Here is a 138356-nt window from a genome sequence, read left to right on the forward strand (position 1 = left end):
CATCATCATCAATATGATAATTTCGCCGAAAGAATAACATCTCCAGCATATTATACCGCGTTTTTTTGCTTTATGATAGTTATAACGTCATTTATTCCGGAGAATTGGGAGTACCGGCTATATAATGCTTCGATCGTTTGCAAACCGAACCGTCAATTATATTCCGCCAACTGTAAAGGGCGCCGCGGCCCGAATTAGCGAAAGTAAGTCCGTCGTTCCTAATACTCAAAAGAATCTTAGCGCTAACTAGCTCACTTTATACTATCAAGTTCTCGTAACCTATATCATATTCAGAACAAGCATGCGAGCTCTAACTAGTATCAATGGCGCACCGAAGTTTGGCCAAGCAATTGGTGCAATCGCAAAGAATGTATGGATCATCCGAGGGCCAGGCAACATTTCCGTGAAAAAAGCGCTATCAAGAAGGGTTAAATAACATTATATCAATAGTACTAAGAAGGAACTACTATCGTTGTAACTTAATATTGCTGGTTAAGTTGGCTCAATGATGCATGATGCAATGTACGATTAGAACCCTCTCAAAAGGCTAGGCTTCTGGACATATTTAGCCCCAATCTCAGTTTAATTTGGAGATATAATCAACTCATAGATCTAGAAGACCAAATTTTGGGCTAGGAGCCAATTTATATGTAATACATAGTCACTTTGAGTCTAATCCCCATGTCTTCGAGTTTTGAGAAAAATGTATTAGCAAGCGATTTAAACGGAATTGGGTTCATAAACTAAGCACACTGACTTCGGTTCAACCAACAGAAATGGAGAGTTACGGGAGAAATACTACTGGATATAAAATAACTCACTTAAAGGAGACATATCGAAAAGGAGAAGAAGCGCTCATTACCAAGGTAAACCTTTCATTTCAGCTAATAAGGAAAAAGTGGATCTAGAATGCAAATAGCAGCGTCGCTCTATGTTCGCAAACTCAAGGCAAATGCTGTAGATCAAAGATTTGATTGGCGGAGCCTTTATACCGGAATATAGGTGTCGGTGCATATTAATTATGAGTGTTTTCCTACTGTCAGAGATATCAAATGTGGGAGAATACGTTGGTTGGTGTTTTAGTCCTGGCTCTAGAACAATATGCTCGGGTTGCAGACACACGAACCATTAGATACAACTATTTCGATAAAAGAATTGTAAAAGCCATGGGGAGTGTAATTCGAGAAAAAAACGTGAAATTATTTGAGAGGACCTAGCATTTCTGAGCCAACGGTAATATCATTGATTGGTGTTTTAGCCCGAAAGTAATCAACGAACTCTTAAAGAAATGTCCGCATGAAAGGGGCACAGAGAACAGGCATGTGACCTACTAGCTGAGAGCTAACTCAAATAACTAGCTGGATCAGCAAGAATGTTAAAAATGAGGCCACGGGAAGAACCTTAACTAAACTGTGGTGAAAGTGCAAGAGGTTTTGATGTCGTTCAAAGCTATAAGCCATATGTGAGCCATATGTGGGTCACGGTGGTTAAGGTATTTGGGAAAATCTTGAGATGCGCTGACACGACAGAACAGAACAGAAATTGGGACATGTGGTAACAGCGGTAGAGGCCGTTATTTTTTATACAAAGAAGGGGCCAGGAACCGATACTTTCCTGCTAGGCTGACCAGATAACATAAAATGTTATAGATATGAAGATTCAGGGGGGTCTTAATATTATAAACAGAAACTAGCTAGCCCGGAACATGAACAAGGCAATGTCGAGAATTAGGTTCGAACGTTCTACAGCTAAAGAAAAATTATTCAAGGTGCAATCGAATGCGATACTATACTAGTATTGTATTTAGAATCATCACGGACTGTTGGCAAAGCTCCCCATGTAAAGTGTATCGGCCAGTATTCAAGAAAATAAAGCATGTTTGCTTTGGCCATCTTCAACCAATTTTCGATGAATGTAGAGACCAAACTGTAGTTAGTCCATTATAAAGTTGATATCTCTATATTAATATATTGCTTTCTATAAAAACGGAAACTGTGTTAATATTTAATGCACCAATACAATTCAATGCACGATGTAACTCCGTGGAGCTCCAATATCAATGTCAAATTAAAGGCTTCTGTTTGTCTTGCCAAGATATTTCCAGATCGATCCATAATATGTGTGATGGCAAAATCTCCTTGATACCATGTCTTGGCATGTCACGATAACTTCTGGAATACAGATCGATAAGATTGCTGAAAAATAGTCTACTCTGAGCCTCTTGAGATCCTCGAGTCTGCCTTGCGAAAGCGGGTCCTCTACTCCTAAACTTTCTCTTTTTATTCTAGATTTCGTCAAAACTTGAAGAAAAATATTATGTTGTGTTATTTCGGGCAATACGATGTATCAGAGTGAGTTGAAAACAACCCGAGGTTTCAGGTAAGCGTTCTCTGAAACCTTCACTTAGACCGAGCTAGATTCACGAATTCAAGGACCGAACTTGCCGCCCTTTCGCTTTACCCATCGTATGATATTGCACATACTCGGTACATACTTTCCGAGGCCATGTCGCCAAAAACTCACAATAGGTGGCTGCAACGGTGTAGGTTTTACTAAGAGAAGCTGATATTGAAGGGGGCATCTAGTTAGGATCCTGAGTGTGAAGTGTTTGGTCTTCGCTTGTAGGGCCGCTGCCATGGCCCCTTCTTTCGGTAAGCCGTATCGACATGCATGCTGTATTTTCGTTTTGTTTTAAATTCTCCTATTGAACCAGCCCGAAATCCTATTGAACGGGCCATTGAACAGGAGTGCGCCTTGCATGCAAGGAGGTGCAGGGGCCAGGGGGCCCAGCCAGCCGAGAGCAAAGCCAAGCCATCTCGACCATGGCTTTGAAGGAAAATAAAAGCCAGCTGCACGTCGCCGAGACTTCGACCATGGTCTTGGGGCTTTATAATCAACGTAATTAACTACCACAGCGTAGAATTTCGTACTGATTAACGGCTATCGAGACTAGTCGGTTATTACTTCTGTTCGGAAACGACGGGAGGGACTTGTCAATTTTTAAACTCCCGTCTGTAGATGCATAGACATGGATTTCTTCTACCATGCTAGATTGGAAATAGCTGCCGTTGATACCGTTGATGCCGAGAAAATCTATCGAGAATACGGAATTTATGCACTTCGCCCATGACGTTTTCCTTATTCTAGATCCGGAATGCTGGTTCTATCTTCCTCGGTATTATAAATAATACATGTAAGCGGATGCGGAGATTCGTATCGACGCTCTCGTCGGGCCTGCGGGGTTTCTAGATCAGTGGATCCATGGATACATGCACATATATGTAAACTTATGTAAGTACTGACTAAAATAAATGAACTGGACTAGTTCAGCGCCAAGACTTACAACTGCAATCTTCCTCCGACAGCCTCTTAAACTTACTTACAGACTTTGGCGCCGAGGTTAAAGTTGCCTACAAAGGTGACACAAATAGGAGAGCAAGGACCCTCTGCCAAGCCGATCATTTGTGCGCAGACCACTCGGCCCCACTACCTAGCCCTATCTTTGTTTCGGCGTCGAGAAATACCTTCCGAACTTCGTATTCCAAAAACCACGAGATGGAAAACCATGGTATCAATACATTAATATCCACTAGACTGGATCAATGGTTAAGGCCGGGGATGGTAGTGTACTAACTTAAATACCACGAAGATACTCCCTTCCTTCGTTTTCTTTTCTCTTTAGATCGATTGACTTCGACCATCAGCCTAGTAGCTTCCATTCCTTTCCATTCCTTTCTCTTCCCTCTCTTCTTTTTCGATATATAAACTTTTTTTTTCAAACACTTTCACAATGAAGATTACTTTTGTCCTCGCCACTGTTGCACAGTTGGCATCAGCACATTACTTCTTTGACACCAATATCATCAATGGAGTCAGCCAACCTCTTAATAAATATGTGCGAGCCTCGACTAGGGCTATTAAGTACAACCCCATCAAATTCTCCTCCAACCCGGCCGCAGATATCCGCGATAATTCACACATAGACGGACCTGATGCCCGCTGCAATCAGGGTGCCTTTTCCAGCGCCGGAAGGACTGAGATCTTAACCGTTACTGCTGGTTCTGAGGTCCGTTTCAAGCTCGGTGTCGGGGCTACTATGCAACATCCAGGACCCGGCTTTGTCTACATGTCCAGAGCCCCAGGTGATAACGTCAAGGCGTACGATGGATCTGGCGATTGGTTCAAGATCTTCCAGGAGGGTGTTTGCAATTCAGGTGGCGACTTTACCACCAACGCCTGGTGCACATGGGACCGCAATTGGATCGCTGCTAGAATCCCAGCGAACACTCCCAACGGCGAGTATCTCGTCCGTGTCGAGCACATCGGTAAGAACAGTGTAGCGCCCCATAATTTTGACAATGCGCTAGCTAACTGACAATGTAACAGGTATCCATCGCTCCCATGTTAATCAGCCCGAACACTTCGTCTCTTGTATGCAAGTCAAAGTCACTGGCGGTGGTAACGGCGTTCCCGGCCCTCTCGTAAAATTCCCAGGTGTATACAAATCCACCGATCCATACGCCAACTTCAGCATCTACGGTGGCCACAAACCCTTCCAATTCCCAGGCCCAGCAGTCTGGAGCGGCTCCGGCACTTCCAACCCTGTAGCTACCACTACTAGAGCTGCAACTACTACTACTAGAGCTGCATCTGCGCCTACTACTACCCCCGCTTCTGGAGGATCTGGAGCTAAATCTTCTCTTTGGGGACAATGCGGCGGTAATGGATGGACTGGTCCTAAGACTTGCGCTCAAGGTCGTTGCGTTGTTTCCAACGCTTGGTACAGCCAGTGCATCCCATAAATCACTGGTCGGCAATTTTGAATGGGTCTATGGTTTCGAGATATTTTCCTCGCCAGACTCATAAAACGTATTCCGGAGGCCGAAGGGTAGACTCGGTGCAGAGGGTCGCGGGTATATACTTATAGAGGACTAGATTGCTCGCTAGTCGTGGTTTCATTCTATTGTCTATATTGGACGTCAACGAGCCTTAGTGCTTGGTACTTTTGTATTTATTCTTTTCTATTCCCCCTTTTATCCTATACACATTTTTTGAAGAATGTATTTTTTTGGCGCCGTTCTTCCGCCCAAAATCGATCTTGCTCCGCGTAGAATCCAACAAAAACAACACTTCCCGTAATTCTGAACGAAAGATAAAGAGATTAGACTCCACTAGTCTGGTCTCGTAGCCTCCACAGTTTTTGAAGTTAAATCCCCCTTTAAATCACTTCCCGTCAAGGACTAACCTGGTATCGACATGCACTAACGGCTAATCTTTCCCTAGCCTTTTGCCGCATAACACGACTAGTGAGTCTAGGGCAACACCACATGTTGTCGCAGGATCGGGGCCTCCTCTAATAGGGGTTGGGTTTAGTGAGGCACTTACTAAACTATTCCGGGAGAACGCCGATAGAAGCTATAAAAGAGGAGTAGAGTACTATACTAGGCGTTTTAATACAAGACTACTATTCTGGCACTAGAGTCAAGGGCGAAGGATCCTGGCAACTAGCCCTGGTGTGTTGTGTAGCACAAGATGCTTATGTAATACAGGCTAACACATGTCTCGTTTTGGTGCGTCAGTCTTAGCTGAGCGATGCCATTACAGTCTGCAGCTGCTCGAGCTCGAGTAAGTCAATTAAAAAACGTTAAAACGTCGAACTACTAGGGCAGAGGTGAGCATCTCCCAGACTAGGGTGCTCTACCGGGCTGTACAAACTCGAGCCTTCCTAAGTAGCAGAGGGTAGGTATCTATTTACCGAACCTCACCCTTTATACCGAGACCCCGAGCCTAAAATATCGATAATATGTGTTGAAATTGTTGTAAAGTTCGTCCCATTCGGGAGCCTCGCTTTGTCTGAGACCGTTCCGCGAGCCAAACTCGATCTTCAGATCCCATGCCGTCGGTTCCCTTTCTAATCCCGTACCTAGACATAGAATTCAGTAGTTACAGCAGGAGACCCGGTCTCTATCATTTTGCACCACCTTGTGTTGTCCGCTCTTACCACTCGAATCCGATTAAGCTCACTAGGTCCCGGGATGGATTTTGTGTTAAACTTGCTGCCATACAGAAGGCCTATGTAAGTTGTGCAGTTTGGTTACAGGGTTGTTGTGAATCTGGGGAATCAAAAATACGGTTACGAGATGGGAATTCGACTTTGCTCTCGGAAAATGCGCCTTAACACAACCTTGGCGAAAATTCGAGATAATGATTCACAAATATTTCCAAGGGGTACGAAACGTCCCAAGTTGCCCATTACAAAAAAAAGCCAAGTCCCCTGCGCTGTTGTAATTAGTTCGGCCGGTAGCGAAGCTAGCAATCCGAGACTTCTCGGAGGCTGTTTTTAAGATCTTAGGAGGAACATATGCATATTGCTCGTCTCTAAATACCCAAATCAGGCCAGCAGAGTGGGGCCTAATGTCAAAAGTCGCTTTGTCGGGCGACGCTTGATGTTAGTTATTCTTAGTTGTACGCTGCACGCCAAAAAGATCAGCCTTGTCGTTTTATAGACTCATGCATCACAGTTGAGCACCCGGTCGGAGAACCCTTTTTGAAGCCCGGGTCGAAGTTATAAAAAGCCGTAAGCTCACTACAAAGATACCGAGTGGCACCCTCAACCCATTATCTTAGGTCCACACGAAATATATCAGGATCATAAAACCATAAACATGGAAAACAAACTCCAAACAATACAAGGAAATGCTATACGGAAGGGACTATTTCCTCATCCGACTGAGGACTTCGCAACCCCCATTTTTTACCGCGAACAGTATCTCCGCAAATTCTCTGCTTCTATCCGCGAAGAAGAAAATTGGACGGAAAAGATCACCGACCGTAGTTTTATTTCGAATAAGCTGAGAGAGGCTGCATCCATAGATGGTTTGAGACTAGACAAACGCATACATGTGTGGGACAAGGAGGATGTGGATTTTGTATATCAAGAACCGATACAAAAATACAAGCCTTACGTTGAGGAATGTGAAAAGATTGGAATACAGCCCAGTGTCGACGGTGTTTGGAGAATAGATGATTTTGCCGATGAGAAAACAAGACTGGATCTTATTAAAGGTATTCAAGCGCCCACGCTGCCTGTGATTTTCATTCTCCAAGCTGAAGGGAGTTGGCCGCCTTCATTACATCTACTCTCCTACTCTCTTGCCAAAAAAAATATATGTTTTTACTAACAACATCGCAGCTGCGGCCACTCTTGAGAATGATCCTAAGAAGAAATGGCATCCAGAGTCCAACCAGCAGCTTTTAGACCTTGTACACCCATCCTGATGGCCAATAATCTACGGTCGCTCAAAGTCAATTAGTGGTGCCACTATCGAAGCCCCGACATTTGAAGATGATGAGTGGTGGGAAGATGAAATTCGGTATGACGTCTCAAGAAGATTTTGTTGGCTCCCTTCAGAGTTCGAGATATCTTCAGAAGGGAAAACGACAATAGCGTCTTATGTCAACAATCTAGCACTTCCGGAGCAGAGCGAAATCTTCCATCCTATCTTAGAAAATATTTTTTCTAAATTTGTTCCCCTGTTCAACCATATTCTCGGCGACTTACGACGCAGGATCGACTCCCTAGAGAGAGTCGAAGGACTCAGTTACAAAGAATCGAAGAAATCTAACTTCCGAAAATCTGTCCCGGAAGAGACATACATAAAAACTTGGGAAAAACTCATCGAACAGTTTGAGACAGGCGAGACCCTGACTGCAGACATTGGAAATGAGCTTCGAGTGTCTCGCAGCTTGTTGCGGCGTTTCCTGAACTCTGCACCCTTCGCCACGCAGATTTATATAACCAATAGGGGGAAGCTCACAGAGGAAAGCTGGGAACCCCCATCTCAAGAAATTCTGGAGCATGCCAAACTCCAAGGCACCACAGCAAGAGTGATTGTCAAAATGGCTACAATCATTCTAACGCCAGAGAAACCACAATGGAAAGGTGGACCATGGCATATAGAGGCAACAAAGGTAATCCTTACGATACATGGGGTCCTCGACCTAGCAAGGCTAATAGAATTAGAATGAACGAATTATTGCGACAGGCATCTATTATTATGACCAAGATAACATTACACCCTCTTCACTCGCCTTCCGTCGGGCGGTTGACCGAATCAGGATATATCAGCGACACAACTCCGCGGAGTATATAGAAAAACACAATATAACCGTCGAAGAAGGCATACCTGTGGCCCAAGAGCTAGGTAGCATTCCTACAAAGGTACGAAATATATCTACGTATTATAGTTACGGGAAATCCTACCCTGGTTGGGCAGTGAGACTGAGTAGTGCTAATATATGGACTAGAAAAATCGAGCCATCGTGTTCCCGAACATTCTCCAACATAGGATCGAGCCTTTCGAACTGGTAGATAAAACAAAGAAAGGTTATCGTAGGATCTTAGCATTCTTTTTATGTGATCCATCCATAGAGCACAAGGTACGACAAATATATCAACCTTCGATCCAGCAGCACAACTAATATTTAGAAGATCCCTACAACAAGGACAGTACCCCCACAACAACCAGATGTCCAAGAGGCTATTATAAAAATGCTCTGCAAAACTGGGGCTGGCAAGTTACCAGTGGAATTATTCCAAGAGGTAACAAAAGATATGCCCCAGCCAATATCTCGGGAGGAAGCCGAAAATTATAAGGAAGAGTTAATGCAGGAGCGCGTGAAATTTCGTGAGAATAGTCCTGCCGTAACCGGAATGACGGCCCAAAGATGTATGTGCCCTTCAAGTATGTCATTCATATCGCAAAAAGCTAATGAAATATATCCAGTTCGCTGTACGGATTGAAACAAAAGTTCTCGATGTCTCTCTTTCTTACACATATATCAAGACTTTCTCACACAGATATTAGACATCATGGATGTCCAAAAAATGACAGACGAAGACCTTATCAAAACTATCAGCCGAGAGGATCTAGTCTAAGATAGGTGGCTCTATATATCTATAACAGTATAAGAGTGCAGTGGTATATGTAATACTTTCCAATAAGTAGTCAGATCGAGATGGGAAGATCATAATCTGTCCTGTTGACACTGTGCCTGTGGACAAAAACAATTCCGTCTGTCGGGTAACTGTAGCATCGTAACTTAAGATCCCGAGTACCACTTCAGAGCTCTTGACTGCTGCGTCAGTGTTATAATAACTATTCTATATCCGCTTTCATAAATAGAATATTAAGTCCCAGTAAATCTCACAGCCTCAAATATATCACGGAAAGAGAGTGTCAGGAGCCTCAGATTATCGTCGCCCGTTCCAGTTATGACCTATTTTACTCTTATTCTTTTTATTCTAATTATCATACTCTAGCGTAATTCTGCTCTTTCAGGGTACTTCAAATTGCAGTTATAAGTTTTAGGTCTGCAACATTCAGTCGTCAGATTCATTCCCCCCTATAAGTCCGCAGGCATCCAGCTGACCTACTGTTAGACTCGATGAAGCAAACTTATAAAGAATAGACAGAAGAAATTAAAAACAATGACAAATAGGACTCAAATAGTTTTTCCTAGTGTACCATTTTCCGGTCTTCCTGAGGGGATTTAGAGCACGAAATGGTATCGGTTAGATCATCAATAGAGATATTCTACGGCCTGCGCCCTACGTAATAACTCTGTCCCGCAGCTGAATCGTCGTCCAACAATTCATTATTCATAATGTCATAATACTAGAGTAGAAGTTAAAACGTTAAGAAGATAGTCTCCAACCCAGGGCGGGCACCAAGATTGAACCGCATTCTAAATATTCCTGATCTAATATAGAGATGTGACGTCACACAGTTAGTAATCTCATATGACAGGGAACCCGGTCTCCAGATGATGATAAATGAAGAGTTCTATAGTCGGCGAAGAGTCTCTGTCAGACTGCCTACGGATCTAAATCTTGCACAACGGGGAGACTCGATGGAGGGAGTGATAATCTATTGGATAAGCTATCCAGCTATATGCAATTCCGCCAACATTGTGAAAGGGGATGGTGTTTACGCTAGCTGGTATTTTCGCTAGGTAACCGGTAAGCGGAGCGAGCCTTATGCTTCGCTTAGGCCTATCATTACGCATGATGGTGACCAAATAAGTCGTAGTGCGTGTGTAGTGACTGAAAAACTTCTATCGACCGAAAATTTTGATGAAATGCAAGCTAGTGAGACGGCAAAAACGGTTGACCCCAAGGCTTCACGCTTCTTTGCATCAATTTGCAGAATGACGTATCGGCAGAGAGCTAGCTGCAGTTGAGGAATGTTGGATCCGTACTCCGTCCTACTCGTAAATGGACATCTTCCCACGCATATCTAAGAGCAGTAGCGTTCTGGCCCCCCACTTTTAGTAGGCCTGGTCAAGTAGGTGTACAGTAAGCATGTTCGATCGGTTTCTTAAACGGTTGGGGCTGGTCTCGTTAGGTTGGGCCTTGAATCGTGGCGGCGTTATGACATTCCTGCGAACCAGCTGTGTTGTATTCAGCGAGCCTATCCACAGTTGAGGGGTCTGGCGACGAGACAAAGTCTATCACAGCAGCAATAATTCGTCTTCAATTTAGAATAAATTAACTAAATTTATAAAGAGCGGCCAAATCTTTAAAACTTGTACAGGATGATAATTCTGTGCCATATTTTCATTTCTTATGCGAAAACGTTGGACTTTCGTGTCATTTCCCTCGACAGGGCTGGAGTACTCAAGTACACTTGTTAACGTAAAAACTCTCGGTTTTGAATTCTACCGATCTATTAAAAATGACCGATCGATCTGGGCGAACCCAAGATTTTGTTCTAGTAAGCAGCATTCCTCATTGATCACAATCATCTACGGCTTTTCATTTAATATTTTTGTATTTGGACTAGTAGGCCTAATCTTGACTGTGCATAAGAGCTAGCCCAGACAGGCTATCCATGTATATATAAGCACCATGTTCGGCCGGGCCTAGCCCGGATCGGTAATTTGTGTTCGCGGGGTGCTTCGCTGTGCTTTCACGCTTTCGCGGCGTACTCTTCGTCACTATCAGATCTTATTGATTATAAACATGAATCGTCTTCGATTGTTTCGAATGACAATCTATAAGATAGATAAATATTCGAATTTATTCTCAAATAAAACTTCGAGAAAAAAAACCTATTTCTTTATCACTATTACAAAATCGATATCATGTTCATATAACGAAGGCGGGCGGAGGCCGCCATTGGGTTCGCTCTCGCTTGTATATACGTATATACGCACCACTGGTCAGCTCATGCATCTGAACCTGCAGCTTCAAAAGTAGGGGGTAGACAAGCTAACTTAATGAATCAAAGCTAGGATAGCCATTTGGGAAAGGCGCTATCTCAAGCATGGTAAGGTAAGCTAGCTACCCGGTGTTCTATCGTGCATGTGCAGCCAATGCAAAGCACACTCCTCACTAACGGCTCCACAACGTCAAGCACCGTGATCCGAATCACATCACCAACGCGAATCCCTACTTAGTTAATAAGATCAATTGATTTTTGAATACTATACAAAATAAGTTTAACAGCTTAACTTTATACATATAAAAAACAGAAACCTTTTGCTAAATAAAGTCAAAAAATAATTTAGTTAATCAGTTTTTATTTGAATTAATTATAACTATTTTAAAAAATTTATTCGCAAAATTTGGGGTTTGTAATGCTTGAAGTTAGTTGGGACTTATAAGTAGTGTTGCAGATCCAGCGAGTCCACCGGATCGAGCGTTTATGGAGTATCCGGCTCGAAAGGAATGTCTGAACCCAGGTGCATGCGTAAGAACTCCACGCCCTGTTTGAAAAAAAGGAAAGAAGAGGTATCACAAGATACATACATACATACATACCAAGCCTGTACGTAGCGTCACACTCGTACGTTAATCCACCATAGCCTATGGGACACTCACCTCTGCCTTAATAGATATTACGAACTTGACAGGTAAAAGATATCAGATGATTTGGCATTGTAAATATAAAGTATAGATACCATATTTCAAACAAGGGTAAGAAGAAGAAAAAGGGGATAAAGAAAACCAATTATGCTATTTGGTTGCACTGTGACTTAGTTATAATTAATTGCTTCAGCAGGCTTGCCATGGAAACTTTTGGTTCGCGCCGTAGGTGATTCCAACCAGTATGCTTCATAGTTCATATTAGTCCCAAGCCGGTCCCCAAAAGAGAATAGCGATATGGTAGCAGACTCTTGGCTTAAAGACTAGCGCATTCGCATTGTGGGCTAGCTGCATCATTGAATTTTCACATCCGAGCGATATGCAGCTCGTCTGAAGATCACGGTATAATTTTAGTGGCGAGTTCGAGAATATTCGAATACAATCTGTAAGCAAGGCTATGTCTCCGTTGAGTATCAAAATCTCACAGCGAGGGAACCCGTGGGGTTCAGTTCAATAGGTGTACAAACAGGCTATAGATCTACGATGACAAGCCGCCATCGATCGCGGTCTGGCCGAGAAATTCGAAAACTAAAGTCGAGATATATCGATATGTCCAAACGAAGCTCTCCGTTGATAGTTAGCTTAATTTCTATATAAAGGGGCTCGAGTTAGCACTGTAGCCCTTCATTCCCTTATAATCATCTGCTCATCGCCGCGCTCGCAAGTTTAGTTACTATCTCACTATATACTCTTAAATTTTACCTCCTAAGTTTAACTAACGGAAAGAATGTCCACTTTACGGAGGCCGTACACTTCTAGCCCTGAGCTCCCAACATGCGGCCTTATCGAACTCTTCTTAAACCGGGTTATAGAGTTTCCAGAAAAACTTGCTGTCATTGATGGCAATATTATGCTTACATACCGTCAACTTCTCGAGAGGGTCAAACAATTTGCATTTATCCTCCGTAATTTCAGAGAAATTATGCTAGAGGAGCCCATTGCGATTCTCACCTCGAAGGGACTTGACCATATCATATCTCAAATGGCTATTATATTTTGTGGAGGGACTTGTCTGCCCCTGGACCCGACCTGGTCAGATGAGCAGCTTAAACGTCGACAATCCGACACTGGGTTCAAGATCGTTATTGCGGATCAGCAGAATATTCATCGACCTTCTGCTGCAACTAAAATTTTGATTTTTTATGAAGACTTGGACAAGGTTAAAGACTACCAAGGACTAAGCCACATTCCCACCTCATCTAAGTCCCGATCTCATATTTTATTCTCGTCTGGGACAACCGGGGTTCCAAAGGGTATTCAGGTAGCCGTTCATGGAATACACCGATTGAACTTTTGGTTTCAGTTCAAGCCGAGCGATCGCATTGCCCACGTCAATAATGTCGTGTTCGATGCTTGTATCCAGGATATTTGGTGTCCCTTGATCTCTGGCGGCACTGTAATAAACATCCCTAAAGAATTAATGCTGGATCCATTCAAGTTTGCGGAAGCTATCAAAACCTACCGGATTACTTGGGTACTCCTTACCAACGCGCTCTTCAATGCGATCGCCATTGCATGCCCAACGGCCTTCGAAACAGTGGATATTGTTGTGGCAGCTGGAGATGCCCCAAATACCTCCGTTATGAAGCTCGTTCTCGAAAGAGGCCCTCCTGGGCGATTACTTAATGGTTATGGCCCCTCAGAGTGCTCTATTCTTTCTTCGACATACGATGTAACTCTTGAGGATGCAACTTTGGGTACAATGAGCATTGGAAGACCATTGCTAGATGGTGACTACCATGTTCTCGATGAGAACCTCAGGCCTGTCGCCGGCACCGATGTGGGAGAGCTATATATAAGTGGTCCTGGTCTTTCGCCAGGGTACCTCAATAGACCCGACCTCAATGAGAAATCGTTCCTCAACCTACGCAACTTAACTCATGGCGGGCCTCTCCGTGTCTATAAGACAGGTGATTTAGTAAGGCGTCGCGAAGGATCTGATCTTCTCGAGTACGTAGGACGTCGAGATAATCAAATCAAACTTTCGGGCCACCGTATCGAGTTGGAAGTGATCGAAGCTTTCCTTGCCGGCACCGGCCTTGTTTCCGCGGCTGCGGTAATCAAGATACAGCCCCGGGAGGTGGAGTCCCCTGCTTTCCTTCAAGCGTATGTAGTACTCAACCCTCCAGCAAATCTCGATTCCCTTGCCAAGAAAGTAAGGGAGAAGTACCCGGAGAATTTGGTTCCTCGTCTGACACCCATCGATCGCTTCCCACTAACTCCAAACGGGAAAACTGATCGTAAGGCCTTAGAAGCCTTATGCCTCGAATCTATTGAACAGGCCCGCCTCAAAATAAAAGGAAACTTTGATATCAGCTACAAAAATCTTTTAACTGTTGATAAGTTGAAGTTTATTTGGTCTGAGATACTCTTGGTTCCGCCTGAGGAGATTAAACCCACCGATAAATTCTTTTCCCTCGGAGGATCATCAATTAATATTGCGAGCCTCGTCTCCGAAATTTACAAAAAATTCAATTTTAACATATCGGTGCGTGATGTTTATGAACATCAGACATTACAGAGAATGTCAAGATACATAGAGTCCGGCTTTTGCCCCAAGACCGCGGCAGCCAATTCTAAAGATGTGAGAAATTACATGATAAATGATCCCAAACTAGCCGATGAATTGGTGCCCCTTCCAGGCCCAATTTCAAACTGGCGTTGCACGGAGGAGGGAGATGTGCTCTTAACTGGTGCTACCGGCTTCCTTGGAGCATTTTTCCTCCAGGCTCTCATTGAGCTCCCAGAGATTCAAACCATTCGATGCCTAGTACGGGCAAAGGACTCTAATGATGGTCAGCTACGAATCCGAAAGAACCTTCAAAAGTACCACATATCGATTGCGGATTCATTGATGACATCTAAATTGACTGTCTTAAGCGGCGATCTGGCGGAACCCCTCCTAGGGTTAACTCCCGGCGTATACGAAGAGGTAGCTCGATCTTGTGCAACCGTCTTCCATTTGGGAGCCCATGTGAACTACATACAGCCATACACTCTACACCGTCCGGCAAATATTGCCGGGACGCTCAATATCTTACGTTTCGCCGTTACCGGCAGGAAAAAGACAGTTCATTATTCATCAAGTATCGGTGCCTACGGGGCTCCCGATCCTACAGCTTCGGTTAAGAATTTAGCAGAATATTTGCCTGAAGACGAGCCTCTCGATGCCTTCATCAACGGCCTTGTATATGATCTTGGCTACTCACAAAGTCAATTTGCGACGGAGCAATTGGTTTGGCGGGCTATTCAAAGGGGACTGCCCATCTCCATTTACCGGCCAGGATTTATTCTCGGCCACTCAAAAACGGGCTACGGAAATCCTGACGACTTTTTTGGACGAGTTGCAATTGCTTGTATTAAAATGGGATTCTATCCACTACTCCCTAAACAACGGAAAGAATTTATTCCGGTAGACCAAGTAGTGAAACAACTACTCCACATATCTTCCAATGATAAGAATATTGGCCGCGCTTACAATCTAGTCACACTTAGGAACTCCGAATCAGTGGAGTTAAACGATACATTTGAAATGCTAAGTCGATGCGTGGGCGTCAAATTAAAAGGTCTTCCGTACCAAAAATGGCTCCAAGAGTTGTCAAAGCCACAGAACAGCAATGGTGTCCTCAAACCATTGATTCCTATGCTGCAAGAGAAAGTATATGGAGGTTTGACTCGTTGGGAACTCTATGAAAATATGGCTTTTTACGAAACGACAAATACTCGTCGCGCAATTTCAGACTCAGATGATCCTCAAGGTTGCCTCCCTCTTGACGAGTCGCTTCTAAAGCTTTACGCTATTAGATGGCTCCAACAAGAAACCGAAATTTGCGACCCCGCAATAAGATCAGGACACACCCACGCAAAGAAGAACAACCCCCCGAAGGATCCTCATTCCAAAGCGTCGCGGTCGAAGGCTGAACCTAAAGTGAAACTGGGGCAAGGACAGCCTCTAGATTTTCGTCGGGCAGCATCTGAACCCCATGTTTGAAGAGTCCGGAAAGTCAATTGGTACCACACCTCCGCAAGTATTCCGATATATAAGACTCTTTTGTTTCCAGCTTCCTTATTAATACCTGTAATTTCTAGAAAAGAATCGTATCAGTAGAAGGGTTTTGAGATAATATGTTTCGGCATAATTTCAAGCTTACAAGCTATCTTATGGCGCTCATACTGTAACGATGGAGATTCCTGATGGCTTGCGGTTTAGGCAAATTGCCCAGGTTTCTCGCACTTTAAACTTGTTTTGGGACTTTGTAATTTAACTTGAAACTCAGTAACTATAACTATACTTAGCAACCAGAAGGAACTTAAATTATAAAACAAGACTTTCGATCAAATGCATAAGTGGAACAAGTTGCCCCCAGAGTAAAAAATTTATATAAGATGTCACCTTGTACACTGATGCGAACATCGAATACATCAGTATATACAAAGTATTTTGGTAAGTACCAAAGGTAGTTAGGAGGTTTAATCGATACCATAGCCTCTAAATCTTTCAGTGACTCCAAATCAACCTATGGGCAGAAGCTACCATTCGTTCCCATTTTTCCGTGCTTATAAAGCAAATACTAAGTGTACACGGCCCTTTTACGGCATACGAGTACATAAATTACGTATACGAACTAAATTTCCGAGTCAATCTACAGCCCCAGCTTTTGAAACATCGTCTCAAAGCCGTATACATTGCAACGCGAATCGGAATATCTCCCAACTACTTTGTTTAAGAGTTTCAAACAAGAACCACACTACAAATGCATCCACTACCCATAAAAGACTTAAATCGCCTCTCCAATTTGAATAAGGACGAAATTGTCAGTTGGCTGACCTCTATGTGCACAGTACTAACGGGGAAAAATAGGCTAGTTATAGGACAACTGGTCAGGGAACTATCGTGCCCGAGTAAAAGGTGGAAAACCAAGCGTAGATACCCCCCGACACTAAAGCACCCGCAGTGAGCTAACCGCATTTTTTTGCTGCAGAGATATCCGGACATTAGGCCTCCTTGATTATAACGGTATCTTGATACCAATCACGTCCAAAGCTTGTGTCCTAGCAGCACTCCTGTCGCTTTTCCTTCAGCCTTTCATTGGTCTTAACATTCTGCCGGGGAATGGCATAGACTACGGCTTCTACCTTACTTACGTTCTAGAGATTCTCGTAAAATGGGTTAGATTGTTCATAAAGAGAAATAAAGATCGCCCCCGTGCATGTTGTGGCATGATAGCGATTCCCGGATCTTCAACTCAACGAGCCCCATTCTTATGGCTGGGCACCTCTCAACCAATGACTAAAGACCTAGATACGCTCGACTTTGTCAAAAAATGCCGTCGAGCCATCTGCGAGAAAACAGGCGTTTGGTCCAGGGCTTTGGAAAAGTGGAATGTTGGAACTTGTGCGGAAACAGTTCCACTTTCGGTTATGCCAATTCATGAAGATGGTGTAGTCTTTTCTCTTTGTTTAACTTCGAAAGGACTGGATAAGCCTTTAGGAGCTTGCAAAACATGCCAGGCCACATTTTTGAGCTATTTTACAACTACTAGCAGAAGAGTCGTCGATTTAGCAGAGAGCGGTGAAACTAATGCGAAGGTAGGATAAACCATGTTCCTTAGGCGAGAAAGAAGTCGAGTTTTTCATCGACTGAAATCTATAAGTTTTTATAATTTACACTTAGCCCCGAGACTATTTCACACATAGTATTATACCTCGATTTCGCTAGTCCTGGCTCCTCTCCGGACAACAACGTTGTCTTCTGAGCTCGGGGTCCGGAAAACTGATGTTGATGACGGCATATTATGTTCTGTAATAGCATTATGTCTTTGAACTTCATCACTTCCCATAGCCATCTGCGAATCTTCCTCCCTCTTCTTTCTGAGCCACCTTTCGACCCACGGTTTCAGGTTGAACCACCCGCCACAAGCCATAACCCCAATCCATAATATCAATTCGCTTCCATATATAACCATGCCCAGTACGTCCAGGTGTCTTTCGAAGAATATTGACACCAGACTCGTCAAGTCTCCAAGCGCATCAATAAACACAAACAAGAAACTGATTCCCCTAACAGTTTTATGGGTATAGATATCCCAGTAATGTCTTAGAACCCCCAAGGAAAGAAAAACAGCCGAGAGAACCGCCATGAGTGTTAAGGGCCATTGAAGTCCATTACGTTTAGGGATACGAAGCGCGAATATCAACCCTGTTTCAAGGCCGCCAAGGGTTATTCCAATAGCCGAAGTTACACCTAGGCATTTTTTCAAATCCCACTTTGAGGAGTAGTAATGACATTGCGCCCATGTAACCAAACTCAGGAACGTGAGAATCTGAGGCTGGATTTGTAGTGCAATGTTAAAACCGCTTACGACGTTGTAGATGCCAAGTGGAACCCCTGCAAATGCCCATAGAAGCATCATGGAAGGTTGGAGGCCTGTGGTATGGTGGCGGCGGTAGTTTATCCATATCTGGGGAATAAGTTGGATAGACCAGCAAACCTGCGACAAAAAAGGTTATTTTTTAGGGACTGGGTTGGACAAGATCAATGTATTATCAATTATTTAGTAACATCAACTTACAGCTCCGGCGGTTCCGAGGACATTCGCGGCAACAGGGTTATCCATAGCTAGTGAAAGAGTTACGTAACCGATGAAAGGCGCTCTTGCTACTATCGTTCGCTTGAGAGGTGATGGTTGTCGGTAGTCAAGCGGATCATAGTAAGTTTACAGATCATGAATGTATTTGAAGGGAGTAGGCAACAAGAAACTAAGCCCCATAAAGACGCGCCATAACATAGCTTGGGTCCGGTTCCGGAAGCCGAAGCCAGCCATAATTTTATAACAAGCGACAACTCACAAGCTTGTGCAAGCCTAGCGCGGGTTTATAACGTTGAGAACGATAATATAATCAAATTCGGCATCTGCATATGTAGATGCAAATGATATCAAAAATTGCGAAACTGTATTTGCAATTAATCAAGTCTTTGGGCTCCTATTGCGGCAGTTAAACCCCGACCAAAATATCGAGTGCGCGTGCGGTCAATAACTTCACGGGCTGGTTCGTCAATGCCTCCCTTTGCAACGTATGGGAACGAGACCAGTTGGCCCTAAGACTATAACACTAGCGGTTGTCCTCGAGGCTAAGCCGGACATGAGACTAGAAATTATAGATACTTAGGTAGTTTATCTACCAGCTACATTGAAACACGATGCCTCTTTATGCAGCTTTCTATACAATACGAATCCGATTCCTTTACTTCTAGCGTCACTCGGTAAACTTGCTACTAAACTGACTATTTGAGTAGAATGTAGGTACTTGAGTATTTAGATGTCAGGAGTACTCAAGCTAGGATCTAGCGATAGCTTACCAGTCGACTAGATCAATATCATGCCAATTTGTAGTTCGAGATCGCTAGAGCTTTTCGGAATGTTACCATGCGTAAACGCATCCACCCAAATCAATAAAAGACTGGTACTTATTAAAATCTATTAACATATATATGGTTTATCACTTTGGGTTGCAAGAGTAGATAGTTGATAATGGCTACTAAGTAAAACTTTCGCACGAAACTTCCAGAATAATACATTTCATTTGGTAACTATTTACATAGTCATTTTAACCTAAAACCGCCGGCGCCACAATATCATGGAAGTAGTACTCCAAAGGCTCTGAAACCGGTTCAAGTGCAACATCTGGATTATGAAAATCATCAACTTCATCCTCAAACCCCGCAAATTTGTCTAGCAAAACGACTCCATTTCTTTGTGCTCGTTTCACAAAATCCCTCAGCTCAGACTCCACTAAAACCGTCAAAGAATCAGTACTGCCCAACCCAAGTGAAGATTTAAGCACCGCACACTGCCAGTGACCGTAAGCTGCTTGCCAGTTCCCCTTGTTCCTCTCAACATATGACATAACTCTATGGCATCGAACACTAATATCCGCTTGGTGGAAGCTTGACATCAGCTGCTCGGATAGTAACATCGCTTGTAAAACCCAGCTCTCGACTTGCACCAGGTCGCCTCTCGAACGGTAGCATAGTGCTAATTCAATACAAACGTTGCATTTTTTGTAAAGAAGTTCTTGGGTGTTCTCCTCTTCTTCTTCAGCCACCCTACCCTGGAGCTCGGTGATGGCTTTGGAAACGGGTAGCTTTCGGAACACCGAACGTGTAAGTGCCTTTTGGATTGATTTGGTCTCCGCGTGCTCAGGGCCCAACTTCCGACTAAACCTTTCTGATACTTTGTTCATGAGTCTTTCGACTACTTCAAGACGACTCCAGTTATCCAGGGAAAGGAGGGAGAGAAAGACATCGTAAAGTTTTGGGTCGCTATGCTTGTAGAGCGTGGCAAGGTGTTGTAGCAGTATCTGCAAAACATCTACTCGGGGCTCCAGGCGTAGATTCAAGAGCATCTCTAGGAGCTCAGGTAAAAAGCGTCGGTTATGACTATGAACTAGCCTATCCAGACTAGCGAAGCCCTCCTTGAAATATGTAAAGGCGATCATATTATCATCGAAGAGATAGTCCCAGCCTTTCCACATCCCGTTTGTGAAATCGTTGAGGGCATCTGAGGTCAAATCCGCCAGACCAGGATTAAGGTCTTCAAGAACAAACAACATATCGCAGTAGTAGTCGGTGTTCCATATTGCTGCCTCCAACATCTGGGATTCGTGGGGTCCCCGAACTACTTGCCGAATATGCTCCCTCGAGGCCGTGGATACGAAGATATCACAGGCTTCTTGGAATAACCGTCGCTCTGTTGCATTGGCTGAAAGCTCAGAAGCCCGATCTATTTCTTCGACGTCATCTGAGCTTTCAGATCGCCCACTCGAAGCCCCAGGACTAGGTGAGGATGGCCGCGACGGTCCAGGTGTGTGTATTTGAATAACAGAAACAGGCTGCTTAACAACAGTTGATGCCCAGGCCCGCGGGTTTCTAATACCCTTCCGCCGCAGGTAACGCTGTATCTCTTCTTGGGTAACCCTCTTATCGCCGATGGTGAAAATTGTTTTCTTATTCAGCTTTTCACGGTCGGCCGTGATTCGAACCGCTTCTGCAATATCGGGCTCTTTGTGATATGAAGTGAGTTTCCAGTCACGCATTCGCTTTTTAAGCATGGGAAGTCTAATTAAGCGATCATTTTTTAGCATGCTATAGCCTCACCACTTGGAAAAACGTTGCATGATTATAACAAGTTTCCTCGATCTAAACTTGTAGTAGACAGAAAATCTTGAAAGCGGTAAAAAGTACATACGTTGGCCGAAACTCTGGAAACTGTTTTTCAAGTTCCCTTAAAATTTGCTCCTGCTCGTTTCCCTCATCCTTTAACTTTGCAATAATATGCTTCTTTTCTTCCCATTCTCTTGGGGAATATAGTCGTCGAGGAGTAGTTTCAGGGACACTATTGTCCCTGCGAACTCGGGCCGCCATCGACACTTGTGTTGTGTAACAGTGCGGGGATGTGCGGGTGGTGTGTGCTCAGCAAGCCATCAAGCCAGGTAGCTAGAGCGCTAGATCAGCAACAATAATTGCAATCTTGCTTTAAGCTCGTAGGTGGACCCTGAATGGATGGAATAGGAAAGAGGTTAAGATCAAAGAGACTGTTTTAGTCGATGCATGGGTGGCGTTTTGAGCCAGCGTCCATGTCTCCAGTTTATAATCGATCCCCGAGACTTCTTCGTGGTTGTAGGAGAGAAGATCGGAGTGCCGGCACTGACAATGATGAGTCGATGGGCTAGTTAGCAGGTCTGTTTTGGCGAAGTCTTTCAGCCTTCCTGCACCGTTTGGCGGCCAAGAGACTAGGATGCACCCTTTTTCCCAAAAGGCTGGGACACAACATTCACAACCTTTTGAGAATTGACGTACGTCGATACGAACGGCGATTGCACCTGCTAGAATTCTGACGTGCGATGTTAATATGAGCATTAGTCTATTTGTTAGAATCAGGACGTATAGGTATTTGGGGGTTATATTCGCCGACCATACAAATTTTGGCTGTGATAATACAATCTTTTATTGTTTACAGTTGCGGGCCGGGACAAATTCCAGTTCTCTCCGAGCTCAGTTCGAAGGATTCAACCACCCATGCCGAACACAAGCTATGTCGACATGTCGTTATATCGATTTTTTTATCGCTATTAGCCGGCTATTGGCCCCAGTTACAAAAATTAAATGCTTCTCAAAGGAACCAATTGACCATAAAACCGCAGTACATGCAATTGCTCCAGATCGATTGGGGGAGTTTTTTTTTTCATGTGAAATATCTTGCATGGTTTCAAAATATCACATCCCGTCTGTGTTGCACCTGCCCAATCAGCAATTCGATACGATGTATGTCGCTACCGGCTTCCTATTGGAAGATCTACCTTCCACCTAAACCGACGACTATTAACATCACGGTCTTAATATTCAGATGGCTTGTTAAATCGAGCTTAGATAGTAATTAAATCTTAGTATATATTTTAAACTTCTATATATTGGGGATTTTTAGCCTTTCATTGACAGATAGTCTATATACATGTGAGTGCAGCAGAGATCAGTTCCTGTTTGCATAGTTTTCAGGGCGAGTGCATCTAAAACCGTTCATAGATCCTCTTTGAATTATTTTTACAAAACCAGCCGGTGTAAAACAAATTATAAATATCAAGCCTCGCAGAAATTTTGATACAGTTCCTTAATCCGTCCATTCAAACCAAAACGCCTTAATCAAAACACCCCAAGCCTAGGAAAGGGAGCAAAAACAGAAATGTAGGGAAACCTCTTTTATTGGTGGATGAGTGTATGGCTCCGAGACCAAATTGGGAAAGAGAAGATTGTGCTAATACGTATTGCACTGATAAATCAGAGCCGAGAAAGCCCTCTTGAGACCTCTGATATTAAGCCGCAAGTTGCGCCTGCGTCACTTCCAATATTTCTCCCATACACACCAAATCTTTGATCTTGGTTTTTACAATCTAGGTAGATGTTGGGAAACTTTGAAAGCTTTCGAACTTCTCCTATATCATGGAAAAAGCCGTCGGCTGTTGTCTCGCAGTACCATCTTGCTAGAGGCTCGGATGGGATGTTTTCGTGAGAAATCGACGGGACGAGCTCAGTATTGTAAGGATTTAATTTGATTTCAAGTTGCTCTAGTCTTTTTGACCATGTTCTTTCAATTGCTACGAGGTCAATACTCTTGGCGTTTTCGTCGTCAAAATCAATTTCGATCATCAATTCTCGTGGTGTTTCAGTGCCACTGTGGCGCTAATTTTACTGTCAGACTCGAGTGTGGCAAACCAGGATATCATGCAGAAACTTACCTTACTGTTTTGGATAGCTTCGTCAATCATTCTGGGGTTCTATGCGGGGTTATTTTTTGGATATAAACTACAAGATTTATCTATATTCGTCTAGTCATCGGCTACAGATAAATGTTGAATTCTTATCCAAAAGGGTTGCTGTTCCGTGATTGATTTTGAGCAATTCTAGATATTATTCTATGGCATACAGCATAAACTTCTCACGATAAGGAGAGGATGGTTATCATGCTTTTTATACTCCAAAATTTCGCTATGCTAAATTTATTAAAATAAACACAATCATAAGATTTATTTCCTTGATCCCATCTTCGGGATATGATGCGGTCAATGACAATTAATTAAGCACAGCAACCACGTAGCACACACAGGGCGTCTGAGAGATCGATCGCGAAACAAATAGCAGAACTATAGCCATCGGATCGATGGCCGATGGGATTGTTTCAGCAAGCCTCATATATTCATCTTCCTTGGTAGCAGGTGCTGCAGGTTTCCGCCGTTCTAAAAAGTTTCATTACTATTACAGGGATACTAATGTATCTTGCATCGACGGTGAGGCTTCCCAAGTCACAAGTGCGGGGCATCTGCAGGTTATGTTTGTATCCCTGCCAACGCTCAGCCTTGGCTTATCGAACGATCTCAGGCCGACTTCTAGCTCGCGACTAGGGTTCTTTGAAGGTCATTTGCGAAGATCGCATTAAATTCTCAGACTTAGGCGGTTTTTTTGATCCTTCAAAACTGGATCTTAAGTAATCAGAGATAGAAACTTCAAGAAAATCTCTTATCGGTATCCCGAGGATTTTAAAAACACTTCATGAGCATATGTAATCTATCCTCAACTCCGACAAGCCTGATAACTCCAACCCCGTAGTGCGACATTCACACCACCGGCTCACAAAAACTCATTCACTAGAGGTGATTTGCCCCATCAAATCCTTTACCCCGCTCAGAACACCACCTATTTCCTCATGCCTAACCATCCCCTTCTGCCAATTAAAAACGATGTTCATATCGCCGTCCTGTACCGTTACGATACAAATCTGGAATGCCGCACCATTCGCATGACATGATTGTGAAAAAAACATGTCGTCAAGTATAATACCTCCATATTTTTCGTTTGTGGACGCCGCCTTAAAAACCCCGAGATTCGTAAGTCCAAAACTATTATCGCGTGGTTGTCCGACCCTTGATTTGACCGCAGCGCTATAATCGTTTACGCCCACGAGACCCATAATTTCGACGTCCTTCCCACCGTTCTCTACCACCCTTTTTATCTGTGCTGTATTTTCCCGAGAAATTTGCCATAAATTGTCAAGTCCCTCGGCGTTCTGATGAAACTGTGTTTTATGGTATTCGGTAGTGTATGTGCTTATCCATAATCCCATGACAGAATCATCAATTCCAAGAGTTGGATCAAAAAACCTGCGGAGAGAAACCGCTACGGCCGTGCGGATGCGGTCATAGGGAACTTGATCTAGCAAAGCTTTTGCCACAATAGCTTGGAGAAGTGCTGTCATTGTTGTCCCATACTTTCGACATTTGGTGAGAACCTTTTCCACGGAATTTGCCGATATCCTGATGTGTCCTAGCTCTGTAAGGATCGGACTATGGTCGCTGTAATTTTCCCCCGCCCATTTTTTACCTTGAAGAGGACTTGTTGGTACAGGAGCGGATGAATTCGGGAGCATTTCTTCCATCGATGCGAACAGCTGTTTTATTGACGCTGGCACGCGTGTAAAGTCGAGTGTGGTAGCCGGCCGGTTACTCTTGCAGTCCATATCATCCTCGAACAGCCGGAATGCCTCGAGAAGAGTTTTATGAATAGCTAAACCGCTTCTGCCATCCCCTATCACATGGTGCCAAATGAAAGCGATCCTAAAGGAGTCACTCGACTCCCGCAGCGCAATAGCCCTCCATGACGGTGTCGTTGAAGTATTCTGGAATCCTTTGTTGTTCTCGCTGGTACTTAACGTTATTAACTTCGCGTCCACTCCTTCTCCTTCAATATCTTCTAGAGACTTAAAAGTAACAAGCTGCTCGAGGTTGACTGTCGAGAGGCGTTGGAAGTAAAGAGTCTCATCTTCATCCCGAATGACCGTTGTCGACAATTCAGGGTGGTTTTGAATAGCATAGCTAAACCCGCGGAGAATCGACTGAGGCCATGAATTCAAGATCTTTTTTGTATCGGAATACCGAGCAATGATTGAGACATTGTTGTAATAACCAAGGTCGTGGAGGGCCACACGGAATTTTTCGTAGAATCCTGTGGAATATTTTATTAGTAAATTTATAGATATTTATACGAATTTAAAGTAATCGGGTTAGAAAAGGGGGTTAAAAATAAGCCATACCCAGCTTTCGCTCTCGCTTTTGGGTATCGGGTGATCCTTCTCTTAAATGCATTTTTTGCTCTACGGCAACTCCTTCGTTTTATAAATCTGGCTTCGTTTTTGAGTCGTAGTCTCTCGAGCTAGACTAGCTAGTGTTCTCACAATTGTACAAACTTGAAACTCGATGGTCACTCCACGATATATAGATGCCACTTTGCCGCCGGAAACAGAGCGCCAATAATCATAATCGGCAATTAGATGCGGCAATAGGGAATGATTCTTAGCCTAGACCGGAGACCCTCTCAGCCATATTGGAAAAACGACTATTCGGATCTTAAATCGATTAGCTATTGTTCGCGAATTCATCGTCTTTACGTAAATTTATAAACAGGCATGCGCATATCCATATACGCATGGGGACTAGTGTAAACACATTCCCAGAGCGAAGCAGTCCGCAGCTCAATGCGATATCGCATGAAATGCACGAACCTTTTGAAACGTGGTAAGATATGTCGTCATGATGCAAAGATGATGGCGGTAGGTTGCATTTTTCGGATAACAAAAGTATCCTGCATAATCTTGCAGCAAGCCCGCAATTAGTGTGTTTCTCACCCGCAGCCTGGCTGTGTTACCAGGGTCGTTGTGAGCTCGAACGTGGTATCAAAGAGCGGCCTCCGCCTAGTTAAACAGTTACTCAAAGTCTGGCCGACGACACGTGGAGTGTTTTCCAATGCAACTAGTTAAGTAGTATCCACCGGCAGGTTGGTCTTTAGTCTAAACCATGTCCCACTTTCGGGTAACGGATGGCCAAAATAACACACTCAGGAAGCCACCAGAATGATAATTTATTTCGAACCCCAAATTCGTGAAATGAAAAACTAAAATACTCTCTATTCCTCATATCATTTGTTACATAGTTGATAGATATAAGCTTATAGTAAATTTTTATATACTCCCAAGTATCGGCTACAATCTATAGCTATAGCACCGGAATTGAGTTGGCAGCTCTGTTATATATCCCGGCAGTCACATGCACAATGCAGTAATTAAGTACTCAAGTATTCAATTAGGTATCTAATATCTTTATGTTACTATTTAACTTTCAGAATCCCGTAGTCGACCGTCTTACCAAAACATTAGCGTACCAATTAGTCTCTATACAGTTCGAAGTTATTGACTGGCATGCAAGTACTAGTCCCATAACTTTACGCCCACGCATGCCTCCCCAGCGGGGCCACCTGAAAATGGTATGAGCAGGCTAAGTGACCGCGCACTGCTCCGCACTTTACTCTAACTACTTCATGTATCTTCCAAAGAACTATCCGAATCGTCTTCCATCATCAGCGGGGGATTCCCGGACTCCTCTCCCTCCTCAATATTTTCGATCATCTTTCGCGTCCACCGGTCGACGGCACTCTCAATCTCGGCATCTCCAATCTGGAAATCCTTCTCCTTATACATTTTGATAAATTGCTCTTTATCATCTTTATCGTTCAGACTAACCCTGAAACGATTCAGACAGGCACTTACGGCCCGCGAGGCTTGATTACGTGCATCTGTTAGTTTACGAACGTCCTCCAAGTTCGGACCTTTCGAAAACATTTTGAAGCATGTCTCTTCGAAACTGCTCCGGTCCAAGTCTTCTCCATTCGCAAGCCGAAGAGCGTAATCGTCTGAAACCATGTCTATACACGTAAAAAGCTTATTTTGAAGCTCGAATTGGCACCTTTGAGCGAATTCTCTCGCTCGGGTTCGCGCAGCCTTCCAGTCTTCCAGGCCTACAGGCTTTGAGCCATGAAGTAGCGCTCGTGTACACTCCTCTTTGATTTGTTCATTGAAACGAGATTCATCCCCTGGGGCGCTCTCCACAAATTTTGGTGTATATTTGTGAGTTATTAGTGAGCTGTAGTCGAATAGTTTGTCAGAAATTTTGCTATAAGCTCGAAGAACAAGCATATGGGCCCTATTCTCAGCGATCGCATTTGAAATGCTGTGTTCGAGATCCCTGTTCTTCTGAAGGATACATTCTCCCAGATCGAGTGGTCGGGAGCTACTCTCCTCGTCGCATATACCGAGAGTGCACTTTTTTAATCCGGTTATTGCGACCTCTCCTAGCAAAAGAGTATTGACGTCCTCGATGGAGTCTGGAGGTAGAAACCCATTCGTAGGATAGCCCTTAAATGGCTCCACTGCATGTATAAACAGATCCTCAACGCCTATGAAGGGGTATTTTGCAAATCGTCTCCACCAAATATTCGATAAATTCCCTCCGTATTCCAGTTTCTTAACGGTCTTAGGCGGAATAAGAAAGAACGAAGGATGGAAAAGGTAGTCCAACAATGCCAATGATTCGAGATATTGCATCTTTGTGAAGACCGCTTGGAGTTCATCAAATTCTGTCGCAAACTTTTCAATCAGAAAAACATCCCTGTAAGTGGAACGGAAATTCATATTCCAAGAAAAGTGCTTCAGATTTGTCATTCCAGCGAGGAGGCTTTTTAATTCGAGTATATGATCACCGATGTTATTATGGCTATCAGGGGTGCTCCAACTCTTCTTTCTACCCCTCTCATAAAAATATACGGCTAACTCGTATGTGGTAATCTTTTCTAGGTCGAAGAGCTGTGGTATCGAGTGAACAAGTTCCGTCTGAAGAGAAATTGACAAATCTTCTGGCGACTTCGTTTTGGAATAAGTTTTCAATCCGACAAGTATATGACCCACTTCTTCCTTGAACTCTTGAGGAATATCTACAACTTCCAAACTCTTAGTATCGCACCAGTTATAGCGAAATATACCAGGGCTCATGTTGGAGCTAGCTGTAATTGATTTCAAGGAACACCTACCCCAAGGATGAAGACGTACACGGACAACCCTAGGTGCCAATTTCCCAGTCTCGAGTAAGTCGCCCAGTTTCTTTCCGAGACCTAATCTGCGATATTTGTTCTGAAATAGGGAAGCGCCAAGACCCAGGAACTTGGTATATTTGAACCCAAGATTATCGGCTCCAAAAGTGTCTATAGCGTCCCGAAATCGCGCATACCCTTTGGAAGACACGGTCCGCCTTGTAGGATTAATAGGATTGAAGCCGCCAAAGCCTAACATGGACCACAATTCGCAATAACAAGCAGGATAAAGAGATTTACATGTTAGAAGGAGGGAAAATAAGTCTTTGTTTTCGAGATACTCAAGAATAAGATAGAGGGTTTCCGGCGCCTGAGATAGACCGACTAAGGATGCCATTATTTCGAATTTTGCGCACTTCGTTTATATATCTAGACCTAATTGATTATGTACCCTCATTCAATGCTAGTTCCGGAATAGATGATGTATTCAATTTTAAGTGCCCCTTCTTTGCAGTTTTTTTGACGTTCGTTTGCTAGGCAGTTGGTACCAATATTTTATAAACAGTAATAAGAGCCGCAGAGAGCTATTTATTTTTATACAATAGAAAACGAGAGGCTCGAATGCCGAAAAGTATTGATGCCACAAAACTAGAATATTATAGATTTATAAGCTTCGTTCAAGAATAAACGTAGAAATAGGAAATAATATTCAAGAATCGAATGGGTCATGTTGGTATTTAAATAGGAATTATGGCTCCTGGATCCTTTGACCCCGCCTCTAAAACGTCACGTTTGAATGTGGCACAACACTATGGTCCCATATGCAAGCCATCGCAGATACGATCGCGTTGCAGTAAATATATGGTCAACGGTTGTAAGCGGTTAAATATTAAATAGGTTACATGGATACATTTTTCGATTACACCTTAGCTTCTAGAGCAATGTAAACCGCTTTTAGTACTAGGAAATGCCTATATGCTTACTCTCTCAGATTACCTTCCCGAGCTTGGCTTTTTTTTTCGATAAAAAAAGAAGGAAAAGAAAGGACAAACGAGATGTAATCTTTATATACTTAAGTATTTATTGGTTAAATAAATGAAAAAGTCAGATATCTACAAGTGAACCTAATATAGCTAATATGAGAATTACCTTGCCAAACCATCCTTCCCATCCATTTAATACACCTAGAATAAAGACAGCTACACGAAAATTAGATAACGGAAGTAAATATGTATTATTATTGATTATAACATCGTCGCAATGCAATCTTGCAGCGCTGTATCATCAAGTCGGCCCTCGTCAAAAATCCAACACCGAAAAACCGCGTTGTCACCAACTATGCAAAAAGAAACTCCAAACCCTTCAACCAATGCGTACCGTTCGCGACCCACGCTAACGAACTAACCACAGCAAAGCTCCCAACCCACACCACCCACCACCAACATCATCATCATATCCAATCCCATCCTCCAGCTTCATCCTAAACATCCATCCACATCAGAAGGTTTCCAATACCTTCACTTCTACCCCTCTAACACCCGGGTGTACTGCCACCCACTCACATCCTCCACAATGGTCAGTCACACCCACCTATCCACACCCAAGCAAGATCTACAGCTAACACCCACCATACCTCCAGCTTCCCTTAACCCTCCTAACAACCGTCCAAGGCCACCCTCTCCTCGTCGAACTCAAGAACGGCGAAACTCTGAACGGCCATTTAGTCTCCTGCGATACGTGGATGAACCTTACACTCAAGGAGGTGATCCAAACAAGTCCTGTACGTCATTTCCGCCCCTCATTCCCTCCATAAACACGCCACGAAAGCTGTATATAGCTTTTCAAATACTGTTCCTAACGATCTATACTAGGACGGCGAAACCTTTCACCGCCTCCCTGAAGCTTATGTCCGAGGAAATAACATCAAATACCTCCGTGTTCCGGACGAAATTATCGATATAGTAAAAGAACAACAAGCACAACAAGCCGCTAGTGGGGATCATCATCGGTCCGGTGGTGGTGATAGAGGCGGCGGAAACAGAAGAGGTGGTGGAGGTGCCGGTGGACGGGGTGATCATAGAGGTGACCGAGGGAGAGGTAGTGGAAGAGGAGAGTTTAGAGGGAGAGGTGGCGGTGGTAGAGGCGGTAGGGGAAGGGGTAACTAAGAAGAAGAAGAAGAAGAATCTTAATGGATTAATGGTATATATGATCCTGATTGGGGAAGCGGTGAACAGTTATAATCGAGGAATTGAGCTTTCAAGCCTTGAGGTATCTTGGTGGCTAAGATATGTGTAGCAAATGGAGGTCATAGTCTGTATATCTAGGCTATGACTACTATTTTTTTTTTTTTTGAATCTCTAAGACTAGTCACTAGAAGTTGACGGCAAACAAGAGAACAGATATCATCGAAAACACCTCTCGCCCATTGGCCAGGCCCAAGGCTAGAGTTTTTCTCGAAGTCCGAATCCTCAAAAACCCATTAGTGCCAGAGTTCATTTCTTCCGGCTCGATGGCTTGCCGAATACAGATAGAATAGTAGCAGGCTAGGAAACCGGCACTTGATAAAATATACAAAAGCCCAGAGCTATGATAAGCACAGTCAAACAGAAAGGCTGCCTCACTCCCCCACATCAATAGCCTTGTCATCACTATCACCGTCGTCAATCTTCCCCAAAATCCCCAAAACTTCAACCTTGTCCGCCGGATCCTCGTCATAATTCTCCCACATAATCTCAAAGTCCAATAATTTCAGCTTGCCAGTCCCCGAATCCCATAAAACATTCGACGGTTGTGGGTCTCCATGCATGGAATCCCTCTCTCTCAAAACTTTAACTGCCTTGATCAATGCGTTTCTGATTCTCCTCTTCTCTGCTTTGGGAGTTTGCTCTATCATCTTGTATCCGAGCTGAATGCCTTTTTCTTGGGTTATGACAAGAATATAGCCCCTCTCCAATGAGTGAGATAGGATTAAATCACCATATGCAATCATTTGAGGAAAGTATGGACTTGGAGGGAGATGATGGTAGGTGTTTCTTTCACGTGTATAACTAAATTGTTGATAGCATATTAGTTTGAGTAATTCAATTTCCAAGAGCAAAAAGGAAGGGGGTAGGGGGATTACAGCTTAAATAAACTCTCCGGCCAGAATTTGGCAATAACCTCCTGTCCCTCTAAGGTTGCGCGGAAAACCTTCTTCCCGTTATGGTGATTCTCTTTAACTGTTTCTACGATATCGAATATATAGGTGTCCGTCTCATTCTTGAATACAACAGACCTGCAAGTGATATCCGAGATTTTTCTTGGCTTGCCCGAGACGTCAGCGGGGGTAACTGCAGTGGCAATGCTTTCTTGTACTGGTGATGATTGCTCAACGGTGGCATCTGGCGTTTCTTTCTCCCTAGGGCTCTGAGCTCGACTATGCCCAATACTGGCGGGAGTATCTTCGTTCTGTATCGACAGGGCCTGCTCTATCGGCCCGGCTTCTTCGTGCTTAACATCTCCACAGTCTTCGGTAGGGACTGTAGTGACAGCCATAGATCCAGCCGTAGGCCCTTGACTTGGCCTAAATTCCTCCCCTCGGTTTTCTGTCCCTTCATCGTCCTCCTCTTGACCCTCATTCTCTGGTGCTGGTTCCGAATACACTGGCGGGGAGTCCGTACTGTCTCTAGATGGTGGGATCCTGAGCTTATCTATGAGTTAGCCTACCCACAAAGATGTATTGAAGGAATTAGAGGAAGTCTCAACATCTCTAAGTTTCACCATTCGACCTGTATATTCAAAGCCAGGATCATCTACAAGCAAGGTACCAAAATGATAAAAGCACTGTCTAACTGTAGGTCCGGCATCGTGAAACCCAATTGGATCCGTAAGTTCAAATCTTCTAGCTCCCGTACGTCTCACGAATATGGTGCTTTCGTAGTTTGAAATAAACCCGTATCTAAGGTTAATACAGTGCATGAACTTTGCGAGCTGACCTACTCATAGAATATGTTAATAGAATACTTGAAGATATAAATAAAGATGGATTTACCAATCTCTTTCACATAGTTCTTTAAAAACTCTCTCCCCAAACCCTTTTCTCCTTCAGATACCCGAATATCATTAAAACCCTTTGCCGTCCAAAACCTTTTGATTTCCCCAACGGCCTTCAGCAAGGGTTTGATATCCCCCCCTTCTTTTTTTAATTCAACCAAAACTACATCTGGAGCACCAAACCTCTGAAACAACGGCACAACTTCTGCATCAGCAAACCTCAGGTTCTTCAATTCCTCCCTAGTGCCAGATGTAGCGATGAATGCCTTCGCTAATGGAACTCCAACATTCGCATTAAATCGACCTGTTAGGGCAAACCTATTGCCTACAATGATGCATTCACCTTCCGGGGCATCCGTCAGGGATACATCTTGCGATAAATCCGTTTCTGATATTGTCTTTTTAACGTCTTCGACAAATCCATCCCAGAAGAAGATGTGATCAGGATGGATACTATCGTCTGTGGGGGTATTTTCGGGATCAGTGTCGTCCCGCTGGATGATTTGAGGCAGTGGACGGGCGAGCAGTTCTGCAACCTTCTCTGTGTGAGAAGGCATTTTGTATCTTGTCTTAACTAAGATTCAGCCAATAGTTAGATTTTTGACGGCTAGCATAACTTAATTTCTGCTGTGTAGGAGGTAGGTAAGTATTTACTTAGATAGATATTGATTGAGGGTTAATTGGCTCGAGCCCGGTGCTCTCTGATTAAGAGATGTGAAAGTACGTCCGGAAGGTGTTTATGCTGCGCAGCTGTGATGTAGACTTAAGTAGTACCTAGGTACCTGTGAACTTAGGTCAGTACTTAGTAGCTTGCTGTAGGCCAGCGTTAATCGATAGGAAACACGCCGTGTCACGTAACTAGAACTCTAAGATTAAGTTATAATTTTAAATTTACAAGAGCAGAATTGATATAATATTGAGCTTATGTGAGGCGCGTGCTCTTCCATAGCGACACCATGCAGTTCGGATCCTCATAACAGCAGATTAAGGGACTATGAACTTAATTGAATGGACTGAAGTCCGCGGTAGAAACTAGAAGAGCGTCGTCCATTTTAAACTCTTTCTCTAGTAAGATAAATTCCTATATACTAGGGTACTCAATGATGATAATGCACAAAATTACATATATACAAATCTTCCTTTCAAGACTAGATACCTAGATGATTTAAATATCTGTTCGATCTAGTCTTTATATACCAACTGCGGCGGCGCCACTCTCGCCACTGCCTCTTCCCAAACTTTGGCCTCCTCTTCATATCCCAAACCCTTCATCTCCTCTACCACCATCCCCAACCTCTCATCTCCCTTCTCCTCTAACCTCTGTGCAATCCAGCTATACACCATCGGCCTAACCTTCCCGCCAGGGATAACTTCCTTCATTTCCTCCAAATACACAAAGGCATCTTCATAATCTTCTTCTTGGTAAAGACTAACCCTCAACAACTCCTCATATGTCACAAAGTCCGGTTGTAATCCCATCTCCTTCATTTCATTTGCCAAGAACATTGCAAGCTCCTTATTCGGCGCCGTAGGAGTAGCGTCAGGAGTTTCGGATGGAGTGGCACATTCCAAGCATCCCTTGAACAATATATTAAACGTCTCAGTATTTGGAGCGACGCTCAGAGCCGCACATTCGGCGTAGACACCCAATGCTCTTTCCAAATCCTTGAGTTTCACGCAGGCTGCCAAAACAGCATTGAAACCTGCCACTTCGACGACTTCTTTGTCGTTGCTGGACGCAACAAAGTCCTTCAAAGTAGCGTATGCGGAATCCACATTTTCAATCTTTCCAGAACTTGTCAAGGCCTCGATGATAGCGTTCGCGGTGGTAGCAGTATGTGCTATTCCTTGGTTTCTCATCAATGTTAGAGCTCTGAATGCTGGAATTAATTGTCCGGAGCGGGCGTATGCGGCGCTCAGGGCTGCATAATGGTGTTCTTGGAATGGCACGTTTCGAAGAGTAAGGATGCGGAAAACCTCGAGTGCTAGATCTGGGTTCCCGTGACGGGCGGCAGTGTTTAGGACTTTTAGGCAGAGACCGTCGTCGGGGTTCAGAGTTGCACGAGAGCCTGGAGGAGGGGATTGGACGACTTTCTTCCAGATGTAGGATACTCCATCGATCTTTTTATCCACCATTAGTACGCTTGATATCAGAAAGAATGGACATACGAAAGGGAAGAACATACGTGATAGTTAGAAGCTGCAATATTAAGCAGTTCATACCAAGCAATCGGCTGAATGCCCGAGCCAGCAATGGACCCCCACTCTTTCTGAAACTCGATCATGACCCTCATAGCCTCCTCAACTTCATTTACTCTCCCCAGGGCCTTTATGATCTCCATATAAGTGTTATAATGAACCTTCTCGCCAGTAGCTCTCCTTTCATAAAACATTTCCATCGCACGTTCCAACTGTCCCGTTGTCAAATAATGTCTTAGGATATGCTGTTGTCCTTCCACGTCAGGTAATATCCCGTATGTACCCGTCATCTCCTTCAAAACCCTTTCCATGGAGATATAATCCGGCGAAGAGGCGAATATCTTGAGGAGGCTGTGGTAGATTGTACTATTGGGTGTATAGCCTTCTTCCTTCAGTTCCTCGAAAAGGGATAACGCAGTCTCTTGCATAGAACAGCCAACGTTTGGATGAGCGCATGCTTGGATTAGGCAGCTGTATGTTTCCAACGTAGGAGCATATCCCTTCGAAGCCATGAGCTTGGCATGAGTAAAGACCTCTCGAGGAGTAGAGTTGTTCGTCAAGTCTAGGAGTTTCCGTAGCATTTTTGCGTAGGCTGGGTTTGTGGGGGTCGTCAGGGGGACATTTCCATTGACTGCATCTCCATGGTCATCTTCAGGACCCGGAACGTATTGATTTCGAGGGGGTCGAGAAGAAGAGCCGTCAAAAGGTCGATAGCGAATGAATGATTGGTTGTCGCTGGTTTCGAGTGGGTCGGACCGCCGGTTTCTATTGTAAGGGTTTATATTCCTGTTGCCACCATTGTTGTTGTTATAGTTATTGCCATTACGACGGGATTGATAGCGGTTTCCGGGGGGTGGACGGTTGGAGGTCAGGAAAGCGAGGGATTCGGAGAGGTCGGAGAGGTTGGCATTACTATTACGGCTGTTACTGTTGTTGCTATCGACGTTGTTGTTATTATAGTTGTTGTTTGGAGGACGGCGATTTGAGGCAGGAGGGGCCCAGTTGCTCTGGTTCTGTTGTAGCTGGCGGGCCGTGTGCACTGTATTTTATATCCGGTCAATCAGTTAGTATCGGATGGAGATAGAGATAGAGATGGAGGGGTATATGCAAAGGGCAATTGGTGATGGGATTTACCTGTCCTTCTCCTGGAAACAGCTCTAGCCGTTGCCAGCAGAGACTGACAGTCGACCTGCACAGCGTTGACGGCGGGTCGCAGCATCGTCGTTAGTTATCGCATGTCCTGTCCGTCGTTTAGTTTGAAGTTGAAGTTTTGTTGAAGTTACCTAGGTTGAACGGGAAGAGTTTGACACCAGCCACTTTCTCTAAATGTGGCTAGTGGCCTGATTGGACCGCTGTGGCTGCTGACTAAGATTGTGTGGCTGAAACACGGCCTGGCAATTAGAAAGCCGCTAGCAACTGAGGAAGTACCAACCACCAGGCTTTTGCGACAACGAAGCGACAGCTCTGCTTGCAGATGCATCTGCATTTGCCTGTTAAATGCGCTGGCTGGGACAACCTCCATCAATTAATCAATCAATCCATCAACCTCCCCTCTTCTCTTCCCCTTCTCCCTCTCTTGATCATCTCTCTCTCTTTCCCTCTTCCATTCCTCTTTCCATTCCTATCCCTTACATACTATCTATCTATTTATCGGATCTGACATCTGATTGGCATTGACAAAAAAGGATGTTTCAACTAACTACCGGCAACTTTGCCGTCGAAGCCCCCATCGAGGAACTTCAAATCGCAAGTCGCGCCACAAATGCAGACGAATGGAAACTCTACCTTCGCTGGGAATTGGCTTATCTCTTCACCAGGGTCCGTTCTTTCGATGATGACCTTCTTTCCGAAATTTTAAAATACTCGACTCCTCATACTGGTTCCGGTCCTCCCGAGGCTGCTGCTGCCGCCGCTCGCAGTTATGCTAGAGACTGCATCAGACAATTGACAGCGCTACTCGCCGAGTCGCATCGCGAGTTTGCCAATGTCATCATTGAGAGGACGGAGCTAGGGAGAGGGTATAAGGATAAAGCTGCTCAAGCTAGGTATGTTTTGCTCCCTTTAGCAATAGCATTATTATACCTACGCTGCCTATACTATAACTATAACCAAGTATAATATAATATTATATGATACAGGGAGCTAATAATATTATACATACAGAGGTAACCGCTCCGAACGCCCTCGATTAGACACCAGTGAACTCTCACGCTCCCTTGTCTTCTCCCCGGAAGACGTCAAGGCCCTCTGGTACCCCCTACACTTCGCTATCTCGGGTCGCTACTTCGACGAAGACCGTGTTTCAGACCGTTACTCCGACGTCCGCACCGTTCTCTCCCAAACATCCGCCTGGATCATTCGTGAATTCATAAACCTCATCCTTTTAGGCCCTACCGACCGTTCTGCATCTGAACTCGCTGGATGCGACATCATCGCCCGTTCGGCTGAATCCGTCTCAGTAGAATTATCGAGATGGCCGGAAATCTCCTCTTCACTTCAAAAGCGCCTAGACGGTTGGCAACGCACTTTAATCTCTGGAAATTCTTATCCGACAAAGGACTCCCCGCAATCAGCCCACATCTGGGAGAACCTGGTCAACAAGGCTTCGGTCATGGGTCAATCCCAACAATCGTTCGTAGCACCTGCACCACTTCGTCCCCGTGGCAGCCAAAGTCCCACAAAACAAACTTCGTACGAGCCAATCGCTGCTGTTCCCGGTGCTTCTGCTATCGCTCAAACGACACACCTCCCGGATAGAACATCGTCCTATAACGGCGCGCCAACGTCTAACTCCTCGAAATACCAAAACCAATACGATAAACAAGTCGAGCGCCTACAATCCCAAACAGCCGGTTTACGAACATCGTCTGCCCCGAACCCTAATAATAATACTTCATCATCAACAAATGCGTACGCCTCAAATACTTCTCGCCGTATAGAACCCTCTTCCTCCTCCCAAAACCAAAACCAATCGACGGCCCCGAATAACAATAATGGTACACTACCAGCAGGCTTCTCCACAGATTTAGACCCCGCGGGATCATCCCACACCATTACCGCCCAAAATACAGACCCCACGATGCCAACGTCCTCATCCGGCCTTCCACCAGGATCATCATCATCCGGCAACTTCGATGACTACGTCCGCAACCAATTCGATCTGCAAGACAAAACAATAGCCGACGCAGTTTCCTACTTCCAACGCGAACGCCAAAGAATGTTCGAAGTCAAAGAAAGACTTCGAGAACTCGAAAAACAGCAAGAGTTATTAACGGCGAATTACAAGCGACAAATGGAAGATCTCGATAGGAAGAAAAGAGACGTGTTTGATAGATACCAAACCGAGAAACCAGTTCCTCCGGTTAATATCCCTCAGGAGGTGGCGGGGGCTATGCCGCAGCAGAGTACGGTACACTTTGACCTAGGAGAGGCGGAGAGACATGTTACTACTACCTCTGTGCCTATTAATAACACTTCTTCTTCTCATCAGGGGGCGTCGGCGGCGGCAGCAGGAGAAAACGCCGGAGCGGCGACGTTGGCGGGCCCAGGTGGTCATGAATACTATGATGACGAGGAATGGGAAAGGGAACCTCATCCACACCCGAGGAGCAATAGTGGGAAAGGAGGGAAATTACAAAAGATGCATCCGGAGTTCGAAGGGGGTGTAGGACCGGGAGGGATGCCCCCTGCCGAAGTTGGGTCGCAGGGGAAAGGAAAGGCGAGAGTTAGCTGGATACAGAGGGCTACGCATGCTATAAAGCGGTAGAGTCGCTTTGAAGATGGGAATGTTAAAAATGGGTTCGGGGAATTGGTTGAGGGGGTTGGGTTGTTGAGGGAGTACAAGGTGCTTGACACGGCGGAGATTGCCGTTAGTGTCAGGGTTATGCCTCAGAGTGACAGAAGAGGGAGCACGGGACACAATATTGAACGGAATCGGAGGACGAGAAGAGATAGCGAAAGGAACAAACCCGATCCTGAACGAACTAGATCGAGGAAAGATTACGAAAAAAAGAGGACGGATGCTAGGAGGACGAGGGAAGATATTGATAGTCGAAGGAAGAGAAGAGGCGGTAGGGGTAAATGAGTGAGTACATAAGTGTGAGCATCTCTTTGGCATGATACATTTCCTTTTTTTCCTTGTTTGTTTCTCTAAGCAAAAAAGCTCTTCATGATTTTCATTTTTTACTCTACCTCTCTTGCTGTTTAGAAGCAATTCTCTGGTTTATACACCTTATGTGTGGTTCTTTGGTTTCTTTACGCATGCAATGCTCATCACGCTAATGCTTTTCATTTTCATTTTTTTTTTTTTTTTTTCACTTGAGTTTATTGTACAGTGTAAGATATTAGCTTAGCATTCCTTTCATGATGATTGTTCCGGTTTCGTCCCCCCAATTTGCACCCATTTGGTATTGCGTTTTAATGGCTTTTTCCTGTCTATATTAGTTTTTGTTCTTAAATTTAGTTAGCCAGCTGGTGATAATGACGATTGAGATGACTTTCCTGTTCAGTGTGATCATATTCGAGCTTTAGACATCTACATGCGTCCCGTGAGGTTATATGAGAATGGCCTGGGTACTTAGGTAGTTAAACTGATTATAGGGCCTCTCCAATGCCCGATTTTCCACAATCCCTTCGGGTTTTATACATAAACACCCTCCGCTAATAAGATAATACACATACATCCGCTTCAAAAGCGCCTAGATTCGAGGCTACAAAAAAGAGAGCTTCAAAAGCAACGTTGACTTGAACAAAAAAAAAGGACTCCCATACCAAAGAAATCAAGAAAAGAATGTAACATGCCAAAAACAAAAAAGGCGATAGCCCCCTACCTTTCCCCGTCTCATCTACTGACAACTAGCCAAAACACTCTGCAAGGCCGTAACATCATATTTGACATGTTTATCCTTCACCACTTCATGATATTTATCCCAAAACCTTCCATAAAGGGGGCTTATAAATGTTATCTCCTTGAATAACATGGCTTTTACTTCTTTATCCGGGAATACATAACTCTTATGTTGAGAGATTAATGTATCGAATAGTGTATTGAAGTTTTTGAATTTTTCTTTGATGGCTTCTTTGTCCTTTGAGGTTAATGAGGGCTTGGAGCCGCTGGCGGCGACGGTGATCGCAGCTTTGGAAGTGTACGTCATATCGAGTAGGTAGCCGGCGGCTTCTTTCCATCTGTTTGTTTCAAGGTTGAATTAGTAATTGTGCCTCACAGGTGGGGGTTTTGGGCAAGTAAAGGGTTTACATACGGAACCATGTACTCCTCAACCGCCTTCTTCCTCCACTTCTCAACCTTCGCGATACCGCCTCCTAGACTCAGGACTCCTACCAGCCCACCTCTTTTTATTGAAGTTTCGACATAGGCAACATTGTTCACCATGAATACAGCACACTGCTGTTGTTTCTTGATGTACATTTTCCCTTTCGCTTCTATGATTTCCAGCATTCTGTCGATACACTCCATGCAATAATTCGCCAAAAGCACGTTACCATCGGCGCCGACGTCGAATGATTGCTGGTTTGCTGCTAATGTCGGGGAATAGGGTGAATTCCAGTTTTTATCACCAAGGGATATAAGAAGCCCTGCTACGGCAGTTTGGTAGTCGGTTAGACGGCGGAGACGGGCCATATTCGCTTGTGTATAATCCGAGACTGTGGCGTCTAATGGAACCGATGCCATTGAGTTTCCTTTCCTTTTCAGATCTTCTAGTATTTCATAGAAGCTTGCTGAAGCGGTTTGTCGGATTGGTTTCAAGGCTTCTACGAATTCATTCTTTTCACCGGTTTTGGTACCGAGTCTTGTGGCTGTTGCAGTCACACATTCGATAACGTCGAAAGCTAGGTAACAGTCTGTGATCATAAAGCTTACGATGTGCTTATTAAGTTGACGAACAGTATTCGAAAACACAGTTAAAGCTTGTTGAGTCGTTTGGGTGTAGACTTTTAGCCATACGTTCGATTTGAAAAGACGTTGGATGTTATCGTATTCTGCTGAGAAGATGCCTTCTAATGCTTGTGCGTAGTGGGAGATACCGTTGTCACCTTTTTCGTATGGGACTGCGGTGTTCCTACGAGTAGCAGTGTTTACGCAACCTTGGGAGAGAGAGGAGAGGGATGAGGAGATGTAGGTGCCTCGAACGTCGGCGTAGATGTTTATGGCGCTAGATTGGGCTTGTTGGGATTGGGAGGTTGCGGTTGTGCCGATTGTTGAGGAGAGGAATTCGTTTATTACGGCGATCGTTTTTAGTTTTTCGGGGGTGAAGACTGGGAATGGGAGTTCTTGAATGTTGAAGTTGGTTAGTAGAGGGTTCTGGGAGTGCAAAACGGGGGAGGGGTATTACTTTTGGTGATGAAGTGGAGGGGTTCGCAGGGTGTAGAGTCTTGGGCAAGTGTCTTTTTGAATTGATCTTCGAGCTGGACGGAGCCGGTCTTCAAAAGGAGGGTCTATTCACCACCGTTAGTCGATTTGTACCCCTAGCTTCTTGTGAATATGTAGCATGGCTTTACCATCTCCTTCACAGCTTTTTCAGCTGATTTGAGGCCCGTAGATTGAAGAGCGGCGAGACCTTCGCTGAGACATTTGACGGAGTCCAAGTAGTCGGGCAGCCCAACCACCTGTGGTCCCTTTCTGATCGTATTCTCCTCCCGCTTAACCAGGTCCAGCAGTTTCATAGTCTTATCGATTTCCCGAATGCCAGAGTTTATATCTATGAAAGTCATATAGACGTTTTAGTATGCATCTTTTCCGATTAGCAGTATATGGAAGAGTTAAGAACGTACTCCCGGCCAACGCTGTCAGCGAACCCGTCTGCTTCAGAATTGGTTGAACGGACATCTCGACCTGCTGAGCACTGCCGGATAGTTTCGTCAAACTTCGGGAGATCTTGTCGGTAATTCCAGTCATCTTCTTGAGGCGCTCGTTAAGGACCTCGACCTCCGCGGCCTCTTCCTCGGGGAGGACCGCCATGGTCGGTACTGTTCTATGGTCCCTCCTCCTCTTCCTTCTCTTTCTTTTCCTCCTTCGCCGCCACTGAGGGAGCTATATAGGTATCTTCGGTCGGATAAATGGTAAAACGATTCGGTGGTATGGGAAGTTGAATGGTTAGCTTAGTAGGCGGTAGTTAGAGAATGTGGTTTGTAGTTGATGGAGTTGTAAAGCAGAAGGATAAGCTGGGGTGAAGTGAAGGTAATGTTCTTGTTCGGGTAACTCCAACCCCCTTCCGTTTGATTCTAGACCAGCTCCACCAACAATCAACCAGTCGCGGCCCATTCGCGACCCCGACAAGCCTCACGGACAATTGAACAATTCAAGGATGGGGATTCACAGCTTATTCAACGGATTGAGAAGAAAGTCTGCAGATATCACAGGCGAATTACAGTTTCAATCGCACCGCGCTAAGTCCAGGGCTCGCTACCAATTGTGGGACTTCGAGCGGATCAGAGACAAATTGAAGGCAAAGCTTCAACGGTTTGGCAAGCGGCTCCGGGGAAAGAAGCAATAGCTGGCCTTCTCTCTTCAACCTTATCAGACCTTACTTTCCTGTGCCTTGGTGTCGACCGGACTGGGTGGTGGGACAGTCTAGCCGTGATAGGGAAGCCTGCAGGAGCAAGGGCCTGGCCAAGGCAGCGGTATCGAGAGCAAACCCACCACGGTTTCGGCGCAGGATCGATCGTGGTTCCGACAGTGACGCCACTGCCATTTCTTTTCGTTCTTTCCAAGCTGAAAAGCTTTATTTAGTATTTACTTTTATATCCCGAGGAGTCGGACGAACAATGAGGTATGCATACCATTCCGATACACGTTGGGGAGATCTATCATTCGGCGACGACGCTAATATCGATTCATATCCAACATACATATATAGACAACCAATGGCTCCGATCTTATGACATATTATAACTGTCAAATCCTTCCCGCGTGCAGTTAAAGAAAAACAGCAATTGCAATGCTCTCCACATGCTGCAGGCGACTGCCCATACCGGTGGTGCATCTGAGGGTTCCACCGGTCTACAAATCATGTCGCATATCTGCCCACCGAACTTTCTCATTCACAACTTCACGACTAACAACGTCATCATCCAATGGTAAGAAATGGCTCTTCCCAGCACTAGCCTCCTTTTCCGCCACACTCGGTGGCGCAACATATCTACTTTCCAACACCAACACCTGCACTCTCCGTCTTGATAACGGGGGGTCTGAGTCTCAGTCTGAACATGGACGTGTCCCCCTACGCGATAGGTTCGCTGCAGGTGCCAAAAGACTTCAACCAAAGACCGCTGAGGAAACCCATGCTCTAGAAGACCGCATAAAACAACGCGAAGAGGAACTCGCCCGACATGCAAGAACCTTCCAGCGTTCGCTCGACGCTGAAGAAAAGCAGAGACAAGAACAGATAAAGTCTGAGCGGAAGACGCTTTGGGGCCAATTGGCTGAGTACATACCGATATCATCTGGTAATATTTCAGTCGATTTCACCGCTTCTTTAAACTGGCTTCCCGATTGGGCGTCTGACATCCCCGCTTGGTGGAATAAAATCCAACGAGAGATAAATATGGAACCAGGAACCCTTGCTGCTGAAGTTTGGGAAGAGGCTAGTAATCCAGAGGTAAATCCTGAAGTACTCTGGGACGCCCGTGTTCGGGTTTCCGATCAGCTCTGCGATGAAGAACTTGCGTATCGCCAGAATCGCAAGAAACATGTCAAAAAGGCTCTGGCAAAATATCTAGAAATACCAGAATGGACTATTCATGAAGACGATATTCCGACTATTGCCATTACTGGTTCAGGCGGTGGCCTAAGAGCCATGGTCGCCGGAGCAGGTTCTTTGGGTGCTTGCAAAGACGCCGGTCTCTTCGACTGTACGACCTACCTGGTTGGTGTATCCGGCTCCTGCTGGCTACTAACACTATACTACAGTATCGGACATCGATCTTTCAGAAATGTGGTGGAACACCTAAAACACCGTATTGACACCCATATCGCATACCCTCCGGCAGTCATGGATTTGATTTCTTCGGCGCCGACGAACAAATATTTACTCCGCGGTTTGATCGAGAAAAAAGGCTTTGGCTACGCCTCATTCGGGTTGGTGGATGTCTACGGATTGCTACTTGCAGCTCGGCTCTTGGTCCCTAAGAATGAAGTGATGGTCCATGATGAAGATATGAAGCTCTCGTCTCAACGTAGATATGTAGATAACGGCGAACAGCCGCTATCTATATACACTGCTGTCCGTCATGAGATTCCAGGTCTTGGGGGTGATGGAGAGAAACCTACAGAATTACCGTCGGATAAGAGTATATCAGCCGAGGAAGCGAAACAGAAGGCAAAGGATGAGGCTTGGTTTGAATGGGCCGAGATGACGTGTTACGAATTTTTCATGGAGGAACTAGGCGGTAAGCCTATACCCTAGTCTTGAAGCTAGATACCCTATCCCTCCACAAATTAAATTCAATTTGTTATGAGAACTTGGTTACGAGACTGACAAAAACTCATTCCGCTTCTACAGCCGGAATTCCAACCTACGCCCTAGGCCGCAAGTTTCATAATGGATACAACCTCACCCGAAATCCCGAGATGAAGATCCCAACACTTCTGGGAATGTGGGGCTCAGCGTTTTGCGCTACTTTGTCACATTATTACGCTGAAGTCCGTCCTATGTTTGCTAGTTTTATCCTGTTTAAAGAGCTAGATAAACTAGTTCGGGATAGGAACGATGATTTAGTTAAGGTCCATCCCATCGAACCTGCTGCTGTGCCAAACTATGTCCTTGGAATGAGGGATCGATTGCCAAACTCCGTAGCAGAGAGTATCCACAAGACGGAAGAAATTCAACGTGAGTAATAAATTGCATTAATGTTATATATACTTCTAAAACTAACGAGTGCATGCGTTGACAAGTAATGGATGCCGGAATGTCTAATAACCTGGCTACTTACCCACTTCTCCGACCAGGGCGAGATGTGGATATCGTCATCGCCTTTGACTCCTCGGCCGATATCAAGATTTCAAATTGGATCTCTCTAACAGAAGGTTATGCTAAGCAACGTGGGATCCGCGGATGGCCAGTTGGTATCGGTTGGCCGCGAGAGGGGGGTGAAAACGCTGAGGCTGAACTATCGAAGGCGATGGAGAGCCAGTCCCATGAAGATTCTGAAAAGAAACTCAAGGAAGCGCAAGAACAAGATCCAGCACCAGCTACCGATGCCGAAGAACGACAGAGGCGCAAGGAACATAAGGGATTAGGATATCTTACGGTCTGGGTGGGAACTAAAGAGGAAAGAGAGACGGATAAAGAACCACCATCGAGCAAAGCTGTTGAAGAGGATTGGGAGCTCACGAAACCTGAAGCCGGAATTACGATTGCATATTTTCCATTGATTCCTAATGAGAAGGTCCCCGGTGTTGATCCGGAGACTAGTCCATGGATGAGCACATGGAATTTTGAATATACGGAGGAAGAAGTTGATAAAACTGTTGGATTAGCTCGAGCAAACTTTGAGGAAGGAGCGGAGAGGATGAAGAGTGTTATCAAAGCGGTTTATGAGAGGAAGAAGAGGTTGAGAATGGAAAGGGAGAGGTCGGAAAGGGAGAAATGGACTGCTGGGGCTGAGCATATGTCGTGATGTATATAGGAAGGCAATTGCAAAGTCCACGAGCGAGAGTTATTTGAGGGTTTCAAATATTTTGTATCATAGTTGGTTATTGGAATAGACCTATAGACAGATGATGCTAACAGCTATCTTCCAAAATAAAACACCAACGAGGTCCTTGGAGGTTAGTAGGAACACTTAATAATTAGATATGCTACAAGCCTTCTGCCAACTATCTATAAGGCTTCTTAACCGCTCTATATTTTGTTCCCTTGTTTCCTAATTTCTGTCCAGGGGCATTCCCAGGCTTTTGAGGTGGCGTACTAGCTCCAGTCGACAGCCCCGACAAAGGCACCGTATCCGGTTCTGCTGCCTTTTCTTTATCAAATAAATCCCTATCTTCCTTCAACTTTGCCAACTCTTTATCTCTCCAGCTATTTTTCTCAATTTCTGCTGCGTCGTCCCAATTTTCTAGTCCAACCGGAGACTCGGATGGATACACCGGACCATACAAGAAATGCGAATTCCCTCTCTCCGCAGCACCCAACATAAACTTCGGAGAAAGGGTAAAGGTAACAAGTTTATTGCTACCTTTATACCCGCTAGCGCTGGCATAGCCAAAATCAGGGTCCGGGAGCCCCGCGTATTGGCCCAAATTCCATACTTTAGCAGAAAAGTCAACAAAAAGTTCTGTTAGGAATGAAAGGGCGCCACGAGTGAGACCCGCAGCTGTAGCATGCGTAGCATAAATCAATGTTTCTAGCATTTCAGGGTTTTTCTCAATTTTGGCCCTATCCCATGCAGGCCAATATGGGAAATTCTGAGGGACGTAATGATATATTTTACCATACTTCTCATGCCAGTAAGATTTGTAGCCCATTGTTTTACGGTCCCAGATACCGGCTGGTCGCATGTTAGAGTTAGCGAGTAAATCGCGGTTTTTGCAGCAAAAGTCATTAATCTCTCGGATTAATGGGGTAAAGTCGTCGGTAAGCCAGGTGACCATACCCCTTTGCGAGGCGACTATCATGGAGAAAGCGTCGACGAATAGGCTGTCCGTTAGAAGTATCTCGCGAGGTGCCAATTCTTGATACTCTAAGAGCTTCTTCAGTAATGCGTTTTTGAGCTCGTCGCGCCCTTTCTTGCTAGTCTTCCATTGCTGAGGTGTCGGCGCGCCCAAATAACCTCCACGAGAGTCGCAAAGTCCTAGACGATCCCACTCCGGATTCGTCGCTTTAACACCGGGGTCAGAGTCTCTATTACTGACATATCTCATCATTCTACCCAATTTCCTCCAGCTATCGTCTAGTCGGTCTTTAAGCGCAGGATTCTTTCTTCTGAGATAGCTGCCCAAAGGTACTATTAAGCGTTCCAATGATATCCTATAGTTTTGGATATTACTGCATGCCCACCAGACATATTCGACCAGATCGGTTCCTCCGTATCCAAATTGTGTAGTTTGATTAAAGAATATCTGCCACGTTTCTGGTCTTATGATGATACTAGTGTAAGCACTTTGATCCCATATATCTTGTGGCGGTTCTTCAGGGACTACATCCAAACCAGGATATCCTCCCGGAAACCTTCTAGCCCTCGCTTCTTCAAGCTTTGGTGCATAGGTTCTGTATATTTCTTCGACTATCTGCATCGGTGGTATTATTCTCTGAACCAGGGCGTTCCCAGTGGGGTATGCGCCAGTAGTTGGCGCATTAGACAGACGTATATTTGGTAAATTCCTATCATCGTTGGGGCTCAAGGGCGATAGAGGTTGGACTAGCTCTGTAACTGGCGCCTGTTGTTGGGTATTGATATTCACAGCTGCATTGTTAACTGGCTCGTTTCCTACCCCCAGATCTTGATTTTGCAGAACTGCTTCGGCTGCAATTTCTTGCGTAGTTGGGACACCACCAGATGTTCCTGCTACAAAGCTGATCGCGGCTTGTTGGTCTGTATCGACTTGCTGGTTTGAGATTTGCGGGACAGGTTCGACGTCTGGGAGGTCTGTTGGGTCTGTTGGGTCGCTAGGGAGGCTGTTGAAGTCGTCACCCACTATACCGGTGTTTGCATTATTTACTGGCACTACTGGGGTATTCGGGTTCGGATTTGTTTCTTGGTCTGTGATCATTTGAGCGGCGACGAGGTTGAGGAGGATTATGCTGAGGAGGGCGTAGAGGAGCGATGAAGGTAGTAGGCATTTTATAAACATTTTGTTATGGATTTAACCGCTATGGCTTTAGATTTGCGAAAGCTTTAGCAATAGTAATATGGCGAGCAAGATCCGGGACAATACTGTAATCTAGTTACGGAGCCAGACAATATCAACATTGCCAGTCTCGCAACCATACATCGCGTCTAGTAAAATTACTATAGTAGAAAGTAGTGTTGAGGAACATCCAACTCTCATGTGGAAATAGCACTATCCCACGTGTCCCACTCCAGCACCTATAATCTTTTTTCTCCTTGATTTTTGCCCTTGTTTCTATAACATAAAGTATCTCAATACTCCTCGAGGAGAAGTATTGAGGTCTATCTCAGCCTGGTCGGCATGTTCTAAACATGGTGGTTGAAAAATGCAACATTACTGTGCGTTGTCGATAGGACAAAACGCTTCCAGTAAGGTCACTCTCTCATAATGCCTCATACAACGGGTATAGAGCCACGTTTTGTTCATGTTCACGATGTAGCCCACATGGCCCCTCCATAATAAGTCTGCTAGCGTGACTGTTAAACTCAAGTCACACCCCATTTATTCTGTCCAGACTAATCAGTTAGAGGTAGGCAGACGGCCTAAAGATGAAGTTATCGATTAGAAACCCCACAGCAGTCTTCGTCGGGCTCACATGCCTAACTGGTACATACGCCCAAGGACTTGGAGACACATCGAATTCTTCAGAAGACAAGCTAAGCTTCGATGAACGAGCTCGAAATGGCATTCAAGCATTCAAAGAACGCTACAGAGACAAGGCTAGCACTCTGGAAGTCCCCGAAGAAAACGAATGGGCGGCCCCGAGCGACGATATTATCGTCCGAAAACCCGCATGGGATAACTTCGTAACCGACCTTACTACCGACATGCCTGAAAACCCCATGTGGTATCTCTTACGAACGTCGCAGCTACTTCGATATTTCTCAAGGGATGTGGAAGCAATGGCTGCTGGGATTTACCAAAACACGAAGAATGAAACTTGGTTAGACTTTCGAGATGAATACTTTGATATTATTTCACCGTTAATGACGGAGTTTACATGGGAAAAACCGGATTCGAATAAGCCAGGGCATTTCTATCAAGCAAAACATCGAACACCCAGAGCACCTTCTGGGTTGATGGATAGGGCTGGGATCTTTGATTCTTCGTTCCCACCTGATCCATGGAGTTCAACCTTGTCTAATGGGACGCCTAATCCATATACTCCCGATGCCTTTGCCCTAAAAGTTGCGGTTTCAAAATTGTTCCAACCAAAGCCCGATGACTACGATGGACAGCAGGTAGTCTCCATCAACGATAGCCGCTTTGATTTGCTTTGGACGACGGTAAAGCAAGTTTACGACCGTCTAGCCCTATTCACAGTGAAACTCGCCGCAGTTATCAACGCGCAGGAATGGAAAGTGGGTGACCCAGGCGCCCCTACTAAAAAGCTAGACATGAGACCACGTCAAACCCGCGAATACAATCGCAAAGAGGAGGGATACAAATCGTATTACGAAAAGTTTTCGGAGGAATTTGATGCGTACGATCAAGAAGAAGATCCTAGTAAATGGGCTCAAAGCTACTGGGTATTTGGGTTACTCCAGGGTCATAAAGAGGGAGTAAACACGCCCACTAATATATTCGTATCTTATGGAATCCTCGTTACTACGGTCTATCATAGCGTACTCGCCTTGATGATGGATATGTTAGCGGATATTGCACTTAAGGCAAATATTTTGGCGAGGAAATCGGTAGTGAGCATCGATCCTCTTTGGGCGCTCCCGAAAGATCCGAACTTTGAAGTGGATGTAAGTACTTTGCGGCAGTATCCAGAGTGGACAGGAGGCGTATATATGACTTGGGGGTATCCCATCCCGGAGGCGATCCTTCCGATGTTCAAACCGATCTTCGAAAAGCAGAAGCAGCAGCGACAGGAGCAGTATGATCTCTGGAAACAAAAGAAGAAAGTTGGAAAGAACGCCGCCCTTGGAAGCAAGCCGCAGTAGTTATTCAGCGAGCGCATACGTATATGTCACCTTTGATTAGTTAATTGATATTAGTTCGCCTACCGTATCCGTAGTCTTTTCCTATTCAGCCTGCAGCCTTAGAGAGAATATTAATACAAAAGCTTTGATACCGGATTATCCACCTAGAAAGGAATATCTTGATTAATTTGTAATAATTCTATGCCGAGACAACATTCTGCCCACCATTGGACTGTGGTGCATACGCAAGCTGTGAGAAATCAGCTAAAATCGATCGTGCCCGCGATTGCGACTAGGGCTGAACACAGCCCACACTCTACCAACTATATTATATTAGCTAGGCCTTTATAACGACGTCTCAATCGTACGATCAAACTCAGCAGTCCATTTGTTCGGCAGGACTGACGAGTGCCTCGTAGGGCTGACGTAGCTTACTCCTAAGCTGAGCAATCGAAGAAGGAATAATGGTGGTAAACTAAACTCTAGGTTAAGCGCTGCTATATAACGCCACCATCTAAAACACTCCGATAGTTAGTACGTTTGAACAATTGAGACTTTCAGGGCTAGTATGATAATATAATACTCAATTTGCGACAGTCGATCAGCTAAATCGAAGAAGCTAAGCTAACAAAGAAATCCTTTGATCCGGCTAATTCCCTTTTTTAAGCCGTCAAATTATAAACATCAGCCGCACGGCTTCGAGCCTTTTCGAGTTCATATGATAAATCCAAAGCCAAGACGAGGGACCGAATACCTAATTAATTGCTAGCATGCTGCACAGAATTGCACATTGACCTTTGATGGACATTTTTGACAAATTAGGTCTATAGTATGGATATCGCCGACCTGCGTGACGATAGATACTAGTCAATGTCGAGCAGCTAAACCGTCATCTAGCATCTTGTGATCCATCGAGCGGCCCACAAGCTGCAAGCCAAGGGTCTAGTCGAAGATGGCATTTTTGTGTTGGTGCGTTTTTATTTCGTAATGTCCATTTCACTATCACATGGGCAAAAGAGAGGCAAAAGCACACAAGCATTCGATGGCTGCCGTATTTGCCGTTCTCGCTTGCTGAAAATAGCCTACGACAAGTCTCGGTGGTAGAGTGGTAACGGCCTCGAAAATTTCTTCAAACGAGCGTCAAATTGGCAGGAGCGCTTGAGCTCGAGAGAGTTCTTAGGAAGCTCTGTTAACTTCTCGAACATCAACTGACGTGAAAGCCTTGGAGTTTTTTTTCTCAAAACAAAAAAAGAAGGGAGAAAGTTGTCCTTTTGTGGAGTGTTTTGGGTGGTACTCGGTTCAACATGCTTGCAATTCCTCCGGTTCCACGGCCGTTGTCGGCCTCCCCAGCTGGTCATGTAGCCGTGACGTCGATGCCGAATCCTAGAGTTTTGGAAGCTGGACAGCAGACCTGCAGGCCGCCTGTAGAAGACAAACCGACGAGAGGTGATCGGTGCAGTTGCCTTCTTGACATCAGAACCGTCTTTTTCGGATGAGACTTACCGCTATCAATAGCATATGCGGTGCGTCCGTCGTCACATTTAGCACGATTTTTTTGCGGCCCCCAATCACGATCCGAACAAATAGCCAAGCTTCCATCCTGTGCCTCACAGCCCCAGTTGATCAAAGAAGGACCCACTCGCCCTGAGATCTCTGCCGTTCCAACATGGATTTTGTTTCCATCTTGTGGACTTCAGATTTTCCTCGCAGGAAGTCACTTGCAGGGTTGACGTGGTAAATGGTCTGGGCCCACTGCCTTCTCTTTCGAAAATTTTCAATTCTTTACGTTACTGTTAATTGTTTGGGGCTTTGGGGGTGGGATTCATATGAATTCATGGTACCGACCGAGAAATGTCGTGCCGTGAACCCTTCTTGAAATTACGTCTTTACCGCATTTACGATATACGATCCGAAAAGAAGATTCGAAAACGTCAAAAGGAACTCATCGCCACTTCCGCCCCTTGCAGATATGTACATGTTCGACGACCGTTTAACGGTGATCACGACATTTTTAGGGGAGGGATTGCACACGTATGTCCGTAGACTAAAGTACCCATCCCAATGAGGTTCCCTGCTCATGCGGTACAACAATGCAGGATGCCTCTCTCCTGCATGCGAGATGCAAGAGAAATGACAGCGCAAAAGAAACCCAACCCAGTCGTCTTAGGGAATAGTTTGAAGCACAATATTAGCGCAAAGGGTTTCTTTAGCCACGGTGAATCGGTGACATGGAATTATTAGTATCCGAAAATAAGCTGCTCTTATTTCCTCCCGGTAATAACTTATTAATTGTTACTATTTTGTTATGTTATTATTGTGCTTTAAGGAAGAAAGATAAGGCTGGCCATGGCAGTACAGTAACATCTTACATGGTGACAGCGACTAGGACAAGGGGGACAATAATCTAACTTCTCCTTTCTTAGGGCACTCTCTCTTTTCGTATGCTCTCTCCTGAATGTGATTCTCATGATAATAATCACGCAGGTTGTAAACATAACAAGGCACTTAGTGCTCCGGCGTTCGCCTCCTAATTTATATTTAACACTCCCCACGATCCTCCCACACCTCAGATATTAACCAGGCCTTTCCTTCCTTCCTGAAGAATCTCGCTCAGCCCTGACCCTCGATCGATGTGAAAGACAAGGCAGTTTCTTTTTAACAGCCCTGCCTCCGTCCCTTTTCATGCCTAACTAAATAATTGTAATGCCCTTTTGGACCTAATCGATTTTTTTAATAATATATATCGACACTTTTTTCTCTTCTGTTTTTTTTCTTTCTTTCCACCCTTCCCGGCATCATCACCCTGAAGCATATTTTCCCAAATCTGTCACGCCACTGAAACCTGGACCGACAAATAAAAAGCCACAAAAACAACACCAACACATAGCAACGACAACATCAGCCTCCATACCTTCCATATCTGCGGTGTTTGGTTTTAAACAAGAGAGGAGCCCCTTCCGGATTCCGAAAACATCAAATTCTCTGTAAACCCAACTTCACGGAAGCGGATAACCATCGACAGAGTTGTCCAATCTTGCCAGCTTATATAAAGATTCACCGTCCGAGCTTTTACCACTTTGAGGGGGTTTTATACACCGAATCATCTCGACTTTTTCCAACAGCAAAGGCATTTAGGGAAAGATTGGTGCCAGTTTAGGTCATAGATCATAAGAACACAAGATCGAGAGCTTTTCAGCGTACCCCCTTGATCTTCTAGAACCTGACCAACGTCCGGAGCCTTAGGATCAGACGCTGGTTGACCGATTGTTGGACCGTTTATACTATCAGACCGCACCTGGTTAGCCCTTTTTACCCGATCAATATTCTTTCAGGAGTTCAAAAAACTACCGACAAGCCCTACACCCGAAGAGAATTAGCATCGTTGGATTGCTCTTAGGAACACCAAACAAATCTCGTGGCTAGAATCTCGTGGTTGACAACTGGACTGAAAGCTAGTGTTGAATTTTTCTTTTCCCTATTCTCCTAAAAAAAACTTTTTGACAAAAGAAGGGCTCAACATAGCTTAATTCGGTCGAAGAAGTTTTTAAATTCACTCGTTTGGTTAAAAGATCCGTTCGAGGGAAGTTTCCGTTGTTCGCTTGAATCGCTTTTGCGTTCAAGTTCTAGAACTCTAAAGTTTCGTTTCTACCATATCGTCGTAGTTTTGTTGGATTGCTTTCTCGGTCGAGTGGGCTCGGTTATTCGATTGCTACTTGCTCTGAATATATAATCCCACACTTCTTCATCCCTTCTTAGATCTACATATTTTTTCAAGTTCCATAACTCCAAACTTGGCTTGTATATATGATCTCCGGTTCAAGGTTATATATATTTCCTAGTCAACAACCCATGAGAACACTGGCATCCCCTCGACAGCCCCACCCGACCTGCTCTCGCCAGTATATCGTACGGTGATCGGTTTCAACTTCACTACTTCGTTTACTCAACATCCCACAATGTCTGCGAAAATGACAGTAACTTGCCTACCAGACTCTCCCGAGTCGCTATCTCCTTCCCCATCCACCCATGCGGCAAACTGGTCGTCTCTCCTTAAGCCCCTTTCTGCATTCCCCACCCCGCCAGATTCAATTGAGGCGGATTCTTGGGGTCTGGAAAGTGATAGAAAGGTCACTACGAAGAAGACAGCACAAACAACCAGCTGGCAAACACCAAATATTACGGCCTCTGCCAATTTCCTAATCACTTTGCTGCCGCCTTCATGTAAGGCGCCGAGGTCTTCGACCATCATCCCCCAAATTCTCTACAGGGGTCAGCACCTCTTTACTCCTTACACCATTTCCATGGCTGGTTGTATTCTCGACGCCCTTTCTTCGAAGTTCTGTCATACTCTTCTACAACACCCAACAATCCCCAGGATCCGCCGAGCTTCATCCTTCATGGCAGCAGTTCACGACGGTAGCTTTGGAGAATTGACAATTGCTACTACCCTTTTAATAGCAACCAAGTTCTTGAACGACAGACCGCCACACAACATTCACTTTGCAACACAAGTCTTCGACGGCGCATTCTCAGTCGACATGTTGACAGTGACAGAAAGGGTTATTCTTGAGGATGTCAACTATAGACTCGGCTATCTCTGCGCAGAGGGAGTGGTTGGTGAAAAGCTAGATCGATTGGAAAAATGCATCGAGGAAGAAAAGAAGAAGGTTTTATGTGGCACCACGGGACTAGAGGAACTCGAACTCGAATTGGATTTCGATGATTTGGAGGTCATCGATGACGACGACATTGTCGACGAAAGCAGAATGCTTGCGCCGTTCGAGATGGATGAAGATTTCGACTTTGATGACGATGATGACGATGATGACGATGAATGAATCAAAAAATTCAGCGTTTCTTTCTTTCATTATAATATATTACAGATACACATCGATTCGAGGGGGACCCATAGCTTGATGTTATTTGTTTAAAGCAAGCGGGTGCGTACGCGCGGCATCTAATGGAGTTGTATGATCGGCGTTTACCCAATGGACGTCTCACTACGAGGAATTGTTCCAGATTCTCGATGGTTTTTACTCATTATTCATCTTGTCGATGTTAATTAGCATACATTCGGTGTTTAATTGTTTTTGCACTTGCCGCATTTTCTAGCGAGAGCGTTATGGCGTTTGTTTATACGTTTTTTTATTTCATTTTGGTAAATTTACAAGCACAAACTTTAGATTCATATTAATCGAATATAGTTCTTCTTTATGAAAACTTGAGATAATATTGTTCTCATAGCTGACGGCGACAGCTTAGTATGCATGGACTACCTTGCAATCGACTTGGCGTAGGGGAGTCAACAATTTAGCATACCTGGGCTACCTGGGTAAGGAGAGAGCCTCCAGACAACGTCAACATTGTGATACAAGAGCTGTGTAACCGATCGTCGTGATGTAAAACCGTAGGCACAAGCCTTGAGCCTCGCAAATCGAAACCAAATTCGATCACCGGAACTTCTTCCCCACGTTCCATCCTAATCTTACCGCCCAGAAACCTCCCCCTTTCACCGAACTAGTTTGCAAAGCTGCCTAATCAGTAAGGGAGCACTAGAGCTCCGGTTCCAATACGATGAGTGGCTGGTAGGTGAGTTTGAAATCATCTTTGGGTAAACAATCGGGTCGCCAGCTGTTGAACGGCCTTTTCGAATTTTTTCAATCCTGACAATAAAACTCAGGCAAGTACCTAAGGAATGCACAGGGGAGGTTTGACGACATCCCCTAAAAAATCCTAATAATAAAAATTGTGTGCAGCATGTCTGCATACGCGGCAGCAATTAAACCCGACTGCAGGCGACACCTGCAACTGCTTTGGGAAAAACCCCATCTTCCAAACCTGCCCACGTCAAGTTATACCTAAAATCTGGTCTCCTCAGGAATGAACGAACTTGCGGTCGGGCACTAGTTCGTCGTGCTTCTTGTCGGCACCCCACAACCGCCAGTGTCGACTCTACCTGACCTTGCAAAGGGTTTCGGCAACGCAACTTCAGTGTAGCCTTAGTTAGGATTATATTAAGTATCTATTTTCCTTTGGGGCCTCGATCGAACTCCAAAAGGACAAAGATGACATTTCTGTATGTAAGTGTCTGTAGCTAGTAGCTTCCTAAAAAAATTACGACTAGTGTCGCCATTCTATTGACCTCGACTCCATCAATTGTCGTGAGAGCCAATGCACTTTGCAGCTTTGTAACATGCCTGCGTGGGGGCTTAACGCAGTGTCCAATTTTTTTTAGGATACCCATGTCGCCGCCTAATCAAGCAGTAAAATTCGGTTGCTTTTCTGTACTAAGGCCGCCCTGGCTTCGTTCAAGAACGATTGGATCAGAATACACCCTTACACATGTATCAGATGTAGGAGATTTCTACATTATAGTGGTTTAATCGATTCTAAATGAAAAGAGCGATGTGAAAGAATTTATTAAGGAAAACTATTAAAATAGGATTAAGACTGCGGAGCAAGAAATAACTCCAATACCGTGAAACCACGGTTGACTGATACCGACATGATGATAAACAAAAATGAAAAACAAAACGAGAATGAAAGGTTTCGTAGGTAGATCACCACCTGTGTTTTTGGTGCCCCGTAAGATAGGGTCTAATAATTTTATAGGATAAAAAAAAAAAATGAAATGAAAGGTACAAAGAAAATGAAAAGAAAAAAAATAAATAGACCAGTAGCAGCGGTGGGGAATCTCTGAAAATATGACCAATAATTTTGTACTCCTCCGATTCCGAGCAATATGAAGCATTAAGACCCTAAAGATGATGATATGAAATGGAAAGTGACGACCGCCCAACAATAACCGACAAGGAGACACCGAGCCATTCCCGCCCCGGACTGTACGCAACCTGTGCTTCGCAACGCATGCGAGAACAAGCCAGGTTTTTTTTTCTGGGGTGTTTTTTTTGAGCTCAGGATGCACTGACAGACCAGGAGAATGAATGCGAAAGTAAAGTGCGCTGTATGCCCTCGAGAGAAAGGCATACCTCAATATAATAGCGACTTATGGACAAGCCAGCGCACATATATGAGTATATTTTAGATCTTGCCCGGAGCACCCTTAGAGAGTCCAAGCTCGTCTACGCGAGCGAGTACGTCGTTATTGTTTCGGCGTTGTGAGGCACCAGCACCAAAGGGGGTCCAGTGATCAGTGCTGTTTGGGGAGGAGACGTAGGTGCGTTTGCTATAATCGAGGTCTTCAGTAACGTTAACATTTGGTCGTTCGCTGTGGGGGACCTGACAGGAAACAGTTAGTTAGGTTTGCGACAAACTTGACGTGTGGATTAGGCCTGGATTACCTGAGCAGGGGCACTGGAGCTGTTTTGAGGCATGGTGAATGATTATAACGTTATAATATGTCGTTGTTTGTTAACGAAACTAGCCTAAGCTTTGTAACGAGAAGACCTTTAGGACGATAGCGTCGTAACAGTAATAGATATGATCCTTTTTTTGAAGAATATCTAAACTGGATTGGTAGGATGAAAAGAGGATTGTGACAGAGGAAGCTTCGAAGAGGAAGGACCGATAGGTGTATGGAAATCTTCAGAGGACAGCTTTAGAGAGAAGACTATCGCTACTGAGAAGGTCAAGCCAAATTCAGATGGCCGACAAGGAGAATATATAATCAGAATTGTAGTGAACTACTGTGTGAGGGAGCTAGGGAATGAATGCTTCTGAAAAATATCAAAGACCTCGTCCCGGAGGGTTTACTTATACCCGCTATCCTAACAGTAAATATTGTGCCCAAACATCGATCTGAAGGCTAAAGCCTGGAGATTTGAAGATAATATCACTGCGCTGCGGGTCGAACTGTCGCTAAAAAAGAAAATCACCCACCGGGAGGGAGGCTAGACCGGATCAGTTAACGAAAAATGGAAGAAGCCAATCAGGACATTATAATTCTGCCTACTTGCAGGGACTTTCCCAGTGGGAGAGCCCTGGGGAACAGTTGAGAGGGTCGCTTCCTGCCGGACATATGGCATACTATGTGCACTCAGGTCATAGCGAAGACTGGAATTGTCCAATTAGAACACAGGATGTGAAACAGCCGGTGAGAACATCATCTTTCAGGAGCCCCTCGAAGTTCTTTATATCTACTTAGTATTCAATCTAGGTTCTAGATGGAGGATTCTTGGACTGTATGTCTCGGAACTAACAAGAGGCTTCGTCTAAAAGCCTTCATTTACGATAAGGATTCTTTCCATCGCGGGGTTGAAGACAACCCGATTTAGTTAGGATAGTTCCTGATATCATCATACAGCCACGAGATATCGATGGGTGAAGTCAAATGTCTATCCTACGAGCAAAATTAAGCATAGTATGATATCGAAATTGCCTCTTCGGGAGGTGGGTAAAAATCAAAGACAGTTTTCTCCGTGATCCAGCGCACCGTTTGTCCCGTTCAAGCCTCACCTTAGTTGAGAGAAGTCCGAGACATCAAGAACGACAGGCTACGCCATAGAGGTTTTCGTTGACAGTCTAGTGGTCGTTTGGGCCACAAGCCATCTAATTCTGCAGGATTCTGCTACCATGCTATGCTTTATTTCGTCTTAGTCCCAGAGAAGGTTCCGGCCGGGACAGCACCCGACTGCAAATTTCATCCAGATTCGAACAATCGAGAGTCCAAGTTCAACAAACTGTCTGCGCCTCGCTAGGTCGGAACGAAGAACGAAATGAGCCAATGACAATGTGGCTTTCGGTAGTGGAATGAATCCTGTGCAAACCCAGTCTTCATCATCATCCTTTCGTAAGAGGCTGTCCACCTGCCCACATTTTCTGTTGGCCATATGAAGATATCTAGTTAGCTAGTACGATTCGGAACAGCCGCAAGCCGTTTCTCAAATGGGATCCCCTGAAACATCAAGGTCGACGTCGCAGCAAAGATTAGCTCGGGGTGTATTACCTCTCCATAGAACACTGGTCCTTTTAACACAGCGCCTACACGGAACCGCAGTCAACCGATTCAGGAATTTGTGTCTTAGTACTTCCCTCAAGAAGGTTGATCCATGACCCTTTATCAAGTTAACACAATCTCGCGCTGATTCTTTTTTTCTCTCACTTAGCTTAGTAAAATTAGCTTGCGTTGGTCTCGTTCCCAGCTTGCGTTGGCCTGCGTTGGCCTGCGTTTTTAGCAGATGCACATTGTTTTTTTTTGGGACTAACTCGCCAGCCTGCTCACATGGCACATATGATGGGTACGCGTGCGCATGGTGCAATCGCGATATTGATTCATATTGATTAAAATCATGATCCTGGTTATCATCAAAGGTTGTGGTTTTTATGTGTTCGAAGATAGTTTTTGCTAGTCTGGTGGAGCTCGATGTGCAAAGTTTTTTCTCATTCCTTTCCGGCCTGACTAGGCTAGCTAAGCCAAAATTTCGCTGATCAACAGCTGGACAGATGTGCAGAGTCAAAGTCTGTGTAACAACAGATGGAAGCTTTAGACCTAAATGAGATTCACCAGCGAGGACCTTTCAATTCGACTTGCAACTTGGCTCTTCTGCCACTATAGCTGGCAGTTGTGAAATTAAATTACTTGCTTTTATGGACCATGGTCTGACTAATTTTTTCCCTCAGAACTGACCGATTTCGCGGGGCTGAAGCATTTCAAGTCCATAGGCAGTAAATTGCACTTGACCAATACGCCGGTACCATGGCCTGGCCTGGCCTGGTCTGGAGGCAAGATGGGTGCGAGTTCACATTTCGCTTTGGTGTGCTCGGTAACGTCGAGGAACTAGACCACCAGTTTGCAAATTCAACCCGCGGTGCTTATACAGCGTCGGCAGCCCAGCGCATGCGCATGCGATGTCACATTTCGCAACGACCCTGGAACACAGGAGACCCTAGGCCTAAGAGAAAACCTGGTCAACTCCGATAAAAACCATCCCTTATCGTCTTAATCGGCGGATAAAATATTTTCCTATGTAAGAACAGATATGTTGGAGGAACTGAATCTATTCGTTTGTTCATGCATTTGATCATACGATCGTCTACCAACCTTGAAATTAACGACCCGGCTGCGAAATCAGTCGACAATGCGGGGTCTACAAAATCGGTATCAAGAGAACAGACTTTAGGCATAACTTTCCGGGCATCGTCCAGAAAATTCGGACGAGGGCTAGTTATTATCTGACCCAGGAAAGCTCTTCCTTCGGTTGAAAATTCTTACCATGGTTTGAATGATCTTTCATCGATTCCTCAATTTAGCCGGTTTGGAACTCATCAAGCTTTTTGCACAAGAAACCTTCGATTTAGCTGGTCTCTCGCTGCGATCGATTTAGCCGAAACGGCTGGGATTCGACGGGGATAAAATGCGGGTGCCCCATATTCCAACTTTCTCCAACGCGATATGGGGTTTATTGTCCACGGATCAAGTTTTAATGTTTTTCCAGGTCCAGATTTTGTTAGATCCGGTGAGTATTCTGGAGTTGAAAGTTCCTCCAATCAAAGACGTATTAAATTTTTCGTTTTGTCTATGACAGATTGGAGTTTTTCGTTCCAAGAACGTCTACTATTCTGGATAACATTTACGTTTTTCTTTGAGGTCATTGAACCCCATATTCGAACGTTTACGCCATATTACCCGTTTAGTACCCACTTGGGAACCAAGGCCCGCCTTCCCATGTCTCGACAACTGAAACTCTGGTTCAACGTCGGCTCCAATTCTACATTGGAAGCGGGCGGATATCAGGGTCATTCCATGGATCATGGAGAAATATTTCACCTTCGGGACTATCAAGATGTATATAACTCATAAACGAAGTCCCAAGGAGGTTCAGATCCAGTCTCACAGTTTGCTATGTTAACGTATAACGACGACAATACCTCTTATATTTCTCTTCACGAATAGTTACAATGAAGCTATTAATCGGCCTTGCACTTTGTGCTTTAACGTCCGCCGCCCCTTCACCAATTGATATCGTTCCAGATAGAGTCGCCCGTCGAGCCGTTTGCACTCCAGCTTCAGGTGCGAGTTCTGGTAACGACTCCCCAGCGATTACATCCGCATTTACAACCTGCGGTAATGGAGGAACGATTGTTATCCCCGAGGGCGTCACATACTACCTAAAGGATTCCGTCAACTTCACCGGATGCGCCAACTGCGATTTTCAAATCGAGGGTACTCTGAAAGCTAATGGTGATACCAATATCTGGAACGGCAAGCGTGCTTTCTTACAAGTCAGCAAGATTACTGGGATTAAAATCCGATCTTTGACCGGGAAGGGTGTTATCGATGGAAATGGACAAAACTCTTATGATAGATTTGCAACGGATAAGACATTTTCTCGACCGAGTATGATGGAAATCACCAATAGTAAGAACGTTGAGGTTTATGGATTTTGGTATAAAAACCCGCCAAGCGTCTTCAATTCCGTCAAAGATACTACAAATATCAACTTCCACAACCTCAAACTGAGCGCTATCTCCAAATCCACAAATCTCCCAAAGAACACCGATGGGTTCGCCGTCGTTCGTACCAGCTACACCGTCGTCAAGAACGTCGAAGTCACCAATACCGACGACTGCGTTGTCCCCAAGGGTGGCGTTGAATACTTCCACGCCGAAAATGTGGTTTGCAATGGTTCCCACGGCCTATCCATCGGCTCCCTCGGAAAGTCAGGTCTAGAGGAGGTTAAACACGTTCTATTCAAGAACTGTACCATGATCGGATCTACCAAGGCTGCAGGTATAAAGACATACCCAGGCGGATACGGTAGCTCCGCCGTCACAAATGTTACTTGGGACGGTATCACGGTTACTGGATGTGAATACGGATTCCAAGTTCAAAGCTGTTATAACGAGGATGCCACATACTGTGCATCTAACCCTGGAATCGTCTCACTTAGCCAGATCAAGGTTAAGAACTTTACGGGGAAAACGAACGGAAAATATGTGCCAACTGCGAATATTAACTGCAGCCCTGCGGGGACATGTGATATTCAAATTGTGAACTGGGGAGTCACCACACCTAGTGGAGCGAATACGGTTTATTGTGCTAACACGCCATCATCATTGGGAGTTACTTGTACTGCAGGAGCTTCCGGTTAACCTCGAATTGAATTTATCCGTTGAATTTTTATATATATGAAAAGACCTTGTACATAAATACGAATCAAGGAATATACTGCTGCGTCAGCCTGTTAACAGCTAGAATCGATGATGATAAACGACTTTCCAAACGCCGTAGATCTCTGTTGTATACTATCCCTAGAATTCCCAATTCCATCTAAAACCCTTAGCTATAACGTGTAGCATTCCTGCCCCATGACCAGAGGGTTTGCCCAGCTTTCGCAATAGGTGCGACTGCCCCTATGGCCCCGCCAGCGACAGATACACCCCCCGTCATCGCAGCACTTTGGAGAGCTGCAAATGTCGAACCTGCCTGGACGACCCCAATAGATGATTGCCAAGCAGCAGCGTAGCTACCTATGGTCGTAAACTCAAGTATCAGCATATATTCGCATATGCATTTCAAGCCTAAGCATTCAGATATTCAAAAATGGTGTGAAAAGGGCAGGGGGAACTTACCAGCGACAGGGCCGATAGCACTAAAGCCAACTGCGCCTAAGGCGAACGGGACTACAAAATATCCGACTACTGGGGCCACAGTATATGCAGCAACTTCTGCAGTACCGCGGATACCGTCGGGGAAATAAGACGCCACTGGTGTAACCATCCTAGTTGATATCGTAAAACGTCAATCAAAACTCAAACAACACTTTCGACTATTCTCGAAGCAAAAAGACTTAGCTTACCTCGCTGCAGACTGGAATTGATGTTTCATGTACTCCATAGCTTTCTTTCCGCAAGTTGGTTGTTTGGGAGTGGGGAACTAGACGATATATATATATGGTTCTCTAACTGTTGCAAGTTGGTGAGGTGAAGCTCTGCTGCAAGGTGAGTGGTGGGGAAGCTTTTAGGTCGAACAAAGAAACACGGAATGGCGTTATGGTTGATGATTTTCCGAGGCTTTATAAATTCCCAATGCGACCGCAGTCGCGAACTGTGCCGGAATTTCGGCGAGGCTGACGTGTAGTCTTGTACATGGATGCCAGATCCTTTACCATCAATATATACATCTAAGCGCCCAGCCCGTTTCACAGATTCATCGATACCTTGCGAATTTTATGCATTTCTCTCAGAGCACCACTCAGAATTAATGCGCGCCTTACTTGCCAAACCATACACATTCGAATCCGATTCTTAAGGCTCTCAAGAATTCTTATTTACTGATATTACATTAAATTTAAGATGAAAATTATCATTATTAATACAGTCATCTCTTTCATTCGAAATCTAGCTACAAGGTGCAAAATTTCGAGCCATTTACGAACCTTTCGTGCTTCTGGGTAGAAGTGAGACTGCGACGTTCTAATTCTAAAACCGGCTCTGATTGATCAATTGAAATGGTTCAAAGATAGGAATCCCTACGAATACAACCGTTTTTTGATCTTAAGTTAGCCCTTTAAACATAAGCCTATTAACTTCCGATCCTAGTTTAAATTACTTGTACTCTACTACCGTTGCATTCTTCATCATTGAAGATATTTTCGGTGACTATCTACCCTATAATCTTTCTGAGTGGGGCTGTAGCGCTGGGTACGAGACATGTCGACAAGGTGGCTATACTGTGGATACCTTTTTGTAATATAGTACTTTTGCAGACTAAGTTGAGAGTTATGTTACAATTAAAGTATTCACATTCAAGTATAAACGAGACCACATTCAAGTATAAATGCCATCGATACCGCAAAAGTATTACGAACTTTGATTTGCAACTTTTCTATCGTGGATTCTGCCATGACCCTCGCACGCTTTATCAATCTGCTACTAATCGTTCCGAATGACGCTCTAAATGAGATATAAGAAATCCGTCCTATAGTATAGTTTTAAACTTGTATTCTCGATCAAGACCAACCAATTACTATTAAAAAAAGTATACAAGAAAAGCAGTAAACTACAAAACCTCCGAGCGACTAATAACCAATCGCTGCGCCCAAAACTAGACCCCCACTGGTGAAATCAACAATTTCCCCTCCCATATCAGTCCCGAGATTCGCTGGTTTCCAAGTACGAACATATTCTGCGATATATGTGTTTTTATATTCTCGCCTTTCTGCTAACTCTAAAGCTAGGGGATAAGAGTTTGGCACAGCTTCTAAAATAAGTGCCAACGAATCTATGCGTTGTCTAGCTATTGCATATTTGATGGCAGATGATTCAGACCCACAAGGGGCATAGACATTCGCTCCTTGGCTGAGGATGTAGGCCACAGTTTCGACACACCCTTTTGTGATTGCGCTATGAAAGGCTGTAGAATAGCTAGCACCATGCCGGATTTCGGCTTCATCGATACAAGCCCCCTGCGATATGAGATATTTCAAACAGTCCAGACTGTATTCCGCTGCATGGTGAACCAAAAAGATTTTGTGTTCATGTAGTCGGTAAGGGCTGTTGCTGTATAAAGTTGTGTTGCTAAGTTTTGCAACTACAGGGTAGTGGCTAAGGAAGAGCTCTAGAGCCTTCACCCCCACGCGAGAGATAGCGTGCTGTAATAGTGCTGAATAGCCTCGCATCCAATTATCATCCGGCATATTCGATTTTGAAGCAGCATCATGTCCGTCCGATGCCTGGGTACCGGGTCCGAAAATGAATTTCAAGCTCTCCTCAAAAAGCGAGCTGACGAAATCACTAAGATTGATACAGAAGCTTAAATCGTAGTCGAAAACATAGAGGTCTGCTACAGCTCGAAACAGAGAGCTTAGCCGGAACTCGCGAGGATATGTGAATATAATATTCCTTGCGGCATCAAAATTGCGGTTTTTTATCGCCTTAACAATGGCTAATTTGAGGGTTCGTTGATCCCAAAGATCTTCGATAGCAGCGTGGTCTCGTTCTTGGACTGCCCGGATGAACTCTGGGTGGACGCCACCGTAATCCCCTGAGGTGAGCCAATCGTATGATTGGTGAAGAGGGGTATGTCTTTCTAGTAACAAGCAAAACATAGAACTAGCTTCAAGCCCGAAAGCTATTTTAATAGGTGTGTACATTTCGTGGGAGCCAAAGCAATCAATACTTCCAAAGCGAAAGGATAATTCGGAGATTATTAGCTGAGAGATTTCAAGAGGCCCTAATTGTACATTGACATCAGCTCCTGAATCAAGAAAAAGCTTGAATAGTAGAATCGTTTCCTGTCGTAGCCAAGTCGTTATGATTTCTTCCCATAAAGAGATTCGCCAAAAACTAGTTTCATTCGGATCAAACCCAAAACAAAGCAAGGTCTCCAGGACTGACAGTCTGTTGGTTGCCGTGTGTTTTAAGGCACTAGCTGGGAAAATATTCCAATATTTGTAGGGGGAAGCCAGTGTGAATCCAGATTTAATTGGTAGTGCGTTGATCGCCATCCGAGCCGCATCAACCGCTGAAACAGAATGTTTCCACTGTATTATTTCAACAACGTATTTTGTGATCTGAGGCTCTATGCACGCTGCATACATCAGTACACAGATGTACAGGCTAATCTCAGGTCCTTTAATTTTTCGATCCGTTCGTCTTCCCCAACCGGAACCCGAGATCTCAGCCATGCACTCCGAGAGAATGCCGTAAAAAGCATCTTTATCCAGCACTTCCCAAACATTATTTTGATCTGCTGAATCATAGAAAACATCTGTCCGATATTTTATACCAACTTGCTCACACAAAACTCGCATCGAGTTCTGATCGCCTAGTACAATCGCTTGAAACAAGATGTTGAATATGAAGGATGTAAATCCACATTCCAGAAGGGATTTAAGTTGACTCAAGTTTCTCGAATATAATATTTGCTCTTCGACACTTATATATCTGCTCCAATAACGTTCTAACTCCTGCAATCCTATTTTCTTCGGGTCCCATAATCGCTGGAAAACCCCTAGGTCGTCTGAGTTGCGTTTGCAAGCGGCTAAAAGAGTGTATACCTCCTTGGCCGACTCGGGGCAGAGGTCAAGATTCGAGATTCCGTCCAAAATGTCCTTCAACAGTCTGCCCCCTGCAAACTGAGGAACATCATTCATCTTTGACATAAACTTTTTTAAGTAATGATATAGGCTTCTCCTGAGTTGAGGATGGTTGGAGAAAATACTATTTAACATCTCGTCATCCCTCCGAAAATAAAGGGAATCAAGGAGGGCAGAGCATGTTGCTAAAATTGACGGCGATTTAATTGATAGTAGTTTCCGGAGTTGCGGTCTGAAACCATGTTTATCAACTTGATCTAGGAGTGGATATAAATCTCTATGCCTGTAAACCAACCGATTCGATATCTGGTAAATGATGTTTCCCAGAAGCGGAAGGTGTGGGAGGGATTGTTGCGCGCTAAGCGCAGAGCCTGTATCTTCCGGATACCAAAGATTCCTAGGCAAAATTTGCTGAAGATAGCCATAGAGTTGTCCTATAGGTATGTGGGGATAATAAATGGCGACAGTTTTTTTGATGATTGGTAAAGACCAGCTCTTGGAATTTGGCGATGGGGTTCGAACTAGCCCGTAAGGTTCGTGTCTATCTAGCGCCATAGGTGAGGCCTGATTATATAGGCATGGCGTGGGATTTTTCGCTATATATCGTGAATGTATGTATTAGCCTCAAGTACGTATAGAGGTCCGCCAACCAGCAAAAGTTTTTGTGGGTTTACCTTTTGACATTATCTGGTCTGTAAATGTAATGTTCCTTGCTGCCCACCGCTGGAGCCGCTTTTCAGGTAGGACTATGAGTTCGGAGCTATTCAAGAAAACCTTGGATTCTTTATCCATGGCGCTCCGAGTTGTAACAATTTCATGGACCCTTTGGTATTCTTTATGATTTAAACGTTGTCTGCACCCCCATTTTTGCAGACGTCCTCGGTACTGTATTATTCTATTTTTACATTAAGCGAAAGTCAGTTACTCGATTTTGCTTTCCGGTACCGACTAGAGCCAGATTGGTCTCGTTCCCAGTGCTAGATAGTTTAGACTTACGTTGCGTTCAGGCCGTAGGCTTTGTTAATTTCTTCGACTACGTCATCGAGTTTCCGGCCCTCGATACCGTAGCGAAATTCAATCTCTTTTCGAATAAGTGGATTATCAAGTTCTTTACATCGTGGAGCTCTCTTCCTCGTGCGCTGTGCATGTGGTATTTCGTTTTCCATTGTGAAATTGAGGCTAAAATGCCTTGGCTATGGTATATGGATATGAGCTGCAGCTAGCGAGCTTGTTGTATGTTGCACGATGAAATTGAAGAGCTAGGATTGGCGAATTCGATTTGCGACTCCGCGGGATATTTTTTAATTTGGGCACGAGACGTGCGGCAGGAAGTTTATGCGATTCAGAAGGTAAGAAGGAAAATGTTATAGCTGGGCAAAAAGGGCTGGTTTGTGAATGTTTAGTGTATGAGAGAATGCTGATGTCCGAAGATACTGGCTTAACATGGGAAGAAGGGTCCACTTTGAAGGGACCCCGACGACCTTTTTATAAACCCAGAAATCAAGCATCTAGCTCGAGCGCTCCTTGGTCTCGTACTGTAGACGCGATCCACACCAGTTGCCATCCACCATGTGCCTATGTAATGTCTATCGAACAAAGAAAACCAAGCGACCCTGCCTCGTCGTCAAACTTCCCCCTTCAGCCAACCCATAATCCTCTTCTGATTGGCCGATTTCATCTTTCGTTAACTCAAAAATACAGGGGTGTACAAGTACCAGGTGCCAAGTCTCTCTTGCATCTGCACAAACGGCACACGTCGTTTGCGTTCAGGGCTGTTAGTCAGGTAATTCAAAGACAGAACTTGCAGGATCAGGGAGCGCACTGGGAACATTATTTGCAAGATTTCTGAGGGCTATCCTGCTGAGGATAACGTGTGGACTCCGGGTAATAATTCAAGCATTGTCTGTTCTAATCAGTCTCAAACTTTGCATTTTGTACTACCGTACTTGCCTCGTCGCCACCACCGTACTGGTGTAAAGTGCTAAGGATGTATGATCTTTGATTGATAGCAAATTTCCAGTTGGCATTAATTAATTTCGAGGCCAGACGCTAGCATTCCAGGTTGGCACACCGTATAGCCCCCAAAATGTCGAAGCCTCGAGTTCGAATTCGAAGTTATGAGATTTGTGGCTAAGCTGTGTGGCGTCTCCAAAAAACAACAGACAAATGTGTTGGTAACACCATGACATTCTCCGTTAAATCCGACATCAGCTCAACACATCGGACGGCTGCGGCTTCTCCTCCTCCTCAACCTTCCACCACCCCATCCACCCCCACATAACCTCATCGCAATCACCACATTCACACCATCACCATCATTCAGAATACGGCGATCGGTTCTCACTATCCTAGCGACTCCATTCTCCTACATACCGTCCGCTTCCGGCCCTCTTCCAACCCTCCCTCAAAATGCCGACCCTCTTAAGCATCCCAGCCGAGCTTCGCAACCAAATATACACCTACCTCCTCTCCCCCTACAACAACCGCGAACCCCTCGAAGACGGCTCATACACCTACGAATTCTTTCAATCTCTCGTTATATTCCGTATCAACCGTCAAATCTACCTCGAATCTCGCAAGATATTCCACCAACTTAACACCTTCGTTAAAATCTCCACTCCCTGGCATCAAGCAAAGTACCATGTCGCCTTGGACGGCCAAGTCGATATCTTGGATGATACGTTCCGGGTAGAAAGGTTTAGATTACATACTCTATCAGTTCAGATAAATGCTGTCTACCCTTCTCCCGAAGCAATGGAGGATCCGCAGGCTATGTTTTCATTTATTATTTTATTGGAAACAGGGGATCATGATCGTTTCTGTCGGTCTTGGTTTTATAGTTCGGTGACGATGCCTTATCTTAATTCTCACTTGATACTCAACATCGGCCTTCAGGATCCTTATATCTCTTCATCACCATTTCCAATTCCCGGAGAACCTCACGTATCGAAACAAAAGCAATCGCAACTCCTACAACCATTCGGACAAATCAAAGACCTTCGCGAATTCCACATCAACGGCAACATAACCGTCTACCCATCAGTTCGAAAAGCATTAAAAACAGAAATGGAAACACCCCTAGACTCGCCCGAAACATGTCTGGAAAGAGGTACAGAACTGAAGGATCTCGGAAACGAAGCTTTGATGGCTGGAAAATACACCGAAGCAATTAAACTCTACAACAAAGCCTTCCACGCAATTCACATCGTCATCAACGCCAGAAATCGAAGAGTCTACGGCGACCCGTTCTTCGACAAAATAATCCGCACTCCTGGCCCATTTAAAGATCAGCACGCTGGACAAGCCCGGATCTTATTAAGAGTACGATTAGTCGCCAACACAATCCTCGCATACTTAAAACTACAAGACTACGACATGGCTCTCTTGACTGGTATGAGAACTATCAGGTTAATGAGAGCCAGCATCGGACTCGACGAAGATAATGGAGCATTAGACGCAGCTATGGAAGCATTATCCGGATTTATCGCATCCGGTGAAATGGGAAAGATTTATTTCAGAACTGCAATGGCATATAAAGCCCTGAACAGGAGAACGGAAGCATACAAGCTACTTGCCGTCGCGTCGGTTTACTTGCCCAACGATAAGACGATTAAGCAAGAACTTGAAGCTTCGACAGCAAAGCGGGCATAGCGTGCCTGCGGAATCAACAGGATTCGAAATGTCATTGATGTTGTTCGGGGCACAAGGATGGATTCACAGAGACAGCCTGATGAAGAGAAGAACCTTCTTTTAATGAGCAAGTTTTACGGCTGGACTTTGGAGGATGATATGGAAAGATATGAGTATTTGAGGGATATGAAGGAATATAATGCCCGTGAGGATAATGCTATTTTTTGAGCTTGCTTTTTAGCGTGTGTGGTTCATGAGCGGCTTTCTTTCCCCCTTTTTTTCTTATTGGGTATCTAGGAAAAGGTATTTGGGAACTTACTTTTGATTTAATACCGCTCTACCTCTTAATTTTTTACAGACCCTGTTCATATTCCAGCTTTGCTAGCAATAAGCGCCTGTGTATACTTCCTTTGCTTCACTCATAGCCAAGTACGTTGCAAGGTACAAGTACTGGTTCTATTAATTACTTCTTACACTTGTTAAATATCTGATTTAGGACCCTACCTATACTACCACCTACAATACATTTTGATTACCTTTTCTATGCCCGACTGCTTTCGTAAGAAATTTCGAAAGCAGAAGGGAGAGAGTTAACGCGTACAATCAATATCGTGCGACACCCCCAGTCTACACCGGATTTTGGTGGGCTGGCCTGGCCTTCCACCACTGGTTCTGTGCCAAGGAATTCCAAATTGGACACTAGTTTCCCTTTTCGGACAACAATATATAAAAAAATGAGGGAAGGAAGAAGAAGAAGAATCTAGAAGAAGAAGAAGACGCTACATTTCCCCCCTCGTTCGGTTTCCGGCCTAATAGAATTGGTTATCATGATCTGGGAACGAGACTAGTCCACTATTATTAAACCCATTTCTAAGTACTACTAGCTGATATAGGTAAAACCCGACTATTTAAAAACCCCATAGAAGTATCACGAATCACCATCACCACCATCATCATCATCATATATGCATAATCACAAATCAATATACACCCCCCCCAACTCCTCTCTTCCACAACATCTACATACAACCCTCCTCGAGCCCCCTTCTCATATCATACCACATGCATCACCATCACCATCACCATCATCTCAACCACAAAATATAGAAGGGAAAAAAAACCCCCCTCCATAAAAAGTTAAACGCCATAATATAAAAAAAACACCTAAATTCCCATAAACAGAATAAGAAAAAAGTTCCACTATAAACATCCACGTGGCCACCCATCATCCCAATAATTCACATGAAACAAAAAGACAGAAAAGAAAAAAAAAAGAGAGAGAGAAAAACAAAAACAATAAGAAACAAAGTAGTGAGAATACATAGAAGAAGAAGAGGAGGAAGAAGAAGAAAAAGGAGGCCCCAAGAACACCACCCAGGTAGGGTATATCATTTGTATCAATCGCGAAAAACGGAATCATGAAAACGAGGTAAAGTACGGAGTGATATGAATAACAAGTTCATACAAGCTGAGGGAGAAAACAGAAAAAAGAGAGGAAAAATATGGGGGATGGAGTTGAGGCTAAAAACATCGTGAGCCTGGAGAAAAAAAGTCGCAGGACGAGTATAGCTTCGTCGATCAGTCATCACCACCATATCATGCCTACTGCGAAGCATTGATAGAAGGGCAGAGAGAACGATGAAAAGGATCCCATCATAAACCCATATATCTCAGCAGAAAAAGGAACCAACCAGTAAACAGCGAAGCATCCACCAGAAAACCAGAACGGGAAGACAAAGAAAGAAGAAGAAGAAAGAAAGGATTAAGGAACACGAAAAAGGAACATTGGATAAAAACCAGCCACATAACGCCTCCATAATGAACAAAACAAAGAAAGAGGAGGGAAGGAGTAAAAGGCTGTACGACAGGCCTACCACCCAACCGGCCCAAAGTCACAGCAGTAGACGGTATCATCCTGATCGAAGACGATAAACCTCTCCCCATTCTTCAACTTAAACGGAGACATACGTCCTCCAATCCACCATTCACGACGCTCGTGAATCTTACTTTCATCTACCTTAGCCGCCGACTTCTTAGGAGTCTTCCTACCTCTCTTTTTTGGTGTAGCGGGGCCGGTATAGTAAACACCTCCCATTCGCCATTCAGCTTGGGAGCTTGATTCCTCAGCAGGCTCTTGGATGGCGTTTGGTTGGAGTTTCGCAAGTGGTGGAAGCGTGATCGCAGCTTTGGTGGATAAAACATAATCTTGTCGTGGAGTTTCAAGGAACATCTTGCCACGCGGGGTGACTCCAGTACCGTCTTCGGCGTTGAGAGGGTTACCTAAAATACCCGCGTTAAACCCAATCGCAACACTAATCTGAGTGGCTATTGAGGTACCGTTACCTCCGTTTAACTGACTTATTTGGGCGAGAATAGCACTCGCATGGCTCATCCCTGGGTGTGGGAGTTGAGGTATAAGTGGCGACGAGCCAGGACCAGCCCAACTCCATTTCTCATTAGGGTTGGCAAGTTGCAACTTCCATTCCGCAGCCCAGAGGTCCTTGGGGATATCTTCCATCAACTCATCCATGCTGATAAACCTGACGATCTCCGGTCTCCATTCTCCTGACATCGGTTGGGATGGGTTGCGGGTGGTCAAGACCTGCGTCTGCAACTTGTGGTTGAAGCTTGTGCGACTAACAAAGTTGTTCTTAGTTGGGACGTGGTAGCTTTTGATAAAAACAGGCTTGAACTTGTCGTTCGAATCGAGCTCGATAACGTTGAAATCAGCGCCATTGCATTCTTCCGTTAAATAGAGGCGGCTTCCGTCTTCGTTAAACTCGAGATCAAACCGTGAACCCACAATACTATACTGTAGCCAAGGCAATTCGACTTTTTCGACAAAGGTTCGAGTTTGCGCGTTACAGATCCAGAGATTGCGGTGGAGGTTGAGAACAATCAATCTCCCGTCCGGACTAATGATGGTATGTTCCGGTTGTGGATACTGGTGGTTGACCAACTCATCTCCAATCTCTTTCATCTCTTTATGCTCGATGGTGGCCCCGGTTTTGCAGTCACGGACTGTGAGAAAAACCCTATGTTCCCCGGTATTGTGGGGAACGAAGGGGTGACGGCGGTCGGGGCTTGTGAAGGAGTAGGCTTTGTCCTTATGGATCAAGTAAGATGGCGAGCCGTATTGGTAGCGTGGACGAAGGTAGAGACCATGGGATGGTGGAAAAGCGAGGCGAAAGTCCTCTAAGTTGATGTTCCAATCGGCATATCCGGTGATGATATTGATGCAGGCGAGCCTACGAAATTCAAATTAGCGCTGAAGCTTCCGTCTCGGTGCTTCACCGAGGCAATGAGATGTATAATATTGGGGGAACAAGCATACTTATTACGACTAGTAGTTTGAGGGAGGAACCTATGGTTCCAGCGATCATGAACAGCCCCAGTTTCATCGCATTGGAAATAATCGAGAATAATATGAGTCGATCCATACGGAACCAAGAAGTTGACCTTGATCTTAGTACGACGGTTTTTGAGAGTATCGCGTAATGACCAACGGATAATGATTGCCTCCGGGGCCTTTTCTTTCTTGGTGGAGCGTTTCGGTCGCTCAGCAGATGCCTTTCGCTGTTCATCTGCGATGACGCTGTGGAGGAACTTGTTCTTCGAGAAGGCCCTAGGGTTTCCGGCGAGTGCGACAAGAGAATCTTTACGTTCGTTGACATCCCAAGCACTGAGATGCTGGACGTTGAGGTTAGTGCTGTCATCGATCCAGACGAGTCTGTCGCCGACAAGCTCCCACAGTTGAGCATTTGTAAATTTTTTGACAGAGGTAGGGGCGCCGGCGGTACGAGCGTTTTCAAGGAAGGCTATATGGACAGTCAGCAATCACGCTTCGGCATAACCATCCAATAGATAAAAAAAGGGCGGGCACACAGCTGACTAACAAAAAAAAAGGGAGAGAGGCTAATGGCCGAGGCCGAGGGGACAAATCAAAGAGAACCACAAGCACTTACCATTTTTTCTGAAGGCAAATTCTGGCCATCCTAGCTTCCCTTCCCTCTTCAACTTCTCCGTCGCTTCTCTTCCTCCATACGCCTTCTCAACAACAGCCTGAGTAATAACATACTCCACGTTGCCCTTCCAGAACTTGCTAACCCTTCGAAGCTTGACGATGCTCTTATGTGGCAACAAGAAGATAATCATGCGAACCACATTATCTGGTAAAACTTCAAATGGATCCTTGCGAGACGGGTCGTTAGCTGCAGCAGCATGGCGAGTGATTCGACGGGTATCATCCGAATTATGTCCCAATGAAAGACGTTTCGCAGACGAAAACGGCGAGACGAGGAAGTCCGGCAATCCAAGATCAAGCGGTGAAGATGCCGAGGAGACTTGTTTAGCACCAAAGGCCTTGGTTGTATTGGTGGTGGTTGTGGTGTTGTCGATGGTGTTGTTGGAGGTGCTATCTCGTGCTTGCCCATCGTCTTCCTCCTCCGATGGAGAACGGGCACGCTTAAGGTTCTTAACCGGAGTAGTGACGACGTCCATCTTGGAATCCATGACTATGGTTCAATAAACGGAAAGATTGTTGGTAGAAACTACCAGGGAGAAACGTTAAATTGGCGCCGGAAGTTCGGCGGTGGGGTGGTGTAGACCGCTTAGGAATTGTATGATGGAACGGTGAGCAGCTCTTAATCGGCAAAGGATGGGAGAGTATCAACTACAGCGAAACAAAAGGTTTTATATCAGCGACAAGAATCGCAGTAGGCGTCACTAGGTGATGATAAAAGTAGGACTATACCGAATTCTAGCAGGTGGCTGCGCAAAAAGGGTGGTTGGTTGGTTGATGGCGATGATTGAGGTGATGATTATCGATGGAGGTGGTGATGAGAGTGTTGGTTGTAGCGACCCGCCAACCTCAGACCCACGGATGAGACTTTATAAGCCGATCACCACACACTCAGCAGAGAAACAAATGCTTCTTATATATCCGGCAAGGTTTACTGCCTTTGAACAAGATATCCCACGATAGATCCCCGGATTGGCTTCTGTGCCTTCAGATGAAGTGAAGTTGGAGGCTATATATAGCGCCACCAGTGCCGGAAGATGTGGTAGTAAAATGCCGTTATAGGCTAGATCCATGTCCAAACTACCCGAACAAGCAACGGATGCGACGATAACGGAAACCTCAGATATGCCATCCGATATAGTCCTAACACTAGTAACACTAACATCAGGCAAGGAATCATGGATATTTAGAACGTCACCTCAAAACTACCCCGTATTATATACCATTACTTAAGGATCCGATCTAATCCAGCATTTGAGCAGAAAAAGAAAAAGAAATATCTCCATTACCAAATCCCGTAAGCTTGCTCTTGTGCCTGTCAAGCGCCCGGCTGCGATGCATGACAGTTTGCGCGTGGGCCCACACTTTTGCCCTTGCGTCACATGTTTAGAGCCAAGGATAAGGGGTCCCATGAAACATCGTTCCACTAATCCATCTCCGGAAACACCCTTGTCCTCGCCAAGAAGCCTTGGAGGTAAACTCTGCGTCTCATGTGACTTCGTGAAAAGTTTGTCACGGAGGGTATAAAAAGTCACGTCTTCCCAGCCTTTTGTTTGGAGGGGTAATGTTTTTCGTGTGACGGGGTAACCAACAACAACTTGGCGGGCTTCGACGGAACTCGAAATTTCAAAAATATCCACCCAACCACCGAAAAAATTACGGTATCGACAAGGGAAAAAAGAAAACTTCAAGAATGTGAAGATAAGAGTATAAGAAATAACCATTCTCAATATTTACACCATTTTTGATTTGAAGAAAAAACGGTATTACAAGCGACATACGGCATGACGAGCGTCAGTGAGGAAAGCATGAAGAATAAATATAGGGGGTGGGGGAATCATAGTGTTCAGAGATGCAGATGCATTTAAGGGCAAAAAGGTTCAAATAGGTTTGGGAGAAACCAAATCATGGGGTATAAAAGCGGGGCATAACGAGTCAGGGCATAAGTCGATGATGAAAGAGACCAAGGGGGGGGTTCACCAAGGTAAAGAAGATAGGTCGGTGAAAAGGGGGTTGGGTTGGGTTGGGCTGAGGGGAAAGTTAAAGAGCAAAACCAAAAGCGAAAAAGAGTTCATCCATCCATCCATCCATCCAACCAGCCAAAGGACAAAACATAGACCACCATCCATGAAGTCGCATCCCATCGATCGATTGTCGGAGAGTCAAGCCGGTCAAGAATTTAAACCTTCGGCTTCTTCCAAAAGTATTGCTACGGAGAGGGTGAGGTCAGCTTGTTGGTATGGACAGAGAAATGATAGAGGGAGTATTCACCTTATGAGTTTTCCTGCAAGACCTCAAACTCGGTTTGTTAAGGGAACAGACGATCGACTTGCGGTCCAAATCAAAGTCCATGTCTGCGATATAGTAATACTCGGGCTCCAATAGCTTTCCGCTCGCATCCTTTCCCTCACGCTTAATCTCTCCGATGCACGGGACACTGGTCAAGAGGGCCTGGACAAATTCAACAGAAACCTTTTCCCGAACACCAGGGGGGAGAGATTTGATAAGGTTAGATAGAGGAGTGGAAGCAAGTCGCGAGAATGCAATCTGGTTGGAAAGATGCTTCATGAGGGAGATTTTGGACTTCGGGGTGAGCGGGTCCTGAGAAACAGATTCGTCGAGTTTGTGCTTTAGTTTATAAGCAAGTTTCTGCGATTTGGCGGTATGCTTGGTCGGAGTGGTATGAGCAGCGGACTCATTGACGTTTTCGGAATCCTCATCGTCGTAATTGGCGTCCTCCTCTTCGTTGTCATTCACTCCTTCTTCCTCTTCTTCCTCTTCATCCTCTTCATCATCGTCGAGTTCGACCTCTGTGTTGAGAGCCTCCGGTTTCTCGGATTCACGAAGAACAAAGCCATAGTCTTCTTCTTCTTCATCCTTAACGGGTGATATCGGGGCAAAAACGATATCATCGTCCTCATCATCCTCATCCTCATATAATGTGAAGTTGGATTGGGATGTCGATAAGGTCGCGAAGGGTAGAGGCGAAACCGGCATCAAGCGTTGTCTCTTCGGTTGTGGGCAAGGAGAGTCCGGATTGTTATTCCAGGGTTCGCGGGACAATCGAAGAGGAGCGGGTTCAGTAAGAGCATTGATATCGATAGACCCATTTCTGGGTTTGGGGATGTTTATCTTGGGAACAGGCTCGTGGGTGAACTTCCCAAAGAATTCGACTCCCTCGGTCGGAAACGGTCGGCCATTTCTAGCCTTGGTTTCTATGGAGAGGTCATACTCGGCAGGGTAAGGGAAGGTACTCGAGGGAATAACAACGGGTTTGATGACAGGAGAAACAGGGGAGGTGGCCTGGAGGTCGTCAGAAGGCCAACGGATGACGACACGAGTGTTGTCGGTCTCGACCATAATATCGTCGCCGGATTCCGACCAGAAGATATCCCCATAACGGAGTTCCCAAGTGTCACCACGGCAGTGAACCCTACCTCCATTGTATCCAACACAATGGACTTCGACCGACTTTCGAAGAGCGAAGCCGAGGTAGGTGACCTTGAAGTGCACACGGGATACGGTATGTGACTTAGACATAAGGTAAGTACATTTGTTGACGGAACGACCAAAGGTAACTGGTTGGCAGTTCTTTGGAAGTGTTACGGTCGGGACGGAGACCAGAGGAGCACGAAGTTCAGAAAAAGCAGAATTGGTTCTGTTCAAGCCTTGTCGGGAGGATACAGGAGCAGCAACCTTAGGGGCAGGAGATGTCGGGATACCAATTTCAGAAGTCGGAACCGGAGTAGGATAATGGTTAGCTTTTTCTTCGGGAGCAACAACAACTGGTTCCTGATCAGAAACCTGTTCGGATTTCGCTGGTCGGACCTGACGAGGAGGCGAAGCCTGGAAATCGATGGCAGGAAGAAGAGAAGGCGTTCTTTTGAGAATGCGAGGTGGAGTAGCAGGGAATGGTGTCAGTCGAGCATTTTCGTTGCCGGCGAGTTCGGATCCAGAGACACTATTTGTTCTTCTCAAAGATCGAAGAGCCCGTCTTTTCGACGGCCTATCTGAAGGAGAATCAGGGTCTATCGACGAAGACGCCGATGCCGTTCTCTTGAGAGATCTTTTCCTGGAGAGGAATGGGATTGGTGGTGAAGAGGGAGGAACTGCAGAGTGTTGTCGGAGTTGTCCACGCGTAGCCAGGGCTGGCGAGGATGTGAACGGTGGTGTAGCCATCTTTTTTTTATTTTTTTATTTAATTTTTTTTAAACAAAAAAAAAAGAAAGAGAATGGAAAGAAAGGATGGCTACGATGCTATAGAGAGAAGAATAGTATTATGATAATAATAACGATACTTCTTCGACGTGTTAGACATGATGGATAACAGTCAATCACGAGGTACTTGTACTCGTACTCACCAGAAAGGGAGAGGGAGAAGGAGCAACAACGACTTCACAGAAGTCACAGGTTGGTCTCGACCAACGAGGCCGGATGCAAGACGAAATGCTAAATTAGTAGGTCAGAAGAGGGAAGGACAGGTCAATGAATGAGGTTATTCTTCATGAAGTTAGTGACGATGATAATGATGATGATGGTGATGATGGTGGTGATAGTGATGGATGAGATGGAGATGAGCCGTGGTTGGTGGTTGGTGGTGGTGGTGGTGGTGGTAGTGGTGGTTGTTACTAGTACGGGCCAGTGGTGGTAGTGTGTATGAGAACACTGCAAGAAGAAAGAAGTGGGCGTGGATGTGGTTTTGTTCAGCGTTCCTGTTGGTTTTTCTTTTTCCCAGGCTGGCTGGCTGTTCTCTTCTGGTGTTGGGTTGGTCGGGTTCGTGATCGTGTCTTGTCTCTTGCAACTTGAGGTCGGGTCAAGGCATCACGCTCCTGGCCAGGAAAATGTACCCGACCAGCCATTTTTACCGTGCCTGATACCTCATCCCCAAATTGCCAATTAGTCTCGACGTGCACAGGTTTGACCAAACAGTACAAGCACACATCCGCACCCATGTTCTCCGCGAAATTATGTATGAGAGAGCCAGCCTGCCTGCGACCTGCAGGCCTGCTTTTGGTGTTTTCGAGCATTAGCGTATTACTTTTTGTATGTACTCTTTTCCACGCGTTGTTGTTTGTGTCCAGTCACGTGAGCGCCGTATTGGGACGTCCTGCTGGGGCTCAGAGGATCCCGCCAAGACCTAGTGGACGACATGCCTCACGACTTGTCACGGACTAGACTGACTCCTGAGCTTCATTACGGCAATACTCCTCCTTGGTTACTCCCTAGTGACGACCGAATTGGCAAAATCAAATCATGTTTCTCGGCTTCGCGAAACAAAAATATCTTCAGCGAGGAATGCAAGTTGTCTACAGACATGAAGCAGTGCCGTTTGATGGCGACACCTGGAACACCCGAACTTCGACCTGTCTACTCAAACAAGAATCTCGAGAAAGAAAGAAAAAAAAGACTAAAATTGGCACATCTCGCAGGTACATACTTATATACCTGAACGAAGGTATCGATAGACCTGGCCGTAAGGTTCTGGTACATAAATCCACTCTGTCGGTAACTCCTTTTATATGCGTCTGTGGGTGAAAGCATAACGCGACTGTGGGCGGGGCCAATGTCAATGTACAAGGTGCATACATGCAGGCGCAGGTGCAAAAGCCTAAACAACCACCCAACCAGCCTGTTCGGGGCTAGCCGGGATGGGTAACCTATTATCTGCAGGATGACCTAACCGCAGAAGCGCTTTCAGTTGGCAATTGGTCCGAGTCGACCAATCGATTCGACGGTGGACGGGTACCCAGGTTATTTCACCGACAAGGAGCGAAATGCCAATCCGCATTCGTGGAGACGTCTACATGTATACACACATATACACATGCACAGATACGCACCGATGTATGTATGTACATATGTCTACTGCCCCTCATCTACCGATATGAAAGAGATTCAAAAGGGGGAGGGAATAGGCTCTGGCGACAAACGAAATCGAGCTTCATTCACTCATTCATTCCTAATTTCAGGAAGCCCGAATAAACGGACGAATGGCAACGTTTAAGCTCTTTTCCTAACCGTCAGATCGAGCTGACCCTTCCGATCAGCCCCAATCTGTATTCCTTATTAGTTCCGGCCCCACCACCAACCTTCTGGCTGCAAAACCTGCAAGATGATCATTGCATCGCGTGCCGGTCGCGTCTTTGCTTTCCATAGCGTCGAATTGATTTTCTTTGGGGGTTTTTTTTTGTTACAGCGGGGTTGGTTCCTATTTTCTCACTTGCGTGCTGCTTGGTAGGAGTTCTTTCCGTCCATCTGCCTGTTACGTTACAGGTTCCGGCATGGATAATTTGCTCCGTGGAGCCTTGCAGTAGCCTGTGGAGTTCTTTTCCTTCTTTCTCCCTTTTCTGACTGACAGGGCACTTGGAAGTTCGCTAGTGCGTCATATCCCGGATCCCGAACAAATTGATTGAAAGCATTTTTAAATTTTTTCCTTCTAGAATTTTGATGACATGAAAATGAGTGACGATGGTCTGAGAATATCTATATATAAGTACCATATATACTTAGCTAGGCAAGAGGTATTTAGCTATCATTGAATCCGTTCCAGTATTTCTTTATATCTCATGCAATCTTTCGAGCTTTGCATCACGATCGATCCAAAGCTCCCATTCCACGGTGTCACGAGAGGTCCAACAGGCCAAATTTTAAATCAAATCCCCACCATCCACCATCCACCATCCACCATCCACCCCAACATTAAAGATTTGCAAACCCTCACTTCCGTCCCGCTCTAATAGCTCGAGACGAGCACGAGAGAGAGGGGTTTTTCCCTTCTCCGTCCCGTTGATTAAAAGAAAAAGCTCGAGCTCACACCTTCTTTTTGTCCCCGCCTCTCACTTTTTTGGCTTTCACGAGATTAGGTCTACTCCCCTCCAAGGATTCATCTTGGTTTCTGGTTTGGGACGGTCTGATCAATCCGTTCCTGCTTGTTTTGTTCGGGCCGGGGAGTCGACGCGAAGGGTGTGTGCTCACGCGTTTACAGACATACTTGGTATCATCCTCGCTGCGTTGCGCCACAAAGCTTCGGAATATGCTTTTTAGGCTTCCCGTATTTTCTGACTGTGCTTAAAGTATGTAGCTTGGAAGTTTTGATGAATAGTGGTTGACAAGATCTTAAGAGGTCCACTAAATACGATGTCAGGTCGTATTCGGTGCTTTGACTAATATGATATAATATGACCTGACGGATAGATAGCTCCTATCCATTTACCATTCTACAAGCTCACCATATGCATCCGGATATCCATAGCTCCCAGTCGATATCTCATCTCATCTCAGAACAATAAACCTCCCCAATCAATTGCAAAATCAAAATCAGAATCGATCCCTGAATATCTAAAGAAAGGTATCTAGGTATCTATCCGACGAATTTGAAAAAAGAAGTTCTAGAATCCTCGGATCCTTCCAAAATTCCTTGAATTCCCATTCAGCATTTAAACATTCTTTTCCCGTCGTCGCTCAGGTGATACCTATCAAAGGAAAAAATTCTACTAAACTAAAGCCTCCCCCTTGCAAGTTAAAATTTTTAAAAGCCTAAAACCAAAAAGGACCAGTCGAACCAATGAAGAATATTCAATCAAATAGCCTCCAAGACTTCCTCCAAGCAGGAAGAAGAACAGAAACAGAAGAACAAGAAGAACAAAGTTGAAACACGGAAACTCCCTAGATACCGATCCGCAATAGCGGGCGGGATTCTGTAGATACCATGCATACATACTACATACATGCATGCACACTAGCTATATAATCCGCATATACTTACAATCCCTCAACCCCACGAGCCCCCCCCTAGCCTTCCCTTCCTACCCAGCTAGACTGGCTGACTGACATGGGAATGAATCCATCCTTTTTTTCCCTTCCTAACTAGTATCGAACGATTGCGCAAGCAAAGGACAGATCTTTAACATGGGGAGGGGGATGGGCGTTGCAATTGCATGAACTCTGCAGCATGACGCCCCAAAGAGAAAAAAACCGAGCTCTTCTTACTATACTATACCTTACCGCGATAAGTCCAACCCCCCGGGCTTGTCAAGATGATTATATACCATGCCGCCTTCCCTTCTGTCTTCGGCGGCATTTAAGTTTTTATGTTTAGAATAGAAAACACCAGCCCTTTTTTATGCCTTCATTTTGCAAGTGTATGATTGAATGATTGAATGATTGTGAAGGGTTTATAATGGGATAGCTTAATTTTTTTTTTGGATCGAAAGTCACAAGACGGTTGATTGATACCTGGATGTTAACTACCCCACGGATTAAACCCAGCTAGCTACCGAAGCTAAGCTTACCGTCTGTCCGGACAGCCACACGAAAAAAATAATATAATCCACAATGCATCGATGACAAAAAAATATATCACTTTCACAAAAAAAAATCAGTGATGTAACTACAAGTACTGACTAAAAGTATTTATCCGCATGCATCAAAGCTAGTAAATAAACTAGCACACACACAACTGACGTCTTAACATGTACACCCAACTCGAGTTCGAGAAGAAGAAGAACAAAGAGAAGAGAGAAAAAGGGTAGTTACCTCAGATTCAAGCTTTTTTTAAAGTTACAAAGAAAAAAGTAACTACCCATATCCGTCTATATCCCACATGATCAAAAAGTTCCCGTGTATGTATGTAAGTTAGACCTGCACATGAATTAATCCCGCCCGTGTTCTTTTCGTGTAGTTAACCGAAACACACACACGCACACACGGACACAAGCTGCATGCAACGGTTTGAGAGCGCGTCGATTATCACGTTCCTTGGATTCTACCTTTTTTTTTCTCGCTGTTGCGTGTCGTGGGGGGGTTTGGTGTTTGCGGCTCTTTTCTTCCAGTTCGAGTAGATACTTAGGAAGCTGGAATATAAGGCGATCGAGAATAAGTAACTCGGTAGATAGAGGTTGTAGACCATCATGCACTACAATATGTAACACCATTGCGGTGCCGTTGGATCCATGGAGTTGGATCCGATAATACGATTTCACCGCATAACATGCATGTCCGCGGATCCGGTTTCGACACTGGCGGCGATATGTCGACCGATGTCATTATATCAAAACCCGGGTGTTAACTAACTTCACAAAGTCATTACATTAACCTAATATATAAGCTTATGATATTGCTGACCAAAATAAAGGAATACCATATGCCACCCGCTAGGAACGAGACTATGCCACCCGTAAATATTAAATATCTAGACATAGAAATTACTTTCGTTCAAACTTATGAAAAAAATTTTAAATTTTTAGGGCAATGGATCGATTGGTGATGCGCTAAGGTACCCTTTAACTATTACATTTTAATACTTCAAAATTCGACTCTCAAGGAGAATCGATAGACCCAATACTTTCTAAATAAAGGAAAAAAGAAATGAAAAAAGAACGGGAGTACTAATCACGAAAATACTTAATGTGCATGCTAGCAAAGTGGTGTTTTTCAATACCGTTCCAATTCAAATTATTACTAAATTTTCGCCTCTAATACTACTTGTATTCGCATTGAAGACTTGTCTCGTACCCAGACCTGGAAGATTAAAGACTATAATCCTGTATTATAACGAGAATATTGTATTAATACAATATCAATAAACCCCCTCCTTCTGGCAAAGTTTTGGAATACCATGTCAATTCCCTTTTTAAAGGAACATAGTTCTATAATTATCTATACTTACGAGCGAAGTAGCTAGTTGGACTTCACATCGACTCGGCTCGTCGCTGAAGTACTTAATTACTCATCAATGTGACGTCTTATCGACCAAGTTAAAGGGGGGGGCGCCAGCTCGGATCCACGAAGGGTTCGGAAAGAAAGAAGTATTGTAGAATAAATACCATACATATACCCCAAGAATATACTAACATATGGGGTATATGCCTAAGTAGGGACGTACCTATATATATATCTACATGTACAGTTCCACCATCCGAGGTATATATCGATGTCCATTTAGTGAACCTAGCTCGAACTCAACAAGATCATCCGACAGATCTAGACCTGGGGCTAGGCCGGAAATAACATGGCACCAACTTCATGAGCTCATATAGATACGACGCTCTATTCAAAAAGACTAGATATAGACCAGCCAAATGGGTATTCTAAAAACCTATCTAACATACGAATAAATTTACAAAAGAAAAGAAAACCCAATATATCCCACTATAGCTAGTCTATAACAACCTTCGGATCCTAGTACGCTATGTGCGTCAATGCCGCGGGTCTGCATACCCTCGCAAGCCGCCAAGGTTGTCTATGAATTTATAAACATGGAATCTAAAACCTAAGATTATAGTAAGTTGACTTATAGATGTGCTACCTGAGCATCAAGCTATATCACGCAAAAAAGAAAAGAGAAGAAGGAGAAAAGAAAAAAACGACCGGTTGTACTTTCGATAGGAGACTGACCACCCGATTTTTAGTCGTTTAGTATTGGATAGCTTAATCATTTGGGATGTTTAACAGAGGGGCTGACGAATCCTGTACGTATGTCTACTGCACATTATCACGATGGGAGATATAGTAATCCTTTTTTTTTCTTTTTTCACAAAACTTTCTAGAAAGAAAATTGTTGGTTGTTCTTCATGATATATACATTCTATTTCACCAAAGATTTGAAGCTCTGGCATCTGACAGGACAAAGAATATATACTCAAACAGGGTTGTATGAGAGAGAGAGAGAAAAGTATGTAGAAACGCCATTCTCAAAAGAAAGGGAATAAAAGGAAATTCCATCTATTCCCTGAAAGATCCCAAAGGAAAATGTTGGAAATGAAAGGGAGAAAGAAAGATTTGGGGGGTTGGGGGATAGCATGCATCGTCTTTTCCGGTGTCATAAAATTCGTAACAGTCATATCAATCATAACATACATGTACATAAGGTAGTTAAACTTTCGTTTACTTAGGGATGTGCTGAACGTTCTCCTTGAACTGAGCAGCTCCCTTGATGTTACCAGCTGGAGTATACTCGCAGACGAGGTAATAACCCTTGGGGCACTTGTGGTTGTAACAACCGAAGTCGGTGGTCTTCTTCCAGATCATCTGGGTGAAGTGGGCGGTTGGAAGCTGGAATAATATTGTTAGTTTAGGTTAAACATGTTATATGGGGGGTTAAAGATAAAGATCAACTTACGCTGAAGTCCTTGATACCCTTGGTGTAGATGTCAATTTCGTCGTACCAGGCTTGCATGGCGTCGGTGACATCAGCGTAACCCTCGGCGATGTTCTCACCCCATGGCTTGTCGGAGTGCTCGAAGTTGCAGAGCTTGGAGTGTTCCTGAGCGAAGTCGGCAAGCTCTTGGTTCCACTTCAATGGGTTGGCATCGTGCTTCTTACGGCAGTCGTTATGGAAATCAATGCACTTGGTCTTGTCGGAACGGGTGTCGGTCTTCTTATCAGCGGTGGCAGCGGGAGTGGCGGATGGCTTAGCAGCGGCGGAGGATGGCTTAGCAGCGGTGGAGGATGGCTTTGCGGCGGAAGGCGAATTGGTTGTGGATTTAACGGCTGGCTCTTCTTCATCTTCACCCTCATCCTCATCAGCAGCTGGCTTGGTGGTGGTGGCAGGTTTGGTGTTGGTGGCGGATTGACCGACGGTGCCGGTGCTGGCGGCCTTGGTGGTAGTAGGGGCCACTGGAGTTGGGCTCTTGCCGGGTACATCCTCATCATCCCCCTCATCGGCGTTGCCATAACCGTAGGCGTACGGGTCATCATCTTCTTCTTCTTCCGCTGGCTTTCCGATGGGCTTGCCAGGGTCGGTAGGCTTCGCTGGGTTTCCAGTGGGTTCAGGGGTTTCAGCGGGTTCTGTTGGCTTTCCGGTGGGCTTTTCCGTGACGGTGACGGTCTTTGTCTCGGTCTTAGTCTCAGTCTTGGTTTCGGTCTTGACGTCCTTCTTGACATCAGTCTTGGTCCTGTATTCAGTCTTGGTCCTGTATTCAGTCTTGGGTTTTGCGGGGATGTTCTTGTAGGCGGTCCTGGTGACGACCTTGGTCCTGTATTCAGTCCTGGGTGGCAGGTTCCTGGTTATCGTGGTAGGCTTGCAGGATGGACTAGGGTTCTCTTCGCCTCCCTTTCCACCAGGTCTTGGGGGAGTGGGGGTGGGCTTGACCGAGGGCATGACTTCTGGCTCCTCTTCCTCGTATCCGTATGGCTTGGCCGCAACGGTGGCGGCAAGGAAGGCCACAGTAAGAAGGATTGGACGCATGATGGATGTATATGTGTAAAGGAATGTGTGATATAAAAAGAATGTAGTTCAGTTAATAGAAAATGAATGTGACAGTGCCGAAGCCTAACGAAGGATTGCTCCAAGCCAGATGACTACCCAAGAAAGATGAGAAGGAGTGATGATCTCGAATGATGGAGAATAAAACAGAAAGCAGGGCAAGCCTGTGAAGTATTAATACTCCCAACTCTCATCGCCGGAGCTTAGGATGAGGGCCCGCAAAAGCAGCTAGTATTTTCCCAGCATCGATGATGTGTAACCCTCCACCATATTCGAGGCTCAAAAAACTTTCAACGGCTTCGCTGGTTTTCGGAATCAAAGACTTCAGATAGGCTATACGCTCACATATGGGATTGAACATCCCCATTAGTCAATCGTTTCACAAACAAGTGTGGCCTATCGGAACGAGGCCTTGCGACGAGATCAAGGCCAAGGGAAACTGTTTCCCCACCGGTAGGCACTACATAAATTAAGATTGGGCCCACCAGCCGCAATAGTCAGATGCATAACCTTATAATATTAATCACGCGTCTATAAGCGTCGACATTCTTTGAGTGATAGCTCCAACGTATCGACGTTCCTCGTTTAAACGTTAATCTGCGCATGATAAAAGCAAATATCAGGCTTGGGCCGTCCTAAATCAAGATATAGTGTAGGTTACCCTTTTAGAATTTCGTTTCATAAACAAAACAAACTTCATATTTTTTGTTATTCCATCGTACATTGAGTCTAATAAAGGGTAGTTCTTGAAAAGGACGGTTATCGCCAGATGTCATGTGCGCCATATGTGGTAGAAACAGTGTTGTTCTCCTGCAAGCGCTCGCTTGGAGGTGTTCGGATCGGGTTAGACTAGGCGAGGTCGGTTCCAAAACGGCTCGAACATCATCGAGTTGTAGAATCCATCTAGTGAATTAGCCCTCGGCGTTCCTGGGCATGAAAGTGGTCGATTTCCAAATCATTTTCGACTTCTTTCGGTGGCCTGGTCTGGACTTGCCTGCCAGGACGTCTTTGCAGTCGCCACTTGATGCATCCAAGGCCTAGGTCGTTAGTCTAGTCGGAGAAAAAGAAATCTCGCCTATTATCACTATAGTGTTCTGTATTAAGGATCTGACCATATGAATTGATCCGCTAGATATTATGACCCTTATTTGAGCTAGTCCTGTGTCATGTTGCACCTTCAATATACATGATCATGTCTAATAATATAAGTAAGTATATAGGTACTTACTATTATGCATGGTCCTTTTGGCGGAACGAAATCCCTAACCGGGCACCCATGGGATTTTGCGTTGATCTGTTCAAAATGCAACAATTGCAACCTGTGTCACATATCACGTGACAGTCCCGTTTCGTCAAGGCCGCAATTGGGCGCGAGCTTTTGATGTGTCGGATTTCAAAGCAGGCAAAAATTCCATGCAACTAAAGTTTTTGACCATCCTTTCCGCTCCTCCTATACCATAATTATCGATCCTATCGCGCCACGAGTAATATTCATAAGGGGGAGGATATCAGAATAAGGCATTCGCTACCGGACCGTTCGTTTTCGTCTCCAGGATGGTTCAATCGACGATTTCTCGTTCGCTACAGCGGTCGTCCCGCCCGCTCCTAAGATCCGCGACGTCATCATTAAGACCGACTATACAACGAAACACAATATGTCCTCATACATTATCTTCGAGATCGTTGTTCACAAACACTAGGCCGAGTGCTGGGAGGAAATTCCAGAGCTTTTCGGGTAGATTGGGACTTGGGGCTGCGATTGTATATTGGTATAACACCTCGACAATATTTGCTGAGGAACCGGCTGGTATGCATATGCATGATAACCTTGTTTTAGAAAGGTGATTCTCAATCGGGGTGGGCTTTATGGCTAATGGAAACATTCAGAGAAACAACCATTCATATCCCGGGCGCCTCCCGTCGAACCTATACCGGAAGAACGCTTTCCTACGATAGATGAGGTTGTCGCAGAGAAGAAGGCCAAGGCTAAGGCTGCAGCTTCGGATACCACTAACCAAACTGTGGTGGTGGCTGCAGGAGAGCTAGAAACTGGCTCTAAGAGCCCAGAAAGCCTGGAAGAGGAGGCCGGACAACAAGGCGCTTTCAATGAAGAGACGGGAGAAATCAATTGGGACTGTCCCTGCCTTGGGGGCATGGCACATGGTCCTTGGTGAGCTTATCCTAGGGCTCTGATACTAAGAAAGCGACTTTATACTAATAAATGATTGTTATAATGGTTTAGCGGCGAAGAGTTCAGAGAAGCATTCAGCTGCTTTGTATTCTCGAAGGAAGAACCGAAGGGTGTCGATTGTATTGAAAAGTTTAAGGGCATGCAAACATGTTTCCAAAAGGTAAAGCTCGAAAGCCGCCACCAAACCCTTTTTTTTCCATCCGGGATTGACAGTTGACTACTAGTACCCTGAAATATATGGCGCTCCTCCATCGGATGATGAGGACGAGGAAGAAATTGATAGAAAGCTAGCTGAGATGGATCAAGAGAAAGCCGAAGCATCACCATCAAAACCGTCCTCTGAAGAACCACCAAAACCATCATCCGAGACATCGCCCTCGTCTGCCACACCCAAACCCTCTCAACCATCGGAACCTACTCCAACATCATCGATACCGCACTCTCCACCTCAGAGCCGGGGTACTGATGAATACTCTCACCCGGCACCAAAGGATAATGCTGAACCCAAAACTGGAACTTTAGAGCACCCCGGCCCTGGTGAAAAAGGGTTGGGTGGAGGAAGCCACGAAGGGCCAGTTGATACAGACGCGAATTCCACTGGCATAGTACGTCCGGCTCCAGGTAACGCTGGCCTCGAGAACATCGGGGGGCACGGTGCGCCTGGTTTGAAGGGCGTCAGCGATCCGAATGGCCCACAAATATAGACGTGATAGTGATAGTGCATAGGTTTGATTGAACTGTTGGATCGCGAATCTCATTTCCCGTATTCGTTGATCGATCAATGAGAAACCTGGAGTTCAAGGCTTAAATTCATTAGAGCCAACTAAAGTATTTTTTGATAAACCGGCATAGATCATGATACAAGTCACAAAGTTGGACAGTTACGGCCCATGTAAATACCTAACATCCGGACTTGCGCACAATTCATTCTCCTCTAACTAGGATGTACAGTACGCTACTTTTACAATTGTATATAGGCTATAATTGTACATATGTTATACTGAAGATTTCTTCACGGTATCTAGCCACGTTTGGTTGCATCCCGACAAATAGCTCTGAAAAATCCCGATTCTGAGAAGTGCATTGTCATTCGCATCGGTATTCCTTCTACGGGAAATAGCTGCAGGCTACTAAAGCCGAAGTAGTCTACATAGCCTTGATGTTACCAACAGACAGGAGACTCTTGCATTCGGGACGTATTCAAGCTTCTCGTGTCACCGCCAGGTATTCAACGGAATTTGCAAATGGTAGCACGAAAACTAACTTTCGGAAGGCGGGTGGATGTGTACTAACTGTTGCAACCAACACAGTGGAAATTAGCTGTTACTAGACTGGGCTGTCGAGTCTCGGGTCCGATGACATTGACAAAGAAAAGATATAGCCTTTCCTACCGAAAAGGATAGCTCTAGACCTCCCAATCGCCCTCCTTGGGCTTCGTTTGCAGCCAGAAGTACCCGATTTGTACTTGAGGCTGAACATAGAGGCAGCCACCCTATGGTGTTACAAGAATTGCATCCCATGTCCCTGGAGATGCCGAGGTGATGCATTGTATGCTCGTTATATGTTAGTGCACCAAGTGTATTTTGGATCTACACCAGGGCATTGGCTATCAACATCTTGAACCTGATTGTCGTTTGTGTTACAGTGTCACAGATCTCCTGATTGTAGTTGGATATTTATAGATGCTGAACCGAGGACGTAAATCCGGGGAATGAATACTTGGCTTATACCCGGCTTGTATTTTCGTAGAGCCCATCAAACTGAAGTTAAATACTTCAGTTTCAACCCTGTAAAGTACCGTATTGCCCTCCTCTGGTTTAAATTCTAAGCCAAACCGGTGGATATTTAAACTCCTGACATTGAGATCTATACTACCCAGACCTTACATTTGGGGAATTCAGCATTTTAAGTTCGCTGAAATAATTTGAAAATCATGGTTTTTCTACCATTCGTCCCGTTCTTTCTACTTATCCTACCGGCACTTGCTGCCAGTCTTGAAAAACGACAATGTACAGGCAATAACTGCCTCCGTGCCCTCCGTGCATCTAGAAGGATAGAACAAGCATCGCTTGATTGCTCTATCTTTTTTGACTCCTCTGTTATTATAGTATCTACGTAAGTTCAGTATATATACCCAAGAATGTATTAATCATGATAGTAGAAACCAGCTAGCACGGACTTGCAATCTTATATTGTCATTCTAACCCTACCGTTCCTGATTTTAGGGCGACTACAACCTTCGTGTCGATAATACCCACCGAGGTCACTACTACAACCGTTTACTCCATAATCAATCGTCCTGCGACAAGAAATAAGGACAAGCGTGATCCAGAGCCTATCGTACCTCCAAAAGCTCGACATGTGCCTACTCCGATAGCCCTGGTTCCGCGTCAAGAAGCATCGAGCACTGATATCGAACTGCCCGCGTATGCAACGGCCTGTCGGGGTCCAAGCGCGTTCGCCAGCGCTTGCTCATGCATTGGGGTTGAGCAGCCGACTGGAACAATTACTGTTACTGTAAGCTCGATTTTGTATTACAATATTACCTAAAATCCTTTAGTGGCTAGTTCAATGCATCATTTCTAATGTCGAACCTGCACGCAAGGATACCACTACCTCAACTATTACCGGCCAGACCCGCACGAGAACAACAACAGTGACCGTCCCCGGTAAATAAACCCTCTGTAACTCACACCAAAAAATCTCATACTGAATAATTGTGTACATAGCCTGTGACCCGAGCCAAAACTATGGCATCGCATACAGTGGCGGCGGTGCAGTCCCCGGCCCCGGTGTTTCCGGTTCAGATTACAACTTCCAGCAGCTCCTAAATGTCACGGACAGCGCTTCATGCTGTAGAAGGTGTTTTGAAACCGTCGGTTGCTTTACTTATGATTTAGTAGCTTCTTATTGCAGGATTAATTTCCTTGTAGCGGGAAGGAGTGAGACACCGACGGATACGGGACTGTGTCCGTATGGTCGGTTGATTGAGTTTACTGATCCGGTAAGCAGATTGCATGATACCTTTCCCTCCCTTCTATAAGCTTACTATTATCCCTCGTAATTGTTGCCTGGTTCTTTCCCCCCCGGCTCCCCTCCATTGGATCCCAGCTAACTACTAACTATGCCTTGATTTAGGGGAATGCATTCGGCCTTGGTCCTTGCAATTCTTACGGCGGACCGGCGTCGTGAGCTTTATGGGTCTGGTTTATTTATAATTTTAAAGGAAAATGTCAATTGTATGTCACAATATTCGGGTGCAAGGGGGTGCGGTTCTATTGAGGTTTTTGCTAGGAAGGGTTATTTGAAATTAATTTAATTGGCTTTATTGGCGGATCTGGATCGCTTTTTGCGCACTTGTAATCTAATCGATAAGACGAATGTTTCAACTGAATAAGGAAAGAGTATTCTTCGTCTTAGATATCATTGGTACTCCATCTTCCTAACCTAAAGATCTAAGATTGCGCTCGTCGACGCCAGCTTCATGAACTCAGGCGACCTCGAACACCACGGAATGCACATACAATCCAACATGAAAGCGTGTTGTGGAACAATAACGCAGCGTCCGCGTGCTGGCTTATGCATTATGACTCGATTGTTGAATACCGACTGGGCTAGCTTCACGCATCGCGATCACAATGAAGGATGAATCATTCTTAAATCATCCAGATATGCATATAAAACTCGAGGGATGAAATGGAATGAACACCTCATTCCAACGAATTGCCCTCTGTAGGCTTAGTGTTAAAGATACTATCAGGTGGCACCCGCGTAACTATCGCCGACTTCACCAAATACCCTTCACACCAAAAAAACCCTCATTCAAAACATACAAAATGAATTCAGCCACAACAATGGACCCCGAACAACCAGAAAACACTTCACCCCTCCCACAACCTCTCCAAGAACTTATCAAACAATCCATGAAATACAAAGAACGATCCCACAAAACCCTCGAAGAAGTTCATAAACCAGGCTTAGAACTCATCCCGCCAACCGACGCACAAACTCCCAACCAAACCCCAAGTTTCGACGTCATATTCATTGGCGACTCTATGTTAGAACGTCTCAAAACTACAGGTCAAAACACAGGACTTCATAATCTTCCCAGAAGTTTTAACCTCGGCGTCGGAGGCGATAAAATCGAAAACGTTCTTTATAGACTTCATACGGGTTATATACCCCTTCTGGCGGATAAACCGACGAAGTTGTGGGTTGTTCATATTGGTACGAATAATCTTAGACCTAAGAAGGGACTGAGGGATTCGGATCCTAGCGACTATGCGAATTTTAGGATTTTGATAGAAACGTTGCGGGCGTTATGCCCTGGTAGTAAGGTTCTAGTAACCGGGTTGTTTCGACGAAAGGATGTGAGCGATGAGTTAGTTCGGGCGTCGAATGAAAAGTTGAAAGAGACTCTTGATGAGCTGGAAAGGACGTCATTCATGGTTAGCGATTCGCTCACGGAACCGGGTCCGGGGATTGGACGGCTTTTTTGGATGGACCCGACGGAAAATATTAATACAGATGTGCTTGTGGATCATGTGCATCTTAATGAGGATGGGTATACTTTATGGGATGAGAGTTTGTATCCGAGAATCTTAGAGATTCTTGCGCTTGAAGAACCGGGCCCGCTTCAAGGAGCTGATTAGAGGAGGATACATTGGATCGGTCTCGTGCTAGGCGTGACGAAGGGAGGTGCTAGGTGCTACTATACTAGAATCCAGTCTCGTAACCAGACTTTTACTAGAATCATTAGAGTTGTAAATAACATAATTCAGCGTTGAAATTCAATGCGCGCGCCGATACTGTCTAGAGTTTCTCCGAGATTGACGTCTAGCCTACGACATAATCAGAGGAATAAATTATATTAATTAATCAAATTTAGACGAGCTTAATCAATCAAAACCAATTTCTATTTTATTCTCAATCTCGCCATGTTGGGCTGATAAGGAAAAGAAACATAGAAGAACTGATAAATTTACAAAACAGATAGGACTAAGACTAAAAGTCGATTGGGCGACAATGCCACAAGTCTTGCAGAAGATAAACGCAACCGTTGACTCCCCCCGCAGTACATTTTTTGATTTCTTGTTCGTGTTCCCTCAAGATGCTCCCATAATTCAGAGCGTCCGGGCCATGGAATTGAATTTTGCTGTCAAGAGGAACTTCGAGATTTTCTATGCACTTTAGATGGTTTTGGTGAGTAGCTCCAAGGTTTGGATGAGCGAGTCCTAGTCGGTGGTAGGAAATTCCTTTCTGCGGAGCACTGTTAGAAAGATCTTGTGAATTGCGTTTGAATGAAAGCCTTTGGCATATATCTCCCCTCTTGATCCCGCGAGCTATATCAACGGTGTTGAGGTAAGGGAGTTTTCCAAATAAATCGAAAATTGCGACTGGTTCATCTTTGATGTACTCGGGACCTTGATCGTTAGTTGATTGATAGCGAAGATCTACTATCATCTCTCGCAGTTTCTTTGGCAGAATACCGGCTAAGTCAGTCTATTTGTAAAGTATCATGTTAGCAGAGTTTCAATGAATGGCATCGACCCTAATTTAATATACAGAAAGAGTCTATTACATACCATGCTCTCACATCCAAGTACAGTCCAAACTGCCATGTTGTTATCGATATCGTCACAGCGCAACGCCACGAGCTTCAGAGTCTCAACACCCACGAAATTCTTGGTGAACTTCCCGAGCCAGCGACACCACTTATTAGTAGCAACTGCGTGGCCTACCTCAAGAAACCTTAGTGATGACCAATTTTCTGTAGCTATATTTGCAAAGTACTGCTCCCCCAAGAGCGTTTCCATAATATCAGCGTTCATTTTTCCCATGTGGAATCGTAGTGACTTCGTTCCCTGTACAGTCGCCAAAGGTTCAATTAAAGGTTCTCTAAACCTATCCCTTGAGGTTTCCTGCCCTGGTATTCTAGACCAAGAAAAGGAATTCAATTGGTGTCTGTGACGACTGAGAAACTTGTTTAGGACCTGGAAAATCGACGCTTGAGTTATTTCAAAAATTGGCGAGACCATTGTGTCTTTAAGGTCTTCCTTCGTAAATTTGTATATTGGGTCGTATACAACAGCATCCAATGCCACATTGAGGGACTTAATATCTCTCAATGTCACGTTTTCCATCAAATTAATGACATGGTTGATTCTCCGCGGAAGCGTTTGTGGGATGGGATCATTGACCGGGCGGGGGCCTTTGGACGCTGGGTTTTCCGGAAGACATCTGAGAGTAACAACTTCTACGTTTGGCACAGCGTCTAAGAATTCAGCCCAAATGGCTACGAGTATCAAGAAAGTGTCCATCAGGGTGTCTCGTGGGGCGGTAAAGTTCCACTCGAGCTGGATTTCCTTGACGGTTTCCATTTTTGGGAGAAATTCGGTATCGAAAATCTCGATCCTATCAAGGAAAGAGTCCTCGTTCTGGTAGCTATCGAAAAAAATTGTAAGTTTCTTCAGTCGCAAGGGGATTTTTATGTCCACAATCATATCGAAGAGCTGGACTTCTGTTTCTAAGTCTGTAATGTAGGTAGGTGTGAATACCATGAGCTGCAGAGTCTCGTCTCGAAATTCATTCTCAAGGTCTTGGTCTAGAACAACGCCCTTCTTAACTCGGTAACTCAAGTGTCGGAGACAATTCCTGAGGCCATTGAGATCTTGAAGAATTGTAGTGTACTTTCGATGCTCCTCTTCGTCAACACCTTTAATTACTGTATCAATATACTCGTCATCCTGAGAAAAGACCTCAAGTCTCAAGCTGGATAGGATAATCGGAGTCGCTACCTGGCAAAACGTAAAGCAGGTACGGGCAGCAGTTGCCAGGCTTCTTCCGTCAAGGAACTCAAATGTTCGCATCAACAACTCGGGCGGAAATTTATCGAAAGGCTTGAAGTCTGAGAGTTCTCTAGTGATTTCCGTGGTCGGGCTAGTTGTTTCTTCGCTGAGTGGAGTGAGTCCTGGATTGGGTTTGGTCGGGCTCATTGGCGTGCTGGGTGTATTTGGGCAAAATTTAGTTTCATCAATTGGGGTTTCGAGGACAATAGGATCTCGAGCGGCATCTGTCTTGGAGGTGTGAGTACCAATAAAATCAGACGTCTCACTTTCAATTCCTATTGCTCTGATATCATCGGTCATCGGCTGCGAATTGGATGTATGATCGATCTTAGTTTGCGAGCTGGGGTTATTTGGCATCGAGGGTGTTCTAGTCCCTATATCTCTCGTGTTTTCGTCTCCACGGCTCTCCATCACCTAATATGTAGTGGGAGTCCGATCTTAAAATACTTTAGGAAAAGGAAAGTGGGTACTAAAGAGGGAATACGAATATATCAGGGAGTGGATTGGGGATATATTACGAAGATGGGATGTTATGTCCTGATGAGCAAGCGGGGGCTATGATGGACAGAGAGGGAATTAAAGGAAAAAAGAAGCTAGAAGTGGTGGTGGTGACAGTTAGTTTATATTGGTCGCTGAGAGAAAACTTGGGAAAAAATATCGAGATGTGTGTCATTATTCCAGAAACGGCAATATCACTGTGTTATGGTTAGTGCGACCGTCTACAGATTATCGGTAACCAAACAAGGCAAACAGTCCACTCAACCAATTAGACTCTAGAATAGAGAATTTGACGTCGAGTACTAGTCTGATAGGAACTATGAAAAGCCACCCGATACTGCAGTACCAAGGCCACGGGTATTCATCCTGGTAGATTGTAATTTGACGGCACCGATTCCCTCCCGGTGCCTATTGTAGGTTTGCTTTATCGATGAATACATTAAATCACGGAAGTAATCGCATTTCGGTCGTATAATTATATGTAGAGTGTATTACAAGCAATCGGGCCAATTATTGGCAGGCTGTTGGGCTATAATGGGATGCTATATATATAAGTAGCTATATAGATAGCCCTTCTTGATATAGCTATGATTTGGTCTATCGCAAATTCGAGATCCACTATAAGTTTTATTGTACTTACTCGATGGTGGCCACATGAATTAGTCGTAATAATTATTTTTCGAATAAAACTTTCGAGATATTCAGACCATAATCCCTTTAAGTCAATAGGTTTCATGTGAACAGGATACATTTAATGCAATGAAGATGAAAGAGATATTGCGTTGTAATGTGGTATTTTGACAAGACTCCGCCCAGCCTCATGGCCAGAGCAGGTGGGGTTGATCGACGGCACCTTGGCTCTCGGTGTCGATATTTTTAGACCCGCGCGGGCGTCGATTCTTGATGCAAGTAACTGCGATGGGAAATCCCGTTATCTAAGTCGTTCCACCAAGTTCCCCGCCCCTCTATTATATATATAGGTGCATTAGGACTATATTTCAACATCTTCTCAATATTGAATGGAGCTCTGTCTACCCCACCCGGCGCAAGCGTACAATATATGCAATCTGTATAACACTGCAGCTTCGAATTCGAATTCTCAAGATCTCTTGGTTGGTAATCAACCCATCAGGGGGGCACAGAAACGGATCTGGTTTCTCGTAGCAATTAATAGGCATGGGGTTTCCCTGCGTGCTGACATCGTCTCTGACTATCGAACTTTTTCCGGATAATTAAACGATGCTAATCCTTCTTTTGCCATGTTGCTTCGGCCGAAAGATTAATATAATCAAGAGTGCTAGTGGCCAACCAACCCCGTCGAGTTTCCAACATCCCAAAGAAATACTCCATGTTGGCACGTTATTTGAAATTCTCTCTAGGGAAGTAGCTATTGTCGATTGTTTGAGGGCCGACACCCGGATCGATATTCTGTAGCACCTTCAATTCGATTGTTTATCGAGAAACCCGCTAAACTGCTTCACTATGGGAAACTAGCGGGTGCTTCCAAATATGTCGTCCCTTCCATGGCGGTAACCGAAAATCGCGTAGGTGGATCAAAAGGGTGCCAAAGCCACGATGCAGGTGTCACCTTCTCAAGAACGAGGATCCACAATTCCAAAACTAGACGCTTTAGCTGACGACGCTAGTTCGATTTCTTGTTCGTGATCATGAATTTTAGTTAGATTCAACTTTGTAGACATTACATTTCCGGTTTTGCCAACTTTCAGCCTTCTCTTCGCCAGTTTGCTAATTAGTAGCAAAATATATTTCGAACAAATGCGGTGCTAATTGGTGTACCTTCGCCCTTCTTTTTTATAGTAAGCAATCTAATAATGCAGGGTTTGGACTGCCGTCCGCTTGTCGACATCCCCCCTCAAAAGAATACGAACTCCCAGGTTCCGAAGTTCCTCTTGCCGTCCCATATATCTCTCAAACCCTGCACAATTTATCCCAAAACATAAGAGGCACAAATCACAATTAGTAAAGCAACAGTAGCATTGCAGCAAAATCAAATATTAACAAAATACATACAAAAAAAGCTGCACTTTGGTCCAGTGCCAAACCTGACGAATTTGCCCACACCCAGGCCAACAAAACTCATGTATGACAGGTCAAGGGAGGAAGCCTAAACTCACTTGCGGCTGATAACGTTATAAACTAAGAGCCGCCTGTTTCCTTCCCGTTGTTTCTTTCTCACCTTTGATCCTTTTTTCTGCCCCTTTTGAAAGAGAGACTTCAGTTGGAAGGCTTTGGACATTATACTTTCTTTCTATCGTTCAGAAGCGGTTTTGGAGTGGAGGACTTGTTTACTTTCGAAGTAATTCACGATACACCAGTGGAAAAGAAGAGGAGACGACGTTGACTTAAGCTTACTTTTCCATTCCGACGATACCCAGTTTTTCTCGTGGGAGAGAGGGAAAGAAGACCCTTTTAAGGCAAAATATACCATTCGCCCTTGTTCAGCCAGCCTTATAGGACCTAAATTTTCGACTGTTCTTGTCCTCGCCTCTGCAAGCCATTGCCCTCATTTTTTTTCCTTCGCTCGCTCTTTCGTTCCCGCTGCAGTGCTGTCAGCATAACTTGGCGGGCGGTCCGCTCCTTTTTTCGCGCTCCTCCTTACACCTTGCAGTCCCGACGCTAATTTACTCACATCGATCCGTTTCGCATCGTTCAGCCCCATCGACCGTAAAAATTGTTTGCAGAAGGCGATTTTAAGATCTGAAAAAACAAAAAATTGACACTTCAATCTTTTTAAACCCCACAAAGGACGATTTCGGGGGAATCACATTCGCAGTTCGCGATATTTGGATTCGGTATCGATATCGGTTATCGAAACCTGCTGACACTACCGACCTGACTATTCCGGAAAAATAAGGAGAGATCGATCGGGTTAAACACAACCTGGGGAAATATTTAAACCAGCGACAGCGATAATCACAAGATTGAAAAGATGGCACTGGCAGTTCATATCACAGCGGCCCCGGTTTATCAACCACCGCAAATTATTGGCCGAGGAGGTCCCTTGGACATTCTGGACAAGCGACAGCAACTTACCTTCAGCACTTGCGGTCTTCAGTGCGCCGCGGCGGATTTTTGCCAGGCATACCGATCGAATTTCGGATTCTGCTGTCCGACGTAAGTTGTGTCCTTGACAGTTGTCGTTTGTTCTTGTTATCGCATATCGTTATCGGCATATCGATAATGCACAGTCCTCGTGAATAGTAAGATTTAATGCAGCCACTCGCGACCGCAGTTTCTGCTGCGCCGCACGGTCGGAATTCTTATCTATCGATTGCAATGCGTGCGGGGGTGTAAACTTAAGATAAATATGCAGTTGACAGTTAGACTAATCCTTTCTATTTCAAAATCTCCACAGATCCGTTCTTACGAGAACAGCCTTCAATTACTGCGGTCCTGCAACAACATGTATACCATATGGTGTCAGTTCGGTGTCCGACTTCTTCTTCGATAGCACAAGTTCGATACAATACTGGTAAATACCTTCCAACATATGCATGGAATGTTAATATTAAAAACAGTTATATTAACTAACTACAAACTACCAGTGGTGTCGCCCGTCCGAGCTGCGTAACATATGTCTACCGTAACGACGACTTCACCCAAGTCTTCTGCGCCTCCGGCGAATCCGGCACTTCCTTCTTCGAAACAACCTCTACCCGTCAACAATCCGCAACTTTCATCGGTCGCACCACAAGCAGTGAAGAAACAACCACAACTTCAGAATCAACATCCGAACCAACTGCCACCGTTGCTTCGAACACTTCGACCAATGGCAGCAACCCTACTTCCGATTCCTCTGATACTCCCACATCCTCTGGCGATAGCAATAGCGGTCTCAGCACAGGTGCAGTAGCAGGCATTGGTGTCGGCGCCGCACTCGCCGGTATCGGTGCAGCAATCGGTGCGTTCTTCTTATGGCGTCGTTCGAACAATAAGAAGAAGCTCGCTGCTGCCGGAGCATCCGGGGGTCAAAACTTCCCACCACAACCACCAATGGCGAACACGCAAGGATATAATAACAATAATACCGGTTACTACCAGCAACAACAACCATATGCACAGGTACCACAGGGACACCAGGCTGAACTGGCTGGCGGCGGTGCTTTCGGTGGACAGGAGTACTATAAGGGAGCTTACCCCCCACCGGTTTCACCAGGTGGTGTCCCGCCGCCACAAACCCATCCAAATGTCTACGAACTTGGTGGAGGCGGCCAGGCTCCTGTTGGAGGAAATCAAGGAGTTTACCAGGAGAATACGGCACCGCAATTTAGGCAAGAGTTGCAGGGTTGATTGGGTAGTGTGGAGTGAAAACAAATAAATGTGGACTAGTTGGAACTTTTTTGTATAACGGTTTGTGATCTCCTATCGTTCTTTATGATATATATACCTTTTTTTCATTATTTCTCGGCCTTTATTTCTATCTCCCTTTTCACTTAATGCTGGATATTGAGAATTTGTCTCGGGGTTTACGAGATATATGCCCTCGAAGATAACATTTCTCACTTCTTTTTCTTCGGATCTGATCTTTTTTTTTTCCTATTATCTTTTTTCTATTTTTACTATACCGTGCAGATGCAAAAAGAAATATTATTCCCTCCCCAATCCTTACAATCCCATCTAATCCGGCAGGAGCGTGTAATGTATAACAGAAATTGTCTTTCGATCACTCTAGATTTAGTCAACCGGTACTATAGTTCCTTTGTCCAAAGCTAGCTCCTTGCACAACCAATCACCCCCCTTCAGACCTTCATGCCCACGACGACCCTATACCATATACAGAATACTGTCATGTTCACCCGATACCATCTACCTTAGACTCCTCATGCAGCTTAGGAAACCAATGCCAAAGTTATAAATGTACAGAGCAGACATACGTCTTTTAATGATCAGGCCATAGCTACCCACCTCCCTCCCTTAGTCTTGTAAAATCAAGAATAGCTATGTAGCTATATAGCTGGCTTAGCCATAGAACCGGGCGTGTAGACTATCCACCGTCCGCGTTGTCCCAATTTCACCGACTGACGTCCATCTTCCCTGTGTAACACGACCCAGAACGATATAGTATCGTGGCCGTTGCCATGGTCGACGTGACGACGAGGCGCCATAACCACCGTAACCACGCGACACACCCCACCGTCCAAAACCCCCTCGGAAATCGACAGGATATGACATAGCTCATAAAACACACACGTGGGCGTCATTTATAGACATTTAGAGAGAGCATCATAGTAGCTAAAGCCCACATCAATTGATATCAAGTTCCGAACCGCGAGTTCGATTATGATGCAACATACAAGGTTTCTCCGACCTGCCTCTTCAGGGAACCCTGAAGGGTTTCACTTGTAAATTCATGGATATCTCAGGTACAAGTACGGGTACGGGTCCAGGTGTCCCCAATGATCCAGGCGAAACCCGTGATACTATACTAGTTTATGGGAAATCGCAGGGGTTGGGAATTTTAAACTCTTAGAGACATGCATGCAGCACACATAACGACATGACATCTGCCTGATTATATGGTGCTATACGTATGACTTCCCGTTGGACTTCGGTTGGTAAGCGATGCGGGAATCTAGAACAGTGTACAGTAAAGATCTGGATATCTTGCTAGTGGCGTTAGTGCCTTTCAATATTGTCTTTGGTTCGCTTGACTTTTCAAAAACTATTCTAGCTGTTTGCGAACTTTTATTAATCCATTATTCTTTAGCTCATTAATGATCGTATTAGAATCCAATAGGCAGTTGTCAATGAAGGAAGGAAGGAAGGAAAGCACTCATCAGCGAGTGCGAAGAGCTCCAGACAATCCCATGCGTGTACGTTAACCCCGAATAAGCATAAAACGAAGAAAAGAAAGAGGCTCCCCTATAGCCTTGAAACCAAAAATACGGCATCAACAATCCAAAGACATCCAATCGACAGCTGATTTTTCCTCCTTATGACGTGATTATCAGTCTCCGTATCCCCCTTCTCTTTCATATCCCATTAGGCATTAATTATCAACCCACAAAAGCAAAAAACAATAGTCGTGACCTTCACTCCTCCTTCTCTCTCTTCATGAAACTTGATATACCCCTTCCAACTCGTTAATACTTCCCCCCCTTTCATATTCAAGTCTCCGAGAACCCTTGTGAAGACTGATCACCGTCCTGTAGCTGGCTCATTTGCATTTCACCCCTCTTATCACGATAATCCCAGCTCTTAGTCCGCTTAGAACTAGGCTTGAACGGCTTCCCCGTGATACTCCCACGCCGGCCAGTTTGCTCGCCACCTGGGCTTTGATTAGCCTCGTCTTCTATTTGCTTCTTGAACTCATCGGAGGAGTGTTTGTAATTGAAGGTTGAGCGTTTCGGAAGCCCCGGCTTGGAGTCTAGTTGGTCCTCATCTGCGGCATCGGCGGGTTGATGCGGCAAGCGAGCATAGGCACTCAGATCTGGGGTCTTTGGGTCTTCCCCGGGGCCATGCTCGCCGCTGATGAGCGATTCTGAAGCCTGGCTGGAAGGGGGTTGCCAGGAATAGTGGGACTTGTCATAGGTTGGTGTTCGTTGGATTGACATTTTTGTTTAAGAACGGCGATGTCAAGTTTTGGGATAGTCGAAGTGGAAGGGGTGGTTAGGTTAGTATGTGAGTCAAAAAAAGAGATTGATCCCGTATGGATGCCTTGTGATCGATATATTCCTTATGGACGAACCGTCGGTAGGTACCTCCGGGGGAGTCTGGTCAATTGAGATGCTGTGCCACTCTCTTCCGGGGTAAAGATGCTTTTTGTAGTATATGCACCGGTTTAACAGCACGGTACTGGGGGTCACTAGGACCTTGGGACGAGTTTAGGATCTGTTAGAGGAGATTTCGGTTGTCCTTGCAAAGCAATGGGTAGCTCAGCTGTAAGGGCAGTTTCTTCTTCGTTTCGAAACGAAAGAACGGTAAAAGATGAACGATGTAGAGGGGAAAGCCTTTTTTATGGGTTGAAAACTAGTCCTGAGGAGGCTTCTCGAGTCGAGAGAGTCAGGTCGTAATCCGCGCACTTTGTGGAGAGGGGCTAAGCCAGGCACTGGCTAATAGCGTGATAATAACGGGGCGATTTGTGACAGCCAATCGAATGTAATATCAGACTCGAATTCGAATCAAAACTGTCATGTCAACCGGGAGGTTTTTTTCTTTTCTTTTCAATGCATAAAAAAGACGGAAACCAGAAGCAGCTCGATTAGAAGAAGTTCGAGTTCAAGTTAACGTTAATGTTCGGAGAGGGGCATCTGATGGTGGCAGTTTCGTTGTGTCTTAAACGAACCTGTTGGAATTTCGGTACGTCATCCTATCATTGGCCATTGGTTGGATGCATTTGGACATGCCTGCCAGGTTGTAACAAGCCTAAACCCCGCAGCCTCACTGAAACGCGGGAGAAGTAATGCAAAAGGGTCTCCAACATGTTAACGTTGATCTGCTGCTTAATTAAGGCCGTGTATGTGAAGTAACTGGAAGTCCAACAGGTATGTTCTGGAGATCGTGGTTTGGATCGAGCAGAAGGGGTTCTAGATCCTCGATTTAGGTCCAGTCCCCCCATGCATGGCCCAGATCTGATCAGATGGACACCCGGCTCAGATATATGTTCAGCCCGGGTATAGTATAGTCCCCATGCAATGCCGTTATCCATAACCTTATTGTTATATTAACATACGGAGTATAGATGGATGTTAATGTTGGTTAGTATAATTTCATGGTTGAGGTTCTGTTAGAATTACCATATTGGTCAGTCGTAATATCCGTCCGGGATGCGAATTAACAGAACCGACATTAAACGTTTAAGGTAGTTAAAGTTAACATTCAACGTTCCGGAAATGCGAATCGATATTGCTCAGGATTAGGCTGCAATTAATTGATCAATCAATTAGCTGCAATGTTAATTATAATTCTAATGTTGGTGTCGCATTGATCAGAACGGGAGCTTGAAGCCGACATGCACAGCGAACACGCATTCGAGGTTCCTTCCTTCCTTCTGAGTCTCCTTCCTTCCTTCCTTCTCTCTTACAGCCCCCTCACCACCACCACCACAAACACCACAACCGTCGTGCACCAACTTCACGGGGACTCGCATGTAAGTATTATCAGGGCCGACGGCTCTCGTCCGGGTCTACCGACCGATTATTAATGCATCGGCGGTCGGACGGCATCATCACGCTTCCGTATGTTGTGTTGAATCAATTGAGCCGAGGCCGAAATGACCTCATGCATGGATGGCTATTCAATGATAAAGCGGAAGCATGCATCGTGAAGCCTAACCAGCCCTTCCCGCTTCATCATCTCGCGATCCTTTATCTAAAGCCGAAATTCAAGCCTGTTGTCTCGAGCCTCTTAATCCTGCTGTCTCTGGTCTCGCCGGTACCAAACTTAACTTGACCTTCCAACCTGGCATCACACCACCCAACCTACATGTACGTGCATCTCCGCCAATTTCGCGGGGAAATAGTCCACGCGGCTGCCCTTATATGAATCCTTAGCCGTCTCACAAATTTCCCGATTCCCGTGAAAGCCACAAATAGCAATTGCAACTTTCTTTTCTTTTCTTTTCTAATTGACTCTCGAATTATTATTTTTTCAGAACAGAAAGAGCTCTCACCCGGGAAAACACTTCCAGTCAGCATGATGAAGGCGCTCGTTATTGAGAAAACCGACGGCAAGCCTGGTCAGGTGTACTATCCGTAAGTTTGCGGCATTACAGTGGCTGTTCTACTCCCTTACAATCCTCATGCACAGCAAGAAGAAAAAAACACACATGCGGCCTGTGTCGTCTCCCTTCAGATATCGTCGGGACGTTGTAAGGCAGTCAGTGTTCGTCCTGACCCCGTTTATGACGTTCATGATGTCCATGACGTGACTCGAGCTTAGTCGCAGTCGCTCAGATATCAAGCTAAGATCTCAAGCACGATCGGGTCTCGGGTCATGCATGTCTCTTGACGGGTGCTCAGGAAAAAATTTTCCCTTTGGTCGCGATATGCAGGTGCCGCATGATCAGCGCACTACTTCTAAACATAGCCACCACAGGAGACATTCAAAAGCTTAGCCGTATGGCCGTGCATGATGTTCTTCGGTTCGAGGTGTCCAAAACCTCGCTAATGCTTTTTTGCGCCTCTCACCCTTGCCACATCTCAACCTGAAACCCGATAGCGAAGAAAATTTCTTAAACTGACAGCCACTTTTCCCGCATTTTTTTTTTGGTCGGCACAAGCCTCAAACAGGTTGACCTTCCCAAACCATCCATACGACCCGGCGAGGTCCTCGTCAAAATCCTTGCTGCCGCATTGAACCACCGGGAAGTCTTTATACGGCAGCACCTGTATCCTGGTATAAACTTTGAAACACCTCTTGGCGCCGATGGCGTTGGAATTGTCGTCGAGACCAGCTCACCGGACCTCGAACATCAGTGGAAAGGGAAAAAAGTTATTCTGACCCCCGGACGAGGCTGGGAGAGTAGCGAAGATGGCCCAGAGGGCAAGTATGCGATTGTAGGGGGCACGGTTGGAGTCTCGCATGGTGAGTTTAATTCCTTTAGCAAACCTGTCCAATCACGCTTCAAAGATGGCACTTCTGCCACGCGACTGGTCCGGATAGACGATCTCATTGAGACTACCGTACTTTCCGGAGATTGATAAGACGGCACATTGAGGCCTCAATGCTACACTGTGCTTTTTGTCTATGGGGCCCTTAGGTTCTTTTTCGGGAAGAGATCCCAATTTGGATTCCGACCGTCGTCTAAGACTCCATATACCACCATCGCCCGGTTATATGAATCCTTTTTTTCTCGCTTTTTATACTATAAGTGCTAAAATAGTAAAACGTGAATGATCCTAGGCACTCTCCAAGAGTATGTGGCCCTTCCAGCCTCTGAGCTTGAAGAAGCCCCAGGACACCTATCAATCCCTGAGGCTGCTGCTATCCCCCTTGCTGGTCTAACAGCATGGCGTGCAACTTTCACAAAGGGCAAGCTCCGGGCAGGAGATAATGTCCTTATCACGGGGATTGGCGGTGGAGTTGCACTATTTGCATTACAATTCGCCGTGGCGGCCGGCGCTACTGTCTTCGTTACTTCTGGCTCAGAGGAGAAGATAGCCAGGGCCAAGGAATTAGGTGCTGCAGATGGAGTTAACTACAAGAAGGAAGATTGGTCGAAGCAATTGAAGGGGCTGCTTCCAAAGAATAGGCCGTAAGTTATCTGCCCCTTTGCCTTGTTTTTTTTGTTCGTCTATTATATCCATTGAAGGCCCTGTGCAGCTATTGCATTGAAAGCCTTTGCTGCCTTTCGTTGTTCAATTCCCCTATTTGAGGTTATTTATCCCTTTTTTCCAGGTTTCTAGTTTCTTTGTCCTTGTGATATCTTATCCTCCCCACTATGCAAAAGATTATTCGACGGACGAGCAGGCCTGGTCTATAAATGCAGAGAGGAAACTGCATTAATAGAGCTCTAGTGCTCTAGGTTCCCCGCACCGTCTATAGAGCTATTGGTCTCTTAGCTTTGTTTAAGCGCAGGGCTTGCATAGCTTGCCTAGCTTGCCTAGCTCTATTACACCTACCCCCTTCCACCCTTGCAAGTTTCCTGCATATGGCCGATGCGATGATCATCTCATCGCTCTCCACCTGACAAGGTTGCTCTATTGGTCAATTAGAGTTTCTAGCCCTTTCTTTTATACTATGATCCCATGCATCGTTACTTCAGCCGCTATCCCGCTTGACAATTATTGGTTGTGTGTTTTGCCACTAAAAGATATTCCTCGATATTATTGGGAGAGGGTAAAATAGGTACCTCGATACAGTTATTGACGGCGCAGGTGGCGATATTGTGCTGCAGACGTATGGATTGCTCAAGCTAGGGGGTGTGATAGTGAGCTATGGGATGACGACGAATCCCAAGGTAGTGTTTCCGATGCAGGCTGTTTTGAAGAATATCGAGGTAAGTTCTATTTCTTTCTCATATTGGCTGTGCCGTCCTTTCCATGGCCTACATACATACATACATGTATGTATGCACATGCATCCTTTCGCCCTTCGAGACGTAAGAAAGCGGGTCCACCCTTAACGACATCGCAACCAATCCCTTGGGTCGGTTTGAGCAAGGGTTTACCAAAATCACCACATTGGAAGGAATACTACGTTTCAAACAATATGGAGTTTTCGATTTCCTTGGAACCGGGTGTTTTCTCCTACAGGTTTTTCTTTGCTTTCCACTGTTTTTTTTTTGTATCGAGCTCTTGCAAATTTTGAGATCGATCATATGGCACAAAACAAAAACAGCCTGAAGAAAGAGTTAGGCGCTTAAAGCCCCACTTTTGGTCATGGTGACCAAGGATGACATCTGACCATACTTTTTACACCACTTACTCCTTGCCGCTTACCGCTTCTCTTACTCACCCCCTCTTCTTCATAACTTATCCTTTTAAGCTCACCTCGGCATATAAGCCTCTATTCAACCACCCTATCACATCTTATCACCACTTATCTTTTATTTTATTTTTTCAAGAATTATCTCTTTCAATTACTTCCAAACCGTCTTTTTACTGACAAATTACTCCTCTTCTTCCTCTTCTTTCCGCGTGACCTTTTTAATAGATCCGTGGTTCAACAATGGGTTCCCGAAAGGAATTCAAGGAAATGGTTAGCTTTGTGAATAAACACGGGATCAAACCCGTGGTCAGCACCACGGTGAAAGGGCTGAGCAGGGCGGACGAGGTATTTGAGATAATGAAGAAAGGCACACAATTTGGTAAATTGGTGGTGGAGTTTGGTGATGATGCAGGGGAAGCGGCCAGGCTTTGAAAAAATAGATATGACCCGTGGGGAGAAGAGGGGGGGGGGGGAGTTAAATGTCTACCCCGGGTATCTCTGGGTAGATGAGTGGTATCGGTAGGTACTTGTTGATACATATTGAACCCCCCGGTGATGAGGAGGATGGATGGATGGATGGATGGATGGAAGGGATAGATGGAAGGGGGGTAGAGTGTATTATCGTATTATCATCAGGGTAGGGTGTATTATACCACCCAGACATGGGTTCAAAAAAACGTGTTATATTTTTTTTTTGGAGATATAAAAATGTGATATAAGTTAACTACGATGTGGCTAAGTGGCTTCAAAAAAAAAACACATACACACATATATACTCTAGCTCTGCATAACGGAAATATGAACCGATATCGTATAAACCCGAGATGGAAAATGAGGTTACAAATATTATGCAATTGATCGATGATAATGCAATCGATCGAATATTTTATGCAATCTGCAAATCTGCACAGTTTAGAGAAAGAAGAGTGTGAGGCGAATGGCGAATGGCGAGGGCGGCGGGGGGGGATTCGCCGAAAAGACGCACGAATCGACGGGAGGATTCCGATTTAATTAATTAATTTTTTATATTATATTAGGGTGTATAACATGTGAATGTATATAGGTTCAACTTTCCCGGGTTTTGGGGATATATATCACCGTGCTTCTGCATGGCAATAGTATGATATTATGGTAGGATTCATGAATTTCATTGGGATTTGATTCTGAATTTGATGCAAGAGATATCATGTATGTATGTATGTCTCTTATTTCTTGATCCATGGGTTTTTAGTATGGAACATATTTTACTTTATTTTACTTTATTTTGTTTTACTTTACTTTACCTTATTTTTTTTAATTTCTTTTAGAAAGGAAAAGATAGGTGAAGTTACAGGGAAAGCCATGGGAATAATTAGTGGCATTTGTGAGCTTTGACCTGAAAACAGCCAAAAAAAAAAAAGGACGCCCGTAAGCTGTGAAGGTAAAAAGGACCTCCTAGTAAGCTAAGTCATACTTACTAAAGAGCAAGGACTTTGTTTCGCCAGGAAAAAACGCTATCGGTCGATAGGAACTATGTATCTATCTAAGACACGGGCCGACACGGCACAGTCTCTTTGAAAGAGAGAGCGAGAGAGCAGAAAGAAAGAGGATGTTTGTCGAGAAAGGTGTCTTTCAATAGAGTTCTGGGGAGGGGTAAAACATCCAAATGCATTAGTGGAAAAGCATGGGCCTTGTTGCAGCAGTTAGTTAGGACTCGATGTAGCTAGTAGAAGGTTGAAAGTATTTTGGTTCTAAGACGGGGAAAAACCCGGATTACATTGCGGTCGACGATTGTACCAATTAGAACACTTCCTTCTGTCGGATCAAAAAACAAACGTAAGATATATGTAGTATCGTCCGTGGCGTCAATTCGGTGAGAAGGAACGAGGGGGTGAAAAAAAGGTCTAGAGCTATTAGAACATAGAATCGAACGTATTATTATTATGTAGGATTCAAAGAAAACCCGAAGGAGACTAGGTATATCAGCGAATGATTCGATAATAATCTTCAATCTTCACGAATAGCTACTCAAGTATGTACCTTATCTCTGAACTTCTATATTTGTTCACTTTCGTTTCGTTAAAATTTTACTAACCGAAACCGGGCTCTTTTCAACCATCGATTAATATTAATAAATCGTATTACCCATCTTTTACGTGTGATATTTTAAAAAGCGTTGCATTCAACAAGAACATACAAGGGTTCGGTATCGAATCGAAGCCTACTTCTTACTCTTTCTTATAATTACAAGGTAGTAAAGACCTAGAGCAATCTATGACTAGCCTTCTTTTCCTCGACATGTACTTGCAGAAACAAAAAAAAGACAAAGCCCCAATTGTTCGGTGTGTCAAGGGTATAAAACCGAAATTGTGGAGCCCATCTCGATAGCTAGCCTGCTTCGAACCCATGGTCGGCGTTTTCCGCCAAGAACCCAATGGACAAGGTTTAAGACGTTGAGAGGGCACGACTATGTCCAAGCTTTCAAAGACATTTAGATGGGTGTCAATGGATATCGCGGTGCCGGTGGAAGGCGTTTAAGATATACTAGCTACTACTACCTTACATATCCACAAGGAAGCTATAGAAAAGAGGTGGCTGCACTGCGCTGCGCTGCGATGCAGTATGGCGCTCGCATTGCATACGGACCTTGCTCGTGTCTGTGGTCAAATGTGATAGCGCAATTTGTTTTTCTTCTTTTTGCGATTGGAGGGCTTAGAGTAGAACTAACTAGGTATGTAGGTAGTTACAGGTTCTGTATACCAGTCAGATACGAACATACGTACGGGCCTCTAAGACTAGTGGACGAGGGATTATATCGATCATCAAATGTGACTTCGCAATTATTTACCGGAATTGAACAAGAGTAATGTTTTCAATCTATCACAATCCCGGAGCCCTGCTGCAGTATGAACAGGCTTTTTTTTTGTGATCTTCATTCACTTGTCGGACTTTAGAGAAAAAAAGGTGAAGAGAAGAAGAAAAAGCCATGTTTTGTTGAGCTGCAATGCATGTGCAGCACAGAGCCAGAGCAAATGCATTTTGAGGATTCGATGCTTTCGATCGATGGTGACGTGCTAACTAATTATCATAATCAAATGGAAAGTGCCGATGGGTTTGACCGTTCTGAACATCAGTTGGAAGGAAGAGAATGACAAACTGCGAAGTTGTGATTGGATATTGTGGTTGTAGGATCCTATGGGGAGGGTAAAAGTGCAGATTATACTAGCATACTAGTTTTTCTAGTCGTTCCCAAGGCTCAGCTCCTCATCGCTTGTGCCGGTGTTGAGAACTGATGCCAGGGATATGATTGAGTAAGAATCGAAAGGTAGGGTTACCAGCGGGTCTGCATCTGCGTTCTAAGCGATATCAAGAACTTCGCGGAATATCCCTCATCGGGTGGGCGGTGGTGGTCAATTCTACCACAGAACGACCTAGATTTCGAATCAATATCAACGAAACTTATCTAAAAAAAATACTAAAAAATAATATATTTTTTTTAAAAAGTAAAAGAAAAAGCACGCTAGCTCGGTCGTTTTTCTGGGTAAACTGGGTGCCTGTCAATCGATGTGATCATCATCTGGGCCGGAAAACAAGTAAGGTCATGGGTCATCAGGCAATATTTCTTTGGCGAGAAACAAAATCCCGAGGCTCTGGATTTCGCCCGTTGAAAGTTCCATCCAGGAATTAACGAATTCGCGGGGTAAACAGTGCCATCATGGGCATCTGATGGCTTGCAATGGTGGGTCTACGGGAATGGACTAGCGTGATCCCTGCCGCATTGAATCGCACTTTTCGATTGCTAGGAAGAAAAAAGTCATCACTCTGACGATATTAATTCTAGTCCCCGAGTGGCCGTAGAGCCTTCCGACTCCGTTTCCGAATACGGACCAGGAAAGAATGATGGATGTATGTGTATGGGCTTCAATCTATCGCCCGGTAGCCTCCATGGAGGCATCCACGGTAGTACCCTCCACGAGCGAAGCGCGAAAGTGCCACGACGGAAAGGTGTTCAGTTCAGCCAGATCGCCGGGAATTGCTACTATAGTATGAATTCAGTATAGCTCACTGACTGTTGTATGTTTTGCTTTGTATGACGGTTATTGGAATCTTGGAATCTTGGTCAAAAATCAACATTCTTTTCAATTGACAATAGCTGCGCTACGTTAGTAGCACGTTAGTTTCTTCACCGTCCATCCGTTTTCTTGAGGAGGGCCTGGCTGCATGATGTGGCTTGCGTGTGGAAAGAGGCTAGTGATTCAAATTTTAGGACTTGGGCGCCAACGGCACTGAGGTGTGCTGGTGACCTAACCCTGCATGAAGGGCGTGCATACGGTTCGGGGGACTTGTCTCAATGCGGCGGTGGCTGAGTCCTGTGCGGGCCAAGAGATTGTTGGTTGGACATTGCATGGCCGTGCCATAAGGGCGGGGGGTGTGTGGCCCGTTTGGCCGCATAATCGATAATTATCAGGATGCCCATTACCGTCACAGCACAGCTAGCAGCTTAGAGCTAGAGAAAACCCTGCATACAGCTGGACAGGTCGGCGCGGAGATGCAAGATACTTTTGAACTTCGCAAATATACTGGCGCTTACAGGATGAACTCTGTGATCTGAGCCTCTGGGGAGGGGGAACCTCGGTCTTCCTAGAATTGACGAGTTAACGTCTGAAAGCGAATCGCTGATGCCTAATACCATTTTCCTTGATCCTCTCAGTACCATTCGACAAGGCCTTAAGGAAAATAGCTTGATTGAGCTTGAACGCCGACGTATCAACGCTTTTAAGGTCACGTTGAACAAATCTTTTACGGCATTAACCGAGATTTTATCCAGATTGCATGCATTTGCACTGAGAGAAAGAGAGAGGAAAGAGAGAGAAAAGTTGGTCTGTGGAAGCGACGGTAACCAGGTTCGCGATAGCTGTTCAAATTACAATTCATGAATGGGGACTTGGCTCTCATTGAGATTCTTGGTCTGTTGTTTGAGGTCTCAGTGGGGTCATGTTAACATGTTGGACCCACTTCCTTAGCTAGCTTGCCGTGCAACCACCCACTAACCAGGCTGGACACCAAACCGAGGCAGTTATCACATGCCCCTCATCTGCATACCAAAGCCTATAGCATACGCTACTATCAAAATTTAAAAAGTTGAGCCGGGTGGCAATCGAGTCCAGGCCGCCGATATAGGTCAAGGGTAGTGATAGTCGGTGGAACGGCAGTCTCCGAAACGATTTACCTATTATCCCGGCGTGAGCAGCAGTATCAAAACTCCTATTTGCAGAGAACCCGGGAGATCTACCAGTCGTTGTTTATGTCTAGCTTTTGGTGTAACTCGGGTATATTGTTCGCAAGCTGTATAGCATGTATAATCGATGAATCATTGGTCGGAAAGGTTACGCGTAAGAGACGAGGATTGGAGCCTCTGCTATAGTGATAGATTGGTACGAGCTGGAGGCAAAAAGGTAACATGAATGTACACTATAGCTATTAAGTAGAAGTCGTTTAAACATTGGACCACAAGGTGGATCGAAAACGACTATCGCGAGCTGATATGGAGCACATGTCGGCATCAAGGAGAACCAATCGGCCTTCGCAGATTAATTGAATTCCGTTTAATTGCCTACAGACCGCGCCAAGCGACGTCGACGGTCGCGGAAAGATTGAAATCCGTACTTGTCTTGCACTCGTGTATAAATTTTTGCTTGCAGGTATCAAAGTGTGATCAATGCGGAACTGAATCAAGATGTTTGAAGTCCAAGACAGAGCTCTAGAGTCGACGCCAAGACGGTGATAGACAAATATCGATGCGAGCATACTACAGACCAATAGCACCGAATGGCCTAGAGCTCGTAGGGGGCTCTGCATCGGCCACTCATTCGACGATTTTGTAGTCCGGAATTAAAAAATTTCTCATTCTATTTTTCTTTCGTAAGAAATTATCCCAACAGCCCAAATTCGGTTGTTCTTCAGCCAGGCAAGGCGCGGTTGTGGAAATAATATGTTCGTGCGACAGGAGCTAGAACGATCAAGCTTGAGAAGCGCATACGAGCAACTTGTGGCGCCAGGGGTTCTAGTTAGTCTGGCGGATATGGTCGGTCGGACTTTCGTTGGCTGTTAGCAAATTTGTTAGTCCAACCGGTCTAACTTTTTCAAATTGCGATATAACCAGATGGTGTGAAGAATGCGAATGTCACCAGCGAACGATAGCAAACCATAGCTATCTGGAATTTACCGCAAGGAGGTGAAGTGCCTCTGGGGGGGCGACGTAATCAAGCCACATGGGTTTAAGACTTCGTAGGTGCAGTGCAGAGCCGCGAGACAAGCAGGTTTTTTCTCCATCTAACCGAGAACAACCGTGGAGTCGGGATGTCTCAATAAACGTCAAAGATGTCAGCCGAAATCGGGATAGATTGAAAAGGAAAGAGGTAAGGGTTTCCTATGATCATTGGTTTCATGGTTCTCCGATACATCCGTGGAGGTATACTCTCTTGTGAATTGTTGGGGAAGCTACCAGGCCAGAACAGCTGTATAGTATGCAAGCTCCGGTATCCGACATTTGTAAGTTGGTAATGTATGCACAGAGTATCGATTCTGCAGAATTCGAATATCGCTGGCCATTTTCTTCGGTATTTTCTTTTATTTTCGGATTACCCGTACACCCTCCCCAGAGTTCTTTTCTTTTCTTTTCGTTTCTTTTCTTTTCTTTCCTCTTCGCACGTGGGAAGTTTTCTTGCAAGCCAATAAACCCTTTCCGGTAGATAGAGAGCTCTTTACGTTCATACTGGTCATTATCGCTATCATATGGCCAGCGCTTCAGCTCGTGAACCTAGGCATTGATCAAATCAGGGACACTGCCATCGTACGAGCCACAGAAGAAGAATACTTTTGTCGACGGTTTCTACGAATTACTTTCTTGCAGAACGATATTTGATTAGGCAGCAGCACTTCCAGCTCGGATTGATCCAAGTGCTTTCCTGAAGATCGAACGTATAAGCGTATAAAAAGTAAAATAAAAAATAAAAAATAAAAAATAAAAAAATAAAAAAATAAAAAAAATAAAAAAATAAAAAATAAAATGAAATGAAATAAAATGAAATAAGATCATTTGGCAGTATAACATGTAGTAGGTATGTACTACGTAGACGCGACGCCTGGGAGCTCTCGTGTATGCATGCGTATATGCGCATCTGAGTAGGATTATTATTATATTAGCTAGCATCATGTTATAAATTTATAAATTATCGTTAACGGCGAAACAGCCCGCAGTTGATCTGAGGTATCGGATGGTCTAAGAAATCAAGAAGCATAAGGTTTCACATAGACCCTGAATAAACCCTATTGTATGTCGCCATTTGTGGCTTTAACGGGAGAAACTTTAAAGAGAGTTCATGAGCTCTTATGTGAGGCAATAAGCAAGTCAAGTCAAGTCTCGTCCACAATTTACTATTACCATTACTGGTAATAGTAGGGGGGGGGAACTCTGGCATTCCTCAAGTCCCCAAAGTGGGTCTCGGTCAGGGCCGCTTAGCTCATTCATTCAATTCATTCATTCATCAACTGCCACGGCACTGGACTGTTAATGTTGTGTGTTTCTGCGGCAGTGCTGCGGTGGCACCAAAGAAGACAATGACTGAGGCAACACTTTTTTCTCCCATTGTTCCCGTCGAAAATATGCAGTTCAGCTGGCAGTGGACACGCCAGAGTCCACGAATAATGACGCAAAGACTCGTAAGTATGGACTAGTGGAATCTGGAACTGCTGCTTTGCATTGCTATCATGATTTCTAGATGGTCAAAAGTGGGCCTGTCGGGGAATTTTGCGAATTGGTGTCCGGCCGGCCCTTTCAAGCCTTAGCCAGTTGGAGTTGGAACTTTGGTTTTTCCTCATCGCCGCATCTGGCATATCGACGTCAAGATTCCTTCCAGAAACAGGATCTATGAACCGGGCATGACACCCCCCAGCGGGAGATGTGATGGGATAGTTCTCTGCAATTGTCAGTCATCCATCCACCCGGCCGAAAAAATTCCAGTTCTCCAAGCTTACAAGGCTGTCTGTAACTAACACCAGTCCGGAAACTACGCAAAAGTCAAAAAAAAAATCAGAAATCAGAAATCAGAAATCAAAAAATTAAAAAAAAATGAAAAGAAAAAACAGCCTTAGGCTCCCCTTGTGGTATGGTTTCCTCGAAATTAAACCCTTGTGGAATCTAAACTTCGGAATTCCTGTGGAGCCGACTCGACTCACTGCCAATCGACACTATGTCCCAAGGAACGTTCTCTTTAACGTTCAAGCAAATCCGTCCTACCATCCAATCTAACCTCAGATCAACCCAGAGGTGTGGTTTCGCTACCGTGAAGTCTGGATCGATTGGTCTACGGCATCCGAGGAGGGCGGCCGATGTCTTTCAATTAACTTGCTTTTTTCTTTTCTGTCTTATTTGCTTTCTCCTCTCTATCACCCATGGCCATTCCCTACACCGGGTGGATACGATAATTCCCTATTAGTTATCGAAAAGTAAAGCGGTGTTACTGTCAATACTGCTACTGCTACTGCTACTGCTCTGTTTAGACTTCGTGTCCTGACTAGCTTTCCGAAGGCTTCTCTTTTGTCTTGAAATCCGATCCTTCGACCCTAACTTATAAACCCCCCCCAGACGCACCCACCTCCCGCTCGTCTCCTTTTTTTTTTTTGGATTCTCCATCATCGTCAAATTCGAAAGTCAGTGCTTTGACTTCTCTAAGTCAATCGTCGACGGTTGATTCATAGCTTAAAAGTAAGTCAACGATCTAGCCATCAATCCAGAGTTCAAAACATACACACACATACACACATATACCCTGGTCAGTGAGGGCTGTTGTCTCCCTCCGCCCACCTTTCTCGAGCACAGACTTCGAACTACGAATACGAACCTTTTATAAACACCCTGGCCTCCTCGAATCTATTGTCTCTTTTTCTCTGTCTTACTAAATTTCGGTTCAGCTTGACCTGATATTAGGTGATCCGTCAACTTTGTGCAAAATCCAACGCAGTCATCTTGTTACATTCATCTGCATCGATCCATATTACCCACACATTACTAAGTTTCTACTCGTTCACGATCCACTTCAGCCCCAACATTACCAATATTGCAATACGGCAAGCACAGCACAGCACAGCATAGAACAAGTTAAGCGGTCTGCATCTGGCATATAAATATCGTAACGGGGAAAAAAAAAAGATATATCTATCTATATACATTGTCAAAAAGGAAAGATAAAAAAATATATATATAAAAAAAACAAGACAGGAAAGCAGCATACAAGCATTATCGTCATCATCATAGCATCGTGTACTATTTGTCAAGTACTTGCATTCGACTCTGTCAATTTCTACATCCTTTTCGGTTCTATATCGCGCATTCGCCGGCATCAGAAAACGCAGCTTAGCAACTTCAGGGAAACTTCGCTCGATTGGGTCAAATTCCCACACAGCAACACGCATCAGCAGTTATCGCAGCACAGCACAGCACACAGCACACAGCACAGTACAAGCGACGTCTCTAGCACAGAACTGCACCGCCATCTTTTCAAGGGCTCAAACGATCGGAAAATTACCTTTTGGCTTTTCCTGCATACACAACTGTGGCTTCGTTCCCAGCGACTTGGCCAACCTCCGCGTCTAAAAGGTAAGGAAAACTATTTTTCATTAATACCCGTAGTAAGTTTCATGATCGTTTTGAGTCTCGTTATTCCATTTTGGGCTTCATCTCGTCTTTGATTTCTTTCTCTGGCGTCTTGGGGGAAAGCCACCAGCACACAAATGCCGCCCTGGAAATTTCTTTTTTCAGTTGAAGCAAGCTAGCGCAGAAGATGAGGCGAGGCTGTGCACGCTAGCGCTGCACCGTATCGTCATACTCTGTTGGCGCCAGTGTCATCGCGGGGTGGCCGCACTAGTCTGCATTTCGGGAGAAGTTTTTCGCACGAGCGTGCATCTCCCCGGAAACCCATCAAGGCCCGGCAGTTTGGATACATGCAGTTACACCATAGCAAAAGCAATTCCCCTCCTGGGGTCCGCTGGCTGCCAACCTTTAGGGCGGCCCAGGATGCATCCGCTGTGAAGTCTCTGAGCAAGCTCTCTTCGAGACTAGCTTAGCTTGATTACATAGACTTATATATACAAAGCGGCGGACCCGTCATCGATTCTACTTTTGTCTTGCAACCAGCATCAATCAATCTACTTAAGCATCTTCAATCCTCGCCTTCGATCTTAGTTTATTATTTTTTTTTTACCCATCCTCCAATACACTTATAAAGCATCGATACCCACTTGACGACCCATACCTGTCTCTTACCTTTAACACCTGTCTTTGAACGCCGTTTTTTTTTATCAATCGCAGACTTCCCTTCCGCAACAGTCTCAGTTCAGGTCGTTCACAACCCAACAACAATCGAAGCTTATTCTCCGGTTCATTGAACCAAGGTTTCTTAAACGATTCAGCTTTAGGGCCCAGGATAGATTCCCGTCCGAAAGCTTCATCAATGGCCTATACGGTTGGTTCCCGTCCCTTCCAAGATTAATATTGCGCAATTCCCTTAGAGTTTTTTTGCTTGAGTATTGTCGATTTTTTTTTATTTTGTATTCGGCCTTAAAAGTGGATTATAGTGCTTCTAGAAAGTGCGATAGTCCAACTTGTGGCTCCACACGTCAAATGTTACCTTTGCAGAATCGAACTATGGCGTGTTGGCTTGTCTTTCCTCCCCCTTCACTGCTTTTCCTCTCCCAACTTGAGCTTGAAGCCCAGAGCTTGTGTGGAAGAAAATAACTAGCTGGGGGGCTGAAGCTGCGTTTGCACCTTTCCTTTTGGCCCTAATTTCCCATTCGTGGGCCGGCAAGTCATGGCGAGTTTCTTCCCACCTGATTTCGGTGGATTTGAGTCCCCTGGTCAGCCCTTGTTCAATACACCGGGGACTAGCCATGACACACCCATGCGCACACCCCTTATAGCATGGTCAGGGAAAGTTTGAGGAGACAAAAGAAATACCCAGAAAAAATAAAAAATAAAAATAAAAAAATAAAAAAACGAGCAGGCTGCCATCTGCTTTGAGGGTGCAGAGGTCGCTCGCTATTTTGGAGGGAAAATTCCTCTTTCCCACTTCCCTGCCTCCCCTTCGTCATTTTGAGGGTTGCAGATTTTTATTTTTTTTCTTCCTCTGCTCTGAATACGATACCTTACTACTTTCTTTCTTTTCTTTCTTTTTTTTATTTTTATTTTTATTTTTTTTTTTCCTTGACTTGGTTGGGTCTTGCAATTTGAGCTTTCGGCTCCGAGACCTTACTCAATCCTTCACTTCCGACATGTTCCCTTCTTAAGTCTCCCTTGATCACCTTACTTTCCCAGAGCGAACCATATCTAAGACTCGGGACGGATCATTTGGAGATGCAAGAAGGGAAAGATATATTATTACTGTCTACGGAAGCATAGGATTGATTACATTACCAACGGAAAAACTTTTTGAGGTACAGCAATTTTGCATGCAGCTTCCCCCTCCTCCCCTTCCCTTAGCCGTCCAACACCCGCCTGGCCTGGCATCTGCTCCTTGCACAGCTTGTTATGGATGAGAGATGGATGGTTTGAAGACCGTTCCACCATCGTCAAATGAGTTCGCAACGGGTTGGCTGCTGGCTGGGCCGGAAGGGATCCGGTAACTTACATTCGGGACAGACTTCACAATCAAGAAAAAAAAAAAAAAGGTCTCGATGCAGATGCATAGACTCCCGCAGGACATTTTTATATCCGCAGATCCTCATCGTTCGGACTTTTGGGCTTCGAACCAGGGCCGCGGGGGTAGCAAGTGCAGTCAAGGCTGTGGGTTTTCCCACCTGCTAGCCAACTTACTTGCCAAAGTTAACTACTTAGTTGCTTGCAAGTTGTTTCTGCACTGCAGGTTCGTCCAACGGGAGGACCACGTCCCATTGCATATGACTGACATCCACCTTTTTTTTATTCTTATTCCTGTTATTGTTATTATTGTTGCATCTGTGCCCTTTTTCTTTTTCAACCAGTTGATATTAAATATATCATCGTACATACGTCCATCTGAGTCTGAGCAGAAGAAGTCTGTTGTTTTATCCAACTCAACTCAACTCACTTTTCCCTTCAACTCGAACTCAACACAGTTTTGGGCCTGGCCCTGCAGCTGGTGGCGACGTACGGTGACCCAACATCGCCTATAATTATACCCACACCACCACCACCTCCACCACCTCCTGTCCCTTCCCTTCTTAGCTTTCCCTCCTACAACCTTCCATCATCACTATAATCTATTCCTTCTAGACTTCTTTTTTCCTTTTTATTTTTTTAATCTTCTTATATAGCTTTGCCTGTTAGCGACGTTCTTCTTCTTCTTCTTCTCCTTCTTCTTTTTTCTATCTTCGATTCTTCCATTCACGACCTGGCAGTTCTTTCGGATTACTCTTGCTGACATTCCCTCTGGCAGTTCTCACGGGCTGGGATTCCCACTCCTCCACCATTCGATTATCAGCACGCTGAAGCCGGTCTTACTTTCGACTTCCAGTTCGACAAGGGCAGCCCATACACCCAGGCTCTCAGCAACATGGCAGCCTCCTACACCAACCGAAGGTCTCCTCTGCAATGTAAGCGCTCCTCCATCTTTCAGCCCTGTGACAAATCCGGCTTGCCACAAAGTGACATCGGATCCTTCCCTGTCCCATGTACCACCAGCAGTTTACTAAATTTTGTGAAATCTGCCTTAGACAACACTCAACTCCCGCAGATAACCGGGCCTACTGCTGCGTATCCTACCTATCCAGCAGATACTCCTTCTACATATCAGACTCCTCAACAGAGCACTCCATCAACCTTCGAACCAGGTCAATTTCAACAGACTTCTCAAGTTTCCACTCCATTCCCTCGTGTGACAGGATGTTCTCCAGCTCGGGGCTCATCGAACACCGATTTCACTATTGTCGTTTCCTCTACGACCGACTTGACAATGGACAAGAACAGGACTTATAGGGTGATGTTTGGATCCAAGAGATGTCCAGTCTCTATCCAGAAGGCCTCTGCTATCGATGGCTTCATGTCTTTCAACCTTCTGACCAAAGTTCCACCAAGCTCGACAACTGGATGGTATGGCGAGAAGGTTCCAGTTTACTTCAACGTTGAGGACGAGCACGGCATGGAATTGAACACCGAAGAAATTACCGAATTCATCTATACCGATGTTTCGCCACCACAATCTTATGAGTCATCTCCTACACCAGATGGCTCGGGCAGAAAGCGAAGACTCTCTAGCGGTGCTAAGGACATTGCCAGCGATATCTACAAGATGACTGTTAAACGACCAGCTCTCCAGCCAAGAATTCCAGGAAAGGAGGAGGATTACGCCATCTATTCTTATCCCTCGGTCAGCGGTTCTTCTTTCCCATCATACACACAAACCGCCATCTATGGAGATGCCAGCCGACCAGCTTCGTGGAATGTCGGCTCGACTTCAGACCACGTCGGAAACCCAACATTGGTTAGGACCTCGACTCTTCAACAATCACATGGATCTTTCAACCCATACCAGCTCCCACAGAAGGCCAACCTCGCTCTCCAGGGAGACTTGAACTCGATGGCCGAGAACTGGACTGCTGAAGAGTGGCAAAACAAGCGTCGACTGGTTCAGTTCCGTCGCACTCAACGAGGCAACACAGTCGAGGCTAGCTTCGCACCGGTCAGCCCGAGCGAACGCCAAGCAAACAGCATCTGCATCAGCTGTATCTGGTGGGCGGAGCGACAGGAGACATTCGTCACCAGTGTCGACTGCATCTACCTTCTTGAAGCTCTCGTCGGTGTTAGGTTCACCGTCGAAGAGAAGAACAGGATCAGGCGAAATCTCGAGGGGTTCCATCCTTTGACCGTCTCCAAGGCTAAGGCCGATAGCGAACCATTCTTCAAGCTCATCATGTCTTTCCCAAACCCAAAGCCCAGAAACATCGAGAAAGATGTCAAGGTTTTTCCATGGAAGATTCTCACTTTGGCTCTTAAGAAAATTATTGGCAAATACGTAAGCACCGCCTTTTCCGCAGTTACATTTGATTCACTATAAATAGTCTAGCTAACCTGAACTCGGTATAGTCCGCCAGCTATTCGTCGACAGCTTCCGTGATGAGCCCACCAATGGGTTCTTCCGGCCCAATGATTCAGAATGCATCCCCTCGTTCTAGCTCGACTTCTCCTTCCGTTCCTCAGCGTGCTACTGCCAGCGTCTCGCCACCCGCCGCTGCACATGCTTATCCTCAACAGATCGATCGCCCAGCAGTTACCCGTGCTGATGTTCTCTCCGGCCACTTGCAACCTGGCATGGCACTCCCAGCCGCCACATGGGCACCGCTTCCTCACCATGTTCCTGCGATCTCGACACAGCAACATATCCCAAGAACATCATGGGATGGGATGGGCCGACAGAACCTTGAGATTCCTCCAGTCTATGCCGATAACGTTCCGACTGTACCTCAACAAACGATGCATAACCTTGCTTACCAGCAAAGGTTGCCAAACCCATACCAAGGCAGCGTCGACGGAAGCCAACAGCTCCCGCGACACAACACCTACTCGATGTCCTAAATATATATTCAACACTTGGGGGAAGTAGCCTGCATTGTAATCACCTTTTTCATTTTTCTTTTCAAATTGGGTTACGAATTGTTACGATACCTATGATGTATTTCTCATTATTGTTTTTAATTACCTTTGGTTTTTGCGGCTTTGTTTTTCCTTTTCTCATTCGTGTTACTCGCTGGGTTCTTTCTTTCGTTTTGTCATTCGAGGAAATATTCACTGGAGGAAAGCTTTGTTCTACATCATACACTTGCATCGGGGAGTTCGTTTTCGCTTTCTTGATTATTCTTTTGGCCCTGAAATACCTAAGCATCCGGGTCTCGTGTTTCCTAATTTCCTTTTCATACGGGTTTTTTTCCTTCACTGGTGATCGCGGTGTACTGTTTTCCATTAGTCACATTTCTTATTCATGGGTTTTCTTTATTCTCTATCGTATTGTATATTTTCATCTCTTGCATACCTATCTTGCCACTTGTCATACTGCTAGCCTAAACAACAGCAGGCATCTTTTCCCAATACTGGCAATCATATAATCTACGAGGACATTTTTACTCTCCTCTGATACACATATCCTCTCGCATATTGGCAACACTTTTTTTTTTCCTTTTGTGCACCCAAAAAATTGCTCTGGTCTCTTTCTTTCTTTCTTTTTTTCCTTTTCGCAATTGGCTTCGGGAGGATATTTGCTTAGCTCTCACAAATTTTTTTATTTTTTTAAGTTTCTAGTTTTTGTGCAATTTTTGCAGTTTGTGAGCTCTGCCCTTTTTTGATTTTCGTTGCTTTTGCCTTAACTACCTCTAGAATAAGGAGAACATATTCCTCATGGATATCGGCGCAAAAAAAAAACAATGCTACTATTATATTTTTTTCCAAAACGTACCCTTTACCAGGTCTACTGAATGTGAAGTACCATGGCCCGGGAATGGTCCCCACCGTAGCTACTCCGTAAGCATTTATCCCCCACCCGTGGGTCCTGAACTCCTGTCTAAGCTATTTTTTATTTTCCCTTTGTCAACATTGTTCTTTTTTGTTGTAGGTTGGGTTGGAATTCATTCTTAAGATCTTGTGGTTTTTATTCCAACAATAGGCCAGTAGTTAACAGTCGGCACAGGATGTCTGTCCCTCCCGGGGTGCATGAACTCGTGAACTCGAGTACTCGGCTATCTCATCTCAACCCGTCCCCCTCATCTTCTATCTAGTATGTGTATGTATATGTGAGTACTTAAGTACCTGTCCTGCGAAGGAAAATCATAGATTATAATTATGAATATGAAAAGAGTAAAAGATCATCACCTCGTTACGAAATGCATGTTAATGTATTGTATTGGATGTGTAGGTGTATAGTAAAAATCAGGAACTATTGATGGGCCCCTCCCCTCCCTCCCTTCCTCGATGAGGGGGAACTGGGGGCGCACGCGCGGTTGTCAATAGCTGGATGATCGTTGTTATATAACATGGTTCTGATCAGGATATCCAATGGCTTGGGAATTCCACTTCGCATAATATATTTATTTTTTTTCCCTTTGGGTGGTCCTCTCTATCTTGTTTCATAAGTGGCGGGTCCCCTCTTTGCCCCGCTGGACCTTGAATTTACTACTTTATGAAGTATACAGGTATTTGTCGGTTCTCAGGGAATAGTTTGATCCATAGTTTAATTTTGAAGTTTTTTTTTTGGTACGTACCTTTTTTTTCCAATACCTTGTCTTACGGAGGAGTTACCTTAATCAACTGTTTGAGCTCCCTACTTGCGAAAAAATAAATGGGAGGATTGGTTCTGGGCGGTTTTGTGAAGCAGGCCATGCTATTTCACCTTCGGTAAGGCCGGAAATAGCAAGCGTCTTTTCTCTTAGGTGGGGATGTGTAAAGAAACATAACCATCTTCCTTTTGACAACTATAGAAAAATAAAAATAAAAATAAAATAAAAAATAAAGGTATCATATGATAAATACTCATCCTTTCCTGTTGCTTACGTCTAACTTGGGGCGGAGGAGGAGGAGAGGGGGTTGTAGCTTAGCTTAAAGATCAGACTAGGGATATTGTTGGTCTTCCCCCCGCCCCATGTATCCCAGCTAGTATCGCGATGGTGCGCACTATAAAGAGCCTATCGGTGTTTGAAAGGTTCCACCGCCGGAGAAGGAAAGGAACGATGGTTGATAAGACCCACGGGTGGAATCCAAGAGGTTTTGACTCAACGTTAATGCGATGAGAGATCATAATTAACTTCCGTGCGCCTCCTGCTCCTTCAACATGGCTTTTTCTTGCAAGTTCGACTTTTTTTTTCCCTTTCGGCGCTCTCTCGGGGGAAGTAGATCTCATGGGCTGCTGGCAAGTGGTTCCTTACACTTTAGATAGACTAGCGTGTCCTCATTGCATTTTGACGATGCATGCATAAGTTTACTCTGCTATGTATGTATGTATGATATGTATGATATGTACGATGTATGATGTATGATACGGGTGTGCATATGTGTGTTCCTCTTTTCGTCTGATCTGAGGCTCGAGCACGAGGGTTTCACATAAAAACAAAATATATCTGAACTTCCATTATGTCTTTTTTTCGTGCAAGGCAGGCTTCCTTCGCATCGATATCCCAATTCAGGTCTATCACCACTCTGGGCAAATGCATGCGGGATTGCTTCACCGTTTGCCTAGGTTTCTTTTCCCTTCAAGCAACCACCCGGTTTTTTTTTTTAATATGATTGAATATTATGGAGGAGTATGCTGTATGGGAGGGCCTTGCTGATTGTTGGGTGGTTTATCTATTTTTTATCTATTTTTTATTTTTTTGCTGGGAACGTTGGCTAAAATATTCGATGATGATGCGCTTTGAGATATATCCATGTTAATTGTAGATTTTGGTTGCATGACCATTTGGAGGGAGTAAGGCCCCATCGGTGTCTTACCTTTATCGAGGTAGTGCCCTTTCGGCTTCGAGTTAAATACATAGAAATGGCAATGGGCTGTTTTTCAAGAACCAGTTAAATACTCCTGTAACGGTCGGACAGTAAGCGTCCAATCACCGAGTACTTCTATTTTCTTACATACATACCCAAGTATCCAAGGTTTCCTTCGAAACACAACCGGCTTTCGGTTCCCTTCTTTCTTTCTCCAAGAAAAAAAAAAACTTAAGAGACATTGTCTCTTTTCATGGCTGCCACGAGGGCGTCTATGGGGTCATTCCCATGGAGAGGGGTGAGGGGATATGCAACGGCGGAAGGGCTTGTTAACGTTTTTTTTGTTGGCTGTTGTTGGGTGGTCATCGAATCGGGTACTTATTTACCTTGACGGTTTGTTTCTGATTTCTACAGGGCTATGGGGTGGAGGATGAACCGGGGATCGAGAGCTTGTAATTGAATCGTTGGGGGAGGGACTCTCTCTTTCTTTTCCCACTGTATTTGCTATGAGAGTTTAAGGACTTTTCGCTAAATAACTACAAAGAGAAACCCCGTGGACCCCGTGAAGGGGGGGTATATTTTGATGAGATATTATCTACGAGGGGATAGCTAGCTGGGATTTAAAGGCACCGAATTACTTTGCTCAGGGGAGACTTGAATTGACTTGACTCGAGTATTGGCTGCAACCTGGATATTCTTTCCAACTGAGAGGTAAACTTGACTTCCAGGTTGGTATAGACACTAGTCATCGACATCAAACGTTGCAAACCTGTACAAAAAGTCAGAAGAACAATTGTGAACGGACAAGAAGAATACGAGCAATGTTTATCTCATCCTAGCTTAGGGGAAGAAAGAAGCCGGGGGACGAAGATACATACTCCACAGATACTTTTTTGCATGCACGCAAAATGGATAGATAGAGGGCCTTGAGCTAGCTAGCTAGTACACTGTGATATGTATGTATGGATAGGAGCAGCAGCAGCGCAGCAGCGGCTCCGGGTGTGTGTGGCCTATAGTCAACTGCATGATATTTCGGAAGCTGAAGAACTTTCGAAGGTTCTTTAGGCGCTTCCATGCATGAAGCTAGTGCTGCATGGTGCAGCCTTCATCATTGACGGCCTGAAAAAAAAAAAAAACTGTTTTCCGAGTTGTCCTGCTAAAAAGGGCTTTAACTCCGTCGGATGAGCTCAGTTTGAAAAACACAGATTAGTGTGGATAGAAGATCGGCGTATTCGTGGATTTATTTGATTCCATTACGATACAGCTATGTATGTATGTATGTATGTATGTATGTATGTATGTATGTACGTGAAAATGTACAGCAAATTATTTCTAAGTCCTTTCCATGGTATTTCGTCCGTCCGTTGACTAGTTAGCTATTCCTAACTAGTGGATCGTATTGCAGCGCTAAACGAGGACACATACATACACAGTAGTAATGGGGCATAGACAGTACGGACTTACATGGCACGTACGAGATCAAGGCAATGTCTAACGACATATCGCCACTCCACTCCACATTTTGAAACAGGCATATGGAGACCCTCGGAACGATCCGGATCCGGATCGGAATTTTTTTAATTAACTGCTACACTGCTTTGTTGTATGTAACATAGTCACAATCAAGAGAAAAGGAAATATAAAAAAAACCTTGATTTTATGATTCTATGAAATCCTTATATCATATTCGTTTTGGGGGAAAGGGAGAGGCTTGTTGGCTTTCTTACGCATACTTGCAGAAAAATCATATGGGGTCGGGGTCCCCCTTGCTCAAAGATTAACACTTGGGATGATTATATTAGAGCTTGGAAGTGTAGTGTTGGTTCATGATCAAGTGTGATTTGTACCTACATAATGCATGGCATTCAAATTTGCCTGACTGTTGTTCGCTATGATCGGATAGTTACTTACTTGCTACTGGTGGCGTATAAATAAGTCGGGATTGTGCCGTTTTTGGTAACACTTCCTAGTTGCTTATAGCTTGGAGGAATAATATCCAATATAATCCAATCCATACGATTGGAGACCCTTTGCTTTCGGTAAGAGCGACGAAAATTGACATTCATCGTGTGTGTGAATTTCTTACCTGTGGAGAACGGGATATTTTACAATGCTAACTTAATGAATTGTATTGAAACGACTGGTTAACGTTAATGGTTCGTCACAAATAGATTAATTTGCTTACTGACGAGGCTGGGCGTTCCACGTGTAATAAGTGACTGAGCTGTATAATATACACATAGAATGTATATATATACACCATACCAGGCCCGTCGACGGTTTGACTCAAGAAAGAAATATATGCTGTCGCTATGACATGTAAGAAGTATGCATGTATGCATGTATCCTTTTGGGTTAAACTCGGCCTAGCCAAGAGGAGAATTTGCGAACTCAAAGGTTGGAACCCAGAATGTTTGAATTTAGCCTACCGTTTACCGAGCTGCCTACCGGGTCTAATATCGAGACACAAAATATGCATGATACATCGAGATACCGAGCTACCGAGATGGACATTTTCAATTTTTCCAAGTCGATGATACTAGTGAAGTGGGGAATCCCGGCACATAACTAATAACTCATCTTGCACGCCTCAAAAAATGAAAAAAAAGAGAAGGAAATGAGTAAGAGACCCATCTCATTTGATAATGGCTTACGGAAACACCGTCTATGCCAAGAAAGAACTAGTGGCTTCGTATTCACTGCTGAGATTGAAGCCATTTCGTCGATGGTCGAGCTATAATGCCAAGGATATAGAAACGCAAGATAGAGTGCAATCGACCCGAAGTCGGTTTAGTGAATTATTGACCTTAAAGGTTAGATGTACCAAACCACCAATTGGAACCATGATGTTTCCCTTCACCCCGGTTTGGATGTCATTGTTCTGTCACACAACCCAAAAGCATGCCAAGAAATTCTCTGATTTGCGGAAGGGGGGTGGGAAGCTTGGGGAAGTTTTAACTTATTTGGGCGTTTTGGGTACTGGGAGACGAGATGCATGCCATGGGAAGGGTCTTTGGGCATGGTTTTTTCTTTCTGGTGATGAATGATTGAAAGGCCGGCGGGCGCACGCGCGCTCAGGGAAAATGTGATTTCAGGGTCTGACAGGGCCAAGCTACTAGGCTGATTCCCTTTCCTTTCCTTTCCTTTTTTTTTTGGGTTCATTCATGAACGAGGCGGTCGCGGTGGGAATTTTGTAATTGTGCATGGGGTTCACGATGAAAAGAAAGTTTTCCGAGATTCGATACACTGAGCGCGCAGTTGTCTCGGGGCGGATGTGTGCGCTGCTTAACTAGCTGCCGCAGACCAAGTGGGACCCTCCAACATGAACTCTATCTTGCGAGTTCGTTGATACGCTCAAGCCCTCTGGGGCCCCATTGATCACCATAAGTAGGCATCCCAGGGTCGACCGGTCATCGGACCCAGAGCAATTGAACGGTATCATCGAACTATTTTCTCGTGAGCTATCTCCATACCCACAGTAGATACGAGAGCAAATGGCACGGAGTTTTTTTTTTTTTTTAGTAGCATGGTTTACAGTAGCATTACGAGGTTACACTATTCCACCGTTTGGGTCGCTTGGCTCCCATTTCGCCCTGGGATAGCCGTGGCTATAGCTTACCTCAGCAGAACATGACATGACAATACCGCGTATACTATATTATTCCGGGGTGAAAGCTAAGGCGGACTTTCTTCTTATTTTCTTTCTATTTCTTACATGATGCCGGGGGGGCTTTACGGCAGACGGCAATTTTTCTCAGACAAAAAGGGACCCAGTACCGAGGTCACTTTCTGAGACGTGGATTCTGATTGATTGGGGAGGCGTTTTTTTATTATCCTTTCGAATTTCTGGCTGTGCTAGATAGGAGTTCCTGTAGATGCAAAGTTAAGTTTATAGAGATCTTGTAGGGACCGGTAGAAGTATTAATGAAATGTATGTCTCATATATTGCGGCCGAATATCTGCATGCTGCGGATATATTATCAAGATCAGATTACGGTACATGTACATGTACATACACATAAGGCTATAAGATGAGGGATGTACGTATGTTGGACGAGCTGATACGAAAGTACAATAGGTATCACCTTGCCATGATATGAATTCAAAGAGATTTGAAGGTCGCTGGTACTTCCTTCGGTACCTTGACGAACTGACCACGAGACGCAAATAAGATGAAACTAATGGCTGGCCTCCTTTGGCGCTCCTTCTTGGCTTACTAGAGCGCCTACCGAGCTAACAGCCTTCTATGCTCCCTTTTTTTAACATGTGATTCATAAATTCATTATGTGTCGATAATATGCTTATAGGTCAGCTTAAGGGTAATACCGACATCGTCGGTTGATATATCCCGTATGAGCTCATGTCAATTGCGTGGCCATGGTCGTACGCATATACCTACGCCCGTTTCGATTCAGCCGCAACGCATTCAAAAACCGGATTCGATTGAACTCCAGGGGTTGCTACATCGACTCATGACTTGAGGACCCAAACTTTGCATATTTGTGGTAAGGCTTCGCAATTCTAACTATCCTCAGGGATTTTTTTTTAGAGAGGGGAGGAGGAGCCGAGCTCCATTGAAATGCGGCGGCCCTCCTGATGAATTAAATCCTGGGATCCTTGCTTCATTGCATCGATGGGGTGTGGGAAGGGAAGGGAAGTGCAAGGTCCCGCTGACATTCCTTGCAGCATGCGCAGGGCGGATACGATGTGACCTGATCTTTTATGCCTTTAATTGGACTCGTTATGGAAGTTAGTATGCAGATGCACATATGTTACCACCGCACATACTGGACCATTGGACCAAAATTTTGTATCGAACTATGAAAGTTTATGCGAGGCGTTTGTGATATCGCTATGAAATGCCCTGGCTAAGATAGTTGAAATTTCAACTAATGTCCTATGTAATCCCGTTTGCCGGGCCATGGCTTGGATCGCATCATAAGGGACCCGCATCGATCGTCAAAGCTTTCCGCCATGTCCCAAGCCATTGGAATGGAAGATGTTTTACTTCTTATATCCGCGACGAATAGCGAAAGTGCAATGCGCGTTGGAGTTTACCGCTCCGGATCCACAGATGCAATTGATGGGGGAAGGGCGCCCGAAATCCAGAAAGGGAATTTCCAAGATAAAAAACCTTATGCAGGTCTCTCTCTCTCTCTGCATCTGTGTCTGTGTTTCTCTCTTCTCCGCATTTTTGGAAATTGAGACATCTGGGCGCTCTTTAGTTACTGTGGATACTAAGTAAGTCATGTAGGTACTAAACCCTTTTGCGCACGGGTATCTGTGAAGGAAGTATCCGGTCTCCGGGTTTCAGATCCCATTTTGACCTTTTGGGAACATTAATTGGGGCTTGATATCGGTCTTGTGCGGGTCTTCAAGATGGGCAAAACGAGGCGCGCTATATATATTTTGCCTTTTGATACATGCGGACATGCAATTAATTTCCTTGGCGATGAAGCAAGAAGAAGATTAATCGATTGTGATGCATGATGGAGCCTGCTGCATCCTGTGCATTATTGTAAAGCAGTTACAAATCAAAAGGACGAAACTTTACCCCGGTGTTTGCTGTTACTAGGTATACCAGTATATTGAACTTATGAATTCATGGGTGTCTTTGTGGAGTAATGGAGTAAATTCTTAACTGCTCTCGGTGTAACGGCGCAGTCAGGGAATTTCATTGGACCTTTCGATTTTGATCCTATGCGCAGTGCATAGAAGACAACCGCGCGCAGTTCATAATAGCCGGTATACATCCATAATGAGTGGGGAACGCAAAACATTTTGAAAAAAAAAGACCCACCTGGGGAAACCCCTTCGGTCACATACATAAAAATATCATGATGATGATGTTGATATTGCCGAGAGACATAATAATACTGGGTCCAGTTAGACCGGGTATGTTAGTTTTCATCCAGTTAGTTGAGTTGCTCGGGTTGGTGAGAGCGGGGCCTTGAGGGAGGGCCATGGCCCATGCCCATGGTAGATCCACTTTTTTGTGCGACAGTCCGTGAACCTCCTTCCTTTGATGATGAGGATGCATGTCTCCCCCAGGTTTGTAGGACCCGGTTCGTGAAATTGAAACTGTCCCCTCGGGATCAACTCAAGTTGATCAAATACAAATTCGGCAATCGTCGCCGCGGCCGCTGTTATTTCCACGCCTGGGCATTACTGGGGGGCTGCGAGAGCTGCTAGCATGCTTCGTATGTGTATGTAGTTGTAAAGAGGAGGAGATACGAAATTCCGCAGGGCGCACACCACCCTCGAAAAGAACGGGGGTCGTTACATAGGTACTTACATCCGTACTTACATGAAAAGGAAAAAAAAAACGTGGCTAACTATGGCTAGCTATCGGGATATTACTTTTTTCCCCTTTTGAAGACCAAAAATCGCAATTTTTCGCTCTCGTAGAAGGAAAAAAAAAAAAAAAACTGTGAAGGTCAGGTCCCGCAGAATAGAAAATATGCAAGACGTCTCAGTTTCTAATTCTGGTGGCTTGATTGCTGTGAATCAAAAGGGTGGGAAGGAAAAACGTGTCAAGCCAGCCGGTTAATCCTCCTAGTTCGTTCGTCCTTCCTTGATAAATGCCAATTAACGACTCCACAGCCTTGCAAGTTGTTTGGTATGCGTGACCTGTCACTGTTTAGCCAGACCCAGTCACCAGGACTCCAGCTGTCCCAAAGCTGAGGATCCGTGCGGATACTGGCTGCATGTAAAACTCGAGCAAGCTGTATGTTCCAAATCGTGCAGGAATCGAACCCATAGGCCTGGTGGAGAACAGCAAAACAGTTCGGCGACCCTGTCTAGTTTAATATAACCTCGCACCTTAGCCAAGAGACGACTAGCTAGTTCAACGAACTACTAAGTCTACCCAGCTCTGCATTTGCTTGCTTGGGATTACTTCCAACGCAAATTGTGGATTCGAATTAGTGGTAATTGCGTTGTCCATAGAATTAGTGAATTCATCACGCATGATGCATGCCATGCCATGGCGTATAGTATGGTGTGTGTGGGGTGTGTGTATGCGTGGAGTCAATTCATTTTGTGATCGACGATGTTTAAATGTATATTTTAAGAAAGTAATCTCGCTGTATCTTGCTTTGCTAGTTTTTTTTTGGTCTTTTCGGATCTGACCGCAGGGTCCATTTGCATGGCCCATGGCATTAACCAATATACGCCGCAACCGCTCAGTCAAATTTCTTGGAAAACCTTATTGACTGTAAGAGGGCGGGAAGCCAGTTTGGAATGGCATACTCCGTTCACTCAACTGGCTCATGATGGTATTCCTTTGAGTTCGTAACTCCATATTGGTGGAAATTTTAGAACTCTCTCCCAAGTTGCGGGCTGAATGACGGCTTAGAAGTTCTTGCTAGTGGTTTTTCTTTTCCTGAGTCGATCTGTTCCGCCAGATGCCGAATACCCGGGTCATCTGAACGGGATCGAGTCGTATCGTTTATTCCCTACCGCACCGCTCCTGTCGGTACTTAAATCCGTACAATTGTACAAGCCTAGTATCGCGATATTGGAATAGGCTATCGACAGGACTTCAAGATCCCGAGGACAAGAGAGAAGAGGTATGTATCTAAACGTGCGTCATGTACAATGATGTATCAAAAAGCGAATTTATCCACAAATATAAAGTTCTTTTTATTCATGTTCATCAGAGACATACGGTTGGGAAATACAGCAATTTAGGATAACTCGGATGTGTAGTTGAAATCTTACGGCTCTAAGCCGGCCGTGCAGTGTACTTACATCCTGCACATGTATGTACTTCAGGATGGATGTCTGGTATCAGAAATAGCACCCGGTTTGAAATGAACAGGTTCCTGAGCTGAGGTATCTTGGAACAGCTCCCGATAGCCGGAAGTACAATCCGGTCGAATCTCAGCAGAGAGTCCTAGGTTATTTACCTAATGTCTACAAGCATTCTTCTAGACCGTCACAAAGATACATCAGATAGTGGCTACGATACACGATGCCCGTACCCTGTCCGAATCTAGAAGCCGTTGCTGCCTGAAACCTCGAAACTAGCCGAGCCGCTGCTTATACCCTACACAGTAGAGAACTTCCTCAACAGTAAATGAACACGGACTCGTCCGAGCTCTTTGGTCTACGAATAGTTAGCAAGAGTCGGGACGTTTTGAAGGTTACACATGATGTCGAACCCGGGTGTGTCGTAGTAGTAGTCCGGATTACCCTTCGATTTCCCAGCTTTATTGAAATCAACATCATATTAATATATCTGATATGAGAATATATCACATTTTCCCCACGCCGCCCCTCTAATGGGCAAGGCGCAACCAGAAAGAACCCCGTCAGTAACAATGCCACGTTACAAATGTCCGAGTATGATGGACTCTGACTGACCAATATATTTGATAGGTTTTCTTTACAGAAACGGGGCAGAGAGAGTGTCTCCTCATATCCTGGCCGTTTCTTCGGCTGGACCGCCTCATGGGCGAAAAGACGTTAGTCCTCTCGCCGGGCTTTTATCCTTTTTAGCTATTCCTCGGGAATTCTGGCGGGCTTGGTCGCTTGATCGTTGCTACCCGGGTACTAGTTGCCGCTTCATTAATGGGAGTATTCCTGGTTTAGTTGAAGGGTTTTCTGACCCATGGCCCAGTGTGAAACGGGGCAGATCACTGACCACGGGATGAAAGTTGTTAGGCAGCGTTCTCATCGGAATTCAGGTGGATAAAAGGCTAGACTTTATGAATATGAAGCCTTGGATATTAGGGCTTTCACCCTTACATGGCCCAGAGACTAGACCGCGGTATCCAGTTTCATAAGGTATATGTACATATACTTAATGGTACGCATAAGTGCTTGGCTCATATTCGAGACCTAAACGCTTAGAAATTCGCAGATTAGTGACAAATAGGCTAATTCTAGAGTTCATTTACTAAAGGTATACTTGTAATACGTTGTGTGATAGGTAGCATGATAGTGGCCTATTAGTTAGGCAAATACCATGAACAGATAAAAAGTCTTGGAAAAGGCAGTCTTGGAATGTCCGACGAAGACATGCAGCACACGACCCCCTCCCCGGATAATTCTACGGAAACTTCTCCGACGATTCGCGATGGCGGAAATACTATGATATCGGTGGGTCCCAGCAGCCGCGGGCTCGGTTATGATTTTCGGGTCCCAGCTGAGGGGATGGGATCCAGAGCCAGGTATCTGGGGATTATCGAATATGAATCAGGAGGTCTTGGTGCGACCAATTATAATGCTTGTTCGACCAGTACAGAGGGAAATGGAACAGTCAGCGCGATTTCGAACTTGAGAGTTATCAGGAATAATATAGCATGCAGAGGAACTCGGTGATACGTTACGCCTCCAATAGAGTCTCGAGAAGTCGACTAGTTTTGTGGGATCGATGCTGACCCGCTCGACTCGGCTGGACTTGATCAATTGATGGCATGGCATGGCATGGTATCAAATTTTCAAAGATGCAAAGGGCTAACCCCTTCCTTCTTCTCTTCCACTCCATCTTCCTGAAATCTCTAGATGCACATAGGTATGCATGGCCCTGGCATAACTTCGACACCTGCACTATTAAGCCTAGTTAGCTAGCTAGCAGGCGCAGGTCAGGAGCCCACTTTTCCCGCCTCAAACAAAACTCCCTGTTCAAAGACAGCCGCTCTTAGGTGCCGTTCACGTTTCCACGAGCCTTTTACCCGACTCTCCCGATGTCCTAGCACTGCTGTAACATGATGGCGTACGCCCTTTAGCAATTGAAGTTGAGAAACATGGGGGGACAGGCCCTCATTCCAACATCAACATCCGGCCATTCCACATGCATTCGACAATCTTCGAGCTACGCAAGCAAGACACGGTGGCGACCCACTAAAGCTCATCTCCCAGCCTGCACTCTCAATCAGATGCCCATGCATTTTTTTTATGCTTCTGGAAAACAACGCAAATGTACCATTGTCGATGGGAGGGCGAGACATGCCTAAGGTTTTGATCCTTTATGGATACCTCATCGATACCCTCGACGACAACTTTCACGATCATTCGTTAGGCGACAGGGACTTTGGAAGCCACTAAACGGGCACGGATTTACAAAGACGATTCAAGTCAGGGAGTTGCATATCTGTCTCAAGCCATCTCATCGATTTGGACATCTCCGGATCTCCCTCTTGATATTGGTGTCTTGGCATTAGGTTGTTGCAGTTTGCAATGTCCGCCAATGCAGGTTTTCAAAGAGAAAGAGGGGACCCTTCCCTGCGCAAAGGCCCAACTTTTGCGCAAAATCTTGGCCATGCAGGTCTTGGAGCTACTCAGCTTTCGACCACCAAGCCGAGTGTATTCCGTATACGCTATCGGAACGCTTCTGAGCCGTGATCACACGGTGGATGTTGCCGATTCGATCGGTACTTGCGAGGGTTTTTTTTCTTTCTTTTGACCTGTTGGCTCCGTCTCGACGGGTTTCAAGAAGAGACAACCATACACCAATTCGCATGCATTGCATCTACGAGTTGGAGAATTCTGCAAGAAGGGATTGCGTATACCTATTGGTATACGTACATGTATAAGCTAAAGGACAGGAAAATTAGGCGCCAGTTGCCGGTCCCTCTGTTTCCGCAGGAATTTTCCAAAGGTCCGAAGGGCCCACCGAGATTTAGAGATGGCGTCTGTGCAGATTAGGTAAACTTTCCCCGAGTGGGTCCCTCTCTCTTCAATCCGCAGGTGTTAACATTTTTGTACCTGAGAGATCCGCTGTGACCTCGGATCTGATCTAAGGTGTAGGATTCTTTGTACCACCGTCCAGTCCGCCAACTCCTTGACGCCGCAATTATGCCGCTAACCGTGCCCAGAGTCCCAGGGGAAAGATTTTTTGCCGCATCGGCCGCATTAGCGTCGGCGGCTACTGCGCCACATCGATGCCAGCGCACACCTACCTCGGCCGTTACATATCAACCGGCGCGGCCCTTGACAGCTGTCCACCAATCATTGGCCCAGATGTAACCTAGGACAGTTCTTATTCAGCAGGAGCTCGAAGAATTTCATCCGGCCCTCTAAGGTTCTTGTAATCCTTACAAACAGCGAAACGTCAGCGGACTCCGCCCGATCCGACCTTCTTTTTCTCATAAACTCCGTCCACGTATCCTCTTTCCAAACCTTTCTCGCTTGGTTATCAGGTGATGAGGGCTTGATGAAAGTAGACAAGGGTTTTTGGCCTTGCTTAGCAAGTCGGCAGGCGACAAAAGTATCAGCTGGACGTGGCAGAGCTTCACCAAAAGAGCGAGCTGGAAATATCCGCCTATCCGAAAAGAGTGTCTGCTCGTGTGAGCGAGGTACGTCATATACTTACTACACTACTTCAACGTCTGTATGTATAGATATGTACGTTACTTAAGGAGGGGCAGCTCGGGGGACGGTTGGGTACCCCATCTGACAGCTCCGAAGTATCCAGCTGGGGGAGCTCTTTGGTGTAGCACCAGATACGCAGCCGAGATTCTGACCCTGCTGATGCTAAAAATGTCTTTCGCTTCTTCGGGGCCGACTGACATGGCATGCATGCGTCGGGAGGTATGACAGGAAACCGGGGATCAACAGGGCTACTTGCTGGCCGACAGGTTGAGGATCTGGGGAGGGGGGGGGAGCGGTCTGGAGAAATATCCATATCGGTAGGGTGCTCCATGCCCCTTCTCCTTCCTGTGGCTTGAATAAGAGCCGCTCAAGCGGTGAAAAATTTTGTCTTTCCCTTGCAGATTGGGGTGCCGGGGTAAATTCAAGCATGGAAGGGGATATAGAAGCGGCAAAGAACAAAAAAACGTGTTTTGTATCTTGCAGGTTGCGCAAGTCGCATGCACGGTGCCATCATCGGTTCCCAATTTCTGGGAATTTCATATATCAGTCCTTAGGCTCGGCCTTCCCGAAATAGTTACAAATTCGAGAAGCCTCTTTTTTGAGGGTCGCACACCCATACATAGTATTCAAAACAGCCACAGCGTGCAGGCAGGCAGGTGGCGCCAAGCTAAAAGAAAGTGAGCAAAGCAAATGTATTGGGTTTTTTTCTATTTCCTCGGGAAATTCAAAGTCCGGTATCGCCTGCACTTACCGAATGTGCGTGGATTACATAATTCTGGAGGGCAGTCTGATATAATCAGTCGGCTGTAACGGTTTTTAGCCCGCTGCATTGTTCGGTCATCGAGCCTATCAGAGCTTTCGATGTTCTCGAAATTTTATCCGCCAGTAACAAAGATTCAAAAGTATTTGAATATGCATGTAGATGATAAACCAGTTGCATATATCCGCCGCAGCTTTAGAAATTCAAGTGCTGCCTGATTACATCAGCCTTTGTGACATATCGTAGCACCTTCCTCCCATCTCAGGAAGTTTCTGAAATCGAAATCGAAGTCGAACTTCGAAGTCAGAAAAGCTTTCGGGAACCTTTAGCTCTGAAGCTTCCGTGTCGCCGATTGGCTCGAAAATCCTGTTCGTAGCAGCGCTGACCAGCTGGACTGAACCCGCAACACATCTGTTGTGTTCCCGCCGATTCCGTTCTGTCCTTGCACAAAGCCCGGGCTTTGCATGGGACGATTGCGAATCATAACCAGGCTTGGACGCTTAGTTTAGGCTCGAGTACTTTTGGGAGGAAAAACTCGGTTGCGAAAGCTATCGAGTCGAATCCAACGTTGATCGATGTCCGGGCGAAGCCGCCACACTTGCACTTACACAAGAGGGGTTACGTTACACTTTTTCCCCAGGTACTCCACTACGTTCATAAACTTCAAGAATTAATATATTCGATATCATCATCGTTTTTCTTTGTCAGCGACCAATCACACGCCATATCTTCCTGCATCCGCGACCTCCGAAGTTTGGGAGAGGGTTTTTTTTTTCGTGATCTTGGATATATATCGGATACCTATCCGGCATTATATCCCTGGTTTCGACCGCCAAGTTGCACATACGACTCGAAAGGGGTGTAGCGGGAAGTCTATTGACTTCAAAAGAAGCTTACACAGTACTGTGGTGTCATCGCCTGTGCATGTGCAGAAGATTGCGTATACCATAATCCTCAGCCTCGGGGTATTCCGGTATCTGCCATTGAGAGGGAACAAATACTAGAAGTATCAACAAGTACCTCCTGGGGAGGCATCAAGGGCCTCAAGGGCATCAAGGGCAGCGAAGGGGCACCAAGGGGGTATCCGGGGACTGGTGGCAAAGAAGAGATGGAGACAGTTGCGACCTGGGCACCAGGTGATTATCTCACTGACCAAGCTGAGACTCGTCCACGATTTGCCTTGGTAATCCTGAACCAACCAATAACTGATATCGAAGGGTTTACGAGATTATGGAATAATGGTATGTATGTGCGTGTATGCAATATGCATATGCATAATGAATGAATCACCAAAAACTCCCTATCATTCCACTTTTTTGTTCCCTTCCCTTCACTTTTTTGGGAAGTCAGAGTCAGATTAATATCCCGTTTAGAAGGTTTATAATCACTCCGCACTTTATCTCCACATGCATGCTGCTGTGCTATACTGTATTGAGAAAGGGAGGAAGAGAGAGAGAGAGAGAGAATATATTCTAATTTTCCAATAATCATCAACAGCAAGTCTGCGAGTTTGTGCAGACGGTGGGGCGAATCAAATCTATGGCATCGAAATTGACAACGATATACCAGTACGTGATTATTCTCCACCCCTTCTCCTCACGAACTTCACAAAGAAAAAAAAAGCGGAAATCATCTCCACGGCATTGCCGATTCACAAAGTCGGGATGATCACCCTTAACTCCGTTTGTAACCACGAAGTATCTCTACAAACTCTTTAAGAAGCCAATAGAAAAGTCCCCAAAATACATTCTTCTATGCATTTTTTTTAATTTAAAAAATTTGATAGATCCCTGACTGCATCACTGGTGACCTGGATTCTCTCCAATCCAAAGTCGGAAACTACTATCGTGCACTCGGTGTATCCATAGTTCCCGACCACAGCCAATACGCAACGGATTTTACGAAATCCCTCAACTGGATCCTGAAGCAGGAGCAACTTCATGACTCCCCAAAGCGAGACACCGCCTCTGACGAAGAAGAAGAGGAAGATGACGATGACGTGAACGTGAGCGTAAAGGTCCCCAAAGAAGGGATATACGGTGTCCCCTGGGCTGGCGAACCAGGTGCCCCATCTTGGATTGAACATGCACCCCTTGATATTATAGCTTACGGTGCAATGGGAGGTCGTATGGATCAGACTTTTCATGCAATCGATCAGCTGTTCCAAGCGAGCAATCGGTTGAATGGAGAATTCATCAAAGAAAGTGGGGGAGCAGAAGGAGGACAAGAAGAAGAAATAAAAATGAAAGTCGAAAGTCAGAATACGAGTTCCTCGTCTAATAAAACGGCTGAGAGAAAATTGATTCTTATGTCTGACGAGAGTGTGACGTTCCTATTGGAGAAAGGGAAGAATATTATTGAAACACCCTTGGGTCTATTCGGGAAGACGTGTGGATTGATACCGGTTGCGGCGGCGTCTGTGATCACGACAAAGGGGTTGGAATGGGATTTGGATGAGACGGAGACGAGGTTCGGGGGCATGGTCAGCACGAGCAATCATCTGGTACAAGACCGTGTGGAGGTTTTGACGACGGAGAAGTTGTTATTTACTATGGAGATGCGCAAGATAAAATGATATGTGTAAATCAAAACCGGGTTCCACTGGCCTTTTGCTTACTAAGG

General features: G+C 44.9%; 37 protein-coding genes across 37 annotated transcripts; 19 read left to right on the top strand and 18 right to left on the bottom strand.

Annotated features, from left to right (window-relative positions):
* Window positions 1–3790: 3790 nt before the first annotated feature.
* Window positions 3791–4802, top strand: AOL_s00210g85 (uncharacterized protein; the record flags this gene model as incomplete). Its single annotated transcript, XM_011128887.1, has 2 exons — window positions 3791–4325; window positions 4387–4802. The coding sequence occupies 2 exons, from the start codon at window positions 3791–3793 to the stop codon at window positions 4800–4802; spliced, it is 951 nt and encodes a 316-aa protein (XP_011127189.1).
* A 1863-nt stretch (window positions 4803–6665) lies between these two features.
* AOL_s00210g86 (uncharacterized protein) lies at window positions 6666–8289 on the top strand (the record flags this gene model as incomplete). The annotated part of the gene is made up of 5 exons (XM_011128888.1): window positions 6666–7116; window positions 7193–7263; window positions 7306–7971; window positions 8024–8221; window positions 8248–8289. The coding sequence occupies 5 exons, from the start codon at window positions 6666–6668 to the stop codon at window positions 8287–8289; spliced, it is 1428 nt and encodes a 475-aa protein (XP_011127190.1).
* Window positions 8290–8551: 262 nt separating this feature from the next.
* On the top strand, window positions 8552–8938 carry AOL_s00210g87 (uncharacterized protein; the record flags this gene model as incomplete). Its single annotated transcript, XM_011128889.1, has 3 exons — window positions 8552–8729; window positions 8787–8792; window positions 8868–8938. The coding sequence occupies 3 exons, from the start codon at window positions 8552–8554 to the stop codon at window positions 8936–8938; spliced, it is 255 nt and encodes an 84-aa protein (XP_011127191.1).
* Window positions 8939–12656: 3718 nt separating this feature from the next.
* Window positions 12657–15920, top strand: AOL_s00210g88 (uncharacterized protein; the record flags this gene model as incomplete). Its single annotated transcript, XM_011128890.1, has 1 exon — window positions 12657–15920. One exon carries the CDS (start codon window positions 12657–12659, stop codon window positions 15918–15920), a length of 3264 nt encoding a protein of 1087 aa, XP_011127192.1.
* Window positions 15921–17215: 1295 nt separating this feature from the next.
* AOL_s00210g89 (uncharacterized protein) lies at window positions 17216–17527 on the top strand (the record flags this gene model as incomplete). Its single annotated transcript, XM_011128891.1, has 1 exon — window positions 17216–17527. One exon carries the CDS (start codon window positions 17216–17218, stop codon window positions 17525–17527), a length of 312 nt encoding a protein of 103 aa, XP_011127193.1.
* A 10-nt stretch (window positions 17528–17537) lies between these two features.
* AOL_s00210g90 (uncharacterized protein) lies at window positions 17538–18546 on the bottom strand (the record flags this gene model as incomplete). Its single annotated transcript, XM_011128892.1, has 3 exons — window positions 17538–17576; window positions 17635–18420; window positions 18502–18546. 3 exons carry the CDS (start codon window positions 18544–18546, stop codon window positions 17538–17540), a joined length of 870 nt encoding a protein of 289 aa, XP_011127194.1.
* Window positions 18547–19537: 991 nt separating this feature from the next.
* On the bottom strand, window positions 19538–21353 carry AOL_s00210g91 (uncharacterized protein; the record flags this gene model as incomplete). Its single annotated transcript, XM_011128893.1, has 2 exons — window positions 19538–21047; window positions 21178–21353. The coding sequence occupies 2 exons, from the start codon at window positions 21351–21353 to the stop codon at window positions 19538–19540; spliced, it is 1686 nt and encodes a 561-aa protein (XP_011127195.1).
* A 1410-nt stretch (window positions 21354–22763) lies between these two features.
* AOL_s00210g92 (uncharacterized protein) lies at window positions 22764–23251 on the bottom strand (the record flags this gene model as incomplete). Its single annotated transcript, XM_011128894.1, has 2 exons — window positions 22764–23165; window positions 23222–23251. The coding sequence occupies 2 exons, from the start codon at window positions 23249–23251 to the stop codon at window positions 22764–22766; spliced, it is 432 nt and encodes a 143-aa protein (XP_011127196.1).
* An 869-nt stretch (window positions 23252–24120) lies between these two features.
* AOL_s00210g93 (uncharacterized protein) lies at window positions 24121–25621 on the bottom strand (the record flags this gene model as incomplete). The annotated part of the gene is made up of 2 exons (XM_011128895.1): window positions 24121–25481; window positions 25570–25621. The coding sequence occupies 2 exons, from the start codon at window positions 25619–25621 to the stop codon at window positions 24121–24123; spliced, it is 1413 nt and encodes a 470-aa protein (XP_011127197.1).
* A 1226-nt stretch (window positions 25622–26847) lies between these two features.
* On the bottom strand, window positions 26848–28791 carry AOL_s00210g94 (uncharacterized protein; the record flags this gene model as incomplete). The annotated part of the gene is made up of 1 exon (XM_011128896.1): window positions 26848–28791. One exon carries the CDS (start codon window positions 28789–28791, stop codon window positions 26848–26850), a length of 1944 nt encoding a protein of 647 aa, XP_011127198.1.
* Window positions 28792–29966: 1175 nt separating this feature from the next.
* Window positions 29967–30559, top strand: AOL_s00210g95 (uncharacterized protein; the record flags this gene model as incomplete). Its single annotated transcript, XM_011128897.1, has 3 exons — window positions 29967–29969; window positions 30034–30174; window positions 30266–30559. The coding sequence occupies 3 exons, from the start codon at window positions 29967–29969 to the stop codon at window positions 30557–30559; spliced, it is 438 nt and encodes a 145-aa protein (XP_011127199.1).
* Window positions 30560–31011: 452 nt separating this feature from the next.
* AOL_s00210g96 (uncharacterized protein) lies at window positions 31012–32983 on the bottom strand (the record flags this gene model as incomplete). The annotated part of the gene is made up of 4 exons (XM_011128898.1): window positions 31012–31441; window positions 31516–32078; window positions 32154–32368; window positions 32425–32983. The coding sequence occupies 4 exons, from the start codon at window positions 32981–32983 to the stop codon at window positions 31012–31014; spliced, it is 1767 nt and encodes a 588-aa protein (XP_011127200.1).
* A 625-nt stretch (window positions 32984–33608) lies between these two features.
* On the bottom strand, window positions 33609–35844 carry AOL_s00210g97 (uncharacterized protein; the record flags this gene model as incomplete). Its single annotated transcript, XM_011128899.1, has 3 exons — window positions 33609–34547; window positions 34613–35664; window positions 35760–35844. 3 exons carry the CDS (start codon window positions 35842–35844, stop codon window positions 33609–33611), a joined length of 2076 nt encoding a protein of 691 aa, XP_011127201.1.
* Window positions 35845–36311: 467 nt separating this feature from the next.
* AOL_s00210g98 (uncharacterized protein) lies at window positions 36312–38709 on the top strand (the record flags this gene model as incomplete). The annotated part of the gene is made up of 3 exons (XM_011128900.1): window positions 36312–36670; window positions 36789–38349; window positions 38392–38709. 3 exons carry the CDS (start codon window positions 36312–36314, stop codon window positions 38707–38709), a joined length of 2238 nt encoding a protein of 745 aa, XP_011127202.1.
* A 760-nt stretch (window positions 38710–39469) lies between these two features.
* AOL_s00210g99 (uncharacterized protein) lies at window positions 39470–41601 on the bottom strand (the record flags this gene model as incomplete). Its single annotated transcript, XM_011128901.1, has 5 exons — window positions 39470–39809; window positions 39884–40913; window positions 40976–41078; window positions 41142–41341; window positions 41415–41601. The coding sequence occupies 5 exons, from the start codon at window positions 41599–41601 to the stop codon at window positions 39470–39472; spliced, it is 1860 nt and encodes a 619-aa protein (XP_011127203.1).
* A 979-nt stretch (window positions 41602–42580) lies between these two features.
* AOL_s00210g100 (uncharacterized protein) lies at window positions 42581–45260 on the top strand (the record flags this gene model as incomplete). The annotated part of the gene is made up of 3 exons (XM_011128902.1): window positions 42581–44030; window positions 44144–44470; window positions 44536–45260. 3 exons carry the CDS (start codon window positions 42581–42583, stop codon window positions 45258–45260), a joined length of 2502 nt encoding a protein of 833 aa, XP_011127204.1.
* A 199-nt stretch (window positions 45261–45459) lies between these two features.
* AOL_s00210g101 (uncharacterized protein) lies at window positions 45460–47433 on the bottom strand (the record flags this gene model as incomplete). Its single annotated transcript, XM_011128903.1, has 1 exon — window positions 45460–47433. The coding sequence occupies one exon, from the start codon at window positions 47431–47433 to the stop codon at window positions 45460–45462; it is 1974 nt and encodes a 657-aa protein (XP_011127205.1).
* A 587-nt stretch (window positions 47434–48020) lies between these two features.
* AOL_s00210g102 (uncharacterized protein) lies at window positions 48021–49421 on the top strand (the record flags this gene model as incomplete). The annotated part of the gene is made up of 1 exon (XM_011128904.1): window positions 48021–49421. One exon carries the CDS (start codon window positions 48021–48023, stop codon window positions 49419–49421), a length of 1401 nt encoding a protein of 466 aa, XP_011127206.1.
* Window positions 49422–53356: 3935 nt separating this feature from the next.
* Window positions 53357–54238, top strand: AOL_s00210g103 (uncharacterized protein; the record flags this gene model as incomplete). Its single annotated transcript, XM_011128905.1, has 1 exon — window positions 53357–54238. One exon carries the CDS (start codon window positions 53357–53359, stop codon window positions 54236–54238), a length of 882 nt encoding a protein of 293 aa, XP_011127207.1.
* Window positions 54239–56441: 2203 nt separating this feature from the next.
* Window positions 56442–56734, bottom strand: AOL_s00210g104 (uncharacterized protein; the record flags this gene model as incomplete). The annotated part of the gene is made up of 2 exons (XM_011128906.1): window positions 56442–56639; window positions 56702–56734. The coding sequence occupies 2 exons, from the start codon at window positions 56732–56734 to the stop codon at window positions 56442–56444; spliced, it is 231 nt and encodes a 76-aa protein (XP_011127208.1).
* Window positions 56735–60257: 3523 nt separating this feature from the next.
* On the top strand, window positions 60258–61451 carry AOL_s00210g105 (uncharacterized protein; the record flags this gene model as incomplete). Its single annotated transcript, XM_011128907.1, has 1 exon — window positions 60258–61451. The coding sequence occupies one exon, from the start codon at window positions 60258–60260 to the stop codon at window positions 61449–61451; it is 1194 nt and encodes a 397-aa protein (XP_011127209.1).
* A 187-nt stretch (window positions 61452–61638) lies between these two features.
* On the bottom strand, window positions 61639–62196 carry AOL_s00210g106 (uncharacterized protein; the record flags this gene model as incomplete). The annotated part of the gene is made up of 3 exons (XM_011128908.1): window positions 61639–61829; window positions 61932–62080; window positions 62159–62196. 3 exons carry the CDS (start codon window positions 62194–62196, stop codon window positions 61639–61641), a joined length of 378 nt encoding a protein of 125 aa, XP_011127210.1.
* Window positions 62197–63379: 1183 nt separating this feature from the next.
* AOL_s00210g107 (uncharacterized protein) lies at window positions 63380–64453 on the bottom strand (the record flags this gene model as incomplete). Its single annotated transcript, XM_011128909.1, has 1 exon — window positions 63380–64453. The coding sequence occupies one exon, from the start codon at window positions 64451–64453 to the stop codon at window positions 63380–63382; it is 1074 nt and encodes a 357-aa protein (XP_011127211.1).
* A 1787-nt stretch (window positions 64454–66240) lies between these two features.
* AOL_s00210g108 (uncharacterized protein) lies at window positions 66241–66564 on the bottom strand (the record flags this gene model as incomplete). Its single annotated transcript, XM_011128910.1, has 2 exons — window positions 66241–66283; window positions 66395–66564. 2 exons carry the CDS (start codon window positions 66562–66564, stop codon window positions 66241–66243), a joined length of 213 nt encoding a protein of 70 aa, XP_011127212.1.
* A 1243-nt stretch (window positions 66565–67807) lies between these two features.
* AOL_s00210g109 (uncharacterized protein) lies at window positions 67808–69049 on the top strand (the record flags this gene model as incomplete). The annotated part of the gene is made up of 1 exon (XM_011128911.1): window positions 67808–69049. One exon carries the CDS (start codon window positions 67808–67810, stop codon window positions 69047–69049), a length of 1242 nt encoding a protein of 413 aa, XP_011127213.1.
* A 1849-nt stretch (window positions 69050–70898) lies between these two features.
* Window positions 70899–73540, bottom strand: AOL_s00210g110 (uncharacterized protein; the record flags this gene model as incomplete). The annotated part of the gene is made up of 3 exons (XM_011128912.1): window positions 70899–72276; window positions 72363–72846; window positions 72994–73540. 3 exons carry the CDS (start codon window positions 73538–73540, stop codon window positions 70899–70901), a joined length of 2409 nt encoding a protein of 802 aa, XP_011127214.1.
* Window positions 73541–75228: 1688 nt separating this feature from the next.
* AOL_s00210g111 (uncharacterized protein) lies at window positions 75229–77228 on the bottom strand (the record flags this gene model as incomplete). Its single annotated transcript, XM_011128913.1, has 2 exons — window positions 75229–75258; window positions 75321–77228. The coding sequence occupies 2 exons, from the start codon at window positions 77226–77228 to the stop codon at window positions 75229–75231; spliced, it is 1938 nt and encodes a 645-aa protein (XP_011127215.1).
* Window positions 77229–83933: 6705 nt separating this feature from the next.
* On the bottom strand, window positions 83934–85236 carry AOL_s00210g112 (uncharacterized protein; the record flags this gene model as incomplete). Its single annotated transcript, XM_011128914.1, has 2 exons — window positions 83934–84101; window positions 84169–85236. 2 exons carry the CDS (start codon window positions 85234–85236, stop codon window positions 83934–83936), a joined length of 1236 nt encoding a protein of 411 aa, XP_011127216.1.
* Window positions 85237–86808: 1572 nt separating this feature from the next.
* AOL_s00210g113 (uncharacterized protein) lies at window positions 86809–88149 on the top strand (the record flags this gene model as incomplete). The annotated part of the gene is made up of 4 exons (XM_011128915.1): window positions 86809–87061; window positions 87142–87424; window positions 87497–87605; window positions 87670–88149. 4 exons carry the CDS (start codon window positions 86809–86811, stop codon window positions 88147–88149), a joined length of 1125 nt encoding a protein of 374 aa, XP_011127217.1.
* A 1229-nt stretch (window positions 88150–89378) lies between these two features.
* AOL_s00210g114 (uncharacterized protein) lies at window positions 89379–90637 on the top strand (the record flags this gene model as incomplete). The annotated part of the gene is made up of 5 exons (XM_011128916.1): window positions 89379–89560; window positions 89671–89962; window positions 90051–90114; window positions 90175–90449; window positions 90584–90637. The coding sequence occupies 5 exons, from the start codon at window positions 89379–89381 to the stop codon at window positions 90635–90637; spliced, it is 867 nt and encodes a 288-aa protein (XP_011127218.1).
* A 644-nt stretch (window positions 90638–91281) lies between these two features.
* On the top strand, window positions 91282–92097 carry AOL_s00210g115 (uncharacterized protein; the record flags this gene model as incomplete). Its single annotated transcript, XM_011128917.1, has 1 exon — window positions 91282–92097. The coding sequence occupies one exon, from the start codon at window positions 91282–91284 to the stop codon at window positions 92095–92097; it is 816 nt and encodes a 271-aa protein (XP_011127219.1).
* A 352-nt stretch (window positions 92098–92449) lies between these two features.
* On the bottom strand, window positions 92450–94650 carry AOL_s00210g116 (uncharacterized protein; the record flags this gene model as incomplete). Its single annotated transcript, XM_011128918.1, has 2 exons — window positions 92450–92947; window positions 93031–94650. The coding sequence occupies 2 exons, from the start codon at window positions 94648–94650 to the stop codon at window positions 92450–92452; spliced, it is 2118 nt and encodes a 705-aa protein (XP_011127220.1).
* Window positions 94651–97741: 3091 nt separating this feature from the next.
* On the top strand, window positions 97742–99102 carry AOL_s00210g117 (uncharacterized protein; the record flags this gene model as incomplete). The annotated part of the gene is made up of 3 exons (XM_011128919.1): window positions 97742–97926; window positions 98168–98284; window positions 98358–99102. The coding sequence occupies 3 exons, from the start codon at window positions 97742–97744 to the stop codon at window positions 99100–99102; spliced, it is 1047 nt and encodes a 348-aa protein (XP_011127221.1).
* Window positions 99103–100919: 1817 nt separating this feature from the next.
* On the bottom strand, window positions 100920–101366 carry AOL_s00210g118 (uncharacterized protein; the record flags this gene model as incomplete). The annotated part of the gene is made up of 1 exon (XM_011128920.1): window positions 100920–101366. One exon carries the CDS (start codon window positions 101364–101366, stop codon window positions 100920–100922), a length of 447 nt encoding a protein of 148 aa, XP_011127222.1.
* Window positions 101367–103446: 2080 nt separating this feature from the next.
* On the top strand, window positions 103447–105011 carry AOL_s00210g119 (uncharacterized protein; the record flags this gene model as incomplete). The annotated part of the gene is made up of 3 exons (XM_011128921.1): window positions 103447–103505; window positions 104033–104337; window positions 104656–105011. 3 exons carry the CDS (start codon window positions 103447–103449, stop codon window positions 105009–105011), a joined length of 720 nt encoding a protein of 239 aa, XP_011127223.1.
* Window positions 105012–118748: 13737 nt separating this feature from the next.
* AOL_s00210g120 (uncharacterized protein) lies at window positions 118749–120766 on the top strand (the record flags this gene model as incomplete). Its single annotated transcript, XM_011128922.1, has 3 exons — window positions 118749–118788; window positions 118909–120206; window positions 120278–120766. The coding sequence occupies 3 exons, from the start codon at window positions 118749–118751 to the stop codon at window positions 120764–120766; spliced, it is 1827 nt and encodes a 608-aa protein (XP_011127224.1).
* A 16076-nt stretch (window positions 120767–136842) lies between these two features.
* AOL_s00210g121 (uncharacterized protein) lies at window positions 136843–138309 on the top strand (the record flags this gene model as incomplete). The annotated part of the gene is made up of 3 exons (XM_011128923.1): window positions 136843–136975; window positions 137232–137302; window positions 137521–138309. 3 exons carry the CDS (start codon window positions 136843–136845, stop codon window positions 138307–138309), a joined length of 993 nt encoding a protein of 330 aa, XP_011127225.1.
* Between the last annotated feature and the right edge of the window lie 47 nt (window positions 138310–138356).

The sequence above is a fragment of the Orbilia oligospora genome (assembly GCF_000225545.1).
Source record: "Orbilia oligospora ATCC 24927 unplaced genomic scaffold scaffold00210, whole genome shotgun sequence".
Taxonomy (NCBI): Eukaryota; Fungi; Ascomycota; class Orbiliomycetes; order Orbiliales; family Orbiliaceae; genus Orbilia; species Orbilia oligospora.